Source organism: Jatropha curcas, chromosome 1, assembly GCF_041381405.1.
Source record: "Jatropha curcas cultivar XTBG-Jc1 chromosome 1, XTBG_Jcur_1.0, whole genome shotgun sequence".
NCBI classification, from domain to species: Eukaryota; Viridiplantae; Streptophyta; class Magnoliopsida; order Malpighiales; family Euphorbiaceae; genus Jatropha; species Jatropha curcas.
Genome location: NC_143151.1, coordinates 3,926,366 through 4,056,598, shown reverse-complemented (window position 1 = coordinate 4,056,598; position 130,233 = coordinate 3,926,366). Strand labels below are relative to the sequence as shown.

Below are 130,233 nucleotides of genomic sequence, written 5' to 3'. Positions count from 1 at the left end.
GTTCTAACTGCTTCTAAGAAAGATTATTTATCATACAAACAATATATTTGTTGAGCGAGTCTAAAGGCAAACCTTGGCATTGCTGGCCATGAGCTCATGTAATTTGCTCAGCAAGAATTGAAACATAGGATCGTTCGTTGAAGAATGTGTTTATATTCACTAAAGTGGGGAAAGGCCTCTAGATTTCCGGTCAATATGCCTCATCACATGCAGTCAATACCACTGTTATTTAATTAGGTCCTACTTCAATGTACATCTTTTAATTCGATTTTTTGGTCTTTTCAATTACTTGTGCTTTTATTAATATTTATAATAATTAGTTTAAACCTAAATTTTATGGATATATTTAACAATGATATTTATAATTTTTTAATTAATTTCACAGCTCATTAAAATAATTAAGTTACAAATTCACGAATATATGGTTGAAAATGCAAAGCTGTAGAAAATGTTTATTATTAATTAATCAATTTTAGTTCAGATAATCATGAAAGAAAATATTTTTTTGATTTTCTCTACCGACTCTAGTTATGAGTTGAAATTAAAATTAAGTTTTCAAAAATTACAAGTGGATTGTGATTGATTCATCAAGCAAAAAAATTTGTTTGACAATTGTAAATTACACAATGCCAAGTGGGTATTAGCTTTAGTTTAATTTGCTTCATTTTGTTCTTATTTCCAAATTCAATTTGAATTCTCACCAATTTGTCAATGGATGGAGGCGTAAGGAAGAGAACCAGTTGATTCTACTTTCTTGCTTACAACTATTCCTATGTACCTAAATCATATTCTAAGGTACTATTTCTAAATAAGAAAAAAAACGTATATTGTCTTTCTATAATTTTTTTTATTATTTCAAGTATCAATACTACTTTCCTCCTCCCTAGTTACCATTACAGAGGTGTGTAAATCATCCGACCGAACTAAAATGGACCCATTGCAGTTTAGTTAGTCTGCTCAAGAGTTAGTTCGATGGGACTCGAAATTACTATTCGATTTGGCTCCATTATATAGAAATTAGACAGGTAGACTTGAATCAAACTAAGAGTATAAAAAATGAACAAATCCAATGATTCAGTTTGAGTCGATTCGATTCAGATGCCATCTCATGTCAAATTCAGTTGCAGTCTTGAAAAGTTTGGTTTTGTGTTTGTGACCCTGAATTGAATTAACCTATTACTCAACCTAATTATAAGTGTTTTTTCTACGGATTTATAGATAAATTTAAGTGTGTCTTATCATTTGAGTCACTTATAATTTGTTATAAATTATGTTTTTGATGTGTAAAATACAATGACAAAAACGAAAATAAAAAGTTTTTTTTTTTTTTTTTTTAAAAAAAAACAAGTTCCCCTTAAAATCTTTTGTCTAAATAACAATGTGGCAAGAAGCTACAGCTTTCACTTTTTTTTACAGGGGATATTGTATGCATCTAAATTCGGAACTTCGGTGACCTTGCATACTTCTCCATACTATCAATAACATTTTTTTTTTTTATGATTTTTGTTATTATATGGAAAATATTGATTAATGTGTGGTTAGTACAACTTTTGAAATAATAATTGTCATATTTTTCAACTATTCAATAGATGTTTGATAGATCTAATTTTATAAATTGAAGCATTGAATAGAGTGATTTTAAAAGTTGAAATATGTAATATGCAATTTTATAAGTAAAAGTGTTGAAATAATCAAATTAAAAGTTGAAGGTGTCATAAGATTTTTCCCAATAGTATAAAAATAAATTTATGGATTAAATTACTTGGTAATGACGTTTTTTTTTTTTAATGCATTAAAACTCATTGATTAGCTTTTAGATTTTAGACTAGCAACTAAAAAAACATAGTCAACACCATTTGATCAAAGAATTAATAGCAGAGAAAAGCTGTTTGTGATCTATTTTGCTGAATGGAAGAAGCAAATTCGCTTAAATTTAGCCTTAATCCAAGGCCTAGTTGGCTAGCTAGTTGCAGCTTAACACACTCCCTCTCTCCCTATATATTTGTGCCTAACTTCTCCGTCTCTTCTCAATACTTGCATTGCTCAAAACTCAACTGTAGAGAAGCAATAAAAAGAACAACTTGACCTGCATACACTAAACACTGCAATGGAAGAAAGAAAGTTATATATTCTACTGGCTTTCTTTTTTGTAGTTATCTCCAAGGAAGCCTATGTCGTTAGAGGTCAAACCTACAAGATAGACCCCTTAGATCCTGCTAGAACACATTACAAAATGTTGCCAAAGTCACCTTCAGGGCATGAGCAAGCTTTCTGCCTAGCTAGAGGTGCCTGCCTTGGCAAGACTTTGGTGTGTCCAGATCAATGCAAATTAAGGAAGCCTGTGAAAGCCAAGAAGCAGAAAGGATGTTTCATAGATTGCAGTAGCAAATGTGAAGTCACCTGCAAATGTAAGCCCACTTATCTATATATATATATATATATATATATATATGTATGTATCTTGTATTTAGCTTCTGCTTCACATGTTTGGCGTTGTGGTTGAAACTGGCTTTTCGAAAAAGCATCACTTTGGATTCGGAAAACCAGTTTGGCAACGATTTTTAAATTTGTTTTTAGCTTTTATGGTTAGAACATTTGATATTTGTCTTAAAAACAAATTCCAATAACTTTTAATCAAACATTAATATTTATGTTTACTGGCAGGGAGAAGACCGAATTGCAATGGATACGGCTCTTTGTGTTATGACCCCAGGTTTGTTGGTGGTGATGGTGTTATGTTTTACTTCCATGGTGAAAAGGGAGGAAGCTTTGCTATTGTCTCTGATGATAGTCTACAGATCAATGCACAGTTCATCGGAACTCGACCACAAGGGAGGACTAGAGACTTCACATGGGTGCAAGCCCTCTCTATCATGTTTGATACTCACACATTAGTCATTGCAGCAAAAAGAGTCTCTCAATGGAATGATAAAGTTGATGCTCTTACTGTAAGGTGGGATGGTGAGACAGTTGACATCCCTACCGATGGAGAGGCAGAATGGAGGGTGAATGGTGAAGAAAGAGAGGTTTTAGTTGAAAGAACAGATGATGTTAATACTATAAGGGTCACAGTTGCTAAGCTGGTGGAGCTAAATATAAAGGTAAGGCCTATTGGGAAAGAAGAGAACAAGATTCACAACTACCAATTACCAGAAAATGATGCTTTTGCTCACTTGGAGACACAGTTCAAGTTTTTCAACCTGACAGATCTTGTTGAAGGAGTTTTGGGCAAGACTTACAGGCCAGATTATGTTAGCCCTGTCAAGATAGGAGTTCCTATGCCAATGATGGGTGGAGAGGACAAGTACAAGACTCCGTCTCTCTTTTCACCTCTTTGCATGGTTTGCAGATTTCAAAGGCAGTACAGCTTTGAAGCTATCTGAATACTGATAAAAAAGTAAAAGTAAAGATTGATAAACTTGGTTTCTAAATTTATATATGTGATTTTATGTCCTATAAGCTTTGTTTTCGTATTAGATGCATAAATAAAGGAAAGAAAATTTGTTGTCATGAATTTTTTGCCAATGGTTTTCTTGGTAGTGTTATTATTCTGGATGTAGATTCAGAGATAGATTTTACTCCCAAGAGTTAACAGTATATATATATATATATATATATATATATATAGTTTGCTTCTTGCTCGTATATTTTGCTTTGACAATCAGTCAGTGCTTATTTAAGTTGACACTTACTTGGGGACAATGCTTTGTTTAAGTCCCAAGCGAAGTGAATGTTTTAAGCAATATGTCAATATTTCATGTACAAAGAACTTCTACTGCTAAACTCTTTCTCACTCCTCTGCAAGGATCACCAAATGTACTGGTCGAAACTCCAACATTACAAGTCTTCGATCCAACACAAGCCTGTAAAATTAACCTTCATTTGTTTAAACCAGAACAAGTTCTATACTAACAAAAGAAACTTCTGTACAATAGAGTCATTACCTTATGTACAATGGAGAGAGCATTGCTGCTACTGCATTGACCATGTTTAAAACTTCCACAGGTTCCGTGTGGAGTTCCAAAGCTTGCAAATTTGATTGAAGAAATGACCTGATTAGGATTTTGACACTCCAGTAATAGTTTAGGTCCTGATTTTTTTGTTGCTTCTGAATCTGTATTCCACATATCTACAGGTTGTGGATGTGATTCTGACACGTGCGAGCATAAACTTTCAGCCTGTCTTGTAGCAAATGCTATTTGTGTTGGATCCCCACCTACTTCCTCAAACAATACTAGAATGTTGCCATTTGGTTTTACCCATGAACGAGGTACATGATACCTGCAACATTTTTTATCATATCAGAACTCAAAACTGACAATTCTGATAAGATTTTTTGTTATTAGACTTCTCCACACTTACAACGTTTGAGAAGGTTTTGCACAGTTTTTGAGGCATTTGTTTGAATTGTAAGATCCTCTGTAGCTGCAAGAGTCAGTGCAACCACTGTTTGGAGACACATATGTTGGCCAATAACGTCCAATGCTTTGTCCATTCACCCATGCCTCACCTTTACCCATTCCTGTGAAGTCAATTGCAATGGGGTCATCACCAGCTGCCGCAGCAAAACTGGTCTGTATCAAAAGTAATTACTTGTTAGTTTCAATGAGATTGTTACAGCTTCATCAAAATGATCATATCAACCAAATGTATCTTTTTCCTTAAAAAAAAGAAAGAAAAGAAAAAGACCAGATGCATACTTGTATATTTTTTAAAGCTATAGCATCAAAGGATCTGAAGAATACAGTTGCAATCTCTTGAAGGAAAAAAAAAAAAAAAAAAAAACAACAAACAAACAAAAAATAAAATCTGTACATATATGTGTGTGTGTGTGTGTGTGTGTTATGAGAATTATCTCATTCTTGCATGAATCAGCAAATTTCATTATCATAATATGAATAACAGAAGGCATAAGCACGAAATCATGGCTCCTGTGTTGAGTTGAATTTCGATAAATGAAAAACAAACTAATAAATATTTGAGGTTACCTTGTACCATATCAAAGGCTGATTAGTAGGCAAATTAGGCTGTGAAATCCATTGTGAAGAACTTCCACTTGGAAGGCCTAATTCTTCACCTTGAAGCCCAATCTGCACAAAAAGCATATAAAGAAAAGAATTTGAAAGATGTGGTATTTCTGATCGTTTTTCAAGGCTGGTATTTGGTACATAATTTACATTGGAAAAGTTTCTCTTCTGCCCGGCATTTTCAATTGCGAAAACTATGCAAAGTGTACCATTTTCTGGCACTATCCATTGTAGCCTGGTCCACCAGGGAAATATGAGAAACAAATACTTGCCTGATATGTCCACTGCTCTGAGGAGAGATCAACAGTATTGCCATTTTGCCCCTTCAGCTTTACTGGACCAGTTATTCCAGCACCAGTCAATTCATAAAAAGCTCCATAATTCTGACATAAAAGTTAAAAGATTTTCCATCACATAATATTCATATCTAATAATGTTTGAATGTTCAATTGCGTTCATTAAACAGAATGTCTTATTCATTCAAAAAGTTTTAAAACTACTACAGCAGAACATAAATCAGATAATAACTACCCTTCTCTAATAATTGCTTGCGTAATGATTGAATAATGACAAAGAAGGTCAAACCTGAAGTCCAACAGTCAAACTTAGAAGATCAATAGTGTTCTTCCCAGGTACAACAGTGATGGGAATGTCTACTGCAACCTTAGGATTGCTATACTTGCCTGTTGCACTACCTGCGAGCTTCCCATTAACAAAAGCATGAAGGGCATGGCCAAGAGATTCCACATGAAGAACAGTTTGAGATCCATCATCAAGGAAGGGCTCATTGCCTTTGATATTGGTGCTGCCAAAAATAACCAGAAAGATTGTCAGATACCAAGGTACTTATTTAGATATTAGCCTAGTAGATATAATCATATGAAAGAGTAGAGCAGCAAAACTATGCCTCGGTGAAACAATAGTGAAAAATAATAGACTTGCATACCTTAACGAGTACCATAAGTAGTCACTTTTATCAGCAGTAGTATTTATCTGCTCCAATAATACAGACTTGACAAATGCATCTTTCTTTGATATACCTACTGGTTCATTTATCCAACTCCAGTCAGAGCCAAGTGCCTTTGAGGACTGAACATCGCCCACAAGGGATTGGCGGGTGAAGCTTGAAATCACAGTCATAGAGTTAATCTGTCATGATGAGAAACCAAAAAAAAAGATTTATCATGATAATAGCAAGGAAAAGTACTAATAGTTCCATCTCACTGGCACATAAAGGAATAGCTAAAATACTTCTAGTCTACGCATATCTGCATAATAGAACTGCAGAACTAATGCATAAATTACAAGCTAACGAGACAAACCTTGGCAGTATTGAAAACTACATTCTTGCAGTCTGGTAAGATGCTCACAGACCATGCAGGCAAATTATATGAATTGCCATTGAAAGTTACAGTTTTGTCAGTGGTGGCAACATTTGCAAGAAAAGCGGCACATAATCCTGATCCTGTTTTATAGACTGTAGCCTGAAAGAAAATTTATCATAAATTACAGAACCTTTTTATATGTTCTTAAATTCATCAAAATGAAATGTACCTCCAAGTTTGAACCTAGAGAAGTAGTTGATGGATCAGTTGCTATCAGTGCTTCTTCACAAAGCTTGATGGCCTTATGCAGATCTTTCAGGTGGCCCCATTTAGGTTGTCTAAGAAGTCCTGCAATATATTTGAAATTATAGTCTAATATTATAAAATTGAGACATTGTAGCTTATAGCAAGCATGTCCACTCAAGATATATAGACATACCATATTCGTCAAGAGGTGCATCATAATCATAACTTGTAGCAATAAAAGGTCCACCAGAACTCCGATCAAAATTAGTCCCACCATGATACTATAACAGGGAAGCAAATTTAAATTTAAATATGTTGACTCAAATACTTCAGTTTGAGATTGTGCTTTCTACCACAGAAAAATTTGCATACCATATAATAGTTTTGGAAAGTTCCACCTAGCTGGAAAAATCGTGCGACGGCAAATGCAAGGTCTTCAACAGGTCTGTAGGGAACAGCACCACCAAAGGATACAAACCTAGCATTTTAAGAGCATTTAGAGAAAAGTATATAGCTGAAACAAGAAAACAAAACTTGTTCAAATGGAAATTTTATCCAGTATGAAATATCATAATTGTTAAATGTTTAAGTTTTTGAGCACTGACCATCCACTCCAATTCTCAGTCCAAATTTTTGGTTTGTTCTTAGAATTTGGGGTGAATTGATCACAATAGAATCCATTGCAGGTGTTTATCTGCAAATTTATCCAACCACACAGATGTCATATAAAGCAGGTGGCTAAGGGAACTGGTATAGAATTAAGGTAGGAAAATAAAATATGATATGAGAATTAAAAAAAAAAAAAAAGAAAACAGACAAACTCACTCACAATGGGATCAGGAGCATCTCCTTGATTGCACATGACCCAAGGCACACCAGTGCCCAAAGAAACAGCCATGTTTGCTGCCCAATTGATATAGGTTTTTGCAGCAGGGCCAAATGCTGAATCAATGTTCCCATACTCATTTTCAATCTGAAATTTAAGGAATTAAAAAGTACAAAATTATTTAAAAGGAAATAAGAATAAACAAAAAAATATAATTAAAAAAAAAAAAAAAGAAAGAGCTTTTTGCTTCTAGAACACAGTACTCCTCAATTACCAAAAAGTCAAACACCAATGATTTAGGGATTAATTGTCTAATTTTGGAAAGAGAGACCAACAAATGAAAAGAATATGCAGACTTTGGACACCATCAAAACTACCTCTTACTAAAATAATAGTAAAAATTAACCTGTGATAAAATGATAGGTCCTCCTTGAGAAGCATAGAGCTTCTCCTGCTTCATCAGGTCTACAATCTTAGCTGTAAATCGCTGCATTTCAGTCTAAAACAGAGACCAAAACAGAAAAAAAATATATATATAATGAGTAATAACTAAATGAACAACTGAAAAATACCCATTAACCAATACAAAAATATTAACAAACTATGTGATTGTAATAACCTTGAACGGCTCATTATCAGTCCGAAACTTGATTCCAGGTATAAAATGCAACCAAAGAGGAAAGCCACTGCTCAACCCCAAAAATGAAAAAGAAATCATACTTAAATATCAATTTCAATGAGATATCAAAACAAAATGAGGAAAATAAGTAATTTTCAGTTAATTATTAGAATCAAAGGGCATGAAGAAAAATTTTATACCCATAATTCCATTCTGCGCAGACATATGGACCAATGCGAAGATGAACATAAAGTCCAGCTGCTGCAACTGTCTTGACAAATTTCACCAGATCATATCTTCCTTCGAAATTATACTGCACATATATTATAATTAAAAGAATTGTTTAATCAATGATTCTTTGATTAACAAAGTAATCAAGAAACAGAGTATCCTCTGTTTCATACCAAAAGCAAAAGATAATAAAAAAGAAAGACACAAGAAGTAAAGAATCTTTTCCTATCAATTTAATTACTAATAATCTCTTGCATTTTCCCCGCAAACAAACAAAGCCATAATATTAATAAAAAAGCAAAAACAGAGCACCACAAAACCTGATTTCTAACTGGTTCGTGTACATTCCAGAAAACGTAAGTCTCTATAACATCAAGACCTCCATCTTTAGATTTCTGTATAAGGCCTGGCCACATCTAAATCAACATCAACAAGTATCAGTATCTTATAAAAGGTGAAATCTAACTAAGAAACATTTTTCTTTTTAAAAAAGAAAAAAGATAAAGAAGAAATGAAATTACCTCAGCAGTGCTGCGAGGATAATGAATGGAACCAGAGATCAAAACGCGGCGCTTGCCATCGATAAGCAAAGACCTATGATCGTACGTCACATTGGCTCCAAACGACGTTGTCGTTGCAAGAATACCATAGAAAAATACTATCAAAACCAGAATATGTGCCCTTCTCATAATATTCCTTATTCTTTCTTGATTCTTTAGTTTCTTGTTTTAGTTTTCTTGAAAGAATGGGTTCAATGGGTTTTAGAAGCAGTTTATATTTTCTATTTGTTTGCTTCCTTAAAACAAATTGCTTTTGCTTTGTTAGATGCGTTTGTTAAACCGTGAACGGAATCAAAGAGGAGGATTAAAAAGTCAAGCTATCTTGAGCCGGGCAGTACACGCCATTAATGGTCTGGTTAAGCTTTTTGGATGTTGTTTTGTACTGTTGCTCAGTTCATTAGCTCACGCTTATTACAGTAAAGATAATGTCAAGCTTATATATTAGCTGGGACTCAGAGTTGGTGTTTTTATCTGCGAGTTATCGATAAAGGAGAAGGAACAGGTGTTGCTAGTACCACAAAAATGTTTGTGCTCCTGCCAATTATTTTGTGCCACGCCTCTGAATAAAACATGTGTACGGAATACGTAATTTTTATTTATAATTTAGTTTTTTTTTTTTTTTTTTTTTTTTTTTATTTTTTATGATAGGGTGAATTCTATTAATCTATCTTAAGTTTGGGAGAGGGGAAAATTGAGAGGAAGAAAATTCCGTCAAAACTTATTTTTATTATTGCAGAGAATGTTTCTTTTTTTTCTTTTTTAAGTTTGAGTTATCCGTTTTGTTTAAATATTATCCGTTATTTATATATGTATATAGTACTATTTTTAAATTTTTTTTCTGTGGAATTGATTTATAAATCTATTTTTTTTTTATTTGGAATGAAAAGCAAATACAGATTTTAATCCTATAAATTAAATTCTATGAAATTGAACATAATTATATCAAATTCTATAAAAATAAATAAAATTTCTAAATAAATTCCACAAAATTAAGTAACCAAATTCTACAAAAATATATATGAAATTTCTAAATTCTACAAATTTAAGCAATTCAACTTTTTATGATAAAATTATACTAAATTCTATAAAAATTATACTAAATTTGTAAATAAATTTCACAAAATTAAGCAACTACACCAAATTCCCAAGAATATGTGAAATTTCCAAATGCATTTCACAAAACTAAGTAATCCAACTTTTATGACAAAAGAATCATTTTCAATTTTTTTTACTTATTTGGCTTATTTATTTTTATCAAACTTGACCAAAATTGTTTAAAAAATTTATTTTTTTAGAAAAATATTTTCTTATTGTTTTTATTTTAATATTTTTTAGCATTTTTTTACCGAGAAAGATTCAAATTAAATGTACATTTATCATTAAATTAAATTCAATAATTTATTAATATTATTTTTATTATATATTTTTATTTTAATAAAAATATAAAAAATTATATAACATAATATAAATATAATTGGTATTTATTATTTATTTTTGTAAAATTACTATTTTAAGAATATTTTAAGAAATAAAAGTAAATATATTTTCAATTATAAAATTTATTCCAAACACGATTACATGGAATTCAATTGAATTATAAGTTTTAAATTAATCATACCAAACATAAAAATTTATTCACAAATAAATTCTACTATAACTCATTTATAAATGAATTTTATATTTTAAATTCATTTATATCAAACACAACGATAAACTCAAAATTACATTTCTACAATTTAAAAAATTTATAAGCATCCACGTGAATTTAAATTTACTTAAAACTTCTTATCCCTCGTATCAGTTGGATTACACCTCTTGATTATATAAAAAATTTTCACGTTCATGAGAACAAAACTTTGTGCTCTACAGTTGGAGAAGTATTATACCTTTTGATTATATATATAAAAAAATAAATAACAATAAGAAAAAAATATAGTTAAATATTATACATACACACTAATTTAACTAATTTTAAATTTAGTATAAAATTAGTTAAATTAATAAAATATTGAATCAATCACATTATCATTCAATTAATTAAACTGAAAACATCTTATTACATGCTGATTAATACTATACTTGGTCCCTCACGATATTATTGCCGGCGCCAAAGATAACAATGGTTCTGAAATATATTAAATAATACCATATGATTACTATTATTATTTATTTCTCTTGAAATTATTAGAATTATTGCATGTGGAGATCGCCAGATTTCATATAAATGGAAGAATATATATAATGTATTTATTTATTAAAGAAATCATTTTATTTATAACTAAATATATGGTTCCTCAACAAATAATCCATTGTATGATCATTATATAAAATAATTATTAATTTTTACATACCAAAACAAAATCATTATTTAAGATTATCCAATATTTTCTCCACATGCAAACGAGAAGTAATATTTGAGTTGGAAAATATATATTGGATAGTCTATGTAATTCGTTTTGTTTGCTCCTTTTCAATCGTCATATAAGAGTATGTAATAGAGGCTCGAGATTTTTGATTTTTTGAGAACTATTGCAAGGTCCTGTATATTATGATTTGTGAAAGAGACAAAAGTTACTCTTGACTGTGAGGTTAATTTTTGCTGATGACGATTTTAATAAATATATATGATAACGAGATATTTGAAAATTTTTAAATTTTATTTTTTTAATATTTTAATTTTATTTTAGTTATAATTTAAACTATTTTATTTTAGAGACAAATAAAAAAAATTTATCAATATTTTTTTCTTTATATTTTTATTATTTGTATGATTTTATTGGATATATTTTTAAAAAAATAAAAATTTCAAATAGAATATACATAATATTTTATTTAAGACAGAGATAAAAAAAGAAAAAAATGTATCATTTTATTAATATTTGTTCTTTATGTTTATATGATTTGATTTGATATATTTTTTAAAAATAAATATTCAAATAGAATACACATAATTAAACTTTTGAAAAGTTTTACATTTTTCTTAAATTTATTTTAAATAAAATTAACATATGCGTATGGGAGATTGACGAATGGTTTAAAATTTTAATTTAAAAAATATAGATAATATTTTATTGATATATTTGTATATGTATAGACATTAAAATTAAAATTAAAACCTCTTTTTCCTTAGGTGAATTTTAAACAGGTTTTTATTCTTCATATTATTTTTTTATTTTTTTTTCATTACTAAATAATTTGTAATTATTAACTTTTTTTTAAAGCAGTTTAAAAATTTAAGTTTTGTTTTTTCAAACTTATTATTAATAAATATATATAAGGAAACATTTGAAAACTTTATATTTTGTTTTTCAATTATTTGATTCCATTTTAATTATAATTTATAATATTTTATTTCAGCAAAAAATAAAAAATAAAATCTTTTTATTAATGTTCTTTTTTTCTTTATATTTATATGATTTGATTGGATATATTTTTTAAAAATAAATCTTCAAATAGAATATACACAATATTTTTTTAGGAGAGATAAAGAAGAAAAAAATATATTATTTTGTTAATATTTATTCTTTATGTCTGTATGATTTGATTGGATATATGTTTTAAAAAATAAATTTTCAAATAGAATACACACAACTAAATCTTTGAAAATTTTAAAATTTTTATTTTTCAAACTTTGTTTTAAATAAAATGAACATGTGCATGAGATTAGCGAAGTGTTCGAAATTTTAATTTTAAAATATATATAATATTTTATTGATATATTTACATGGAAACTTTTTTTATCATATGAATTTTGAAATGAGGTCTATTCTTAATAATATTTTTTTTTTCGTTGTTGAATAATTAATAACTATTATCATGTTAATTTAGTAAGAGATTTATATCTCCCTTACAATAAATAGATGGTCTCCTAATGATTAAGCATTTTTAATTTTTTTGATATTTTTTTCTTATATTCTAAATCTATTTGACTTAAATGAAAATAGTGTTTCAAAAATTGAAAAAAAAACTAGAATTATATATTTATATTTTGGGTCATTTTTTTGAGTTTCAAGAATTTATGTGTATGTGCATATATTCCATTTTTAAATATAAGTAATATTGTCACTATAGTCAAAATGATTACCATTATCAATTCAGTCTGAGACTATTTCATTATATAAAATATAATTAAATATATAAGAAGTAGCCTTACAAATAGTTTATACGAAAAAACATTATATAAATTAACCATTTGTGTTTATTTTAATTTAGATAAAAATTTATGCTTTAATATTATATAGATAAAAAAAGTATAAAAAATGACTATCTAACGAGTATATTCAACTTGCAACGCACGTCATAAAAAGATTAATAATTATTAAAAAAATATGATTGAAACTTTATGAAAATCTAATGACATTAGTAAATAATTTTATTGAAAAAAAAAAGAATTTTGTAATTTCTTTGATATGGATAATAATTATATATGTTGATCCAATTATTATAGGTGAATTGACCCATTGATTATGTATTGCTTTTGCATATAGGAATTGCACTTTGGAATCACATCCTTAACAATGGTATCTAGGAAAAGAAAGAAAAAGGTACATGTTAATAAGTGTGGGAGAGAAGCATAGTTATGGCTCTCAATAATTAGTACAACTCTAAAACTTTTCCATTTAGCTAGTCAATGACTATGATTGAATTCTATGGTTTAATATAATATTGCTTTTTTATTATTTGCAGGATTTTTTAACTATTAAATTAAATTGAAAATGTAGACATGATTGGTCCATTAGATCGATAATTCAAATTAATAATGCTTGTAATTGAGATTGAAAATTTTAATTTTAAGCTAGTTCTTCGCTCGTGGAGTTAGATTTCAATCTTGAAATTTTATTCTCAGATTTAATTCTGAATTATTGGTGTAATACTATATATAGTATTTTATTATTTGAATAATTATATATAAAAAAGTGAAGATTTCATCTCTAACAGAAGAAAATTTTCAACTTTTAGTTTATTTTAGCCGCTCCCTTTTCTTGACTTATATATTTAAATTTTTTTTTTTTCAAATTTAAAACATGACTTCTTCAGTGGAGAGTGAAATTGAAACTGAAGAGAAAAATGTTACAAAATTAGTATCTTAAGAAGCACGTATGGTTGCATTATTGGAGGTAGTAAGATTCAGCTTTGATTTATAGAAATATGGGCAAATGAATAGAAGACAAGACATAGATCGATGTCGGTGGAAATATAAATAATAATAATGGTAAGTGGCGAAGAGCATTTGCTGGCTGATTCAACTGTCACCCACCCACTTTGCCACATAAACTTATGAAGAGGACTGAATGATATGTACCGCATACACATTATTGGTCACTCCTCACTGTCTCCAATTCGTTAACCAAAAAAAAAAAAAGTCTTTATTTTATTTTATTTTTCATTTTAATTTATATAATTCAAAATAGTATTATTCATAAACAGGTGATATTATCAAATCAAATCTTATTACTATTCTTTTTTTTTTTTTTTATGCAAATGAGTTTTTAGATCAGCGGTAAGAGTGGTGGTCTGAGATTAAAAAAACTCACCACATTGTCCTAACATATTTTTTGGAGCATTAGACTGACGACGTGAGGGCCTCACGGCCATTGGACTGATGCTTGAATCTTAATATCACCGATACTGAGACAAACATGTCATAGTACGCGTCCTAATCTCGTGGCGCGATATCATTTTCTCCTTACTATGTTTCTTTTTTCTTTTTTAGAACATTTTCTCCTTTCTATGTATGTATATATGTAATTGATAAATTGAATAAAATTATATCAAGTTTTCACTGTGAAAACCAAATTGATAGCAAATAATTGAATTATTTAAAAAATCAAAATTTAAAAATAAAAGGCCATTAATTTGGTAAACTATTTTTATGGATAAATTATATTACTTGCGCTCCGTTTGTTTCTATAAAATAACTTACAGGAAAATATTTTCATAATTTTTCATTATTTGAAACATTAAAAGAAAATAAGTTATTGGTCCATAGAAAATAAGTTAGCAAGTAAGGAAAATGACTTACCCTTGTTTACATGGGAAAACATTTTTTCTAACTTATTTCATAATCCAAAACTAGTCTTTTTGGTCCACCGAGAAACACTTCACCTGTTGAAAAGGTGCAATTGTGAGCCTGTAGTCTCTTTGAAAGTGTCAAAAATGTGCTAAGTGGCTTTTTTTTTTTTTTTTTTTGGAAGAAATGTTTAAAATAATTTACTAATAGGTCTATACCATTTAAAATGTATTTTACATGATACCTTTTGCAACATGATTATTTTAACAATATATTTTTTAAAATATGTTAAAGTTCATACCATTTAAAATATATTTGTTAGCAATATATTTTAAAGTAATTACAATACTTATATATTATTAAATTATCTTAAAATGATATACATTGTATTGTTAAATAATTTAATTTAAAAAATTAAATCACATTATTAGACTAAATTATCATCATTATAGTATGGGAAATTTATTATTTAGTCCCTCAGGTTTTACAAAATTAACCAACTAATCCAAGGTTTTGCCAAAATATCTAGCTAGTCCCTCAGGTTTAACTCCGTCTAATTAAAAGGTCCTTCCGTCCGAAAAGTTGGTTTTTTTCCGTTAATTATAGACTAAAAGACTAAAACACCCCTCCCTAACTGACGTGGACCATAAGGGAAAATTATTATCTAGTCCCTCAGGTTTTACATAATTATCTAACTAATCCCAAGTTTTGCGCAAATATCTAACTAGTCTCTCAGGTTTAACTCCGTCTAATTGAAAAGTCCTTCCGTCCGAAAAGTTAGTTTTTTTCCGTTAATTGAAGACTAAAAGACTAAAACACCTCTCCCTAGCTGACGTGGACCAGTATGAAGCGATAAGGGAGGGAATTGTATAAACTAAAAGACTAAATAATAATTTTTCCTATAAAGTCGATGGAGACATAATCATTTTTCTCTCTTAAATGTACGGTTTAGTTTTAGATTATGAATATTTGCAAATCGAAAATCATTAAATATAATTATGTCTCTAAAATATTACTATCTTCATTCTATAATATTCGTCACATTTAGAATTTCATGTCTTTTAAAAAAATTATTAAATTTGTATAAATTATAATAAATTATTGAATAAATTTTGACAATATTACTCTTAATTTAATATTAATCTCTAAGAAAATCATTAAATTGAAGTAATAATTATTAATCATATACAAAGGGTAAATATGAAAAAAATATTTATTACTCCTTAAAACCTCAAATATAACAAGTATTTTAGACTAAATTAGACAAATATTTTAGAACAAACTATTTTCTCAAATCTGACAAGTATTATGGAACAAAGACAATATTAAAAAAAGGATAAAAAAATTAATTTGATGTTCTAATTAAATATTATTAAATTTAAGTGAATCATGAAAGTAAATACCTCTTCAAAAAAGTAAATACCTCATTTTTTTTTTACCCCAAATTATCATCATAGTTTCTTTTTTAGAAAAAAATTAATAAACATAATTTTCTATTTTATTCATATTTAATATGCAAATTTTATCAAGAAACATTACTATTATCATTGATAAAATCTAAAAAAAAAAAAAACAAAGTATTTCATATATTCATAAATACTTTTAATGTTTTTATGGTAATTAAGTAAGTAAATTTATTCTTATAAATTATAACAAAATATTAATTAATTTTATTACATAACCTCAAGTAAGAGAGGAGATGTTATATGATTTTGGAAAATTATAAAAATAATTATTAAATTTAATATAAATAAGGATAAAATTGAAAAAAAAATTAATTACTCATTAATATTCTAAAAAAAAAGATATTTGCGGAGAAAACACCGGCTCTAAAATAATAGTTATTTATAGATAAAAAAAGTAATTATTATTGCCACCTATATTATTATAATTTCATAACTTTGAATATGAATATTAATATTTAATGCAAGGTTATCTGTGCAAAAGATAAACTAGGTATATCATTATGGTATGGAAGGAACAAAAGGGAAACAAACTAGGTATATTATTATCGCTTCATACTGGTCCACGTCAGCTAGAGAGGGGTGTTTTAGTCTTCTAGTCTTCAATTAACGGAAAAAAACTAACTTTTCGGACGGAAGGACCTTTCAATTAGACGGAGTTAAACCGGAGGGACTAGTTAGATATTTGTGCAAAACTTGGGATTAGTTAGATAATTATGTAAAACCTAAGGGACTAGATAATAATTTTCCCTTATGTTCCACGTCAGCTAGGGAGGGGTGTTTTAGTCTTTTAGTCTATAATTAACGGAAAAAAATCAACTTTTTGGACGGAATGACCTTTTAATTAGACGGAGTTAAATATGAGGGACTAGCTAGATATTTTGGCAAAATCTTAGATTAGTTGGTTAATTTTGTAAAACCTGAGGGACTAAATAATAAATTACTCTTATAGTATTTATACTATGAGAAACATTTTAAATAGAAATTCTAATTATTAAATTTATCTTTAATATAGATTGCTTATGAATAATATAATAGGTGTAAATGCATTATTTATATGATGAAAAATTAAATTTTTGAATATTATATCAAATATTAAAAAATATTTTCTAAAGATATTTTATGTAAAGCAAAATGTTGAAAAATAATATATTTTCTTATTATATTATTTTTTCAACAAATTATTTTAAAAAAATAAACCGAGCCGTTATCACATTTGACTTAACACCCTTGTCATTCTTTTGAAAAATTATGAAAAGTGAAGACCGTCGGCAGCATTTCATGAACCACCAAATTAAATGTCTGATTTGTATGAATCTTTGGTGATACTTTTCCTCCTTTTGTGTATAGTAAGAAGAGTCCTTTTAATATTCAGGATATTCTTTTTTTTTATTATTATTTAATCAGTAAAATCAGTAAAATATTAATGTTAAATAAAAAAATCAAATAATTGAAATTTTTGGGTTTTAAGGACTAAATAATAGATTTTATAATTATATTCTATCTGTATAAAAAATATATTCACTTAATTTTTTAAAGTATAATTAGTCTTTTTATTGTTTACTATATCTCTATTTAATATTTTTTATGTCAACAATTTTCTCATTTGATTATTAATCAAAAATGACATTTAACATTAATATAGGAGTGTAATTTAAAAAATATATAAGTAAAAAATTTATTGTTCAAATGATATTAGTTATTTTTTTCTCAGTGAAAATAGAAACAGATATATTTTTATAAATTGGGGGAGTATGTATTGATAAAATTTTGGGAGTAATAGTAATTTATTTATAAATTTTTTTTGAATATAATATTACTTGTTGATGATTGGTAGGTTCATCATCTAAGTGGTGAGCTTCCCATCCATATTCCAAATGCTACCACCTTATTTTAAGTTTTAATTATTATAGTATTTCTTGAAAATAGCACATTAAATTATTTTTTTAATAAAAAAATCATTTTGAAAACAAAAAGCTTTCTCTTAACGTTTGTAAAGATATTTATCAATTGATGAATTTTATATTTAAGTAATGGTTAAGAAAAATTTTATTTAAACATTGCTTAACTTATCTATTGTCTTTTTTAGTTGTTTTCACATGATAATTAAAATTAAGTTTAACAAAAATAAAAATTAAACAGTTTAATTGTCGATGTATAAAAATTTAATATAAAAAACTCAATAAATTAGATGCTTAAATTACATATTTTGTTTTTATTTATTAAATTATTAGTTTGATTAGATTATTACCTGAAGTGACTCCCGATAATAATATGAACACAAGACAATTGGACACAAATGTTGACCCAACCCTAGGGCCTAAGGTTGGTTTTCGGACAAGGCATGGATGGATGGACGGTTGCCACAACACAAGAGACAAAGTGGTCCTACAGAATTTTCCACTTTCAAGCTAGAAAGCAAATCCAACAAACTTTACGCAACATTTGATTTTTATTTGAGTTTGAAATTATTGTCAAGGCCAGCTGCTCTTGTCCTAGACAATACTTAATCCTCCTCTTTTAGATAATAATAATAATAATAATAATAATAATAATAATAATAATTTCTCTGATTTTTTATTTATCAATACATAATCATAATTTTGTTTAATTTATGGCATTAATTACTCGATTCTTTAAAAAATAACTATTATACGTGTGGTCTTATGTAAACTTACTCTATAGCAAGATGTGAGCTCTTTTTTTTATTTATTAGATTTTTTCAATAAATATTTTTTTTTCTTATGTATTTTTTAGAAAATAAATTTTGATTCAAAATTATAATCATAACTGCAATATATCATCAAATGTAAAAGACATCAAACATGCTTTAACAACAGTATCTATATCTTCATTCTCAAATATGGATAAAACGGAATGGTTGAATTGACAATTTAATGGCAAACACGTTTTAATCAATGATGATTATTATAAATCATAATTTTTTTTGTCTTTTTTTTATTATAATGCAATATGTATTAGTATCATAATATCATGTCATTGATGCAAAATCAGTTGTAACAAATAACAGTTTTCTTAACCAAAATCCTTTCCATGGAAGGTAATTTTACATGTCAAGCTTGACACACAAATGCCACTTCTTTCAATGATACACTTAACTAGGAGTTATATAGGACCCATCACCCATTATGCAAGCAATTAGAGGATTAAGTATTTTGAACTATAATAATAATAGTGGATTAAGTGTGTAAAGATGATATTACTTGGATTAGAATTGTAATAGAGATAGAATTAATATCTTTTATGAAATTAATAATTAAACAATTTCTACTAACTATTAGTTGGTCCAGTGGAATGAGGCGTTGAATTCCTTAAATAACATCTAGGATTTAAATCCTGACATTATGAATGGAGAAAACTGAATTGAGAAGATCACTATTATAATGGGTCTCTACAGAATTCATTAGTCGGCTTTATTGGATACCGGATGGTTTAAAAAAAAATTCCTGCAAAATAAAGAAGACTCAAATTAATAAATTACAAAGAAATGTGAACACAATCTATGCCAGGAGTATAATTCCTTTGGGAGGGAAAACGACAGATGATGGTAAATTAGTAATGAAGTGAGTGCCGAGTGGGTAGATTGGCATTGTCCGGCGGTAGAGATGGTGGCAGCTGGCGTACCAGTGGGCGCAGAGAAGACTGCTTTTATGGTAATGGGGTTGATGAAAGATTGGCATTTTGGTGATTGAGATGTGGTTTTGATTGATGGAATATCAGCCAAGAAATTTCATTTTTTTTAAGGGTTTGTTAAGAGTTTTTGTTTGATTTAGTAAATTACGGTTTTATTTCAAAAATAACCTTTAAATATGAAGATTTTTAATGACAAAAAAAGTCTGAATTTTGACCATTTTATCAATTTTAGTCAATTCTTTTAATTTTATCAATCAATACCGCGTACTTAATTTTCTATATCAATTATAGCCTCCATTTGTCTTCCTCAATTTTATGCTAATGTGGCAGTTATTTTTACAAGTAAGTCCTACAACATCCAATATCAGTACCAAATCATATATTCACAGATACTCAAAAAAAAAAAAAAAAAAACTAGAACTTTAACATTTTTATCAAATCTATTCAGTTTTTTTAATTTTATCAATCAATACTGCATACTAATTAATCTTTATCGAATGATTTTATTCTATTAATATTTATTCAATTAAATAATTTATTAATTAACTATATATATATGGTGTATAATGAGATTAATAAATTAGAATTCAATTTTACTGAAGAGTTTTTTAAAAATGTTATTTTTAAATATATAATCAATATACTTGCTCTCTTAACAATCGAAAAGCGAAGGGCAACTTAAAGAATATCATATGATCCAGTAGATATCTTCTTATAGTGATTTTCTAAAACTTCTTTGATTTCATCCTGGAAATGAACTGATCAATATAGAAAAATAAGTTCTAAGAAGTAAAATTATATATTGATTACTATAACATTTTTGAAAAACTCTTCAGTAAAATTGAATTATAATTTATCAATCCCATTATACACTTAATATACATAGTTAATTAATAAATTATTTAATTCAATAAATATCAATATAATAAAATCATTTGATAGAGATTAATTAGTAAGATTGATAAAATTAAAAGAACTGACTAAATTTGATAAAAACGTTAAAGTTCAGATTTTTTTTTAGTATACGTGGATATATGACATGATACTGACATTGGATGTTGTAGGGATCACTTGTGAGAGATAACTGCCATATTAATATGAAATTGACGGAAGACAAATGATGGTTAGAATTGATACAGAAAATTAAGTACACGATATTAATTGATAAAATAAAAAAAAAACTGATTAGAATTGATAAAATGGTCAAAATTCAAATTTTTTTTTATCATTATGCCTTTTCGAAATAACATGATGGAAATCCATATAATTTCACATTCTATGGATTTTAGATTTTAATTTTAATGTCTTTCGTATATTTATGAAAAAGAAAATTTTATTTGAGATATTAAGTCCAAAAAGTTGTTGTGTTTTTTATATAACTCCAAATTGATTTTGGGAAAATTAGACACTCAAACTTAGTGTGAAATTGATCGAGTTTAAATCTTTCACGTTAGAACTCTTAACCTTTGTTTAAACAGAAATATTTTTTTTAAGATAGAAAAATAACCATGAAAAATATATAGAAAAGGGTGTTTTTCTTTGTTTGTAAAATGGAAGAAAATATTGAAACAATTAACATTTCATTTATTTTCTACCTTAACCTACATTTTTTTTTTTTTAAGGTTGACCCACATGTTTTAAATTTTTTCAATTTGGAGAAAACATGACGGAGGGAAATAGAAGTTTTACTTATCTTTGATAAATTGCATGAGCACCCTAAAATAATTAGAATCATATTTTATTATTTAAAATAATTAAAACATAATTGTTAATTTTCAATAATAATATTTTTTTACTCTAAACTTTCACCTTTTTAAATAAAGAAAAATAAAATTTTTTTATTATATCCAAACACAAAAATAAAAAATAACAATGGAGAGAAAATTGAAAATTTCTCATTATTTTTATCCATTATCTTCCTTCATTATTTTTTCTTCCTTTTCTTTTCTAATGAAGTGTTAATTACATGGAATGATAAAAGCACTTGAATTTAATTCGTTTCAATTTTATTAATTTAATTTAAAATAAATAAATTTATTATTGAAATTAAAATTTGGATTAATTAATAGATTATATTTAAATATAAAAAATAGTTTTAAAACTATATTCAAATCTAGTGATACTTTACTCAACAATTGTACCATATATAACGAAAAGATCTCATAGCTATGGCCCAGATATAGATTTTAAGCCCATTTGATTAAGGAGTACTGATAGAGCCCAATAAATTTGGTACAATTTGCAAGATTTGATAAATCCAGTTCTCTACCCAATCCCAACTGAAGGCCCAGATACAACAATGGCCCACATGTAAAATCTCACACTTCAACTGAACAGAGGAAACCTTGCAACTCTTGAACAATGGCATCCACCAAAAAATCGAAGAACGAAGAGGACAAGAAGAAAAAGAGGATCAAAGTAGTAGCGAGCACAAAATCACCAAAACAAGAGAAAAATAAGGACAAAAAGAAGAAGAAGAAGCAAAATAACACTGCCAATGGCACAACAAGAAGAAGCGAATCTCTCGATGTGATGGTAATATCGTCGTCAAGTTGCGGCTCGCAAGAATCAGAAGAAGAAACTGTTAAGAGAAGCGAAACAAAGAAACGAAGCATTACAAGTACCAATAGGACCAAGAAAAGCAACAGCAAGAGGAAAGAACAGGCAGAAGAGGATAATGAGGAAGGAGAAGCTGAGATTACGTTTAGGTTTCCAATGGCTAGAATTAAGAGGATAATTACGCGTGAAGAATCTGGATTGCAACTTAATCAAGATGTGGTTTTCCTTGTCAATAAAGCCACGGTACATTTTCAATTTCGTTAATTGGGAGTCAATGATGTTGCTGTTTTAGGGTTAGGGTTGTTATTTTCTTGGTTTTTGAATTTGTTCTTTTGATAAAAAGTGGTTAGTGGCAAACATTTTTGAGGTGCAATTAGACTTCCTTTAATTATGAGCCCATGAGGAGATTAGAAACAATATTAGTTATTTTATTGAGTTGTGATATTGACATTGATATGATGACTTTCTTTCCTAATGTTTCATAAATATATTATAGTTAAGTTGTCGGTTGGTTGCAGGAGAAGTTCATTCAACAATTTTGTGAGGAAGGATATGATTGTTCAGTTCGGGATAGAAAGAAATCTCTAGGCTACAAGCACCTATGTAATCTCTCTTTCCTTTATTTTTTTTTAATAAACTGTTAAGCATAAATTGTAAGTTGTTTTTCGTAATTACTTTGCATTGTTATACAGATTATATCTGTGAACCCTAACCAACTTTTACTGGGATGTTTACTATAATTTTTCTGAACTAGTGCATAGTAATGAATTCATTTGGTCTTTTCATCTGTTATTAGAAATATATTCATGACTATCGTGTTTGGCATTTTTTCTGAACTAGTATATAGCAATGAATTCATTGGGTCTTTTCATCTGTTATAAGAAATATATTCATGACTATCGTCCGTTTGAGCGATACTCGTTATTTAGTTCCCTTTCTGAGTTTCCCAAGGTTACGAAAGGGCCTGGAGCCCGAAAAGGAATTCATGCTGATAAGTTTTCTAACGAGGTTCTGAAAAACTTCTCATATTTGGAATCATTATTCTATTATTGTGGTTTTGTTTGCTGAGAGAAATTTAGTTCTACGAGGACTACTGTGACATGAAGCCTTACATATCTTTTCTAGGAGGTTTTGCTCGTCTGCATGTATTAGAATAATTCAACTAAACAATATATCATGTTATATTTTTGATCTTCTACAAAATTTGAACTTGAGCAATTCTGTCCACTTTTAAATGCCAACACCTAGTCACATACTTTATTTAAGTCAAATTTCATAAAATTATCATATTGGACTTCCAAAATGTTATTACCATATTTACTGGATATGGAATGGTACTAATATGATTTCCTTTCGGTTTTTGGTTTCAGCATCAGTTGTTCGTGAACAGAGAAGATTTGACTTTCTTTCAGGTACTTAGTATGAATTTTCTCCATCTCTGTTTCATCTTTCATCATTTGATGCAATGTTGTTAGAATCGTACAATTCACGATACAAATCGTATCTAAGGGAAATCGATACGAATATTAGCGATGAATCAGAGAGCACCCTGAATCGGAATGAATCGCAACAAATTAACGATTCACGTAAAGTATAAAAAAACGAAAACAATAAAAACTAAAATATGGGCCCAACTCATGCAAACCTATTCCTAATAGGAGTAGGAGATTAAACTTCACATATCTTAGGAAAATTAAATGAGGTGAAGTCAGAAAGACAAAAACAATAGTATGTGGTTGGCTTACGATTGATATTTTGAACTTAGGAACAACACAAATTATTAGGTTTATTTATTATATGATTGATATTGGAATTTTCAATTGAATATTTAATATCTTTCGCTAAAATTATTCAGAATTAGAATTTTAATTGATTCTACAAAGGTTATAACGAATCTTATGATACGATTCGATTCGATTCTCGATTCAAAAAATGAGGCTTCCGATTCTCGATTTGACAACACTGATTTGATGCTTAAATGTAAATTCTTTCCAGAATGGGATAAGATATGCCTTGTGTAGTAGATTCTGTTGTTTGGGTGATGCTATTCACTACCCTGGATTTTTTTATTTCTCGTGTTTGTAGATTTCGTTCCTGACAAACTAAATGCTCAGGATGCCTTGGCACAAATGAAGTTGTTGGAGACTAGGCAAGGATAGGACCTTGGTAGCACACTAGCAGAGAATATAATCTGTACACTTACTCAACTTGTTTGGTAAATCATGCTTATTTCATCAGCCTGGTTTTTGTTTTAGTTGGCTGTATGTTGTAGACTTGAAAGGCAATATATCCTTACAACTTAGGTCGGATATTCATGTTCATTTGTTCATTTTAGGCTGTTCATTTTTCAATTGACATATATATTTCGTCAACGAAAACAATTTCTTGCTGTAAACCAGATTCGAAAATCATGCTAGGGTTATCTTTCTTCCAACCAGTAGTGTTTTTTATCTCGAGAAATTGTTCCCTGTGATTTGAATTGGATTCATTTGTAACATCTTTTTGTTCAGACGAGGAACAGTACATCAGTTGATCCTGTAAACTCAATTTTGACTGGAAATGGATTTCTTTTCATGTTGGGTTCATGGATTGATGAAAAAATTGTATAATTCCTTTTGTTTTTTTTATTGCTCATATTGCCCCCTTTCTTCGCCTTCGTTTTCCAAGCATATGCAAATTCAGAGACTTCAGTAAAGACTTCAGTAGAGATCTCAAGGCTTTACTGTAGGGTTGTTATCTCGGAATGATGAGGAAGAAGAAAAGGCGTCTGTACCAACTGCTTGAAGGCATTAAAATGCGGTTGCTGTCATTTCTTGCCACCTAAATGGTTGTAAAGTACACCAAATTCCTTGAAAAATTATGGTTCCCATTGAAGCTTGGATTAAGTATTTCAGTAACTGGCCAACTAATTTTTGGGTCCCTCTGAGGAAGTGAGGGGCAAACATTGGATTATAACTGCTGCAAATGTCAACGTCGGTTGTTTTATTATTCCTGTTTACATTATTGTTAATATCATTCCCAAGTTTGAATCATTATTAACAGTTAATGTCTTTGATAACCTCTTCTATGATGTATTGTTATTATCATCATCATCATCATCATCATCATCTTCATAGTTCATTAGATTCTGTTCTGCTTCACTCCAAATGATGATTTGTTTCAAACTAGAAATCAAAATGAAATTTCGCTCCTTTTGCTTGAAATTTCCCATCGTTCTCTAAGTCGATCAAAACAGAAAGAAAACCCTTAAGGTTAAAAATCGCTACAGCTCCAATCAAACCATGGAGAGGCAGTGAAACATGGGACAGGGGATAGTGTACGTTGTAAAATTGGGTTGTTGTTGGGCCCATGGGCCCAATTGCCATATCACCAAATAAGGTCTTTTTTAAACTACTGTTTCCGTTCTCAACGTGTATGTACACTTTTCCTTTTCGTTTGTTTCAAATTATCTCCCATTTACCATTTTACAAATTAAATAATAAAAAAGAATAATAAAATATAAACATGCCAAAGAACCAAAAAAATTTCAACAAGGAGGAACAACTTCATTGAAGAAGAGAAAATCTGAAGAGATTAAATTCAAAATCTGAATTTATTGTTTTCGAAAAAATAAATAGAGTAAGAAAAGCACGAGAGAGATGATCTTGAAGACATTCTCTTGACAAATCTTAAGAAGACATTCCGTTAGACTTATTGTATAAGCACCTTTTAACTCAGTCTTTCTCCCTTTTGCAAACCAAATGAAGAAAGAGGCAAAAAAGAATAAAATAAACCCATAACAGCTTGTTTCGTAAGATTGTGGCAAACAACAATATCTCTGTTTTTTCACCCAAAATACATTAACAAAGTAAAAGCAAAGCAATCATGCAAGGCTTTTATTTGCCCACACACACCCACTTGATATCTCTTCTTGTTTTTCTGCCTTTTGAAGCAAACTACTTGCTCCAGCAGTATTATTTCACTCTCTCTCCAATAATTCCACTCCATCTTTTCAAGAAAGATAATTCTATTTACAGCTAATGTTATCTAACTAAAAATTGCAACATTATACCTAACTTCATTCTTCATTCTTTCACCCCTCCATAATAAAAACCCTCTCTCCCCTTTCTTCTGGTATCAAACTATCAAGGACCACTCTTGTTAGTGTCTCCACATTTTCTTTGTGCAGTTTCTTTGTATTATAAGCCAATATTACACTATAAAAATAACAATGTTAGCATCGAAATTTCTCTTTTCTGTCTCATTTCTCCTATTCTTTCTTCTCCATCCCACCAAAACCCTAGCTCAAGGTCCAGCAGCCGCTCCGGCACCACCTGGCCCCACCAACGTTACAAAAGTCCTTGAAAAAGCCGGTCAATTCACTGTCTTTATCCGGCTACTTAAAGCCACACAAGAAGATGTTACGTTAAATGGTCAACTAAATAACACAAACAATGGTATAACCATATTTGCACCAAGTGATAGTGCATTTCAAAGCCTAAAATCAGGTACTCTTAATTCCATTAATGATCAAGAAAAGGCAGAGCTTGTTCAATTCCACATTATCCCAACTTATGTATCAAGTTCCCAGTTCCAGACTCTTAGCAACCCTGTGGCTACACAAGCAGGTTCAGGTGACAGGTTTCAGTTGAATGTTACTACAACAGGAAATGCAGTGAATATTTCTACTGGACTCACAAATACAAGTGTATCAGGCTCAATTTACACTGATGGGCAACTTGCAGTTTATCAAGTTGATAAGGTTTTGCTTCCCATAGACATTTTTACTCCTAAACCTCCAACTCCAGCACCGGCACCGGAAATTTCAAAGAAAAAGAAGGCTAAGGCTATTGCAGACAGTCCAGTTTCTACTAAAGATGTTTCTGGTGCAGAAAGCTTTATTATTAGTAACAATGTTGTGTTGTTTGGGGTTGGTATAGTTACTGCAATTCTTTCTTTGTGACATAAAATGTTCTTGATGAGGCATGTTGGGGTCAGATCAGTTTCTCAATGGTGTATGGTTTTGATAAGTTGGGTTGAATATGGTAATGGTGGTGGTGGTGGTGGTCGAGGTATATGGTGAGTGCTTTTGAATAATTTCTGCTTTCTTTTTTTTTTTTTTTTTTTTTTTTTTTTTTTTTTTTTAAGTCTCTCAATTGTATCATCTTTAAGTTTATGATTATTAAGATTGAATTTTGATGTTTTTATTTTTCTTCCTTGAGATTTGTTCCCAATTTTTCTTTTTTTTTTCCTCAGATTTATTGTACTTTAAGCATTTTGTAACATATATAATTTGAGAATATTGTCAATTTTTTTCTTTTTTTTTCGGAATTAAAAAAGAGGCATACAAGTCATTATTATTAAGTAAACCATAACATTACTAATTAATATTCTCCAATAATTTTAGAATAAAGAAGTCGGTGATTTGGATTAATTGACACTAAGCCTCAATTAAGGACATACAAATGGTGAAAAGCTAATAGGATGATGGTGGTTTTTTCTATCATTGTCGAGGAACGGCATACAAATTAATGATACAACAACCTAATAGCTGTAAACCTGCCTATCAAGATGTGGTTTAGTGATAAATTTATTAATGACCTTACAATAGACGAGGTTCGAACCATCTTTCCTTGAATACTAAAAAAAAAAAAAAAAAAAAAACTGTAAACTGAAAGTAGATAGTTAAACTAATTTCCAATTCTTTTCAAAAAAAAAAAAAAAAAAAAAAAAAATCCAATTGGCAAGTGAAATTTATTTCATTATTGATCAGGTTCTAATTTTAAGATCAAATGCATTATTGATTAATGTCTATGACTCTCTTATACATGTAAAATATGTTTATTGTTTTAATTAATTAATATGAACATATATCTACATACTTTTTTTTTAAAGATAACATATCTACATACTTCATCTGATTATTTTAAAATTTTTAAGCGGTTCAGTCCATAAATGGATTTATTCTCCACAAAAAACAAAAAATAAAAAATAAAAAGCTTAAATTTATTGAAGGACAATCATCAATAATCATATAGCATTGTTGGTTTCTTTTTCTGCACACATTATTTGGAATGATCAACGGGATTTCTTGCCCAAGCAGCAATAGGCAATACCTTATCAAATTGTTGCAGGCTTCTAATATTCTAAACATCTCTGAATTCTGATATTTTTTAAAATTTTATATGGGCATTTGTTTGTACAGAAATAATTGCAACTAAATTATTTGAATTTTTGACAAGAAATTTAGAGAAAATGATAAATTTTTATGTAACTCAGGAAAGCATGTCATACATTCAAATTCTCATTCCTTGATCTATGAAGAAAGAAAAAGAAAAAGAAAAAGAAAAAGAAAAACAATTCAATTTATTTTTGTGCAATAACAGTAAACTGGGACTTAATCGTTTTAATGGTAGCATTCTTTACGTGATTCTATCCCCCAACCCGGAAAAAAAAAAAAAAAGTTTGGGTGCAAGCATTGGACCTATTGCTTTTATCCCCTTAGAAATTTGTCACGGTTTGATCATAAACAACTGAACTAAATGCACAGGACACCCCTGCTGATCTGTTGTGTTTTAATTAATCCTAACATGGTTTAATTGAATTTATTTAGTACATTGCTATTTTTTTTCCTGAGCTAATTAAGATGTAGCAAAGTGAAAAAGAAAATTAATTCTTTAATCATAATCAAGCTAGCTTCAAAGCTTCATACTTTCTTGATATGAAAAATCAAAGAATAATTAAGAAATTAACTTACCTTGCTAGGCTGAACCCCGTAAGCCAAACTGCAAACTTACCAAGGGGAGCTCTTTTTGCAGGTACTATGGAGCTAAATATACTTCACCATATAGACCAATAAAAAATAATAGTTACACAACCAACAAGGTATTGGATGAGTGATTAGTAATTTCAATTCCTGTAAAGACAAATTCCAACTCTAGAAAGTGCAATTTGCTGTAAGTTTTCTATTCTTTTTACATATGCAAGAATGGTGCTAGATAGGTTAATTTATTGTGGTTACTTGGACAAAAGGCAGAGCTAACTTGAGAGTTATTACTTGTTTATCCAACTCATCAAATAATATGTGGGCATGGGATTAAGGTTGTCCACTTCCTTTCTCCAGCTAAAATGTCACAAGATACTCTATCTCAGTGATAAGGCTATCATTTCTATTTGATACAGACAACTCTATAGAGCCTGTATCAATATCATTATGCATATGCATGTTAATGGTATAATGCATAAATTTGCCTCTTATTATGCGATTTGTCTTGTGGCATCCTTAAGTTGCAAGTAATCTATCATGAGCCTACATTTTCACATTTCAATAACAACTATACCCCTCGCCAAAATGAAATAACTTTACAAGAGTTTAATTATGATTCTGCACTTTTACATTTTATTTTGGCGAGAGATATAATTATTACTGAAATATAAAAGTGTCGGATCATTATAGGTTCCTGCAAACTTGAGAGTACCACAAAATAAATTGCGTAAATTTTAAGGGCAAATCTATGCATTTGGCCGCTCATTAATTAATCTTAAGTTTGCGGATTTACCCGCTTCATCGTTCTCCTCAATTTTTTTTTTTTTTGCTTAATTTCCAAGCAAAAGTTGCTACAAATTAATATATACCTTTCACCTTTTCAAGTGAGACAGAACATTAGCAACTACTTAATTAGTGTATGCATATTGTAACTAAAATTTAACATTACACCTAATTTGATTCTATGTATAAATCCCTCCCTATCCCCCATTTATATCCGTCATCAAACACTTGCAAACTTAAACACAAACACTAATATTTAGCTACTTTTCTTGCATTTGTTAACTAAATAACACTTGCAATTAAGATGATGATCAATATATTTTCACTTGTTATTTTCATTATTCTTCTTCACACCAAAACTACCCTATCCCAGTCTCCGGCTGCTGCACCGGCCCAGGGACCGGCGATCGCATCCCCTCCACCACCACAACCACCAGTATCATCACCTGCTCAACCATCTTCAGTACCAGCCCCTACCAATGTCACGAAAATCCTGGAAAAAGCTGGTCACTTCACTATCTTTATTCGCCTTTTAAAGTCAACAGAAGAAGAAAACCACTTGCTTACCGTCCTAAATAACTCAAACAATGGTCTAACCATCTTTGCCCCAACCGATGGTGCATTTTCGACACTTAAGTCAGGAACTCTTAACTCGTTGACTGATCAAGAAAAATCAGAGCTGGTTAAGTTTCATGTAATTCCTTCTTTTTTATCAACTTCACAATTTCAAACTGTTAGTAACCCAGTTGGGACTGAGGCTGGAGCTGGTGGCCGAGTAGCTTTAAATTTCACTACTTATCAAAGTTCAGTTAATATCACTACAGGTCTTACTAACACAAGTATTTCCGGTACTGTATACTCTGATAACCAATTAGCTATTTACAGGGTTGATAAAGTTTTGCTTCCTATGGATATTTTTACATCCAAGTCTCCAGCTCCAGCTCCAGAACCAGTAAAAGGGAAGAACCCCAGTAAGAAGAAAGCTCCTGCTTCTACTGATGTCACAAGTCCTGTTGCTTCGGCTACTGCTACTACTACTACTACTACTGATACTCCTACTGTGAATACTTCAGGTGCAGAAAGTTCTGCCTATTATGATTTGGCGGTTATTGGAGTTGGTTTGGTTGCTGCAGTTTTTTGTTTATGATATGGGTATTAAAGGGTTTTGGATTTTCGGGTTTTGGTGTTTTTTTCTTTTCTTGGGAGTTGGATTGAATGGTGGTGATCGGCATTGTTTGTGAGTGCTTTTCAATAACTGCCACTTTTTCTCATTCAGTCCTATATATATTTTGCATCGGTTTAATCTGATTTATTAGAATTCAGTTTGAGTTCTGGTATCTGTAATAAAAATTAATGTCTTGTATTAATCTATAAATGTTTAATTAATTATTCTTTTTTTTTAATTTATTATATTTTATTTTATGATTATGTATCCAAATTCCATCCTGGTTAATTTGAAAGTACTAAATTGTTATCTTGCAGTTCAACCACTTATAATTAAGAGTTATATATAACAAAATCCATTCTAAAAAAAGAAACGAACTAAATGGTCTCTATTAATAATTTAAAAACAAAAACATTATAGCAACAAATAACAAAATGACAAGAATTTAAATTATTATCTTGTAATAGATAAAGATATATAAAAATTGAGTTATTTGTGAGGTAGTGAATATAAATACTCAAAATATATTTGAATTGTGGTTAAGTCGAGCTTGAATGAGAGTAGCTCAAATAGTAATGACTAATTCCAGTACCATAATATTTTGTTTTTTTCATTTGTTCTAAATCATAATCTTTTTTAAAGAATGTATGTAGCGCGAATTTGAGATATAGATATGATAATATATTTTTATCAAAATAATGATAATTTTAACAAAACATGCTAACTCATATATTTCATAAACACGCATATCTTATTAACAATATGAAATCTTGAAAGACCACCAAATTATAAATTTTCATAATATTTTAGGATACTTTATGCGTAGTGGCAGAGTCAGAATTGAAGGCAAAGCGAAAAATTTTTCAAAAATTGAGAGGGAGCAAAATTAATACGATGCACTATTTGAAGGGATTCAATTGAAAAGTTTCATAACAAGGCATTCAATGTGAAGGGAGAAATGAATGATCAACCAATTCTTGGAATATACAATGTTCATATATTTTTTTTTTTTTGTATGTTTAACTATTATTAATTATTATAAAGTTTTTACAAAAAGTGTTGTCGTTAGCTATAATGTTTTGGCAGCATGATATATAGGAGATTTATCAATGTGCAACACCAATATAGGTGCCAAATAAACTAAATAATAATAATAATAATAATAATAATAATAATAATAATAATAATAATAAACTTGGATTAAATAATTAATCCTATAACATTATCTGTAATTATTTACAAGTTCATCAAGTTGAGCTATATCCATTTGGTTTATATGAGTTGGATTATGACAAGTGACACAGAGTTAATTATGTGCAAATCATGTTTCAGCTAAAATGTCCCAATGCAAAAAGCTGTCCTTTCCTTTTGATTAAGACTAATAAAACATCAGTTGTACATCCCAAGCACAGATTCATCTTCTCAAATAATACATCCACTTCATATCTCCTCTATTTGCCCTTCTTTTTAAAGCTAATATATCTTCTTTAATTAGCTCTATATAGATCATATCTCTCTCTCCATTCATACCTTCCATCAAGTATCTTTGTAACTAAAATTGCACTTAACACCTAATTAATTTAATTAATTAATTAATTAATTAACTTCTATTTTTCATCATTATATAAACCTTTTCTATCCCCTCTTCACACATCAACCCACTTTGACATTTGCAATTATTACTTAATTATATTTATTAACTGTTGTTCTTCTTTTTCTATCTCTACAAAAAATGAACCTCCAATCTTTCTTCTCATTTTCACTTCTCCTAATTCTCTTCCTCCATTCCACCAATACCCTCGCTCAATCACCAGCAACAGCTCCGGTTCAACCACCTCCGCTTGCCCCGGTACAACCACCGCCAGCACCACCAGTACAAGCACCATCAGCACCGGTAACAAAATCACCAGGCCCCACAGATGTAGTAAAAATCCTTGAAAAAGCCGGTCACTTCACCATCTTAGTCCGGCTACTAAAATCGACCCAAGAGGATTCAGAATTACTTTCGGAGCTAAACAATACAAATAATGGAGTAACAATTTTTGCTCCAAACGACAATGCGTTTTCAAATCTCAAAGCAGGCACTTTAAATTCTCTGTCCGACAGTCAAAAAGCTGAGCTACTGAAATTTCATATAATTCCTACATTTATATCATTATCTCAGTTTCAGACAGTAAGTAATCCTGTAAGAACACAAGCAGGGACAGGTGGACGGCTGGATCTTAATGTTACTACAGTTGGTAGTTTTGTTAATATAACTACAGGACTTACTAATGCAAGTGTTTTAGGAACTGTGTATACAGATAATCAGCTAGCAATTTATCAGGTTGATAGGGTTTTACTTCCTTTGGATGTATTTACCCCGAAGCCTCCTGCTCCAGCTCCGGCGCCGGCAACCGAAAAGTCTGGTGGCAAGAAAGATCCTGATTTGGAGAGTCCCACCGGTAATGTTAATCCTAAGGATAAAGATACTATTTCTAGTGCAGAAAATTTTACTGGGCATAACAATTTGGGTTTTCTTGCAGTATTTGTTTTATTAGGAACCGTTCTTGGGTGGTTTTGATTTTCTTTTTGAGTTTTTTTTTGAATAATTTCTGCGGATTTTTGGAGACCGTTGGATGGTGATTGGTGGGTGTGATTTTGAATAATTTGTTCTTTTTCTACCATCTATACAAGTGTATATTCATGGAAGATCATCATGCACAGACCGCATAAAGTGAACGTTTGATCACGAAGGAGAAGATGAAGGAAATATTATCGAGTTTTATCATCATTAATTTGTTTTGATAATTATTTGAATTGTGTTTGGTATAATTGTTATTCTAATTATCTGAATAAAAAATTAGCCTTTCTTTTCTTTTACGGAAAATAGCACAATACACCTTTTGTTTATCAGAGCAAACAAGAATTTTATTTGAGAATTAAATAGAAATAAACATATGTTCAGGAAAAACTCAACTAACCATATTATTACATTTAAGCCATCGAGTTTTCTCCGGTACATCCTATCATCTCCTGAAAAGTTAAATAAAACCTGAATTCATACTCAATAGATGACTGAAAATACAAGAACGAATAGCAGCAGTCCCTTTTCATGAGAAGAGAAAAGAAACTACTGATGAATAAAAAAAAAAGATACAATATTACAACCTTGCCAAAAAAGGATTGTAGTTGTTATCCTTTCTTTGTCAAAGAATTTGCAAATGAGTTTCTTCTCCTCTGTATATGATGAAATTGAATCGGAGATAAAATATTAATTAAGACATCAAATCTGTTAAATTTTTGCCACAATTTATATGGTTTTTTATTTCTATTGATAACCTAAGGGATAGCATTCCTTGAATCAGACTCAATAATCAAAGGACAACATTTATATTGTGATTCATAGAATAATTCTATTGCATATTCAGCCTTGTTTGAGTCCATAACACTCACAAATCTGCCTTGTTTGAGTCCATAACACTCACAAATCTAAATAGCACAATACACCTACTTGAGTCCATGCAACGCAATTCTCAAACTTCGGCTAAAAATCTCAAGACCAACCTTTAGCCCACCCAACTTTCATTAAAAGTGAACGACAGATTTTAAATAATACCTCGTCCATTGTATTCCACGAGATAACAGTGATGATGTTGAAAAGCTTTTTCGTCATCAATATGTATTATGGACAATTAATAATTTTTTTTATCAGCAAATATAAATTTATTATTATTAAAAAATAGCTAAAAAGTAGAAAAAAAGAATAACACATTTAATTGTCAGTTGAAATATTTAATTATGATATCAACAAATATATATATATATATATATATATATATATATATATATATATATATATATATATATATATATATATATATATATATATATAAAAGCTTTAAATATCACGTTAAGATATTGGAGCAAATTAAAACATTGTATTTTTACGTTAAATTTTAAAATTATATATAAAATATATATCTGTTTTTTCTCTTATAGGAAATCAAGAAAATTGAGAATCGCGTTGTACCAAATCAAAAATTAACAATTATATTGTCTTTAAATAACATTATTTTAGTTGCTATAAGTTTGGCTTAGCTTGGAACTAAGCATGATGTCCGGGATTGATAACATTTAGATAAACTTGTTCAGACAAAGATTGGATCAAGTTGATGAGTCGGTGAATTCATAGGTTCAGAGTTATTTTTTTTATTTTTATTATTTTTTTTTAAAGTTAACATAGCAAGCAACCAAAGGTTCCCATAAACTTCTTATTTCTCGCAATACTATTTCGAGGGATTAAATTGTTGTCTTCCAATTATGCCCCTCCGTTTATATTCTTATGCTTTTAGTATGTATGTCTATTACTCTAAATATTAGCTACAATATTTCTCTTCATATTATTTTTTATTCAACGGAACCCGACGAGAGATTTACTACCTATACTTGCACATACAAAAATATATTGGTTAAGGATTGAAGTTTATAGTCTTGAATGACCAGTTCCATTCTTCCATTTTCCTAATAATTAGCAACCATTAGTTAATTATTTGACCCTTTCTCCAATTCTAATTAACGAGACTCTTAAGAAAATAAGCCTAATTATAGCAAAATTCTTAATATAAATAAATCCCTATCTCTTTCATCATCAATCAACAAAAATAAAAATAAAAATTCATTTCAAGAAGAGAGTAAAAAAATAAAAAAGAAGAATGGCTCTACCTAAGGGACTGATTGTCTTTGCCTTTTGCATGCTCATGTTGAGCACAACTATGATAATGACAACAACAGCAGAGGAACCGACAGAAATTGCAGATACAGACAGCAGCACCTTTGGACAGGATGATAGCAGCACCTTCGGCACAAATGTCAAAGGAGCAGGCTCCAAGAGGTTGTTTAAATAATAATAAAAGAATTCATCATTAAGCTATAATTTATGCGGGTAATAAGAATTTCCAATAGATTGAAGTCATGTCTGATTCTCTATGAATGAGAATGCAAATATGCATTGTAATAACTCCTCAAATAGGATTTCTTTAGAATCCTATGAAAAGTTTTGTATTTGAATAAATTTTGAAGTTACTCTTATTTTACTTCAGCGTTATTATAAGTTTCCTATGAAAAATGAATCTCCAATCTTTCTTCTCATTCTCACTTCTCATAACTCTCTGCCTCCACTCCACAAATACCCTAGCTCAATCACCAGCAACCGCTCCAGTTCAACCACCTTATTGTTTGATGACGAAGGAGAAGATGAATGAGATATCATTGAATTTTTTAATTTTATCATCATTGGTTTATTTTGTTTAATTTTGATAATTATTTGAATTGTGTTTTGTATAATTGTTATTCTAATTATCTGAATAAAAAATTAGCCTTTCTCTCTTCTTTTACGGAAAATAGCACAATACACCTACTTGAGTCCATGCAAACGCAAATCTTAAGCTTGGGCTAAAAATCTCAAGACCAACCATTTAGCCCACCCAACTTTCATTAAAAGCGGATGACAGATTTTAGTTCATGCCTCCCATTGCATTCCACGAGATAACAGTGATGATGTTCAAAAGCTTTTACGTGATCAATATGTATTATATGAACAATTAATAATTGGCAGTCAGATTTTAACAAAAAAACAAAATTACCAGTTGAAATATTTAATTGTGGGATGAATACATATATATATATATATATATATATATATATATATATATATATATATATATATATATATATATATGGGTAAATTATTATTTAGTCCTTTAAGTTTTACATAATTAACCAACTAATCCCAAGTTTTGAGCAAATATCTAGCTAGTCCCTCAGGTTTAACTCCGTCTAATTAAAAGGCCCTTCCGTCCGAAAAGTTTGTTTTTTTCCGTTAATTGAAGACTAAAAGACTAAAACACCCCTCCCTAGCTGACGTGGACCATAAGGGAAAATTATTATCTAGTCCCTCAGGTTTTACATAATTATCTAACTAATCCCAAGTTTTGCACAAATATCTAACTAGTCCCTCGGGATTAACTCCGTCTAATTGAAATGTCCTTCCGTCCGAAAAGTTAGTTTTTTTCGGTTAATTGAAGACTAAAAGACTAAAAAATCCCTCCCTAGCTGACGTGGACCAGTATGAAGCGATAAGGGAGGGAATTGTATAAACTAAAAGACTAAATAATAATTTTTCCTAAAAGACAAATATTTTAGAATAAACTATTTTCTCAAATCTGACAAGTATTATGGAACAAAGACAGTATTAAAAAAAGGATAAAAAAATTAATTTGATGTTTTAATTAAATATTATTAAACTTAAGTGAATCATGAAAGTAAATACCTCTTCAAAAAAGTAAATACCTCATTTTTCTTTTTACCCCAAATTATCATCATAGTTTCTTTTTTAGAAAAAAAGTAATAAACATAATTTTCTATTTTATTCATATTTAATATGCAAATTTTATCAAGAAACATTACTATTATCATTGATAAAATCTAAAAAAAAAAAACAAAGTATTCCATCTATTCATAAATACTTTTAATGTTTTTATGGTAATTAAGTAAGTAAATTTATTCTTATAAATTATAACAAAATATTAATTAATTTTATTACGTAACCTTAAGTAAGAGAGGTGATGTTATATGATTTTGAAAAATTATAAAAATAATTATTAAATTTAATATAAATAAGGATAAAATTGAAAAAAAAAATTAATTACTCATTAATATTCTAAAAAAAAAGATATTTGCGGAGAAAACACCGGCTCTAAAATAATAGTTATTTATAGATAAAAAAAGTAATTATTATTGCCACCTATATTATTATAATTTCATAACTTTGAATATAAATATTAATATTTAATGCAAGGTTATCTGTGCAAAAGATAAACTAGGTATATCATTATGGCATGGAAGGAACAAAAGGGAAACAAACTAGGTATAAAATTATCGCTTCATACTGGTCCACGTCAGCTAGGGAGGGGTGTTCTAGTCTTTTAGTCTTCAATTAACGGAAAAAAACTAACTTTTCAGACGGAAGGACCTTTCAATTAGACGGAGTTAAACCTGAGGGACTAGTTAGATATTTGTGCAAAACTTGAGATTAGTTAGATAATTATGTAAAACCTGAGGGACTAGATAATAATTTTTTCTTATGGTCCACGTCAGCTAGGGAGGGGTATTTTAGTCTTTTAGTCTTCAATTAATGGAAAAAAATCAACTTTTCGGACGGAAGGACCTTTTAATTAGACGGAGTTAAATCTGAGGGACTAGCTAGATATTTGCTCAAAACTTGGGATTAGTTAGTTAATTATATAAAACCTGAGGGACTAAATAATAATTTACCCTATATATATATATAGCGTTAAATAACACGTTTAAGATATTGGAGCAAATTAAAGTATTGTATTTACATTAAATTTTAAAATTATATATAAAATATATATCTATTTTTTATCTTATACGGAATCAAGAATCAACGCCTTATACCAAATCAAATATTAACAATAATGTTCTCTTTAAAGAACATTATTTTAGCTTCTATGAGTTTGGCTTAGCTTGGAACTGGATAACATTTAGATAAACTGGTTTTGACAAAGATTGGATCAAATAAGATGTTGATGAGCTGGTGTATTCCGACGTTCAGAATAGTTCTGCAAGGACTTTTAAATAACTATAAATACAAGTGCAGGAAAAAAATTTATAATTTGGTATTTTTAATACCTAAGTTAACAAATTCATATTGTCTTTTTCTTCTTGATGGGATATCAACAGATTCATTAATCATGCCTCAGATTCTTGGGTGTAAAGAAGATGAGTTTGGTTTTTTGTTTTATAAACAAATTATATTTATTTTTAGTTGTTATAAATAAAGAAAAATTTAACATTAAGACACTATTTCCATATCAATGAGTTTTCAATATACCTGATCTATTTTATATATGTTAAGTGAAAAATTTGAACAACCTTCAACAAATAAATATGCAAGAGACTATTTATGGGCCAACAAGTTCTCAAATACTAAATGAAAATACTTGAAAGACCTCAACAAACAAAAAAAAAAAAGAGAGATTAAGAGATTAAGATTTGGTAAATTATCCTAAACAAAATAAAATACAGTTTGGATTTTCTAATTATGCACGTAACAACTCCCATAGACAATTGTTAGCTTCACGTATGTTAGTTTAGCCTATACAGGATTAATTCTCAAATCATTATTTTGAGTCTTAACCAAAATTATGCGAAACATTTTATTATTGAATTTTATTTTAATAAAATTATTTTTAAATTACTCAAAATAGCCTGGTTTAGTAGTTGGTGTGCAATAATTCCTACAGTCAGTCATAAAATTTGGAGGTCTGTATTTTGGAAATATTTTAAGATAAAAGTGCTTTTCAGCCTAAAAGGTCTTCAGTTGTAAGACGAGTAGCAAGAGGATCCTCTTGCTAACCACGAAAAAAAAAAAAAAAAAAAAAAAAAAAAACTATAAACTATAGAAGTTAGGAGATCATTGTGGCTTGAACATTACTATATATATATATGTCTTTCTATTGATAAACAGCCATTTTCTGTGGATTGGGTTGTCCCTAATCATGAAAAGAAGTGAATCGTTCTTGGTTAAAATGTATAAAAGTTTCTTTCTTTAATACAGACAAAACATTAACTCATTTCACAGATTTGATTTATATTTATAAAAACCACATTTAGCAAGATCTGTTTCATATACTATGCATCAAATATATATCTGTCCACATTAACCAAATTCGAAATATACTCTTCACCTTTATGAAAAAAATTTAAAAGCAAACCATAAACTAATTAATTTAACAACTGAGTTGCTCCACACCTAAATATCATTATCCCTCCTTTATTATAAAACCTCCTCTTATTACCTTCTTCTTACCCAACAAATACTTGTGCAATTTCTACTATTTCTACTGCTACTTCTATTACTAGTTCTACTAATTAAACTACAAAGCAAATATGAAGCAACAATCTGTCTTCTCATTTTCATTTTTCCTCCTCTTCCTCCATTGCACAAAAACCCTATCCCAATCTCTGGCTACGGCTCCAACACCTCTGGTGGCCCCAGTACAAGCTCCGCCTCCACTTCCTCCACCACCTCCACCTGTGGCACAGGTACCAATATTACCAGGCCCTATCGATGTGGCGAAAATCCTCCAAAGGGCAGGGCACTATTCGATCTTTGTTCGCCTGTTGAAAGAGACGGATTCAGAGTATGAGCTAAAGGTAGAGCTTAATCATACGCACAATGGAATAACAATCTTTGCTCCAACTGATAGTGCATTTTCAGGGCTCAAAACCGGAACCCTAAATGATTTAAACGACGGAGGAAAAGTAAAGTTGGTTAAATTTCATATAGCTCCTATATATATCTCAAATATTACTCAGTTTGAAACAGTTAGTAACCCTATAAAGACACAAGCAGGAAAAGGAGGCAGATTTTCACTAAATGTTACTACAACAGGAAATATTGTTAATATAACTACTGGGGTTACGAATACGACTATTTCAGGTATTGTTTATAACGATAACTACCAGCTTGCCATTTATCAGATTGACCAGGTTTTGCAGCCTATGGATCTTTTTGCTCCTAATAAGTTACCTCCTACACCTGCTTCTGCTTCTGCTCCTGCTCCTTTGGTTGTAGCACCGCCGCCGGAGAAGCCTAAGAACATTACTATTCCTGCCGTAGAGGCTCCTGATGTTCCTATTGATGATGTTTCTAGGGCAGTAAGTTTTTGTTTGCATGGTTACAATGTTGTGATTCTTGCAGTCAGCACTACTATAGTGGCCGCAATGTTTTAAGGGATTTATTAGGTACATTATGGGGGTTGGGGTTCCTTTATGATTTCGATAATGGGTATTTGTATTTTGATTCTTTATGAATCGATCCTATGAGTGCTTATGAATAACAATTATCTTCTTTTTTTTTTTTTTCCACCATTTACCGGTATAATTCGGTTTTGTTGCATCCTTTAGTAGTGAATTATCGCCATTGGCGTTCTTTAAGTTAGGAATCTAACTTGTTCTTATTTTATTTTCCACGGAACGCTGAGAAATTCATTATACCATAAAAATTTATAAAATATGTATTTATTAATTTATCGATTAACAACAGTCACAGTAACTAATCGTTGCTAATACACCGTAATTACTGGCCAATAACTTCTAGTTATTGCATTTTACCATCACTAATCATCTCTGACTATGAAAATTTATACTTTTATATATTTCTCTCGTATTAAACAATAATTTTTATTATTAAAAATATTTTTATGGGCTTATAAAATTTTAATTTTAAATATTTTAAACTAATTTTAATATTACAGCCGTATAATGAAAATTGAAAAATAAGTTATTTAGAAACTTTCGACAATATTTTTTTAAAGATAAATTATTTTCTGAAAATAATTACAATTTTCATTTTTATGATATTTTCAAATAAAGAACATATAAATAATTTCGGTGTGAAATGTAATGGTGAGACCCCTATTTATCAAGGCATTACTGAGAGCATTTCTGATGCAACTATAGACTGTGGCTTGTGTGTCTTAATAAATAGAAGTTGTAAATGATGATATGACTGGATGTGTATTTGTAGATGCTAGATTTTAAAAATGACTCTCTAATGCGCAAAGAAAAAATCAGTTTCAACGCAAGGAGAAGTTTGAGTGTAAATAAAGGAGAAGACATAAAGAAAAATAAAAAAATAAGAAAAATATGAATAAATAGAAAAAAGAATAAAAAGCTGAGTCACTCTGTTTAACGGATTATTCCGAAAATAGAGAGTTTGATAGACATTGTCTCTTTTTTTTTCTTTTAAATATCAGACTCAAAGACAAAATAGACAATAACATTGTAAAATGTTTTTATTTTTAACTTTCAATTTTTCAAATATAGCAAATAAATTAAAGCAGTCTATAATTGCATTAGAGATATTCTAAGCTGGGTTCTCTCATGCACATGTGCCGCGCTTCTAATGGAGCCTACATCCCACCTTGCGGAAGTCGTGGTTTTGTTGGCGTATGGAATTACCTTACCTCATCGCAAGCAGCCATAAAATAATATTACCTCTCATTAATTTTTGACATTTTTTTATTTTATTTATATGATGCTTTTAGATAATCAAAATAATAGTTTTTTTTTTTTTTTGATAACCGGGGATTTTTATTAATCAAAGGGAGGCAAAAGTCCAGAAAGTTACAGCCATAGCTTCAGGAGTTTTAAAATAAAAAAGCTAATAAACATACAGTAGCATAGTGACAAAGAAAACATAGTCACCATGACCCATCATAACAACTTGATGCGCCAAAAATGCTGCTCCGTTAACGAATGAACAGGAGAGAAAAGTAGTGTAACTGAGCTATAAAATTTTTGCCAGGAAATCATTGTTTAGCAATACAACTTATTTAGCCATTGAATCTGCAAAAGAATTTGCACTTCTAGGAATGAGCCGAAAGGAGAGGTTTGAAAATTTGAGGATAAGAGTCTGGATTTGATGAAACTCATCCCACATCTGCCATGCGGAGAAGAGCAACCAGTAATCCAAGAGATAGTGTTTGAGGAGTCTGACTCTATAAAAATTCTTTTGTCTGTTAGATTTTCACTAATAGAAATCTTTAGTGCTTGAAGAACAGCAAGAACCTCTGCCAAATTGGAGTCTTGTAAACCAGTGGGGCAAGAAAACAAGAAGAGAACCAGCCCCAGGGAGTTTCGAAGAACCCCACTATACCTGCCAATCCTGGTTTACCACGAGAGGCAATGTCAACATTCCACTTCAAGGAATCATAATCAGGAGGGCACCATTGAACAGTCGGTTTGATAGATTTAGCTTTATTCCAATAGCTGATTGTACTTCTTGAGGCAATGACTTGACTAAGAGTATAAAGAAAATTCGGATAAGCTGCTTTAGTCCAGATGAAAGCCCAATAAAGCACAATATCAAAACGCTTGTTTTCCTTCAACACTGAATTATTGAAAATCAGTTCATTTCGCTCCTTCCAAATGGTCCAAATGATAGAAAAAAAATAATAGTATTAATTATTTTATTTAAATTTTACTCTTATTTAGATATTTCAACTAAATTTTTTCTATCTTAATTGTAGAAATTAATAAGAAGTCAATAATCTTTATTTTTTTCTAGAAGTGAGATGATTCAGTCATTTTTTTAATTTCTGTAAAAAGTTAAAAATATTAAAAATTAATGGAACGGAAGTATTAATAAATAAATATTATCTTCAAACAATACATTAGCCTGTGATACTAAGTAGTGCTTCTTTCGCATACATCAAGTATAATCTAGTAGTAAGTGCACATACGATCTGTCAATTAATCCAGATTTTAATCTCCTTCCCAATACTAAAAAAAAAAAAAATTGTGCTTCTTTCGAGTACAAGAGGACTATTTGAAGACATGATGGAAAATACTAATTTGATTATTTGGATGAAAAATTTCTTTTATTCATTTGTAAAGAAAGAATATTAGCTTAAGAAGGAAAAGTGTTTCCCTTAAATTTGGAAGAAAATTATTGTAAATGACAAGACCTTAATTCATGGGAAGCAAGATGTTATGCGAAAGAAACTTGTTTAAGGCATGATCACTATTTGATTTCAAATCAAAATGAAACCTAAATTGGTCAAAATCAATACCAATCAAGATCAATTTTAATTTGTAATTGAAACAATGCGTTTTACAATTTGTTTCCGATTCTTCACTTTTTTTGAACCGAATTCGAGTATTTTGATTTAAAACTAGCAGTTTCAATTTGAAATCATGAAAATAAGTTTTTCAAAAAAACTTGTAATTTGTTTTTTTGTTTTATTATAATAATTTTCAAAACTTTTTATTAAATTAATTAGTCTTTTTAAATAATACTATTTATCATTATCATCATTATTATAATAAGTTGCAAAATTTTAAAAAAAAAATTTAAAAATTATCTAATTTCGATTTCAAATCCAACGACCAAGACTCTTTTAGAAATCACTTAAAAATGATAATTTCGGCTTTAGTTTTTTTATAACCAAAATCAATAGTTTTAAAATGGAAATTGTGGGTCTAGAATGGTACAATTATTTGTGATAAATAATGCACCTTGCTTCTTTTAGAGGTTATGTTTAATGACATATAGGTATTTATAATTAGCGAAAGTAATTCAGAATAGTATTTAAAACATTTAAAAATATAATTAATATGAAAAGATTTTGCAAAGTTTAATTGCAGAAATCAAAAGGATGGTTAAGAAGATGAATGCATGCATGGGTTTAATAATTTGTTGAGAATGACAAAGGGTCGATTTCGATTATGACTGCTATACTATAAGCAAATATGCACTTTCAATTCTTCAGCTAAAACGTCACAGAAGACTGTACAGTGACAAAGCTATCCTTCCAATTACAGATTTTCTTTATTTTCCGACAAAATCTTTCTATTATTTGTTGGATACCTTAAATTTGACCCTATTTTTCCATCTTTAGAAGCCAATTGCTTGGCATAGCTGCTGCCTGCTAGTATTATATCTCTCTCCATTGATACCCTCTACCTTGTCAGGTTAGATAAGGAGATGACAAAGCTACTCTAACTTAAAACTTCCATATTCCATCCGCCTTGGCATAGTGATAGTGATACTAAACACAACTAATTTAACCTAATTAATCCCAAAAATCCAATATATTACTTCATTATCTCAAATTTACAACTATAAAAACCCATCTATATCACCTCTTCAAATATCAAACAATAGCATTCCAATTTCACTGTTTCCAAGCAATTCAATTCAAGCTATATACTACCTAAATCAAATACCAAGAGATTAAGAAGATGCAACAATCACTCTTCTCATTTTCATTTCTATTTCTCTTTCTCCACTTCACAAAAACCCTAACCCAGTCACCAGCTGCAGCTCCAGTGCAACCACCACCAGCGGCACCACCGCTCCAGGCACCCCCATCACAACCGCCATCTGGGGTTCAAGTACCTGTAACACGTGGACCTCTAGATGTGGTTAAAGTCCTCGGGAAGGCCAGCCACTTCACGGTCTTCATTCGCCTATTAAAAGCAACTCAAGTGGATACAGAGTTATTTTTGCAGCTCAATAACACAAACAATGGCGCAACAATCTTTGCACCAACAGATGGTGCATTTTCAGGGATTCAAGTAGGGACCCTGAACTCCTTAACCGATGGAGACAAAATTGAGTTGGTGAAGTTTCATATAGTACCTACATTTATATCAACTTCACAGTTTCAAACTGTAAGTAACCCTGTACGGACACTAGCGGGAACTGGTAAACGGTTTGCTCTTAACGTGACAACTGCAGGGAATTTTGTTAACATAACAACAGGACTCACAAATACAACAATTTCTGGCACTGTATATTCCGATAATCGGCTTGCAATTTATCAGGTTGATAGAGTATTGCTTCCTCTCGATGTGTTTACTCCTAAGCCTCCTGCTCCTGCTCCAGCGCCAGCATTGGCACCGGAAAACCCCAAAAAGACGGCTCCTTTTGTTGAGAGTCCTAACTTTAACAATCCTAAGGATGTTTCAGGTTCAGTGAGTTTATTATTTTTGGATAATTTGTTGGTTTTTTCCACCGTTCTTATAGTTTCTGCAATGCTTCAGTTTTGATAGGTATATATCGGTGTTGGGAGCCTTGTACTTTTTTTTTTTTTTGTTATATGATTTCGGCCTTATTACTCTTTATTGTCGGTGAGTGATTTTGAATAATTCATATATCTATTTTTCTCAAATATATATGTACAAATAAAAGTGTAATTCATTAAAATTTCTTCTATAATATAAATACAGTGCGAGTTCTTTGTTAGCACAAATTCATTTACATATTTTTCAGAGGTAATAAAGATTATTCTTTTTTTTTTTTTTTTTTTTTTTTTAAACTTTTGTTTCATTACTGGATGTTCTTCCAAATCAGGTTTTTTTTTTTTTTTTTTTTTTTTTTTTTTTTTTTTTTTTTTTTTTTTTTTTTTTTTACTTAGTATTCTCCGGCTAACTCCAGGTGTATTGAAGGCCTTTTGACTCTTGTTATACATTGGAATTGATTAAATTTTTTTGTGATATTAATCAATAAAAATCAATATTTTCCGATATAAAAAATATTTGTTTATAATAATAAAAATTAAAATTCAAACACAAATGAATACGACAGGTACCGTTGGTAAGGACTCCCCATCCTTATTAACTAGAATTCATTTACATTTAAATTTTTATTACATTGGAGAGTACTATTGTCTATTTTTATATATGTTGTCTTTCTGAAGTTGTTTTATTTAAAGCTATCAGTAGTTATTATTCAAAAGAAATAATATTTTTATATATGTTGCCTTTTAAAATAATAAACGGATTTATCACAAATTAAAATTTTTTTAACCTTTTACTTTATAAGACAGGAAGTACAATAATTAACCTAATAATAATTTGTGTGTGTTTTCAAACTTTTTCTTTTTATATTAATTGGGAGAGACATTCAACTATTATTATGTGTGTGATTTTTTGGCTTTGGGTACGAAGACTTTGTATTTAGTTTATTTAAACTATTTATTCTCGTCTGAAGAGAAGAAATAGTTGTCTTTTATGAACTTGTGCTGTTTTGATTTTAGGTTTTTTTTTATCTAATATTTTCAGATTAGGTTGAGTTTGTTTGAGGTAAGCCTATGGGCTCGCGAATAAATACCTGAAAATGTAAAGTTTTTTTTTCTGAATTTATAAAAATTAATAAAATAATTAAATTGCCTATAAAAAAAAATTGGGAGAGAGATTCTTGAGTGATTGTTGGTCCATTTATATGAATAAAGTAATCTCCATTTTCAGGCGTTTAGGGTGTATTTTTACCTCTTTAGCATGATGCATTTAGAATTATTTATTTTAGTTTTAATATTTTCAAAGCATTTCATCTCTTCACTTTTATCTGTTAGTTTTGACATGATAATTAAGAAAATAATAAAATCACTTAAATTATAATAAAATAGTTTTTAATTTGACTAAATTATTCCTTATCTCACCTAATCACTTCAATCTCAGTCATTTTCTCTGTTGATGAATAATAAAAAGATGTTGTAATGAGTGAGATAATTGGGCTAGACAGCCAGAGAACTATCCATCCTTAAAAAGACATCTATGTATAATACCAACACATATTTATTTGTTTGTAATAATTATCAAAAGCAAATTGCAAAATACATGAAAAACACAAAATTTTCGATTTTATATTACACATTTCACAAAATACATTAAAGCCCTCAAAGGCAAAATGAAACAAAAAATAATAAACAACAGAAGAAGGAAAAACCCCTCAAAATTATTCACAAACTTTAAAAAACAAAAAAAAAAAATGAAATAAAAAAAAAAAGAAAGAAAGAAACAATTGTGATTGAGAAGGAACATGGAAGAAATAATGGCAATTATTCAAAGCACACTCACCCTGTCGATCACCACCACCACCTTTCATCCCAACTCAGAAAAATCATACACCATTGAAGAACTCAAAATGCTCATCCGAATTCTTTTATTTTCGTCACAAAAATATTGCACTCGCCATGCCAATTACTCCTAAAATCACCAAACTATCATGCACAATAAATTTCATTGCACCAGAAGTATTATCCTTAGGAACCACAGGACTTTCTGCAGCTGTACTATCTTCTTTCGTAGCCTTTGTTGGTGCCGGAGCCGGAGCAGGAGGCTTAGGTGCAAAAAGGTCGATAGGAAGCAAAACTTTATCAACTTGATAAATCGCAACTTTCCCATCTGTATAAACAATTGCTGACACATATGTTTTTGTAAGTCCTGTACTTACGTTTACTAAATTGTCACTAGTTGTCACATTGAGAGCGAGTCTACTGCTTGCTCCTGCTAGGGATTTTAAAGGGTTACTCACAGTTTGGAACTGTGAAGTTGATAAAAATCTTGGAATAATATGAAACTGCACCAACTCTCTCTTTTCTTGATCAGATAGAGAATTAAGAGTGCCTGATTTTATAATGCTTGAAAAAGCGGCATCATAGGGGGCGAAAATAGTCACGCCATCAGTCGATGCGTTTAGCTGAGAGAACAACTGAATATCTTCTTGGGTTGTTTTTATAAGACGAACAAAGAATGTAAAGTGACCGGCTTTTTGTAAAACTTTGACAACATTGAGAGGGCCTTTTGAGGGTTGTACTGGGACTAAAGCCGGTGCTGGTGCAGTCGCTGCAGGCGGTGTTGGTGGCGGAGGTGAGGGTTTTGCTTTAGCTGGTGGTTTTGTAGCTGGTGGTTTTGTAGCTGGGGCTGGAGCTGCAGCTGGGGATTGAGCTAAGGTTTTGGTGCAATAGAAGCATAGAAGAACAAGTGAAAATGAGAAGAGAGTTTGTTGCTTCATTTTTCCTCGTGTTTAATATAAAGCTACCAAGCTGTACTAAACTGTAAATGCAATTGTTAACAGATGTTTGAAAGTGTTTGATATGGAAAATGGAGATGAAGGAGGGTTTTATAGTGGTAGGGAATCAGGAAGATGGAGAAAGCAGGTGTAATGCAAAATTTTAATTGCAGAAACTTAAAAAAGGTGGGATATCAAAAAGAGAGAGAGAAATAAAAAGTTTGCTTCAAAAGGCAGGAAAATCTGAATCATAGGAGAGATTCATCAAGTGGGTGTATAAATGTTCAGAGGGGAAGCTAATAAAGATGTGAAAGATAATGGAGAAGGGGAGAATTTTATGTGATGGGTTAACTAAAGAAAGTGCAAGATTCACTTCAATGTCAACTCCTAATATCAACATCTAATCCATTAATAATGATTGGATTAATATTTTGTATCTTGAGTTAAAAATCCTCAACCAAATAAAATGACCCGCTTGTTAATAATATATGTAATTTTTGGCTAATGGGGAAAAAATTTAGGAAAAGGTTTTTTTTTTTTTTTTTCTTCTCATAATTCTTGTATTATTATATCAACAATCACATTTGGAACTAAACACATATGCACGGAGGGGCGAAAAATCTTAACTATGACAAGTCCAGAACCAAATTAGACGGTGCCAGATAATAGAGTCCGGTTACCGGTGATTTACATCAAATTAAAGAAAAACAATCACATTTGGCGGCTAAGACTTTGTTGTCTCATGCGATTTCCCGCTACCCATTATACATTTGTAATGATTTTAGGATTTTATTTTATTTGAAGTTTAAAAAAAAGGATTACATGAATGGGATTCATGTGATGTGAGAGAGAGATAAAGCCGTTACAACTCTATTGAGTTTCCTATGGCTCGCATGTTATTCTCCCAACTACATCAATTATCCATTACGTGAAAATGATTAAACAATTTGTCATAGAATGTTAGATAGGATGGCTAATGTATTTGTTTGGATCATATTATTGGACAAAGCTTCTCGGCAGTTTATTATTTAAGATTAATTTATCTTTAATTACTTTTATTTTTATTTATTTTTTTTTTAACAAAGGGGAGCAAAGGCTAAAAAAAAAAACTAATTAAACAATGCAATTATGGCTAAAAGCCATGCTGGTAATATCATAATGTCCAGCTAGAAAGAGTTCTAGAGGGAGAAAAGTTTTTTTTATCAGCGAAATTCTTAATCTTTTTAACTAAAATTACCAGCAAAAAAACTTATCAAACCTCAACAAAATTAAACCCAAATCAATAGGTTTTCCAGAACACCCAATCTTGACAGAAAAATGTCAAGTTAAAAAAAAAAAAACCTGGACTGAAATACATTAATACAAAAAACAATGATTGAAGGTAAATATTCTGGTGATATCATAATGTCCAGCCAGAGAGAGTTCTGGAGGGAGAAAATGCACTCCATAAGTGCCAACCATAAGCGTTAAAACCCAATTAGCCATCCAATTAGTATTAAAAATTAGATATGAGAAATTTTGATCCCCAAATCAGAACTGAGAGCTTTGATTAACCAAACTTGTGAAACCATTTGAAGGTGTAGATTGACTTCCTAACCACTCAACCACTTGCTTGTTGTCACACTCTATCTCCAGCTTAGTTAAACCCTGTACTCATTAACTAAATCAATACTGAGCAGCCATTAATACTTTTATTTAAAATAAATAACTAATATTTTGAACAAACTGTTCATATCCTATTACTCTTGTAATGAATAAAAGTTGTTTATACTAAATAACATTATGAATAAAATATTTTATTTTTTATTGAATGAAATTCTTCTATTTTACATTTTTTAAGATTTGTAATTTTTTACATAAAAATTTTATTTAATATTATCTTTGAAAAAAGTGAAGAATTTTGAACTGTTCAAGATAAAGTTCCCTTTTATTCCTTATTGTATCTCGGATTGGTTCTCTTTTTTCTTTATTGGTGTATTCTAGTATACGAATGATTCATTCATGATGGAGCTAATGTTTCCTTCTATTGGTATATGGGAAAATCCTCCGACTGATTTTTTTAAATTTAATTTTGATTGTTCGGCGAAAGGGAAGCCAGGAGCAGCTGGTGTTGGAGGAGTTCTTAGGACCTCACATGGTGTGGTTATCTGCATTTTTTATAAGTTAGTGGGTATTATAGACTCTAATGAGGCAGAATTTTTTTGTCATTCTTCATGCAATTGAAATTTTTGCTACATCCCTATTAAAACATCACCCACTTGTGATTGAATCTGATTCTAGGAATATAGTTGGATGGATTTTGCAAAAGAAAAAAACCTTAGTGTTGCTGGAAAAATTTTAACAAGTCATACTCTCCCGTTTCCTCTTTAACTCATGTTAGTTTCTGCCATATCAGGAGAAATAAGAATCATTTTGCTGATTCTCTTGCAAAGAAAGGAGTTGAGGCAGAAGATGTTTTCTTAGCTTATGGATTTAATTTTTGATTTGGATTTCTTTTTGTTTATGTACTCTCTTTTCCTATCTTAGGTTTTTTTACTTAACATTTTCATATTAGATTTGGGTGTATAAGGAAGACTAATAACTCGGGTTTAGTTGTCTGAAAATATTAAATTTTTCTTGATTTATATTAATAAAATAAATCAATTTACTGATAAAAAAAAATACAAAATTTAATGTCTACATATGACACTCCCCTGAGTCCTATAAATTTAAACAGACTTAATTTTCTTTTCCATTTATCTCATATTATAGGCGACTTTTCTTTTTAAAAGTACAATTAATTAATTCTCTAATTTACCTTATTTTATATATCTTGTTATTGACAATTTTTTCATTTGATTTTTTTTTAAAATGATATCTATCTAATATTAATATATGGATACATTAGGAAAATATAGGTAAAAAGGGGTGTCAAAACGAGTTAGACAAGTAGGGTTTGATACGGATTCGCCTAACACACGACGTGATTAGAGTCAATATGAACACGACTAGTTCAATAATCGTGTCAAATTTTTCAACAAGAACACGATGTGAAAATTAAGCAGATGACACAAACAAAACACGAAAATTAGGCACGTGATACGAAAACAACCCATGTAACCCGTCTAATATCATAAACAAGTTAAGTGGGTCTGTTCACCTGTATACGACTAGTTGTAACATGCCTAATATCAGATTAAGTGAAGATTCAATAACTAAAATTAAAAAAAAAAAATACACCAATAAGTTTAAGTAGGATTTTAGTTGCAATATTTATATATGACACTAATATTATCTCTTTACCCTTAAATAAACGGGTTACTCGCCTAACCCGCGTGTCAACCCGTGATACAATACGTTTATATTCGTTTCATAAATGGATAATTCGTTTATGACAAACCCGTTTATTTTACGTATTAAACGAATCGTGCTCACGTATCATGACCTATTTTAACACCCCTAGATAAAATTTATTGTTCAAATAATACTTAATCCGTGTAATAAGAGAAACAAGCATTTCACATCTGATGGACTTGATTTCATATTGCAACTAGATAATAGTATAATTGAAAAAAAAAAATTAATGCTCCTTGATATTTCAAAATCAATGATGGATTATTTTGGATAAAATAATTTAAAAAAAAAAAGCAATAGATCAAAGTGAACCGAAAGAATAAATATTGATTTAATTTGCACGTTTATTAAAATTGTATAAGTTTCATTCAAAGTATTTATGCATTAAAAAGGCAAGAACAAAATTTTAAAGAGTAGCTTAATGACAAAGAGCATTTAAGGTGTTGCAGGATCTACAAGGTTGTGAGTTCGGATCCTTCTAGCACAAATCGGCCAACTTCCATGTCTACAGGTGAAAAATGGCTACTGGCTATTATATTATTTTATGATGCATTTTTTTCAATAGCAATAAATAAAAGTAAGATCGTCACAATTGAAATCGCTTTCATATCATTTTTAATTATTCAATTTAGGTCATCTCGTTCACCCAATTAATATACACACATTCATTATATCAAAATCTGCACCTTTTATATCCTCTATCCTACTCATCAATCAGCCTCATACCCATTTTCTCAAAAGAAAAATAAAGTCATTGGTCATCCCCATATATATATAATATAGGAAAAGAATTATCTATATCCGGTATATGGGCGTACCTATATATCAAATCAATTCAAATGAGAGCAATTCTAACCATAGACAGAGAAAAAAATATTGAGATACATCTTTTCCGCACAGCAAAAATATGAAAGAATGCATAATAAGCATGAAAAAAAAAATGGATCTTTTATTTATTTTTTCTTTTTTGTTTAATACAGTGGCAAAAATTCAAACCATACTGCTATGATTAGAATTCAAAAAGATATCAAAACTGAAATTATTTCAAAAAACACTCATCACTTACACTTCAATAATCAACTCTCCAAAAATCAAATTACCAAACAAAAAAAAAAAAAAAAAGGAAAGAAAAGAAAAACGTTCCACCATGATCATCAATGCATCGTCAGATGCAAAACGACATTGCAGTAGCAATACCAACTGCAACAATTTCCAACACTAAATAATCATTTACTATTAAACTTACTGCACCTGAAACATCCTTAGGATTATTAGAAGTGGGACTCTCCACAACTGGAGATGCCTGTTTAGGGTTTTCCGGTGCCAACGCGGGCGCCGGAGCAGGAGCTGGAGGTTTAGGAGTAAACACATCAAGAGGAAGCAGTACTCTATTAACCTGATAAATTGCAAGCCGATTATCAGTATATACAGTACCAGATATTGTTGTATTTGTGAGTCCTGTTGTTATGTTAACAAAATTCCCTGCAGTTGTCACATTTAGTGCAAAACGTTTACCGGTTCCGGCTAGTGTCCGTATAGGGTTACTTACAGTTTGAAACTGTGAAGTTGATATAAATGTAGGTATTATATGAAACTTCACCAACTCAATCTTCTCTCCATCGGTTAAGGAATTTAGGGTTCCTGCTTGAAGCCCAGAAAACGCCCCATCTGTCGGTGCAAAGATTGTTGCGCCATTGTCTGTGTTATTGAGCTGCAAAAATAACTCTGTATCCACTTGAGTTGCTTTTAATAGGCGAACGAATACCGTGAAGTGGCTCGCCTTTCCTAGGATTTTAACGACGTCCAGAGGGCCACGTGATACAGGTACTTGAACCCCAGATGGTGGTTGTGATGGGGGTGCCTGGAGTGATGGTGCCGGTGGTGGTGGTTGTATTGGAGCTGCAGCTGGTGACTGGGTTAGGGTTTTGGTGAAGTGGAGAAAGAGAAAGAGAAGTGAAAATGAGAAGAGAGATTGCTGCTTCATTTTCCCAATCAATGTTATTAAACTTTTAGGAAACTAATGAAGCTCGGTAACTCTCCTTCCCTGAAAGAAAAGTGTTTGATGTGTAAAGAGGGGTTTATAGAGGGTTTTATATAGTGTTGGAGAGACAATTAATGTATTATTAGGTTTTTAATTAATTAGTTATAAAATCTTAATTAATTTCCATTATCTTAATTATCATTATTAGCAGATTTGGAAAAGGAAAGGCAATCTATAACTGCAATATTGGCTGCAACTAATTATTAGCTTCAAAAGCAGGAGAAATACGAAATAGAAAAGAAATATTAATGGTGGGTTTTAATTTATTCATCCAGAAAAAAAAAAATATGTAGTGCAGAAATGGTATTTTGTATTGATCAAATAGAGAAGATAGCTCCATCAGTGATTAGCGTCTTCGTGTGACATTTTAGCTGAATTGTGCATATATTGTCTGTTTCAGTAGTCATAATCAAATTTCAATTAATTTCACAAATATAAATTTAATTATAAGGGGAAAAAGAATGATAAGTACTGTCCTTGTCCATTCACAACAAATCTCAATTATATTGTTATTGCAAATACTATTACCTATGATCATAGTTTTTTTTTTTTTTTTTTTTTAAACTAAAAGTATCCGAATCCTATTACTAAAAACCACTTAATCCAGTTTAAAGCTCAATCACAGTTAAGGCTCTTCGCCCTTTTTCAAGAAATTTTCCCACGTACCCATCCTATGTTTCCAATTAAGTCACAACCCATAGATACCTATCATCATAGTCTATTAGAGCTGTGCAACTAAATTTTTTAAAAAATTTTGGAGGACAAAAATAAAATAAAAATGGTTATAAGTATATATATACGACCTGATGATATATTTAGTTTTGAATCTCTTTCTTTTAATATTCAAATTAAAAATATAAATAAAATTTATAGTTAAAACTATTAGAAGTTGAAAGGTATAGGTAAAAGGGTAGAGGTGAATTGAGAAGAGGTAAGAATCTATGAGGTGAAAACCTATGATCTGGGCTTACTTGGGCAAGGTAAATCCATATCACTCATTTTAACTTCATAGATTCTAATCTCTTACCTAATTCACCTCTACCCTACTTTATGGGTTGAGTTCTTACCTATCAAAAGAAAATTAAAGAAAATTTAGCTAGTTAGTAAAATTAATAATAGGCTTCAATCCTCTTTTGTGTATCATTTGAACTCCTTTTTAATTGGATAGGGAAAGGTTTCTCTTTATGGAGGAAAAACGTTTCCTTCTCGTAGCGGAAAACATCCCCTTCTCTTCTTCAATTGTCCAACATACTTTCTCTTTTATTTTTTTCGTAAATTGTAATATCCAAAAACAAAAAGTTCGTTTTGCTAATCTTGGCCCACAATATGCATTTGAGTGCTCGTTTATGTGCATCTAGACCCAACTCTTCATAAGCATAATAGCAAGTAGCTGAGGTTTTTAATTGGATAGGGAAAGGTTTCTCTTTATGGAGGAAAAACGTTTCCTTCTCGTAGCGGAAAACATCCCCTTCTCTTCTTCAATTGTCCAACATACTTTCTCTTTTATTTTTTTCGTAAATTGTAATATCCAAAAACAAAAAGTTCGTTTTGCTAATCTTGGCCCACAATATGCATTTGAGTGCTCGTTTATGTGCATCTAGACCCAACTCTTCATAAGCATAATAGCAAGTAGCTGAGGTCGGCAGGGCCAAGTTGGGCCCATAAATGTAAGGCTCAGGCCCAAGAAAAATTTGGAAATCCACTCAAGTTCCTGTCTGATCTGGAAAATATATAGTTTTTTTTTTTTCCATATAATCAAACAATAAAATGATTAATAATTTGATAATTTATAATCAAAGAATGATTAATTGTTCAGTTTACTCCACTACTCTTAGGAAGGATAAGTAAAAGAAAATATTTTTTTTAACTTTTCCACGAGTAAAGACACTGATTAATTTTATCTCGAAAATTCATAATTACCCTTCCTTGTAAGTGTTTTAACCGAATACTTTTCCTTTTCCATGAGCCAACCATGCCTTATTTCTTAAGCCATTCTTTCTAGATATGAAAAAAAAAATTAAACTGTAATTAGTATACCTTGTGAGTGTTAATTAAGTAGCAACAAACCTAAAGAAAATTGTGAGATCCTAATTGGCTTGAGGATTAGTTCGCTCCATAAAAAAAAATTATTTATGAGAATATATTGAATTATTATGTCAGCTGAAATTGTGCTTTTTTTTTTTTTTTAAAGCTGAAAAGTCACACATGCAAGGCTCTGAATTAAAGATCCTGAGTATTTGACACAGACAAGCCCATTTCAACAATCATTCACATGTTTTATTGTTTTTGGCCACACACCTTCTTGATATATATCCCCCTCAATCTTTTTCCTGCTTTCCCAAGCAAACTAGTGCTCCTGCAACCACATTATATCTCTCTCTATTGATATACTTCACCTTTTGAAGTAAGACAATGTACTGGCAATCCTTTTTTTTTTTTTTTTCTCTTTAATTTCTTTTCTTTTCTTTTTGGCTAAATACATAAATTCACATTTTAATTTTGCAATTTCAGCCTTGTGACATCTAAACTTTGTGAATGACTTATCGTGCACTTGAACTTACAAATTTTAGTAACATTGTGCACCTTCCATACTAATAGTAATAATTTTTAGGATTTTTAACTTTCATATACAAAATATTAATTTGATTTGTAGTTAATATAACTTTTGAAATAATAATTTTCACATCTTTCGACTAGGTAATAAGTATTTAATTAATTTATCTAAATTTGTAAATTGAAGTGTTCAATAAAATAATTCTACAAGTTGAATTATTTAATAAGTATAATTTTATAAGTTGAAATGTGTAATAAATTAAAATAAAATAAGTTAAAGATATCATAAGATTAAAATGATAAAATTCGAGGGTGAATTGATATATTCACTTTTTTTCTATGCTCTTAGGTTTTATTTTGTAAGGTGTGAAAACATGAGGGTATATTTTTCAGACATTAATTTCTTATTACATAAATTTTATCTTATTATTTTGATTTACTTATAATGTTACCAAATTCACATCCGAAACATGGGATAAGGTACCAAGCACCAACAATCAATTTAGTGTAACTAAATATTGCACTAACACCTAATTTCATATTGTCAACCCACCATCATGTATAAAACCCTCCTTAACCCCAATTCACATTTCATTCATCAAGCACTTGGCGTACGATATTCTTGCATTAAATTTTCAAACTTTTTAACACAAGGAAAAAAAAAATGCAACACTCAATTTTCTCATTTTCAGTCTTGCTCCTTTTCCTCCATTGCATAAACACATTCTCACAATCTCCAACCCCATCACCGGTAGCCACTCCGGCACAGTCACCGGCAGCAACACGCCTCCACCACCCAAACTCCCCACCCCCACCACCATCACCTGGACCCACAGACGTGATCCAAGTCCTCCTAAAAGCTAACCACTTCCTCACCTTTGTCCGTCTTATAAAGGCTACTCATGTTGATTACCAATTAACCTCACAACTTAATAGCTCAACTGATGGAATGACAATTTTTGCTCCTACTGATGCAGCTTTTTCAAATCTTAAATCAAGTGCATTAGGGTCTCTAAACGACAAACAAAAAGCGTCGTTCGTTCAATTTCATATATTACCAAGGTATCTCAATATTTCAGACTTCCAAACTTTGAGTAACCCAGTAGAAACCCTAGCAGGATCTGTTGATAAATATCCGCTGACTATTTCAACTTCTGATAGTTCAGTTAATATAAGTACGGGAATTACAAAAACAAGCATATCTAATATTGTCTATACGGATAAACAAGTTGCCATTTTTGAAGTTGACAAGGTTTTACAACCTAAATATCTTTTTCATCCGGCCGCCGCTGCTCCTGCTGCGCCGTCCCCGACGGAAAAAACAGCAGAGAGTCATGAAGGAACAGAAAACGATAGTTCTGGTGCAATCGGGTCTGTTGTGGATTATAATGGAGTGGTGGTTCTTGAAGCTGGTATTTTTGCTTCTTCACTGTTTTATATTATGCGACACTAATTAAGATTTTGAGTCTTGCTTAATTTAATTTAATTATGATTTTGCTGGATCGATGGTGATGATCAAAGAGGTGAGTACATGCTTTTTAATAATCTTCTTTATGTATAATTTCCGGTTTGTGATTATAAGATTTTTCTTTTTGAGATTTTTACAATTTTATACAATGCATTAGGATCCACAATTTGTTATTTCATTGATTGAAATTGCCTCTCAAAGATGAAATTGAAATGTGAGTTCTTAAATTTAATTTCATTACAAAAATTGTTACCGGCGAAAGTAACTAATTGCATTCTAAATTAGTTTTATCTGTAAAATCAAGGATTTGAAATCTAAAATGACTATGTTACAAGGAATTTACTTAAATATTATTTTCGATCTTAGCGTGAAGATATATATACAATTTAAAAAAAATTATCACTCTTTATCATTGTTAATTATTATTATTTTGTACCTCTTTTTTCAGTAAAAAAAAATCATATTTTCTCTAATTATATTATTTTTCTAATTTTAGATTTTGAGATGGGCGTGAAAGGTCATAGGATACTGTTTTTTTTTTTCTTTTTTAAATCCTCCATAGGATACTGTTTGAGCAGTATCTAATTGAGATTGTTGAAGAATTTGAAATTTCTTGTAGGCATTTTGGCATTTTCTTCTTTGTCCATTTCGTAAATTTTATTGTAGAGGAAAAGAAAATCTGGCCTGACAAATCATCACATGTGAAAGTAAGCTGCCACCTTTATAATCAGTGGATGCTTCCTAATATTAATGAGACAGTCAAGTGTGATCTTAAGCAAAATTTTTAATTTTACCCTCTCTATCGCAGTATTTCTACACTAACCAATGGTAAATAATTCATCATTAGTTCTATCATGCATATTTGTTCTACCTAATTTTTTAAAAAAGGACATTATCAAGATTGCAATCATAATTTGCAACATAGATGTAATTTTTTATTGAAAAATTTTCAGATTGTTATAATTTTGAATTACTGAGACTATTGAAGACAGTGTTATTAAATTCAGCTCGAAAGGATTGAAATTACCAGTTCACTAGTTTAACCGGTGAATCAATAATTTAATTAGTAAGTCATAAAAATATTAATAATATAAATTAATTAAATAATTATATTTTAAAATAACTTATAACACTAATTGTATGGAATCTCTTGTCTACATGGATGGTCTCATGCACCAATCCAATTAAAAAAAGCTTTTTTTTTAAATAAATGTTATGGTTGTCTTTTTTTTAATATATGATTAGAAATATCCTTTTTTTTTTTTAACCAAATCATTGTTTGTAATTGGTTTGTTATATAGTTGAACCCATACATTGAGGGTAGGTAAGTTTTTTTCATAATTATAATAGTCAATAAATCGAACAGCCTGGTCGAATTGGTCTAGATTGACCAATTAGACCCAATCAGTTTATTCTGGCTCGCTTTAATTTCTTAATTAGTTTAAAGGCAAAATCAATCCAGTTTAAAATTCAGGCTCCGTTTATTTTCATAAAATAACTTGCAGGAAAATATTTTTCATAATTTTCCGTTATTTGGGGTGCTCAGGAAAATAAGTCAATTGAAAATATTTTTCAGGTTAAAGGAAAATTAAGTCATTTTTTAAGGAAAATAAATTTTTATTTTCGAGAGAGTAAAACATTTTCTAGACGTTGGCAAATCTTATAAATCCATATTTTTTAATTTATTAATTATTATAGTCACTATAACCAGTCACGATTTATCACTGACCACCACCACCGGCCACCAACATCAATCGCCAGCTGCTTTCATAATTTTTTTTTATTCATAATTTAACAATAAAATTTTTAAATTATAAAATTTCTATTATTATTAATTTTTTATGGTCTTATGAGATAAAGACTTTAATATTTTTAACTAATTTTCAGTATTACAACCAAACAATAGAAAATAAGTAATTTAGAAAATATTTTTCAGCAAATTATTTTAGGGAAATAAACATAGCCTCAGTTTAACCCATTTTTCGAATGAATCTAACGGCCCAATCAAGTCCAGATTTAATAACAACGATTAAAAGTTTTATCAAAATTGAAACTGATTATGACCATAAATTATAATAATTATAAAAACCATAGTAAAATGTTTATTTAAAAAATTAATTTTCCTACTTATCAATCAAAAAATGAATTAACTACAATTACAAAATATAGAAATTGTTGAGTAATTAGCTCCCACACATATTCGTATACATACGTGTGTACAAGTGTAGCAACGTTGAGATTACTTCCACAGGAGCACAAGTGGGACAGACAGTAGGAACGTTGAAGAATTTTTCAGATAACAACTTTTAGCATTTCTGCAAAAGGATAGTAAGAATGAATACGCTATTACAAGTTTTAGCATTTGTAGTAAGCTTTATATGTCAAAAGCTATATTTTTTTAAATCCTTCCCTCTTTGTTCCTGCTACTCTAAGCAAACTAGTCGCTGCTATATCTCTCTCTCTCCATTGATATTCCCCCTCAACTTTTTCACCTATTGAAAATTAAAACCCTAACCACCATTTTCTTACTGTATTATTTATTTATTTTAGTGATAAAATGATACTATGAATCAATTTGAGGTGAATTCCTCCCAATAGCTGTGACTCAGAACTTTCGAATTCCTAATTTTGGAGGTAAAAAAAAAAAAAAAAAAAAAAAAAAAATTTAATCACATACAACCAAGTGAATTCTTACAGTTTGCTAGTTGCAATATTCTACCTAACTCAGCCTCCTTCCCGTTAATAAAAACCGCTCTTTGTGGCTCAAGACATCCACAGTCGACAAAAATGAAGCAAAGTTATATCTTATTTGTATCATTCTTTTTCTTCTTCTTTGTCCATTTCACTAAAACCCTATCTCAGTCTCCTGCTCCGGCTCCGGCACCACCAAAAGGCCCAACTAATGTAATCAAGATTCTAAAAAAAGCCGGCGAGTTTAAGGTACTTATTCGTCTTCTAAAATCCACACAACTCGATAGCAACTTAAACTCTCAATTGGGCAACACTAACAATGGCTTAACAATTTTGGCGCCAAGCGACAGTGCATTTGCAAGTCTCAAGAAACGCACTGTTAGCTCCTTAACACATCAAGAAACGGTAGAGTTGGTGCAGTTTCATATTATTCCAATGTTTATTTCGTCTTCTCAGTTTGATACTGTCACCAACCCTTTAAAGACTCATGCCGGATCAGGAAATCGGTTTCAACTTAACGTTACAACAAATGGCAATTCTGTTAATATAACTACGGGACTTACTAATACAACTATATCTGATACTATTTATACAGATGATCATCTTGCTATTTACAAGGTTGATAAGGTCTTGCTTCCTTTGGATATTTTCACACCTAAACCTCAGACTCCGGCTCCGGCACCGGCGACCAAAAAGATTGATTCATTGAGTGATGATGATGGTGACGATGATGATGGGAAGGTTGGTAAGGATTCTTCTCGTGCAGTATGTTTTGTTTTGGATTATAATTTGGTGTTATTTGGAGTAATTGGTTTATGTTGGGTATGGAGTCATCTACTCAATGGTGTATGATTTTTGTTATCTTGAAATGGACGGTGGTGATGTTATGTGATGTGACGAAATGAAGAGACATGGTGAGTGATTTTGAAATTTGTATCATTGATTAATTAATTAATTGTCAAGCTCTTGTGGTTAAGGTTTAATTTTGAGAGTTCTTGTTCTTTTTTTTTTTTTTTTTTTTTGTTAATTTAACTTTAATTTAATTTAAGTATATGATATGAAAAATATTATTTTCTGTACGATTATAAAAAAAGCATAGTCATTGATATTTTGTCTTGTTTCAAGTGTTGTTGACATTATTTCTCACAAATGCCAGTCAGTTGATGCATGAGATGTGAACAACTTACTGCTTTTGCCAATTCAGTGGGGAGCAGAAGTAGACTTGTGACCTCAATAATGTGAAGATCCACATAATTTAAAAAAAAAGAATTATATATAATAATATTTAATTTGAATCTTTTAGCTAATTAATCTAATCTGAAATTACTATTTATTTAAGTGGTAATAAAAATATTTTTTTTTAAAAAAAAAAATTTATTTGATTTCGAGGAATTCAACACACACACACACGTGTATATATATATATATATATATAATGAGATTTGCAACTAAATTTAAGATGCAAAAGTCAAAAATTAAGACCTCGAATAATTTTTAAAAAGAAAAAATAATTAATTTGTCTCTGAGGTTTGACCAAACTAACTAAGTCACTCAATAGTTCGGTAATATTATTTAATAGATCTCAAGATTTACCTCCGTCAAACCATTTGGTCCTTCTATCCAATTTCTCTAGATTTTTCCATTAAAACCTTTCAAAAAGATTAAAATATCCAAAAACTTAAGATAGATAAATAATTAATTCGTCCTTGAAGTTTGACCAAATTAATTAAGTCATCACTGCAGTTTAATAATATTAATTAATGATTCTCAAGATTTACGAATGTCAAACCATTTGGTCATTTCGTCCATTTTTTCTAAAATTTTCCATTAAGACCTTCAAAAACAGACTAAAATACTTAGACATTTAAGAAGAATAAGACTAAACTAACTTAGGTTAAAATTTCCATTTGTCGTGGAGGGAAAACGTAGTGTAAGGGTATACATTGATTATTTGATATTCACCAAAAAAAAATTTCATCAACATAATGTATCACTTTACTGTCTTGAATCACCAATAAAAATGTGAAAAGAAATATATACATCGAATTAATTTCAATAAAAATAATAAGCATTTAATTTTAGGTATCAATATTCAGGAGAACAAATTATTTTATATATTCCATTACAAACTACAACTAATGAAATGAAAGTAGAACCATAGGAATAGTAAGAATATTTTAGAAAATATAAAAAAATTCACCATTTTTGCAGTTTTTGCAGAATTTCTGTTGTAAATTTGATAAGACTTAACTGTCATTCCATTATAAAGCAAATAACCTAGGTTAGTTTAGTTTTTTTTCTTCTTTAAGTGTAATGATATTTTAGAATTTTTTTTAAGGTTTTAATAGAAATGTCAGGAGAAAATAAATAGAATGATTAAATGGTTTGATGGAAGTAAACTTCAGGGATCATTAATTAATATTGTTAAACTGCATGAATGACTTAATTAGTTTGGTCGAATCTCAGGGACGAATTAATTATTTACCCTTTTTAAGTTTTTGGGTATTTTAGTCTTTTGAAAAGGCTTTAACGGAAAAATTTGGAGAAAATGGACAGAAAAACTAAATAGTTTGACGGAAATAAATCTCGGAGACTATTAATTAATATTGCCATATTGCTGACTGACTTAGTTAATTTGGTTAATTAATTATTTTCCCTTTTTAAAAAATAGTTTGGGGCCAGTCCCCGTCTTCCCTCCGCGGCTGTGCAAACGCTGCCATCCTTGAGTGTTTCTTTATGCAGTGGCGGAGGTAGAGATGGAGGGGAGGCTTCCTACGACAAAATAATTTTTAAAAATTGCTCTATAATTTTTTTTTTGAAAGAAATTGCCTATATATTTCTGTATATTTTTTTATTTTTTTCTTTAACTTTTTTTTTTTTGAAAAGAATTTTTTTTTTTTTTTCTTTAACTTTGAAAATTTTTTTAACCCCTTAATTTCGAAGTTAATGTCTAGGCTCGCGACCGTTTACATATAATATTTCAATTTGATTAATTTTAATTTCTGAAATTAAATTATTTACTTATTAATTGAATATTTAAGATTCGAGATTCTATCTCACAATTTAATGTAGCAGTAATCATTTATATGTGTGGGGAGGAAAATGAGAGAAGAATGATGGGATTTTCTAAAATGTTTTTAAGTGAAACTTATTATATTCTACAATATCCTTAGTTAATGGTCAATTAAAATATTATAATTTAAAATGTAAATAATATTAGTTAATTACAATAGTTGAAAATTGATTTATCTAAATAAATTAAATTGAAATGCTCAGTTATTTTAATTAATTTAATTAATATTATTTATCTAAAATAATCAAAATAATATAATTAACCAATTAATTTAATTAATATGCTATATTTAAATATAATAACTATGATTAATAAATATATTAAAGATGGTTAAAAATTAATACTAATTTTAATGTTAATTAATATTTAGGGATATATATATATATTTGATTCCAGATTTTTTACCTAATATTTTCAAGTGAAGTTAAGTTATTTAGGGCGAGCCTATTGGCTCGGGTCAGATTTAAACACCTGAAAATATTAAGTTTGAATTATAAAAATTAATAAAATAATTATACTGCCTATATGTATATGTACTTGAAGAGTTTTATTAATTTTACAATTTTAATTAAAAATTAAATATTTTAAAAATTAATTTACCTATATATAATAACATATATAAAATAACACACATACTCACATACATAGAAGAAGGGGAAAACAATGGAATTTCCTAAATTATGGTTAGTAAAATTTTTAATATCCTACAACATCTTTAAATATGACTAATTAAAAGATTTTGATTTAAACATAAGAAAATAATATTTGAATAATTAAAATCAATAATTTATGATTTGTACAATAATAAATATTCTATTAATGTTTAAAAACTATTACTACTACTAATATTTTAATATTAATAAATATTTAAAAATAAACCTAATCATGTATATATATCTATAAGTTAATTTGAAAAAAGTTATATTGATATTATGATTCTATTTAAAAATGGAACTAAATTGTATATAAACTACCAACAAAGTGTTGGTTGACTTGGTAAGTGATCTTAACCCTCAAAAGGGGAAAAAAAAATACAAATTTGATACTTGTAAAGCGCACTTTATTGGAAGAGCCAAAAACTTTTACGCTCTACGGCCCGAGAGAAATTACACCTTCCGGTTATAAAAAAAGAAAAAGAAAAAAAATTGCATATAAACTAATGCTTTGACTATGATCACTAATTGGATATTTTATGCATACAAACTAATATGGAATCATGTTTTAATATTATAAGAAAAATTATTGTCAATATTTAATATTAAAAAATAAGTAATACAATGTGAAATGCATGTCATAAAAAAAGATAGCATATATAAATAAAGATGATGTAACAAATATTTTTTTATAATGGTTTGATAATTAGGCCATTGAATAATCTTGGATTTTGAGTGATTAATGCATAAAACCAAACGATTATTTGGTTTTAAGTAGAGGATTAGAAAAGAAAAGAAATAATGAATATATTTTTTTAATCGCTCGTGGGACTTGTTTAGACTCAATTTATGAGTCTATTTATGGACTAAATTAATAAAAAAAAAAAATATTTTAAAAAATTATTCTCACTTTACTCTTTTTTTTCAACGAATGGTCAAAAATACTACAATTTCAATGAAAATTTATTGATTTAGTCCAAACATGAATTTATGAATCGAATTTAAATAAGTCAATTCCTAATATGAAATGATTTGGCGATATTTGAAGCGTTGGCTCTCCGTTTTTGTTCAATATGGGTCTCTAAAAATCTGCTCTCTCCAAGTTGTGTCTACACTGCCAATTATTATCTAGAGCTAATATTGCTGTTAGATGGTATAGGAAATAAGCTAATGGAGGAGCTCATTCCCTTGCTCGGAGTTTCTTTCACCATGCTCATTTTAAAGTTTGGAAGGCTATCCCAGACTATTGTTATCCTTTTACGATTTTTAACGCAATGTTTTTCAAAAACAAAAATACGGAAATGAGTTAGATGATCCATTATTAGCTAAACTACTTTATTTTCTTATATAAAACATTTTCAAGAAAAGAATATATAATTAAATTTCCAAAAAAAAATTGTTCACATACGTAAATCCTCGTAACAAAAGTATGAATTGACCAGAAATATTATTGTTTAAACAGATTGGTCGGTTGCTTTATGAGAAATATGAAGTGGAAAAGAAAATGCAAAAGCTGTCATTCGCTTGGAATAAGACATTTTAAAGTAGGATGATGCTTTCATCGGTTATCTTGTAATTTCATTCAAATTATTTGAAGTTTCTGAAAACAATAAATAGTTATAGAAACTGAAAATTCAATTTGAAGGCAAGAAAATGTCATTTTCTAAAAAACATTTTCTCAAGCTTTTTTTATCAGCAAAATTAATTAATTAATTCTATTATTAAAAATTAACAAAAATTTAACAAAGACAAGCAATTTACCCAAGTCATCAAACTTACCTAATACACTCAAGTCCGAACTTGAAAATATTATATGACAAGACCTAACAAAATCTCGTGATACATGAGTTAAAACTCCACAAGAAAATATGTTAATCTTTTTCGGGGGCAGTCAAAAATAAAAGCAGGACATACTAACACAATTAAAACACCAAAGAGAATCTATAAACAAGCTAGGATTTAATATATCTACTCCTTTTTATGAGACTGAAAATAGTAACCAAGCAGAACATACTAACATGCTACTCATTTGCAAGCAATCTGCAAATGAGTTTTTCTCTTTCTATGAGACTGAAAATAACTTGAACCAAGTAAGAAACGAGAAGATCTAGCATATTGAAGCATTCTCATGACTTCAAAGGACATTTTTTCTTTGTTTAGTATCCAAGATAAAGCAATTTTTCAATATGATTCAACTAGGCATAGCCATCGGTTTATTTTGAACTGAAACCGAACTGAAAATGAACCGTACTGCAGATGAAATGGAATCAGATTGTAACCGTCGGTTTAAAGTTTTGAACCGGAACCAGCGGTTTATGGGCCGGTTAAGGTTCATGTGAATGTTAAAATCTGAACCTGAACCGGTCCAGTCGGTTCCGGCCCGATTTGAACCAAAAAATTTTTTATTTTTATTTTCAAAATGATAATCACTTAGCTTATTTTGTACATCTTTAAAAGTCTCAATAATATTTTACTACATGATAATACTTTACTTAAGATTTTTTTTTAAAAAAATACACTTCACTTTAAAAGTTAAAAATCTAAAAAGAAAAATGGTAAAAAAAGAAAGAAACATTTAGTCTAAAGTTATATTGTTCTTAACTCTTTTTTTTTTCCTTTTAAATTGTTTACTAAATTTAAAATTACATTCTTTTGAAGCATTTTTCAAAATTTTCTTACAATTGATTTAAATTGTTTATTTGATTATTTTATAAAATCAATTGATTTTATTCTAAAATTTATTTAAAATAAGATTTATCAATATTTTTTAAACTCATATTAATATTTCAAAAGAAAGATGTAACATTAGAACCAATTTTTTAAATATATATATATATATATATATATATTGCTGAAAATCGTGATTGGAACCGTTGATTCGTCGGAACTGTACTGGAACCGGCAGTTCAAGAGCCGGTCCAATTTCAACATTTTAAAATTTTTGAACCGGTCATGACTAGATTCAACCACCAAAGGAAAGAGTTTGAAATCTGATAAAGAAAAAAGCTCTATAGCTTTAAGATTGCCAACAACTTTGCCTCATGAGAGTCTATAATTTCAATAGAATTATAAAACACACAGATCACATAATTAACTCTTTAAACACCTCTTATACCAGCGTCTCTCAGCTTTCCCTTGACGGAGCCATGGACAATGAATTTGAGGACATTACCCAAAGGTTTATCCCAATTATCTAAACAAAATAACTTTTCGAAACTGAATCTCTTTTCAATTCACCAACACAAATCAAGAAAGGAAAGGTTATCCAATCGCTTAAACAGCTGGAAATTTGGATTTAAAAAGTTCAAAACTTCTTAATCTTATTGAGTCAATAACTGAGTCAGTTGCTAATTATGTGTTGTTCGGTTGGTCTTCCTTCTTTTCCTAAAAGATGTAGGAGTGAAAGATATTAGGTTCGAGTCTTATCTATCACATAAGTTATTATCAAATGTTATTAAAAAGATAGGGTTGGCCCCTGAGATATTTCATATAATATTATTCTGGCACACGAGACCATTTATTTTAACGAAACCATCCCAAATGAAAATGCTTTCTTATTGCCATCCTAAATCAACGAAAGAAGAAGGAAGAACTCACCACTTCATTCTGGGCAACCAAATAATTCTAATCATGGTTTAGAAAAAAAAAAAAAAAAGAAAACATCATGTAAATTGCCACCAAGTGAAACGCCCAATGATATAAGTTCAGTGTTCTTTCAATACGATCAAATCCCTTGAATGAAGCTAATGATTATTATTTTTTATATAAAAAATTTATAGTAATATGCTAATCAGTATTTCAAATATGTAATATGCTAATTTGATTAAACAGAAATTAAGTGCTGAAAAATTAATATTTGAATTTGAAATATATAATGAAAAATTTAAGTGGTGAAAATTTTAAATTACAAAATTATCTAAGATTATATTATATTGATTTGTTGTATTTGATACAAATTGAATTTCAATTTAATTGAGACTTTCCAGATAAACCTTACAAAAGACTTAAAGTTTTAATTTATTCACCCGTTACTTATCCCACATAAGCAAAAGTCGAATTTTATTAAAAGAATTTAAAATATATATATATAGGCTTAGCATAAAAACAAAATAAAATAAAAAGGGGAATAGGCAGATCAAATTATAATAGGAACCATTATCTCTCATGAAAGGCATCGACTACAAAATGAGGAGTCAAGTTACCAAAATTGCCACTGAAAATATTTGCACATATCACATATTTTAATAGTATATGTTTCTTTATACATGTCCTCTTCTCCATAGCGAATCTTCCTATAATAAATTTTAAATAAAGATGACTGCAACCATATGTAATTTACGATATTGTCCCAAAATTATTATCTTCTACTTTATATTATAATAATGATCAACCATAAGTAATGTAATTTTCTTCCTTTCTAATTAGTACTTATCAATATGAAAACATTGTTTTTTCGTACAACCAAATAAATTTTATTACTAAAATCAATCAATAAATTAATATGTCAATTTTATTTTTTTAAACACATTTGCGTATACATTTTCATATTTGCGTCGAGGGTGCTATTAAAGTAAAACCCTCTTAACAGTTGGATTTAAAGCTTTAAATTCTAGACCTTGCAAACATCAACTATATACTAGTAAGTTTATTCTATTGTGCTCCTGCGATATCTATAAAACATGAAATGTTTTTTTTTTTTTTTTGTTATTATATTTATTTATTTTCGAACTGCTATAATAAGTAGAAGCAATTTAGGGTTTTGAATTAGTAGTACTAAATTTTATATGGCACTCATTGAAGAAGCCAAGTTTTTTTGTGCATGGAAAAGGCATAAGCTTGTACTAATATTCCAAAAGCTATACATTCTATTTTCAGCATTATTCGCCCATCACTAGCTATAATTGATATTACTTATTAATTATAATTCAGACATAATCATTGATTTTAAATTATTGAGACAATATCAATATGAATTGTGCAATTACAATAATATCAATTTGTTGCGTGAACGAAAATGTTCTTTATTTCTAATTTCGTTGGGGGTACGTAAGACATTCCATAAAGACAAAATTAAGTCGTCATAATTACTTGCACAATTTTACTAGACACTACAATCCTTTTATAATTTACTGATAAAAAAAAAAAAACCAATAATAGAGTTCAATTCGATTCCGACAAGCAGTTTGACATAAATATCCATCTTTAAAATTTTAATTGGATTGATGATTGTTTGAGATAATTTAAATTTCAATTACAAAGTTATAAACAATACATATGATATTGAATTTAAATATTTCAATAAATTTAAAATATTAACTTTTCAAACGGAATAAATATTTTTTTTTAATACATGGGAGGTTCTATGAATTGAAATAAAATTATGAGCTACACAAAAAGATAGTTCGTCCTTTTGAATACCATTCACCAAATTGGTGATAATTTATGCAGTAGAGAGGATTCAAATTTGAAACTTTTTACTTCTACATATTTCATAAGATACGAGAAAATAAAATTAAGAGGTCAAATAAAAAATCACATTATTATTATTATTATTATTTATTATTGTTGTGGTTATTATCTTTTTGGATATAAAGGAGGAGAGAACCCATATAACTAGCAATCTCTAACTATCATTGGCAAAGTCACACCTTAAATATCTATATAGCTAAGAAGATCATGAACCACAGATGAAGGGTCATGGAAAATTACGTTATTTGTTAATTAAAAATTAAAAAGATTGGAGCTAGGGCAGCATCCCCTAGTTTCACTCTTATGTGTGTAAAATGATTTCATTGGACAACCTCTATAAAGGCATAATGAACTCGTTATTGGAGTTATAAATTATTAAAAAAAAATTTGAAGAGTTTCACTATTTTAAAATGAGAATAATCATATGAATAACATTATTAATTTTTAGAGATAATTATAAATTTAGTGTCTGATTTTTTTTAATTTTTCTATTTTAGTGTATGATTAGAAAATATTTGCAATTAAATATGTGGATTAATAATTTTGGTATACTTAATTAATTTTAAGTTCATTTAACCGAAATTTCTCACTACAAAATCAAAATCATTTATTTTACTCAAGTATTACCTTGCATTTTATTTATTATTCTCTTTTTTTAATATTAAATTGAAAGAAAAAATAGAAGAAATTTTTTGAGACTTTTTATTAGAGAGGAAAAATATAAGATGACAAAAAAATTAAAAAAAATGAAAAAAGAGAGATGAATTAAATGAATGTTTATTTATTTATTTCTTTTCATATTAACCACAAATATAATCAATCACGGACTTAGAATGAAATCTAATCGAACCTAATCTATCCACTAATTAAGGGGTTAAGAGTTCCGAACGAATATTTATTCAATTCATTAGAATATAAAGTTCGATATGATTTAAAGGAGAAAAGTTTAAAACCATTTATTAGAACATGCACTCTTTGGTAATAGATGTTTATTTTGATACCATTTATTGAATAAAATAGTTTATTTTTAATTTTCTAGAATAATAATTTGGCTAAATACATGTGCTTGCAACTTTTTTTTTAATAGTTTAGATGTCTAATTGCAAATTTTTTTTCCTATGTAAATACTAAAACAAAAAAAAATTAAAATTTTATTTTATTTTGATTCTGGCTCCATTAATATCTAATCCTATTAGAGTAAAATTCATGTTACAGTTACTACTCTTCTTTTCATCGGAAAAAAAAAAAATCAGCTTTGATCAATCATAAAGAAGCAATAATGCTAAAAATGAACCCTCATATATATTCTTTGTAATATATAGACAAAATCCAGAAAGTTGAGTGATCGTTTAATGTGAACAGATGCATGAAACTTTTTATGTAGTCCCTGATTTGAAAATTGTCACAGCCATAACAGTAAGCCTTAGCTTGGCTGTGACCAATTGTTTATCAAAGTCTACCTACCTGTAATTTTAAAAAAAAAAAAGAAAGAAAGAAAGAAAAAAAAAAAAAGAAGAAGAAGAAGAAGAAAGGAGGGAGAAATTTAAAAAAAAAAAAAAAAAAAAAAAAAAAGCCAAGCTGCAAAAATTACATGCATGGAGGGTCCCAACACCCTTCCTCCCCCTCTTTGATTGATTGCCATATCTGTCTCTTTCTCTTAAGTCTGTTCCAACACGAAGTGGTCCCCACGTCCCTGACCACTCACTCACTAGTCACGAGTCTTTAACTCGAACGGGTTCACACAGTTTCTTCCATAGTTGCAGTCTCCAACCTTCCATTTATGTTTTTCTTTCACCTAATATTATTCTACTGCTTAATATTCTCAGTGTATATTACTATAACAATAACAATAACAAAAACTAAATTAACTAGCTAACTATATATCTAGCTAGCTAGCCGGCTATCTTGCATGATAATTCAGGTAAAACACAAACAAAATGTTATCATTACCTTCTTTTTCTGGATCAAATTCATTAAACTCTGTGATGATGCCCAGAATTATATTGGCTCAAATCCATAGTTGAAGTTATTGAGCCAAACTTAGCTAGCTCTTGTTGCAAAAATGGTCTTGTTGTCGTTTCACCTCCTACACCAAGAAAGTCTCTAGTTAAACTTCCCTCTAATACTTCACTCGATGAGCTCCTATGGCTTTTTGTTCCATTTGCTTGTATCATTAACAACGACCCATCTTTTATAAATGGAGAATTCGCCAATACGTTCAAGTTGTCAACTTGATTACTATCTTGTTGTTTGCCACTTACGTACTTGAGAGTTTCGCTATTACTGAAGTTGGACATGTTTGAGAGAGAAAACTCATTGCTTGGACTAGTAAACGTTGGATTGCTTACTGTTGATCCCATTTGAGCTGCTTTTTGCAATAATGCAGTAGCTGACATATGAGCTATTGTCGACACTGATGAGCTTCTCTGTTGAGCACTTGAATAGAAAGTAGCTGTTGATTCAGAAAAGTCTCCTTTGTTTATCCCTTGTTCCTCTTTTAGTCCTCGTGCCAATGTCGATACAGAAAGAGCATTACTGCAACCTGCAAATGATGCTTCTTGATATTTATTGAGCCACTGCGCTTGTGTTTGAACCAATTCTGGCAAGCAAGTTGAATTTGGCGCCAAGAAAGCATTAGAATTACTCGGGACTCCAATTGGGTTGAATTGGGGAATATTAGCGTTTTCTAACCATGTTCCTAGTCTTGGTTTATGCCCGTCAACTCCCATATCAACACCAACTATCTCTGATCGAAATTCTGGTCTATATAACGACGAAAACTGATTGTTACTATTAGTAGCCTCATTGACTATATTGCTTCTGAAGTTTGCATTCATTGCTGCTGAAACTGAAGTGAATCTTGCACTTTCTTCTGCTAAAGCATCACAAAAAGCTCTGTGCGTAATAAAGCTATCCTTCCTGATAGAAAAAAGAAAAGCACATTTCAAAAAAATTTTTTTAATACTTATAAATATAATTAAATTAAATGTGCTAGCTCCTTTTGGTCTGAACTTATGAATTCCAATGTGCATATATATATATATATAAAATCACCAATTAAAGTCTACCTTTGTTAGTACTGAATTCTTGAAAAAAGAAAAAAAAGAAATAATTATATCAAGTTAAAGACTCTTTTACGCACACCGAACAAAGAAAAATCAAGAAAATTTTGAAAACATACCTGGAGAAGAGAGTGCCACAGTCACATCTGTACTCTCTAGTGCCACAGATCTTGCTATGAGCTTTCCAATCTGATTGAACTGCATATTTCTTTGAACATTTCTCGCATTTCCATTTCTTTTCTCCATGTTTTCTGCTAAAGTGTTTCTTTATTCCCGTTAAGTCTCCTAGGGCTCTTGAAGGATCGTGGTGTACACAGCTCTTTTCAGGGCAAATATATACCTTCTTTCTAATAACCTCTTTGTTTGATCTTTGCTTCAGTTTCCATGGAAGATTATGGCCTCTCCTATGAAGCTGAAGATTTTGGTCTCTTTGAAAACCTTTGTTGCAGATTTCACAAATGAATCTGTTTGTTGCCATTAGAGATTTTGGGGATAAGGCAATAACTTCTGCATCTGGATCTGGTCAAAACAAATAAATAAAACCCCATAATTAGAGAAAATAACTTGAAAGAATTAAGATTTCAAGAAATACAAAGAAATTAATAAGCTTGCCTGGTGTTCCTGGTAAATTTCTCTTCCTCTTGACTGGATTCGAAGTAGGGTTAGGGTTAGGGTTTGAAGTAGTTGATTCTTGAAGAAACCCTCCAACGGTAGAGGAAGGAATAGCAAACCCATCATCAGACATCATTTGAATTTAGCAAAGAAATGGAGAGTATAAGTGGGTTTGTGTCCTAAAACTAGCTAAAAGAGAAGAAGAAGAACAAAACTAAAGGAGTACAGAGAAAGAGAGAGAGGTATAGAGCAGTACAGAACAAAATACAAAACCAAGAAAATAAAAAAAAATAAAAAAAAGGTTTATCTGTGTGTGTGTATATATATATATATATATATTGATCAGTACAGATATATATCAGGTAAAAAGATCTCTCTAAAAATTTGTTTTCCCCTGAATTGATCCCCTTTTAAAAGAAAGAATTCCAATTTAGACTTGTCTCCAATTCGATAAATTGCACCCCTTACCTTAGTTTAAACTCTTGTTTTTGCTTTGCTTGAAGCAAAGACAAATGCACAAAACAAAAAGACACTGCTAACTGTAGAAGATAGAATATTTTTCTCTCTCTTTCTTTTCTCTCTCTCTCTCTCCTTATCTTACACGGCTCCTCTTCAAGTCAGTCAGCCATGGACTCCACTGGACCACCACGTACGTATTTATAAAACTAGTTAAACAACATAATAATAATAATAATAAGGGTAATTAACTATTTAGTCCCTGATTTTTGTTGAACTCGAAATCATGTACCTAGTATTTGACAAAATCATTGATTAATACATGAAGTTTAGCCTCATAAAATTATTTAATTTTTTTATGATTGAATACATAAATTCACCCTTGAACTTTGTTACTTTAACCTTGTGACACCCTCAATTTTTATTTTGACCTATCAAATACTTCAACTTATAAAATTACACATATTAAACGCTTCAATTTTCAAATTTATTTTATTGAATACTTTAACTTGCAAAATTAGATCAATTAAATACTCATTAAAAGTTAAAATCTATGAAAATGATTGTTTCAAAAAGTCATGCTAACTACATGTCTAGTCGATATTTTGCATATAAAAGCCAAAAACCTAAAAGTTATTGATATTAGTGTCAAAAATGTGTAATATTACTAAAATTTACAAGTTCAAATGCACAATAGATCATCTGCAAAGTTTAGAGTGACACGAAGTCAAAGTTGCAAAGTTCAGGGGTAGGAGTGAATTTATGTATTCAACTATTTTTTTTATCCAAAATTGTCATTTTTCTACTAAATAAAGGACTAAATAGTAATTCAATAGTAAACATGAAAGATTAAATAATAATGTTATATTAAATTTAATAAACCAAGTAGTCAAATGTTATAGAATATTTAATAGCAAAAATAGCATTTTTTTTTTAAATAAATTGGAAAAACTATTTAGCCCTTTTTAAAAAGAATTAAATATTGTAATTACCCTAATAATAATAATAATAGTAATTTTCTCTTTTAAAATAATAATCTATATTAATAATTTGAAATATCATAAATAGTGTTTTTTTTAATTAAAAAATTATTTTTTCATTAAAGTCCTTCAAATTTATTTCTTTGATTTTCATACCATATTTCAGTTTCTTAAAATGATACCTTTAAAAAATAAATATTTCATTCAAAGTATCTTATTAATCTCTCCTTTAAAATTAAAGTTGAGAGGGAAAGAGTGATAATTATTAATACATGTAATTAAATATTTATATATGATAGGCATGCTATAGTTTAATTTCAAATTAAAATCAACAAATCGAACAAAACTCAAAACTTAAGTTAATATTCGACGATAAAATCAATATCAAAAACAAGTATTTACAATTTGATTCTTGTTCTCTATTTTTTGAAATAGAAACTAGTGATTCTGGTTTAATATCGTAAAAAAAATAAAAAATTATGATATTAAAGACAATCAATGAAGATCTCAATTTATTTTTTGAACATAATATTTTCAAATATATTTTAATAGTATTCTTGTTAAACACATTTATAATTATTACTTGTCTTTATCCACACTACAATACTAAAAACTTCTTTTTAAAAAAAGAAAAAAAAAAAGGCTAGGGGTATTTTGTTGGTGGAATCTGATTGGAAAGTGGTTGAAAAAGTTAGATTCAATGTTTAATTTCAATTCTAGATTAAAGTTACAATATAATATTTTAATCTGTCTTAATAGTTTGAGAGTTTAGAAAATATGTGTATAATAATGTTAAATTAAAAGAAATATATATAATATAGGAAAAGAAAAAGGCAAAGATGGAATGAAAGTGGATTTGAAAAGGGGATAGGGAAAGAGCATGTCATGTGTTGGAGAGAGAGAGAGAAAGAAAAGGGAATTGCCTTTACAGCCAGCAAGAAGAGGAAAGAGGTTAAAATGATTATGCTATAATTGTTGTGGAGATTCTAGTGTTCGCCGTCCGTGAGCGATGAGTGGCTCACAGAGAGGGACCCACACCTAACATATAGACAAGAGAAGACTGCTTCTTTTGTCCACCTCTTTCTCCTTTCTCTTGGAATTCGTTCCCGCCCCTCTCTTCCTGCCTGCTGGCGACTCGCTCATCCACTACTCTCCATTTACACTGCAGAATCTTTTTCTTTTCTTTTTTTCTTCAAAAAAATAAATTTTTTTTTTACTTAATTTCATTTTTCTTATTTATTGTTTCCTTAATTTCAAAATTATAATTTAATTTACCAATTGAGGATTTTACATTTTTACTAAAATACAATTTTCAAATAAATTTTACTTATAAAAACAAGATTTAAATGTAATTAATTTGCACTGATAAGAAAAACAAGATTTAAATGTAATTAATTCGTACTTATAAGAATATTTCACCTAAATACCGCTCTCCATTTGAATAATTCATAATTGTGATTATGGGATAACTTTTGCATATTTACTCCATATACCCTCAGATGTTTTATGTATTCTTGCTAAAAAAATTGGGGCATTTTTCTTTAAAATGATAATACTTTTTAATTTATGGTTCAGCTTCAAAATTACTATTTAAATCATAATATGAATAATGCACATATAAAATATATGCAAGTTTGAAAATTCAAATTTGGACAGTGTGGTGACTGAGCAAAGTAGCTATCAGAATTTGATGAGTCCTTCTCCTCCTTTCAATAATGCAATTAAATTATAATATATATTCCAACACCTTTATATAATTATTTATTATTATTATGACAATAGAAAAGCAAATCTCAAAAGAAACTAAATATAATATTTAAAAGAAGATTCACTGACATCATATAGAATCAGACCAGAAACAATAACGAATATTTAAAAGATAACCAACTCAGTTATTAATCTCACGAAAAAGATAAGAAGTCGTATACTCTCGTTCTCTCTATCAAGAGTAAAAAAATTTATCTACATTTGCATTTCTATTAGGGGAAGAAAATTAAGAAATTGGAAAATGAATTTTTAAGTTACTGTTAAGATAAGTGAATAAATAGGAATTTGATGATATTAAAATGTTAAATCAAATAAAGAAGTGGGGGCATGTTTGTCATGTTTGTCAAAAAAAATGCTAAATCTATCATTATTCATAACCCCAATATTCAACACCTAGACCTTCATGTATAATTACTTGAAAAAGACATATATATCCATCCATCAACATTTCTTAATCAATCTCCCGAACTTTTATAAACTTGTAAATTCCATCGTACACTTGAAGGTAATTAAAACCTTTCTAAACAAAAAAAAAAACAAAAAAAAAAAAAAAGTCTACGTACCAACTAGAAAGAAAAATATTAAATAATTAATCAAATCGAAATAAAGTTTTATTTTATGATACGTTGAATTTTCTTAATCAAATTAAGAAACACAAATTCCAAGAGTTCACATTAGGTAAATAGTAATTCTCTTGGGTTTGTGGAATTCCAAAATAATTCATTTCTCTACAGAAGCGAATATATGCTTTTTATTTATTTATACAATTTTTTTTATTCAAAAATGAAAATTGGTACTATCAATCACATGTCTGTTTGGTACGTAGCATTTAAATAAATATTTCACACGAAAAAAGAATAACTGTCGTTCTTCTTACGTCACAAGTACGCAATATATATATATATATATATATATATAGCCACCAGACAAAAACAAAATACACCCACCCTACATTGTATATACTTCAGTGTAGAAAATCTATTGGGCTTCCATTTATTTCAGAAAATCTATTTTTAAATAATAATATTTTTTTTTTCCATTACTTTATTGATTAATAAAATCATTCAAATATCAATAAGGCGTGATTCCTGGTTTTCTGTGGGACAACTCGAACTATTAATTACTTAGAATTAAACAATCAAGTTTACCCTTTCAAAAAAAAAAAAAAAATCAAGTTTATTTTTATCCTATTCTTATTTAATTAATTAAAGACTTGGTCTTAGTCCAATGTTGAAATTTGGCTCCTATATGCGAATTTTTTTTTTTTTTCTAGTTTGGTATATATATAGAGAGACAGTGGCCCCACTCCCAACTTTTTTTTTTAGAATTTATTTATAAAATAATAAAAAAATTTCAATTTTATCTCTTAAAATAATATACTTTCTTAATTTCAATCTCTTAATTAATTTTTTTTTTCGCTTTCCAAATCTTCAGTCCTCATTCCATTGGTCCATATTCTTTTTAATGTATCGTTCTATGAAATGCATGCAGATCCATAATTAATTAATAACATAAAATAGAATATAATTAGATGCCCCAACTTCTGTCTTGAAGAAAAAAATAATAAATTTTTGTAATATAATTTGAATGATATAATTGCTTTAGGAATGAATTTTAAATTTGAATATCTATATTTTCATAAAAAGCATATCGAAGCACATTTTTTTTGCCAAGACATTGAGAAACTTGCAATTCCTTAAGTCATTGGAATTAGCTTTTTTTTTTTTTTTTTTTTTTTTTTGAAGTCAGAGTATAGAGCAGCTCATCTATTCCCTATGAATTTGGTTATTTACAATTTAGTTTTGTCCTTTTTTGTAAAAAAATGTAGTAAAACCCCAAAAAAAAAAAAAAAATTTTGAAACAAAGGAAACCAGTTGGCTGTCCTACACTTTTTCTTTCTTTTTTTTTTTTTTTTTTCTAATTTTGTTTTCATTCCATCATGTTGGACAAAAAGAGCCCATTTCTTTTCATAGTAGGGACTAACTCCCCCACATGGGCCGGCTACTCTAAAGTAATGGGCCTAGACTTTGCACCCATTTGTTTTCTATTAAATTATTAATTGGTTGTATATGTGATATTGTACATATAAAATTCTCTCCTTTGGCTTGGATTTGGCTAGTTTAACTTTAGGATACATTTTTAGAAAAAAAAAAAAATCTTTAAGCTTTTGTTCTTTTTTATTTTATTTTTTAAACATAAAAATTATTATTAAATATAGTTATTTTTTTATTATATAAATAAACTAACTTGTCTGCTCCATCTTTCTTAGATAATATTTTTATTTATGGTTTAAGCAATTTATAAAAACAGCATTTTCATTAAAAAAATTATATATTTCTTCTAATACATAAAAATAAGAAAAAAAAATATTCCAAACTTATTAGATGTTTAATATATGATTTAAAAATATAATTGTCCATTTGTATTTTTAAATTGCAATTGTTTTTAGAGATAACACTGTATAGTTCTTGGCATTGAAATTTTATATTTTATTTCCAAAAAGATGGTTTAGTTTTCAGCCATGTCACTCTCACATACACAACAACAAAACCCATTTAACGTTGATCCAAATGAGAAAAACAAAACCATACTTAGGATTCTAATTTCTACGTTCCAAAAACATCGATTTAAACTATGTTTTTAACTCTAATATATCTATATGTATGTAGCTAGTTTTAGGGCCTATGACTTAAGACCAAAATACAAATATCTTCTGTCTCCATCCCTAATAGACTTTGAAACTTTGGTATCATCTTTTTTTTCTAATGAAAAATCTTCACTAACGCAGTTACCTTCTCATTCAGTCATTCCTCTAGTAATTTTCTTTTTTGAAGAAATAAATCTGTACTCTTCTTGTAGTGAACTGATACTATAAAATTAAACCAAATGTATATTTTATATGCTTTTATTCTTTTATTATTTGATCATGTTTGTGGTATATATCATTAGATCAAAGATTCTATCCATCAAGTTCAGTATCAGTTCACTGCACTCGTCAAGTTTGCATCAATTGATTGTAACAATAATTTTGAAAATGCATATATATAAACGAGTGAGTATGAGGAATAAAATTCTAAAATGGATACGGGAATGATAGCTCAAAGTTGATGAATACACCCCCGCTTTCATCCGTAGTGGAGTGTTTTGCATGCATGATACAGGGGCCTCTAGCTGTCTTAATTGCCAGTTGCAACGTGTGTGTGTACATATATATTATAGAACAATATCCAAAAAATAAATAATTGTAGAGAAATGGTTACAGAGTAAAGCACAGAAATCGTCATCAAGGGAAGTTGAAAGGCGTCTTATTCCCCATTATTTTAAATTATTTGCATTGCATTATTCTCATTATGGGAAATTGACAAGGAGTAAATTTTTATTATCATATGGTATATATTATGAACACTCATGTGCTAAATATCCCGTAGACCTTGGGCTGCGATACAAACTAAATTCATGCTCTGCAAAAACTGCCAATGACAGGATCTTTTTACGTAATCTTCTACCAAATTTCAGGATTATGATACAAATATTAACCATAGCTAATTTTTCTGCTTATATATAACTGTGGTGTTGACCAACGGTTAATGTCGTAATCAAAATTTACTTAGTGCTGATTCAACAATTTTAGAGCCATCTACATATAATAATCTCCTTCGTCAGAAACTGATAGGGTTACTGACAAATTTGAGAACCAATAGTTGGTAAATGGCAAGGGAAAACATATGAAATATGTATATCATCTACACGTACACTGTTTTGGCATTTGGGAATACCTCTAACTTAAGGACATGAAAGGTAATTAATACTACCTTCAAAGTGTCCATTTTGTGTTATGGAAGGTAGCAAATGAATAGGAATTCGACCGACCAAGTAATGTCCAAAAATGTAGCTTTCTAGTATGTTTCGTTAAACATAATATTAATACGTAAATTTATTTGGCTCGTTCCTGTCTATTATCTTAATTGCTGTCCTTAACTGCATGAAATTGGACCATATAATCCCTCGCAGCTGTTCTCTTATAATTTACAGCCGCTGCATGAAAGTCTATTAGCTTAGACTTTCTTTGCCTGTTGATAATAACGCAACTTATTGATTCGCTGAATCTCCATCCGAAGAGGAGACACAGAACAAATTAAAGCTAGTAATTCTTAATTTATTATCAATGGAAAGAGAGCACAGTTCTAATTTCAAATTTCCTCCAGGTTTTAGGTTTCATCCATCCGACGAAGAGCTAATTATTCATTACTTAATTAACAAAGTATCTTCCCGTCCGCTTCCGGCTTCAATCATTGCCGAAATCGATCTCTATAAGTGCAATCCATGGGAGCTACCTAGTCTGTCTTCTTCTTCTATTTTTCAAGATTCATTTTTTTTTTTTTTTTTTTTTGAGTACCCTTACATATATTCCTTGGCAAAAATAACTCATTGTTCTATCAAATAAAAAAAAAAGAATTTCCATAGTTTAGTTGTAATATCGGAAATTATTTTCTGGAATTTACAGTATATTGAAAAATCTTTTTTTATTTATTTTCAATTTATAAATCTATAAGAATGATTAAACTTGTGATATTTTGTTTTGTTAAAAATGCAGAGAAGGCTTTGTATGGGGAAGATGAATGGTATTTTTTCAGTCCAAGAGAGAGGAAATATCCAAACGGAGCGAGGCCCAATAGAGCAGCTGGATCAGGTTATTGGAAGGCCACTGGCACTGATAGGCCTATAGTCACTTCTTCAGGATCAAAGAACATTGGTGTCAAAAAAGCTCTAGTTTTTTACTCAGGAAGGGCTCCTAAAGGAATCAAGACAGATTGGATCATGAATGAGTATAGACTACTCGACGCAGCAACGACAAACCCCTCCAAATCGAAAGGATCCATGAGGGTAAGTCGGATGTCACTTATTTTCTGATAAAAGTTAATAGTTTTTAAATATCTTTTAAAGTTGTCAAAACCTTTAATAATATTACTTCTGAACTAACATTTTATAAAAGGTTAATCCATATAATGTTTAGTTGCTTTTAGCGTAAAAGCTATTCAAACAGCTAAATGCTACTCAAACAACTGACGGCTACCAAAACAACTAACCTTACTTAGAGAAAAGTCCAGTATAAACAAATAACCAAACAGGACAGATACAGTAAAGAAATCATAGGCAAATAGATAAATCCAATATTTTTCTTGTTTCGATATGATTCTCGAGTATATGAATACGAATGATTTTCTTTTATCTTCATAACCAATCCTTTTAGTTACAATCAATACTTAATTGAGGCCTTGAACGAATTTATTTCTACACAAGAACAGAACATTTTGCAGAAGTCTTTACTAATGATATTCAAGAATGGTTGAGAATTAGTGGGATATGAAAGTTTTACCAGGATGTTGGGTAGTCAACCTAGTTCAAACAAATGAAACCTAAAGAAACAACTATATTAAGGTGGCAAGATAAATCTGCAATCTAGTGGTATAAGAATTATACCTTAAAGTTTCATTCTTCCCCTTTCTGCATCTCTGCTTCATACCTCTGCATATTTTACTCGAACCTATTTGGTAAAAAAGATTATCCTGTTTTTACAGTTAGATGACTGGGTACTATGTCGAGTTCGACACAAAGGCAGCATGTCCAAGATCACATATGAAGTTCAAGACAGTTACAGCAAGGACCTGGTTTGGTACTTTCCAAAGATGGAGGAATCATGTTGCATAAATGCAAATTACAACTCAGACATGATCACCGACTGTTTGAACAAGGACTGTCAACTACTAGCTTCCATACTTGCCGGGCAAACTTTACCTCCTATTGAAACCATTTCAGGTGTTAGCAACCAAGGGAGCAACAAGGATAACGGTTTCACTTCAACTTATGAAGATAATAGTGATAAGTTGAATTCGCCAGTGACAGTTTCTTCGTTCAGTAATCTTAGCCCACTTAAAAGGAAACCTAATGAGGAAGTTAGGTGTGACAATCTCATTTCAGTGGATAAAAACCTAGACAGTGGCGATAAAGTTGACGATCTTCTACATAGAGACATGCTATCCAGCAATAATTTGAACTACTACAGCCATAACCAGTCTCAGTACAGCTTCTACAACCCTAACATGTTTGATCCAATCAGTGGCTTTCTTGAGCTTAATGAGTTCGCCTTCATCGGTAAACACATTCAATAATGAACATTTTGCAGGAGACTTCTTGCAAAAAGTCTGATTGTACGGCAAAACATGTATATATGCTGCAAAGGAGGATAAGTTTCCAGGGGAATGGGCAGTAGATCAACCAAAGAAGCAGCGATGTAATCTTCTCATAATTAAATATCTAGTTCCATAACTTGCAATGATGATAACAATAAACGTTCATGCATTTCTATATGATATGCAGTCAAGAAGATAATAAAAGCCAATGGCAGGCAGAATAGGTGTGATGTATTAAGAAGCAAACTTCATAGTGATGACAACAACAAACGTTTGTGCATTTTTGTATGATACGCTGTCAAGAATACAATAAAGCCAGTGACAGACAAATTAGGTGTAATGTATTATAGAAGCAAACTTGAACTGGATCCATATGCTTAAAGCTTCAACAATTATTTCAAACTATTAATACAGAACACCAAATGCGAAATAATTTCCTGAGGACAGTAATAAATGAAAATATATTTGTGATAACAAGAGAGTACACAAGAGCCCTCGAATGATGAAATTGCTATACCAGACGACGTTATCATCAAGCATGCAGCAGATCAAGGCCTTGAAATCCATTCACTGCAATATACTGAAAGAAACAGTGTCGGAATTTATTAGACAAGTTCCCAGACAGAAAAAAGCAGTCAAAAAACAAAGAATTCAGTATGCAATTAAGCAATAGTCTGGTTTTCAACAGCAGATCCTAACGAAAACTAAAAGCGCACCATCTCTTTAAATTCATCATAACGATAAGATGGATATTTGTTACATGTATGGATAAATCAAACAACCTTCGTCATGTAAGTGCATTATATAACTAAACTTAGAAATCTTAGTCTTTATATTTTAAAAAGAACAAAAGTAGAAAGAAAAAACATGGCTATTGCAGAATGACAGTTTGCACTAGTTACATCTCTTTGATACTTGGTTTTTGTAGCCTTGTTTTACAAATGAATTCCAGGCTGCATTTATGCAGAACATAACATAACCAACATTTATCTTTCCATCAAAAGCTTAACCAAAACACATTAAGAAAACAACAAACAACCCATTCCATAATCAAGTCAGGAAATTGAAATTGCAAGAAAATACTCAAGATAAATGCCTCTAAAAATATTGTCCAATTATGAAAAAATCAAAATAGATAAGGTACTTACTTGTATAAATAGGAACCAATTCCAAGTATTACACAAAGCAGAACAATGTCAATGCAGAAGTTTCTACTGGACCTCAACTGAAAGTAGAGGAAAACAATGAAGGAGAAGAAATTTTTATTTTATTAGAACCATGTCCAGTGTGTTCAAATAAAAGAAAGGTGGTGGCACTTCCAAGTCTGCATAATAGGAAATCTATAATAGGAATATTCATATTCATAGCAATTACCTGGACAATTGTTTGCTTAAGTCTAACATTTGTATTTTTAAGATCTGAAGTTGCTTTATCCACCTACAAGAGTAGCAAAACATAACCATTTAACAGGCCCTTTGTATATTATTTTGGCTTCATTATCTAACTGAAAATACAAGAGTATCATGAAGAATAATGCTCACCTTTGCATCAATTTCATCAATTAAAGGTACTTGCCTATCCAATTCCTGAGCATATTAAAACAAAGGACAAATTGAGTATCTTATTCCTTTCCCTTCTTCAGTAAAACCATCAAAAAAACTGAATTCTACATGTAACAAACCTCATTCATATCATGAGCCAAATCTTTTAGTGTGTCCAATCCTTCTGATATAACATCAAGGCCTTGGTCCTGTGCAAATGAGAAGGCAAAATAACAGATGATAAAGTGTGGAATCCTAATCAATAAATCAGCCTAAAATGTTTCAACTATAGATTAAATATCATAGTAACCAAATTAATCGGGAATCTTACATGCCTGTTTTAACTTCCGCATTTCATACTCCTGTCTAAATTGACTTGATTCTTCAGTTTGTTGGAAAAATCCATCATTAAGGTAATCATCTGCTTGTTGCCAGTAGGGTAACCAACAACTTATGTTAAGCTCACATCCAAAAGAAATACACAATAAGGGGCGCTAGCAATATTATTACCCGACGAATCGAACTTAATATTTTTATTAGGTGCTGATCCTCCCCATCCTCCAGTTTGTTTGCTTGCCGCTGCTGCAATCCCATCTGGTATGGCTTGAATCCTCTCTGGCAGTGCAAGGACCAGGTCAGGCCGGATGGCTTGGTCTTCTTTTGAAAGTCCTTTGACCTGTGATTACACAACATTCTAATTAAACCAAGTTCAATCATGACATTGCAAAGGACACCTAAAGGAAACAGGATTCAGGCAAGATAATAAATGTGAAGAAGAAAACAAAATGTTACGAGGAGAGAGTGTGGAAATTTTGCATAATATACATATATACATAATAAAGAGAGAGAGTGAAAACTTTCATGGACTACATGCACATCAAACAGAAAATTAAAAGTTATGCTCAATGCCCGTAGTCTTGCATCTGAAAGTTCTGATTATGCATTCTGATTATATCTACAATCCATGTCACAAATTTGTTCTCTATAGATAAATAACAAACCATTAAATTAATTTCAAAATCTGAAGTAAACATTTTTTTTTCTCTCTCTCTGTTTCTTAACCATCATCATCTAGCCAGATATGGCCTTAAAACTTATACCCAACCTCTCAGTCCCGTCACCACATCAGCTGAAGCCCAAGATTGAGCTTTCAGCACATTCATCGTTTTAGTTTCTATTACATGGTAGCAATGAACTCATGCTTGAGCATCATAAAAAAGGAATGGATACAAAAAGACAATCAATGCCATGCTGCCTCCATCATAGTGTGAGGAGTCTTAATACTAGTGTCATAATTAACAGCACAAGATAAAGGTTTTAGAATAGCATTGTGGTAAGCATGTTTGCATGTATGCGAGCCCCACAAAATGGCTTATAAAAAGTTAAATGCAGCTCTTTAGCAGGACATTATTTTATTATTAAATATAAGCAGCAGACAACCTCACTTACAAAATGTAAAAGGTGGCAACACAGAGTATTTCCAAGTAACATGTACTAACCTCAGGATTTAAGAATTAAGTCTTGGTAAAACATATGAATCAAAAGAACATAGCTACACCCTTGCAGTAATTTATCAAGCTGGAGAGGGTAAAGCAAGCTCGGTCATTGTAGTAAAGAACCCTCAAAGCTGACAAGTATTCTCTTATGAAATGTTTTTATTATAAAGTTTCAAAAGAGATCTTCAATTTTCCAAGAAGAATTTATGTCTAATTTCTACCGCTCTTTCACTCTCATGTTTTTTATAAACATAATTTTGCTTCTTTGAGTTGAAATTCTTTCTTGAAAGCTTCTGCTCACAATGTCCACTGCTTAGGATTTGCTGCCTGTTATTTCATGTTAATGAAACACAGACTAGGTGGATAACAATATCCAGTTAATTTAGTTTGCAAGGATTTATGAGACCAAAGTTCTTGCGTCCTTTCTGTTTTCATTTATTTCGAATGGTTTCATTTATCTTTTTCAACAACTGTTGGAGGAAAGTCTTGTATTACTAGTCCCTTCAAGAGTCCTTAATGTTAACATATTTCTTCAGATCTGATGTTTAGTCCAACTTACTTCCCCAATCTAAGTCCATAGTCATCGTTATCAATTAGCAATTGTAAAAACACAATAGAGGTTGGAAAGTCCACTTTATTTTATCAAAATCTTGAGTGTGCAAGCTGGCCAAGGTAAAAATATAAGTCTGTTTCCAGAAGTATATCATACATCTAATAATCTAAACACCTTATTGCTGTATTATTATGCAATACAAGTATATGACAACAACCATATGGCGATAAATCTGCTGTCACATTCCCAATACCCTAAATAATACATGAATATCCATATTTATTTAACTTTCTCATCCCAAACCTAAATTTATTTTTGGACACACATTTCAAAACGCTGAGGTATATATTTAGCATATGTAAGTAAATGCAATGTAATGTAATGACGTAGCGCTCGTAGTTAATCATTCCTTATTCTATTGAAATTCTTGATCCAAACTGCATTATGTCAATTGCATACTAAAAAATTACAGACATGGAAAAGAAAAAAAAGGAGAAAAGTGAATTCACCTTCTTGTGAGCCAATTTTTTCAGCTTTGGGAGTTCTTCCATCAATTTAGCCTTAGTCCTACGAACCTCTGCATTCATTGCAGCCGCAGAAGCCCTGTTCTGCTCTATTGCAGCCAGCTCAGATTTCTGCAGAAAATAATAAAATCCAAATATAGAACCTTATTTCTCTTCTTTAATCGGCTTGAAAATGCGAAGAACTAACATTCCTTGTTTTAATTTTCTTTATGTTATTATTATCTTGTTTTTTCCATTTCTCGCCTCCTAAGATCAAAATATCAGCTCCTTTGATGAATAATTTTTTTAAAAGAAATAACTGTCAACTGAAGAGTACGAGCTTCTGATTTTATTTTCCATAATTTCTTCGCAAAGCACAAACAATTAATAAAAATGAGGGAATGGAATCAAACATTGAGAGCAGCTTCAATGTCGGCCTCAACCGAGGCGTAGAGGCTAGCAAAGGCGTCATCGCCATAGGCATTGAGCTCTCGCTGCTTATCGATGTCGTACTTGTCGTATTTCTTGCAAATTTCATCGACTCTGAACAAAATATCTATCACGCTCATCTTGATTCCTCCTCCTTTTGATTGATGATGGAAAGAAATGGAATAGAGAGAAAATGAGAGAAAGAGAGGATCTGGATTCTCTCTCTAGTTTTGGCATGGTTTTTTCTTTCTGGCCTCTGAAGTCTCTGTATCCTTCTTTTGGCCGCTGTTGGCGTGGGCAAACGAGGCGTTGAGCGTAGAAAGCGGTTTTGGGAGAAATTGAAGACGAGAGGAGAGAAGAAATACTCAAACGACACCGCTGTTTTTGGCGGGCACATGATATCAGGGCCCGCAATTTGCCACGTCACTGTTGTGGATTTTATTTTTTACGCGATCATTCTACGACAGCAGCCTTAGCTGTCGTTTATCATTAAAAAGAACACACGACATTGCATCCTAATCATACCACAGCAAACATTGTTCTTTTTAAAGAAAAAGTCAAAAAGTCTGTTTGATTGATCCGAAAGAAAATGAAAAAGAAAAATACACATAGGAGGAAGCCTTTATTTAGACTGTTTATATGGTGTCCATTTCTTAATAGTGACTTTTACGTGATATGGAGTTTCTTTAATATGCTATCAACTATAATATACACGCCCATTTTTTTTTATTATTATCTCATTGCGAATTTTGACCGTTATTTAAATCAAATTTATTTATTAAAAATCATGTTATTTATTTAAATTAAGTCCGTTCATGAAAAATGTTATTTTAATTTCTAATAACTAATTTAAAATATAATGATTAAATTTGATCTTTGATTGCCAAGAAAATATTTTAATCAAAACGGAGTAATTTAATGAAATCTTCCTTTTTCTCAGCTTGATTGGTGCTTTAGCTCAGATAATTGGATCTAAAGCCAAATGATGAGTCAAGAATTATCATGGAAGCAAACAAATAAAACAACAATCCATCAAGGTTTCAACAACACAACTACTATTTGTACATAGCCTGATACAAGGGAAGGGCTTAAGAGAAACAAAGAAGTTTAAGTTACAAATCAAGGATCCGAATCATCGGTTGGATTCGGGTTGGGAATATGGTTTCGGATAGTATAGATTATGCTCCAGGAGTTACACTAGTACGATAAAGCTTGCCAAACACGTGCAGAGCGGTGACGAAGCCGATGAAGCAGAGACTCATAACGAGAACGACGGTAGGGGAGATCTTGAGGCCTGGAGCATCATCGGTGTAAAACCGAAGCATATTACTGCTGCCACTTCCGATAGCTCCGGCGTTGGATGCAGAAGCGGAAACGGAAGATCCAAAACGGCGTCGACGCATACCAGCTGTTGCAGCAGCAGAGCCGCGAGGAGCCGTGCCGCCAGGACGGGAGGTGGTTGAGGTGGTTGTTTGAGACTGAGAAGAACCTCTGCCCATGGTTAAACTTCAACCAACGAAAGAAGGGAAGAAATTGGTGAAATTTTAGAAGCTGGATTAGGTAGAGAGCGGAGAGTATTGGGAGTCGTGACTTGTAAGTGTAAAAGGGGAAGAAGACGGGTAGGTTCGTAAATATAGGGAAATGAAAAGGCATTTTGACCGAGAGACATTATTATATTTATCCTTATTATTATTTGGATAGGATAACCATGGGTGGGTCTGGAAAATTCGCGCTTTAGCTAGTTGTTTTAGTTACACTTTAACTAGTGACCTCGACTTTGATTTCATTTGGATTTCTAGGAGCATTTGAAATTAATATAAGGGCTCCGTTCCATTATGTTTATATAATTTAATAAATATAAATATTAAAAATTTAGTCAATAAAAATTATTTTATTATTTTATTATTTTTATTTTATTAAAATAATAATAAAAGTCATTAATTTAATAAAAAATTATAAAGATTATTATGAAAAAAATAATCATTTACATGTATAAATTTAAAAATTTTATAAATATTTTGAAATATTTGAAAAATGAATAATAAGCAAATAAAATGGAATAAAAGAATATTATTTTCTATACTTTTTTCGAATAAAAAATATAAATTTTTAAGTGTTAATATAAAATTTGAGTACTTTTTTATTTTAATTGTATGTATATTCAAATAAATTGTAAAATAACTAAAATTTGAGAAAACTTGTGATATGTTTATATTGAATATTGTGACTGGGCTTTATTTACCGTTCAAAAAATTTTCACTTAATTTTATCTTATGATGAATTATTATGTAAAAGAAATTAAAATATTTAATAGAAATTAAAATATTTAATTATTATCAAACTTTTTTTAGTACAAATTTTCAAACTATAGTTTATTAAATCAAAAGATATTGCAAAATTAAATGTACATAGGATGATGGGCCTAGTCCAAATGCTGAAAGGCCCATATATTTAAAGTAAATCGAATAACTTAAATTAACCCGAATTTTGTTATTTTAAATTTTTGACACCTTTAATTTTTACTTTAATTCTGTGGTACCTTCAATTTTCACTTTAATCCATCGACCATTTCAATTTATAAAATTACACATATTAAATATTTTAATTTTTAAATTTATTTTATTGAATACTTCGGCTTGTAAAATTAAAACAATTAAACACTTATTAAAAAGTTAAAATTTATGAAAATTATTATTTCAAAGATCATGCTAATGACATATCAAGTTAATATTTTACTAATAAAAGCTAAAATCTCTAAAAAAATTTTAATATTAATATCGTACAAGTTCAGTGAATAATAGATTATTCATAAATTTTAGGATGCTAAAAAATTAAAATTATAAAATTCAAACTGAATTTATATATTCAACCTAAATCGAATCTAGTACGGTACAGGCATAAATGTGGATGTACAAAATAAATGGACTTTGGATAAATTTGTCATCCAACGGGCCGCTTTTGTGTTTTTAAGAGTAATTGCCAGCGTTCTGGAAGCACACAAGGCGAATGGGTGATCCTTTATAAATTAAACAAGCAAATGTTACCCGAGCTTCGCTGCGGTTTTTGCAAGCGTTAAAAAATAGACAAATTGAAATTATCTTCCTCTATTAAAAATAGACTGTCTTTCAAATGTATCTTGTTCTAGCCTTCCCACTATAGATGGATCTCCAAAGACCTTCTCTGAGGGAAAAAACTCTTTCGAACTCATGTATAAACTTCTCCGTTGTTTATGCTTAAGAAATCAAAAATTGCTCAGTCTACCAGTTTAGAAAGGGCCATTTTTACCTAAGAAAGCATAGGACATAGACAATTAACCATGTTTAATCTATGCCCTGATACTTAAAAAAAAAAAAAAAAAAAAAAAAAAATCTATGCCCTGATATATACAATGAAGAGATAAACATTACAAGTAGCTACTGCATAGTAGGCCTAATCAGATGCAAAGGGTCGGGAATTTTCTTAACATTAAAAATTAAAAGGAAAATACAGGTTAGTTCCTAAAGATGCAAAATAACTAAACAGATAGGTTACTTAGTTTTAAAGAGATCCATGAAAAAGGAAACTTCATGTATATCCATAATCCAATGCAAAATTTCAATAATAGCAAGCAGACAATTACCGTACATGTTATATATTGATTCATGCCAAACAAAAAGACAATTACAGATAGGTTAGTTCCTATTATCTTTTTCTTTCCCGGAAAATTTTCTGGATAGGATTCATGCCAAACAAAAAGATAAGAAATTGATTTCCCTCTTTTCAAAATTCATTGCGAAAAGAAGAAGAGGCCGAATAATGTAACCTGAATGAGTATTTTTTAAGTATCTAACAGAACAAACAACACTAATAGCAATTAAGAAGAAAATAAAGGCAAATAAAAAGGAAAATTACATTGAAGTATCATCTGGAAAGGTACATGAAGAAGATGAGAGTGAAGTCAGTCGGTAGAGAAAAAACATCTGACACGGAAAGAGAAGAAGTCTCAAGAGAAAATAAGGGCATATTAGGAATAACATTAAAATGAAATGGTTAAAGGGGGCATAACACTGTTCCATGAACAGCGAATTTAGGTTTCATTTTAGTATATATATAATATTATTAAAAATATTATTTGTTGGTGTTGATGGATATTTTGTAGTGCAATAATTTTCAATTGGGTCGATAATACATGAACACTGAGCTTTTAAGAAAAAGTTATTACTATCGTGGTGGATATTTTAAGTCAAAAATATTTATGTCTTTACAAGTAAGTTTGATTGAACAAATATCAATAAGTTGAGAACCAAGATTTTTGAATTCTAAAACGTTATTGGTCAGGTTTCTAAATACTTACCACACCTTAAAAAAATTAACTTGAATTTTGAATACAATCATAAACAATTTCAAAATGAAAATATTTTAAATAGATTATTCAACAAATAGAATTATTAATAACTCAGATCGTGTAATGAGTTAATTTAGATTTCCCATATATTTATATAAACTCTAAAAATTGCGGGTAATTTAAATGGTTTATTCTATGGAATCACCTCGGACGATGACTCAAAAAGCTTTTTTTTTTTTTTAAATATATATATTTAGGTATTACATAGTTAACTTTCTTTTACAATAATTAAATATTTAAAATTCTGTACGATTTTTTTTTTATAATTTTAAATCAAACTCAAATTTTACTCTACACTTAGAACATAATTTTATCATTTTAAATTTTAGATTGATGAAAGTTATAAACAGTGTATGCATTAAGCAATAATATTTAAATCAGAACTTGATTTCTAATTATTAATTTAACATGCATGAAGTTCAGAGAAAAAAAATGAGTTGGATGGTTATATTAAGCTTGCCAAATGAAATCGAGATTCAAGAACAAACAAAACGCCAAATGAAGTAGTCTGAGTCTCAGACACGCATCATCAATTTGTCATTACTTCCACATTTAGAAATTCCTAAATTTGAAATTCCCAATACAACAATGATTCTGCATCTTTTTTCGAGATAACTAAATAGCCTTTTTTTTTTTTTTTTTTGATAGCATTAATAATAATAATAATATATTAATATATTATGGAATCAGGTTTCATAATTCATCATACGATAACTCCAAGATAAGTAACTATATATGAAGTGAGGCTTATTGAGAAAGGCTTATTATTAAAAAAACAAGTAACTTTAAACTTAATAATAGAATTTATAAATGTAAGTATGTAACCAAAACAGTGATTCAAATGGTAAGGTTTAACAGATTAGATGTCGAACAGTGAAAAAGCACTACAGGAAGTTGCAGTCACAAACCTGGAAAAGAAATGAAAAACAGACTTGAAGCATAAACCATGTACAATTTCAGAAAGACCAAACCATACATTAACAATGATCCGCACTCTCTCTTCTTTAAGGTGAAAAAAAAAAAAAGAACAAAGAGGTGACCGAACTAACAACCATACAAAGCTAGCTCCCAAGTCAGTGACAATTATTCTCTGGGTTAATTAGCAGTAACAGGACGAACAGGAGGGCCGTGAATGGCACAAAGACGACGAGTGGTTCGTTCTTTAGGATCACCTATAAGCTGATCACCATCACAAACGTAATATCGAGCTATACTAACAAACACAAGAATCGCACCCAAACACAAAACGGCGTAGCACTGGCGACCAAGCCTTCCTAACAAACCTTCTCCTATCTCCATCTCTGAATTTCCGATTTTTGTAAATCTTATGTCAAAGAAAGTAAAAGGGTTTGTAATATATATGAAGAAGATAGGCTGTGGGTTTTGGAAAACGAGAAACAAGGGGCAGAGAAATTAAAAAGATGACGGCCGCTTGTAGGAAAGTTGCAAAACAAGGGGAGGTTTTTACTTTATAAGGCAGTCGTTGTCGTTTTGTTGATTCTTGGAGGCAGAAAGTGATGGATCGCTTAGCTAATCGCTCTTTATTTGTTGCAGTGTGAGTGTGACACTTGGATCCATAAAATGGGAATTGTTTGCTTCTCATTTTTATTTTATTTGGTGGATTCTTTTCTTATCTTTAATCTGGGCTCTCAAAATTTTCTGATTCTGGTCTAGTGGGTTAATTCAGGCTTAATAGTGCTTCACAGCCTATTTCTATATTCTTTTTTAAAATAAGACTATTGCTATATTATTTGGTTGGGAAGTTAATTTCATTTAATAATCAAAGTGATTCATTTAATAAGCAAAGAATTACACACATGCATTTGGGTGAGTAGAATTCAAGCACGGTAGCTTCGTTCCCACTAGCTAGTGCAGATGCAAATGCTCTTTGCTCTGCGTCTCCTTGCTCTTCAGGAGTGAAGACCTTCTTTTGGGACTTTATGCTGTTACTTTGGCTGGTTCCGGCATCCAATTAGATGGGATTAAATGTATGAATCAAAGAATCTGAGGATTTGGAGATTGAATTAAAGAAACTGAAAGCAATTGATCCAAGAGCATGCAAAGATTTGAACAGCCAAGGAGTCTCAAAGCTGCAACCATTAGAAGTTTTAGGATGATGTTCAATATCCCATGGCCATTTCAAGCAAAATAAAGGTTGTTTAGGAGCAGGATAAATCTTTCATCTGCAATTTATACTAAAAAAAAGAATAAAGTTGTTACACTTTTTAAAGAATCTTAATAAAGTTGGTACACTTTTTAAAGAATCTTTCTCCCGTTGGTTTAATCCATAATCGATCCGGTCTAACCAAATAATGTCCATAAATTGAACTATGAGCGCTATCAGTATCAATTCAAAGTTTCAAATGGAAACCAGAGGAGCAAAAATGGAGGACGTAGGACACTTGACTCTTGAAGTAGCTAGAGGAACGAATCTGATTTCGAAGCTCATAGCTGTGCACGATAGTGAAAGGCGTAAGGCTCAACAAGGTTCTCGAGAACATCGCAATAAAATAAGCAAGTCTGAGTTTCTGAAGAGAACGGCTCGCTCGGAAATAAGGAGCGCCGACCAGCTGCTTGATGATTGCCAAATAGTCAATGACCAGAACCTAGCGACTTTAGACGAAGCACGGCAGCGAATTGACCGATTATCAGGTAATATTCCTGGATCTAGGGCTTGTTTGGTGAATTCTTTGTCGGAGATGAAAATGTTAGCGGAAATTTCTAAGGAGTGGAATCAGGCAGAAAACCTCAGATACTTATTGGAGGAGTCGCTAGCTTTGTGATTATGTGGATAGCAAGGAGAAATGGATTTGAATATTTTTTCTAGTTTGGATAAAAATATGCGAAGTCTTAAGTATGGATTAGGTTTTGAATTTCTCTTACAACTTACGAGTCTGTCTCTTAGTTTGTTGATACTCATATTTAGAACGCAAAAAAATAGGTTTGAATTTCTTAATTGTTTTCTTCTTACAACCTTCTGTTTGAAATTTTACTTCGGAGTCGGATGTCTTAAGAGTAGCGGAGTCTGATGTCTGAGTACAGGAGCTTGGAGCTTCGTCGGTGATTGAATTGTTGCTTACATTGCAGTTTATGGCCTATGTGTCAAGTGGAGTTGTTGGAAAATGAAATAAAACTTGCGTAAATTTCTTGTCTCTTGTTTCTCTTCTATTTCTGTCTTCCGTATTCAATTTCTGTTTTCCGTAATGTCAAAAGACCATGAATTAGAAAGAAAGAAAGAAAAAACAGAAAAGGAGAAAGAAATAATTTTATTTGTTTATTTATTTTTATTAAGTAAAACAATAAAATAATAAAGGATCTCAACTTGCGCCTTCATCTCACTGTAATTGGAATTGAACTGTTTGCATTCAACTCGCGCCTTCATATATTCTTCTGAGCTTTATATATTATACATGTATTAGTTACCTCTGACCACAATCGTTAAGTATTGGCTGATGATTCTTGGGCAATTTTCTTCTTCTTGATTGAAAAAATCAGATTTTGAAAGTCTTTCAAAACCAAATCCATGATTCTCACGATTTACTCAGTAGGAGCCGAAATAATTCGAGGGGAAACGTTATAGAGGAGAGATTAAGTCGTTTTATAGTTGCCTTGGCCTTTGCTTTAGCCGGAAATGGAGCAAACATCATCAGAGAGCTCATTGCTACAGTAGACGAAGTCTTCTTTCGTCGATTACTCTCTCACCAAGCTCAAATCACGCCATTCAAGACCCAAACGAGTTTCCTTGCAAAGAGATGATGAGTTTGGAGTCCTCGCTCGCCGGATTTGGCTATGAAATGGTCGGAAAACGATAAGAAGAAGAAGAGAAGAGGCTGTCGGTCGGGGGAAGGAGAAGGATACTAGAAATTGATTTTCCGTCTCCTACTCTCAGGATCCGCGCGTAAATTCGTCGGAATTTAATAAAACGGCCATCATTTTAAGCGTGTCGTCCAACCACATATTGTCGGGTTTGAGGACATCTTTAAATGGGCCTTCAAGTAAACGTTAATATTGAATTGGGTTAGGACATAACAGAATATGGGTTTCTCTCTCATTCAGCCCAAAATTCTATCACTCTGTCATTCCCAACTAACGGACGTCCTCCCTCCGAACTAACCCCCAGAAAGGCTTTCTCTTCTTTGCTTATAAGCTACTAGCATGCTATTATATTTCGAATTAATTAATTCTTTTGGATAATACTTTTTTTTTCCCACCTGCTTTATACGTTATTTGTACTCCTTAAATTTTACTTATTGCACGTAAATGTAATTTAATATTTATATATAATTTTCTATTAATTTTTTGTTATAAATTATAACATTATGAATAGTTTAGTAAAAATTCAAGAGCATTAATAAAGTAAAAAAATATTTTATGAAATAATAAAACTTTTCAAGATAGATAGTTAGTATAATAATTAATATATTAATCATTATTTTAGAGTCTCGTTTATAATTTTGCTATTTTATTTTTTATTTTTTTGCTAAATTTTGTGAGCATATAATGAATTTTATGGTTATCTTTTTGAAAAAAAAATTCTTTTAATGTGTTATATGATTTGCTAATATAGCATATTATATCATTAATTTTATATTTTATATATATTTCTAGTCAATTTTCTCTTCTACTTTATATTAAGCAATAAATCTTATAATATATTTCTTAATAAATATCATTAATTATATTTCTTCTTTATTAAATAATTATTATCAAATTAAAGATTTAATAGATGTAATAATAAAATATACTATTATATTCTTTCCTCTCGCAAAATAGAAATATTTTATATTTTCAACATATTTAATAAGGACCTTATGTAGTATAATTTAATCAATCAAAATCAAATTACTTTTATTCTTTCGACTAGTAAAATAAAAATTATTAAAAATTCAATATTCTTAGCATATTCTTACCAACATATTTAATATGGCTTCAAATCAGCATGGAATCACATGACATGCTAAATTTATGAGATTAGCCTCTAAAAAATTGGGGATTTGAGTTATAGGAAATTTGGAATTGCTTAAATTTTTTACTGCATGTAAGTCCTTGACACATGCAAAGGTCACACGCATATATGTGCAAAATCTTGTTGTGTATTTCTTGGGCCTTGGCCCATGAGGTACAATTCAATTTAGCCTCGTCTGTAACCCACTCGTAAAAAATTGCGGACTTGCTATCCATTGCTGCTCCTGTCTGTAGGACTCAAGGAATATGGTAATTGTGATTGTTTTAAGGAAAGTGAAACTTAAAGAGTTAATTATATAATTTCCTTATATAAATTTTTGAAAGGAATATCTATTAGTATCTTTATTATTTATCATAATTTAGGATTCTTTCAATTATGAAGGTACTGTATTAATTAGTTTAATGGCTTAGCCCTGTAAATAGAGTCACTAGTGCGCTGGCTCTGTTGTTGTGTGGATCATCTAGTCCTACAGGCTCGTGTTGTATCTTGTTCATCGTATCGTGATTATTGTTCATGTTTTATTTGTTTAGTTATTTATTTATTTTTTCATTGTTCATTATGCGTCGTGATGATCATGGTTATTTGTTTTGCTGTTGCTGTTTTTTTTTTTTTTTTTTTTTTTTTTTTCTTTTCCCTAGTTCCAACTGATTCCAAACAAGGAGTCGATGGAGATTCAATCTGACTTCGGAGGAGATCGAGTCTAACTTTACAAATATGAAAAACTGCAAGAACAAATGTGAGCCTGTAACCTCGAGGTTGGCTTTTGGGGTCTCCAATTTCCATTTATGTCTATCAAGGTTAAGGAAATCATTCTTTATCAAAAAGGTAGTGTACATTGAAAATGCAGGAAAGAAAAAGGAATGTTTCGTTATGCTATTGTTGCGTTTTTATGTGGGAAAAAAACTTAAATCATATTGCTGAGTAATTGGTTGAAATCTATACAGTTTCAACATTCCATGGGGAATCTGCTAATTGAACTAATATTCTTCTTTCATTGTTCTAAACAATCTAGCAAAATGACCTCAAAATGTGCCGCATGGATGAGTTGCAGATGATATTCTTCTCTGCATCCTATCTTCCTTGACAATGAAAGATGCAGCTAAGGCCGGTCTTGTTTCAAGAAGGTGGAGGAACTTTGACATAAAAAATAAGCGTGGATATGATGGTTTTACGCAATACATGGTGAGTAAACTCCGCAAGAAGATTCCTGAATTTGTAAACTGGGTGGATAGAGTCTTGAGGCGACTTGTGAGATTGATTGGTGGATTTCTTTTGCTTTGGAAAGAAGAGTTAAGATCCTTGAGCTTGACTTTTCTAATGGTGTTCGAGAATATAATGTGTCGTAAGACCTCCACACTTTTCCATCCTCAAAATTTACAGAGGGCAATGTGCAGTCTGTGAAGCATCTGGCTTTAAGTGCATTCATTGTGCGTTATCCAGGTTTTGAAAGTTTTAGATCTCTCATTAGCCTCTCATTGCACAGTGTGGATCTTACTGATGTCGTAGTTTGTAACTTCCTGGTGAATTGTAATCTCCTTGAGAACTTACTCTTTCGCAGTTGCTGGAATTCGGTGAATTCGAAAGTTGTTGAATCTGACCTACGGTTGAAGCAGTTGGAGATGTATAATTGTCGTTTGAAAAGTATAGAAATTTCTGCAAAGCATCTAGTAGCTTTTAAATATTATGGACCTAAGACAAACTTTTCTCTTAATAGCATCCCACGTCTCAATGAGATGTGGTTTGGCATCTGGTGTGAAACAATAACATGTGCTCTCAGTAATTAATCGAGCATCTTTGCCAATCTCGAGATCCTTTTCTTGCACTGCAAAAGTACATGGGTAAGTTAAATCAACATTTAAAATATTTTCATTTCCATCTTGTTTTCCAGTTCTAATTTTGGATGTTATTGCTGTCTATTTGGTTTTACAGGCTAATATGAGTTCTGTGACATTTCCCAAATTACCTAATCTTAAGGTGCTAGTGTTGTCGGCTAATGTGATACACTGTGGTTGCAATGGATTCCCTTTTCCCCTAAAAGCTTGTCCATTCTTGCAGAAATTTGAATTGCATGTGAGTAGCTTCACATTGATTGAACCTATGAAAAATAAAAGCTGTTTGATGTTTGTTCTTCAGTCTGTTTGTTCATTTCATATGTTTTCTTGTCTGTATTTCAGTTAGTTTAGTATCATGGTAATGGTATGGATATATCATCGCGCGATGTAATGATGGCTGCAGAATTTCGGCATGAACACCATAAGGAAATTGAGCTAATTGGTTTTCAGGGAAACAAAGTTGACATGGAAACTTCTCTGTATCTTGTCAAAATTGCTGTTGCATTGGAGATGTTCACAAATGCAGTACAAGTAAAGTCTTTCAAGGAGTACAGTCCAAAGGTAAAGCAGAGACATGTAGGAGCAATGGAACTAGGAAGGAGGCGGATGGCAAGAGAACGCGCCCAGAAGCTTGAGACAGAGCTACCCCGCAACGCCAAACTTGTTATCCTTTGAGATGAGTGTCAAAATTTATCCAGTTATTTATCGTCCCGAGCTTGTTTAGCAGTTAATTAGTCATTATTTATATTATCTTTCATATCCTTTGAAATTTTCGTGATTAAACATTAAAATACATAACTTCAGTTTTAGTTGGAAAGGATGATCTTAATTTTGATTTTAATTTTTAGTTCAATTATAAAAATAAGCCATGAAGTAGCTGCAAACAACCAATGTCAATAGTCAACCAAAACACCATAGAAGTTTTAAGAACATAGATAGCATACGCTGACTGCATGATGGCAAATGTTTTAATAATTTTACTCAATAGCTGCAGCATTTCCAGCCTCCAAGAAAACAACAATCACCTTACATTTTCCATTTGCCGTGAATCTATTACATATTGCTAACTGAATCTTTGGTTTCCTATCACTACCACAACTTGTAAAATGAATCCCATGTTTTGATTCAAAAATAATAACAGTAATAATAATACAGTAAGCACTCAAAGATATCTCTACAGGCATCTTGGAACATCCCTCAGCATAAGAACTGGATGTTATAGCTAACATTATTCCCCAAATGTATCTTTGCATAAAATTGATCATCAATGCTGCAAACTCAACGCTAACAATGTGATATGATCGATGAAAGAAGTGATTTGAAAAATTTCACATTTAAAGTAACAGTCATTATTACTCAAGCATCATGCTCAAGTATGAACATCTAGAGCTGAAGTTTGCAGGCATACACATCTGCAATCTGCAGGTGGCCTAATAATAAAATAAGGTAAACACTGATACCGTGTTATAAAACGGACCAAGCTGAACTCAGTCTTTAAAAGCTAGCTCAAGAGGAGAGATTACTCAACTATCATATTTTGAATAAAGACTATCCAAATCAATACGGAACAAGAGCAGCTCTCATATTGCTTTTTCTATGTCATTTTTGCACCTTTTTCTTTAATAGAACTGCAACCATACTCAAGGGTTTCTTTGGAATTTCAGTTCATTTTTATTCTGCAATTGCAACTTTCTTCAAGCATTACTTATTCCAAAAATGCTTAAGAAACTGCAAATTGCAGTTTTAGTTTATTCTTTGCAAATATAGACAGCCAAATTTACAGTACTTGCTAGTTTCTAGACTATATATCCAAATCCAAGCACTCCTACGTACATAATATATTTACCTTTGAATTAGTTTAGATGAAGGAAATTGAATACATATTTCTTAATCAACTCACAGGTTTCATTCTTTAGCAAAATCATTGACTATCCAATTTTTCCCCAATTAATTGATTGATAACAAAAAAAAAAAAAAAGAAAAAAAAATTCATTTTCCAACTTCTCCTTCCCATCAAAAGAGTCCCAAAATGCAGAGCTTGACCCTAAAATATGTATACATACATTGGGTTGATAACATGGAATTCAAATCTTTATCACCAAACAATAAATGAAATGAAAGTTAAAAAAGAAAATCACTTCTTCCCAAAATTAATATGGAAATTACAGTTTCATTATCAGACTAAGAATGTTTGTTTAGTCAATTAATTACTCAAACGAACTCAACGACTTGGCCAAAAGATTACAATAATTTCCAATATTTGCACTTTCTATTGTTTTTAATTCATTCCATTTTGGTATGGAAATTCTTTACAGTTGACAAAAATTCCTTATATTTCAAATTCAGGACATTATTCCCAAGTTTTCTTTTCCTCTTTTCACAAAAAAATTACGTACAGAAAACACATGGAACATGAAAAAAAAATTTTAATTGAAAATTTTGAGTCATAACATCTCTTTTCTACCACATTTTCCATAACAAAAAAATAAAATAAAATAAAAATTAGGAGAATTGGTGGGCACAACTATTTACAAAACAAGTTGAGATTGGTCCCTGAATGTTCATATCCACAGTAGAATTAATTCGATTTCTCGAAGCAACTTCAGCTCCAGAATTAGATATCCATGTATGCCCTTTTGCTTATATACTTGATCTTTTATCAAATGAGAATTCTTTTGGCGCAACATTAATTGCATGTTGAGTGTGAACCGGTTCTGAAATTGGTGTCGCTTGACTTGTACCTGCCTCGTTGTCGTCCCTATTATATTCCGTATAAGTTAAGTTAAGTTGATGTAGAGGATAATTACGATGATGCGACGATGAACCTTCGTCATGATTAGGATGGTGGGATGATGAACCTTCACCGTAATTAGGGTGAGAAGGAGACGGTGATTCTGTTTCCCAACCAAAATTAGATCGTCTAGGAGAATTTTGAAGACTATCAATTTCGTTCCGGTAATAACGGAGTAGATGCACCGGAGACATATTGTGAGACGGTGTGGCTGGTCTACTAGACAAGGGGGTAATTGATCCTTTCCTATGTTTAATGTGTTTCTTAGCTGTTTGATGCCAATTTCTTAGAGCTGCTGCTACTCTCTCATTAAATATGGTTGGTTTCATTGATGAACCCATCTGCCAATATCACAATTAAGACACTAATTAAGTAATAAATGTTTAATTAGTGTTATAGAAATATTACGTGAAATTGATTTTTTTCTTTCAGGGTACCTGTGTCACAAGGGCATAGAGAGGGAGAGTGACATAGCTGCAAAGGATTTGTATGAGAACCCTGAGAAATTAATGATTAATACTAATTAGTTATGTATATTAAGAAGATTAATTACCATTTATTAGTAAGTTAGAAGAGAAAAAATCAATCTTACCCCATTGAAATTCTGATGATTATGTCCTCCAAATGTTCATGGAAACATGATTTTAGCCCAAATTCTTTCTGAAAAAGTTATTAAACATCGTTTTGTTATATGAATATATTCATGGAAAAGTACTTATGGAATGAATTGTTATGAATTTCGAAATAAATAGTCTCATACCTAAAAGGTGTGTGAGGACACTCGTTAGAAAAATAAATATAAAAAATGTATTATTCTTTTAAAAAGTCCAATAACTTACCCAACTCCAAGCAAAAAAAGCGAGTTGAAAAGCATTCTACAATAAGAAAATAAAAAGGTAATTAGAATATAAATAATTGATTTACTACATTGATCCTCAAATAAACTACTTAATTAATAATATTAATGATGAAGATAATAATTATGTTTTTGAGATAATTATAATTATAGTTAAAGAATTTTATTTATTTGGAACTAATTATATAGTCAAAGAAGGTTAATTAAGTACCTGAAACAGAACAAAATTGATGAGGTAAAGAATAAGGCGTGGACGGTTGAACCAAAAGAGGTCATCACCAGGTTGCACCACAGGCACACCCTTTACTACTTCTCCTCTCTCTTGAATTCCAAGTGCCATTTTGGTTATGATCACCTGTAGCTTCGTCCCCACTAAGAGAATGATCTGCAGGTGGCGTTAGATCTGATCATCGGCCCAAAATAAAATAATTTTGTATTTGAATAATAAATTAAATTTATTATACTTACAATTAGTGGAATAAATGGAAGCCATAGATAAGAATACCAGCCTGTACGTATAAAATTTCAAAAGAACTTAGTCAAATGATTACATAATTGTTAAAATTGAAATTCATTTGAAATTTAACATAATTAAAACTTACGGTATTACACAAATTCGCTTCATTTAAAAACGGGGGAGCAAATAAATTTTACAAATAAAATTCAGCCAGCTCGTGAATTCTTGAATATATATATATATATGTTTTCTATTTTTAAATTTTTTTTTTTAATAAAACACAACTCATCCCATGACTCGACCCGCTCGTACGGAACAAATGAGATAATAAGTATATATATTTAATATCGTAAGGCAAACAACTCCGGCCACCCCTTAATTTTAAATTTTTTTAAAAAGATTTACTTTATAAAATATAAAAATTTTACCTTTTTCCTATAAAACAGTAATTTTTTTTTTGATATCACCTTTTTAAATTTTGAAAAAAATTTTTCTGGTTCCCATTCTTGAGGGTAAGTGCACGTATAAAAAAATCTGCCCTATGATCATCCTTAGATTTCAGGTCTAAAATGGATTAACATTTAAGATTTCGAAACTAAAAGGTAAAATTTTAGAAGTTGAGAACAAAAACCGTTTGTCAAAAAAAAAAAAAAATGCAGCAAAACTTTTATAGTATCATACCATGAGTATTAATTATAATAAATTTTACAAAAAAAAAAAAGTATTTTTGCAAAAAAAATTAAATTAACCTACCATGAGTGTTGAAGAGTATGAATAGCACAGCGAAGAACCAGATTGGTGGGCTGCCAATTGAAATGAAAAACCTCAAATTTATATCATTAAAAATAGCAAAATTTAATGATAATAATAAAAAAAGAATAATGTAATTGAAGACTAACCTTATTCCCACTACAACCTTAAAATCCTCTTCCAATGACCTATTAATATATTTTTGGAAATCAAAATTGACGTGGCTTTGAGGTGCCAAATGTGCCTAGAGAACGAGAGAAAAGGAGGATTTTGAATAGTTAAACCTTATTATGTACATTAAAATCAAAGATGACAATTAAAATGGAAAAAGACATTTATAATTACCATGACAAAACCATGTCTTAAGGTCAAATAATCAACTTTAGGTACCGACCTCACAAACTGCCTAAAGAAACAAACCTGCATGGAAAATTAATGTTAAGTGAATTAATAACCGAAAAATAAACTAAATTATAGAAAATTAATTAAGTTTTTCCTTTCCGTTCCTTTCTTTTTCTTTTGTACCAAAATAGGGTATTTCGCAATAAATTATCACCAAGATACTAAAAGAAATAATAAATAATACCACAATTAGCCTTTAATAATTTTTATGTAATCGTACAAATACTCTATAATTTACTTTTTTTTATTTACTTTATGGTCCGTTTGTTTTGATAAAATAACTTGTAAGAAAATAATTTGCTGAAAAAAATTTTTTATGGAAAACATTTTTCTTGAAAAATATTTTTCAAATGACTTATTTTACGTTGTTTGGTTGTAATATTGAAAATTAGTTAAAAATATTAAAGTTTTTATTTCATAAAACCATAACAATATTAATAGTAATAGAAATTTTATAATTTGAAAATTTTATTGCTAAATATGAGAAGAATGCAAAAAAAAATAATAATAATAAATTATGAAATCCGCCGGCATCCGATGGTGGTAGCCAATGATGATGGTCGGTGGTAAATAGTGACCGTGGTGATAGTGAGTACGATAATTAATAAATTAAAAAAATATGGACTTATAAGGTTTGTCAATGTCCGGAAAATATTTTACTCCCTCAAAAATGAGAGGTTATTTTCATTAAAAAATGACTTAATTTTTCTTTGACTAAGAAAATATTTTTCGTTGACTTATTTTTCTGAACGCTCCAAACAACGAAAAATTGTGAAAAATATTTTCCTGCAAATTATTTTACGGAAACAAACTAAAACTTAATATAATGATAATATCGAGTCATTTTAAATGTATATATAACAGTATTTAAAAATCCTAACTACATAGTTTAATATTTTGTGTTAGAATATATTTTTTAGATTACCTCTGTCTTAACAATTTACTTATAGTATATTTATTTTTAATGATAGACCTGCTATTTCATAAAAATAATAATTATTTTATTTCTGATTTGCTTTTCAAAAAATTGAGCATGCCATAGTTAGTTAGAACCTAGAAGGATAAAGTGGTAATTGTGGATTGAAAAAGTCAAAGAGTGTCTCAGAAAGTTAAGGTGGATACCGGATAAAGCTAGAACAGAGAAATAGAGAATTGTTGTATTGCCTGCCACGCCGCACTTTCAACGGCGATGGTCATTTTCTAAATTAGCCTCTTCTGACCGTTTCCTTCTCTTTTTTCGTTGTTATTATTTTTCATTTTTTTAGAGTACCGGTCAGGACAAAGACCGTTACACGTTATCATCATCATCGTTATTATTATTTTCTATAGCACAAGGTATGCCCACCTGCTAATAAAAATAAAAAATGAATTTCTTCCGAAATGATTTTTTTTAAAAAACAAAACTAAGGCAATACTATTGCACATAGCACGTGGGTATATTTGAAATACATGTTAAAGTTTGTTTTCGCCAATAACTTTTTAAATAACTTTTAGCATTTTGACTAATTAAAATATTAAATTTTTATTTGGTAACATACCGGTTTGTAAAAAATTAACTCATGTAACGTTTAACTTTTAGCGGCTCATAAAAAGTTATTATACTAAAACGGCTAACAGTTATCAAAATAGGTAATTTTGCCGGAAAGACCCAAAGTATTATGATAAGTATAATTTACGTATTAGTTTTTTCAAATGACCAACATATATAATTAGCAATGAGCATAACATCAGGCAATAGAAATGTAATCGAGGAGGGAATTAAGGAAAATAGAGAAGTATTCTTACTATCCAAATAAGAACTGGTGTCTTGGTCCAGAAGCTCAAGTGCCTCCTCCCAAATGAGGTTTCTCTTGCAAATCTGAATCTTTCAGGATCTGTTGTGCAATATAAATATATTTGAGTAGGTTAGTTTTATATACATGCAAAACCAAAGATACATAGATTTGGTCTTCTGGGTTCATTCTATTTGGAGATATGGACCGACTTACCGTGTGAGAATTGATACTCAGCTGTTCTTGTTTCCTTCTCCCACACTTTCCATCTTTTCATCTATATTTCAGCAAATGACTCAAAAATAAATAATATATAAACATACATATTCACATTTGTAGAAAAAAAAAATTGTTGAGACTATTTTATAAGGTAACTTCAAAAGAGTTTCGGAGCTTGGGGGCTGGGTTTCCCTAAATCCTCATCCCTTGGCTCCCATTTATTATATTCTTATATAATGTGTAAAAATGATATAGTAATGTACCATGAATATATATATATATATATATATATATATATATATATATATATATATATATATATAAAATACCTTAGCTCTGCCCAAAGCCATTGTGAGGACACAGTAAAGCACATGAAAAACTGCTAACACGAAGATGAAAATGTGGAGTTGATGAATACCATCAGATGACACAAATGGCACTTTACCCTGCACACAAATAATAAATTTAACAAATATCAACTAAAATGCACATTATTTTTGCAGAAAATTCAATTTATATATATATTCTTGGTCAAGAAAATTCAAATTTGTTTTCAATCACCAAGAAAGTTGTGAGATAAAATAGGTGACAGCGACAGCAGAATTTGACAAGTCGTTTTGTACTTGAGAAGGAAAAATGAACTTTCCCGATGTCACACAATCAATTCAAACACAACTTCTACATTCTCACTTACTAGACTAATTTCCTTTCCACATTATGAAGTGTTCATGAAATTTCGGGAAACAACATAGCTTGTACGTACTTGTCTTCTATCCTTTTTTCTAATTAATATTTTCTCATTTTAGTTAATTCAGTTCCCATTAGAATTCAAACCGATTAGTGATTAAATAATTTATTTAATGCACTCACCTCCCCACATTCATTGGTTGATTCTCCCGCCAAGACACGCCGGAAACTTCCACCGGAATCTGATATCATACTAAGAAGTCTCCTTCGATTTCCTGCTTCATCAACTTTGTTTATTTCTTCTTCTTCCTTCTTGCTGCATGGATGCCATGTAGATCCCATTTTTTCCGATATGCATATATTCGATATCGGACCTTGCCCCACCGTTAGAAGCAATGATATAAACCCTAATAGCATAAGCTCTACACCAGAAGAAGAAGAAACAATTAATATGTGTAATTAATATAATTAAGAGTTTATATATAATGAAACTAGTGAAATTAATGGGTTTTTTTGGTTTAAATTACCTGATTTAATCTTTTCAAGTGCTTCGTAAAGAGCTCTTTTATGTTTCTTCTTTAGCCACTGCAAAAAGAAGTTGCAAGAATCAATTCCATTAAGTTTAAATAATCAGCGATTGATTATAAAAAGTATATAATTCAGTAATTAATTTAATTAATTATTTTACCTTTCCTATAAGATGAATAACATATTCAATGATTATTGAAATCAAAACCAAAACAAAACAAACTGTAGCAACTGCCCATGTTGGTGTTTGCTCCAAAGATCTTCCTCCACCACCTCCGGCCATGGCGGCTGCAAACCTCCGATCAGTATTTCTTAAAGAAAAGAACAAGAAAAAGAAGAACCCAATATATAGAAAGCCAAGAATTAGTGCAAGTTCACTTCAAAGATCAAGAAAGAAGTGAAGAAAATAACACAGAGAGAGGAGAAGAATAGTAAGAGATACAAATGTTTCAGAAATATATAGAAAAAAGAGGAAGCACAAAAATAATTCTTGAGACAATAAGAAAAAAGAAAATATGTTTTAAAAATATAATATATTCATAAAAAAAAAAAATAAAAATAAAAAAAAAAAGAAGAGCAAAAGTGGATGACTTTGACTTTGATAACGCGTAAGGGAAATAGATAGAGGATAGTACTTGGCTTGATCAAGAAATTCAAAGGCTTACGTGTATTTACCAATCAAAACAATTATATAATTTTTCGTCTACATTGCTGATGAAGTGATGATTTTTAAATCACCGTTCGTTACTAGCCCAAGTCAACCCATATTTTCCAATTAGCATTTCGTACCTTTTTTTTTTTTTTTTTACAGGAGAATAATCACGTTTCAGGTTCGCAACCATCCCATTTTCATAACTTAATTATCTTTATAAATTGAAGCATAATTTTATAGTAATAATTTACTGAATTTAAATATATCTTATTACTTAAATAAATTTTAATGGATATTTTTTAACGTTTATTATACTTATTTTAATAAAAATATTTTTATTGAAATAAACAATAATAATTACTATAATAAGATAATTTCCTCAATCACATCGCGCATCTTTATGGGAATTGCAAATTGGCTCAGTGTATGATATTAACAATTACTATTGCTACGTCGTATGAACAAACACTACAAATATAATTCACTCAAATGTATAATAATCTATTGGGTCAAACATTTTGTGCATATATACACAAAGCGAAAAAATATTTTTTAATGAATTTAAATGATATTCAAATTTATACATGGAAAGAATTATATTATTGCTTTTGTGAATTTGGTGTTTTGAAATTATGTTGATCAAAAAGGTGATAATTAGATAAGCATGACCTCCCTCAAGATTTCATTCACTCGTGGGGCTTGGTTTAAGTCGTACCGTACATTGGTAGTGCTTCTGACCAAAATTAGAAACTTAGCCATAGAAAGTTAGGGAAAATTAAGAAGAGATTAATAATTAATCTTTATTTTAATTATTTTGTTTTTCAACCACGATTAATTCAATTTCAAAGGTCAATGACTGTGTTAAAATTTTGACCATTTTAGCGTTCATATATATTTATAAATATATATAGTCACTTTTAATGTCATTTTTTGCATGGCATGCAGCCCAAGCTTACGTAAATAGATAGAATATTTGATTTGGTATCGTATGCATAAAATGATGGAGAGGGAGAGCTATTATATATATAATCATCATTGCTTATCTGTAATGTCTTATTATTCAAACACCCTCTAATTAAATATTTATATTTTCTGCTAAGGTTTTTTCTTAATCCAACGCATTCGTGATCAATTTGGAATTCTTAATCCGGTGTTTGATTACTGGAATTTTGCACAGTAATTTGGAAGAGGATTTCGTTGTTTTTGTTGACGTATTGTTTTGAAGATAATTAACTTCATTAGGAACAAATGCAAATTGACTATCCGAAATAACACGAGGCAAAACTCGTTCAAGCCTATTATTTAGGACCTTTTGAAAGAATTCAGGATAATATTTTAGTGGCTTGCCAAATTTTACATAACATGAAATGTAAGGCTAGGGGCCCGGGGATTAGGTGTGGCGGCCAATTGACATCACATAAGTTTATGATAGGGTTAATTGGAATTTCCTTCATAACATGATGAGTAAGTTCAGATTTAGTTCTAAATGGATTGGATGGATGACGGTTTGTGTTACCAAAGTTAAGAATTCTTACTTGTGTAATGGAGAGATTGTTGGGCCTATTATCCCTGAAATGGGTCTTCGACAAAGGGATCCTATCTCACCGTATTTGTTTATTATATGCTCTGAGAGATTATCCCTTATGTTTAAGGAGGCTAAAAGGAGCGATTGGATCCACAGGAACAGAGCTGGGATGAGATGCCCAAGGGTTTCACATTTGTTATTCAGACAAATCTTTTTTCTTTTTTGAAGATTCAATTTAATTGGAGAAGGAAATAGAGTTAAGAAGATTCTAGAAGACTATGAGAAAATCTCGGGACAAGTTGTTAATTATTTTAAATTTGGGATTATGTTTAGTCCTAATATGTCAAACATATGTAGAATCTCAGTTTCTAATATCCTAGAAGTTCACAATTCCTTGGGGGAGGGGAAATATCTAAGACTTCCTTCGTTGGTTGGAAGGAAGAAAAAGCAAATTTTTAGTTATTTGAGGGACAGACTGTGGACGCGAATTAATAGTTAAAATAATAAATTTTTGTCCATAGCCGAGAGAGAGATCCTTCTTAAATTTGGAGTACAGGCTCGTCCTTCTTATTGTATGAGTGTTTTCCTTAAAAATTATGAATTCCTACTGGTGAGGGTTTATATGAGAGAGTGGTAACGGTAATCATTGGTATTCTTGGGATAGGATGTACCAAAGTAAGAGGGATCGAGAAATGGGGTTTAGAGATTTATATTGTTTTAACGTTGCAATGCTAGGTAAGTAAGGGTGGAGATTATTATCTGAACCCATACTCTTTTATATCGTACGCTTAAAGCCAAATATTTTCTAGAAGGGAATTTTATGTCTGCAAAGGAGCAACCCCGGTTTTACATGGAAGATTATATTGTTTTCTAAGGGTATGTTGAAACAAGAGGTTAGATGGAGAGTAGGAAATTGGGAAGATATTTTGGTTACAAGGGATCCTTGGCTTCCTAAAACTGATACCTTTTATGTGGATGATGGGATTCATTTTATTGCGCCCGAGATGAGAGTGTTTGATCTTATGAAGGAAGATGGGAAGAATTGGGACTTTGAGAAAATTGTGGAGTTGTTTAGTGTAAGAGACATAAGAATAATTCTCAATATCCTATTAGGTATTAATAATGTGAGAGGATAAATTACTTTGGCATTGGGACAAGAAGGGAGAGTATAAGGTCAAATCAGGTTATTACATAGCTTTGAAATGGTTAGGGAAGGGAGGGGGGGGGATGAGAGCTTATAAGTGTGGGTCCCGTATATGTATGACACAACCCAAGAGGGGGGTGAATTGAGTTTTCTAAAAACAGATATAAATTTTAGAATTTCAAAGCAAAATATAGAATTCTAAGTGCAGTGGAAAAATATAGAACTTGTGAGAATAGATTATGGATTAGAATCACCACATAATGTTCTATTCACAAAGGATAGAAAGTCTGTGCAAAGTGCAGCTATTGATTAGAACTGTTTCACAATGACTTATTCAATATTAGAACTTCTTTATGAAGGAAAGCTATTGAAATTAGAACTTCCTCATAAAATTTAGAAAATCATATAAGACTGTGTGAGAGACAGTTATTGAATTTAGAACTGCTTCACAAAGCCTTAATCAAGTATCAGAACTACTTTATGATGGAAAGCTATTGTAATTAGAACTTCCCCATAAAGTTTAGAAAATTAATTAGAAACCCAAGCAATGAAATATACTATGAATAGAAGAACAGTTAGAACTTGGTATATTCACTTATCAGAACTCCAGAGTTCTAATATTCAGAGAAGATAAAACTTATTACAGTTTTAGAGCATCAAATTCATTTTCAACTTTAGTATTTCTAAAATGTAAACAGAAGTGTAATAAAAGCGGTACCAAGCTAACTTCAGAAATTAAAATATTAACATAGTGATTTATAGTGGTTCGGCACTAACTCGCCTACATCCACTCCCCAAGACTCATCTTGAGATCCTCAACTATGTTATCTCTTTTCAAGGGTAAGACACAAACCAACAGTACAAGGCAATAGATCAACACCTAGATCTACCCTTTTATCCCACTAGATTTTCCAAAGGTTCTAGTTAACCTCAACCCTTTCTGTTTTTGGCAAAGTACAGAAACTCAATTCAAGACATTAGAATCCCACACAAGGAGAAGGTCGCTTGATAACCTCTTTCACAATAGCTTCTCACCTAAGCTATTACACAAATGTTTATCAAATAAAAGCCTGTCTACTATAGATTACAAAATCTAAATAGATAGAAAGAAATGCACATATAAGCACAGGAAAAACAGTTTATCAAATTAGAAAATCGTTTAGAACACAAAACTGTTTTTCAAAAGTAGTTGTAAAAATTCTTTTCTCTTTAAAGATAAAACCGTGAAGTATAAAGATGAAAAGAAAAAATGAGGGGTAGAGAGTAAGTTTTGAGAGATAAAGACGTGATCACTGAGAGAATGCTCTTAAAACAAAAACTCTTACTTCACCATAGCTCAAGACGTGAAAGCTCCTATTTATAGAGAGCATCGTGTCTCTTGCTTTTGGAAAGAGAATATTTCATTTTGAAATCAGAATATCTTCTTTCCTTATTTAGAAGATACGAAAAAATTAGTTATCAAAAGTTTATCTTATCCTTTTTGGTAAGAGAATAAAACACGATTTTGCTTTCCTTTAAATAAAAGATTTTCGGCAGCATTTTGTTATGGAAAAAATATTTTTACGAAATGATACTCTTACTAAAAACGAAAAAGATTCTTCCTTCGTTTTTAAGGTAAGAGAATAAATTGAAGTACTTTAGATTTTCAAAAGATATTTTCGAAAAGATAATGTATGATTTATTACCAAAAACATTTAGAGACGTAATCTCTTTAGTTTTAGGAAATTAAATCATTTCGATTTTAAAGAATATTTTTCGAAAACAAATAAAAGAATTTATTTTGAAAAAATCTAATTTCTGAAAAATATTTGTTGAGAGAAAAATTAATTTATGTGCTCATATATGAATTTTCTCTCTATCCTACAGAGTATCCTAAATAAAAACCTAAGCACTAAGGTTTTCGGATATCTTCACACTGATAGAGATATACTATTAACCATGCATAATTAATAGTATAGCTATGAATGATTTTCTATTGACAATTATTTCTTTGTATTTAATTGGAAATTTGCATTAAATAAATGTTATTAGCATATGAATAATAATTGTGATTAGTACATTTTGTATGTATTTAATTGGACCAAGTAGAGAATGGATGTTTAGTACTGACTGTTAAACATATTCTCTAAGACATTAGAAATAATGTTTATTGTTCTTAATCTTGATTTATTTTAATATGAGCAAACATTGATTGTCTTGTGCTTTGATTCATTAAAGGGTGAGTTTCATTATTGGAATAATATTCTCGGTGAATTGGGCAAAGATTTTTTGTGTTTGTGAAATATTAATTAATGATAGAATCCATGTCTCGGTTTAGAGTTTGATGATGCACTTTAAGTAAGCTTATAAGGTTTCATAGTGTAAACCCTGCAGGTGGATATTGAATCCGACATATGAAATAAGTTGAGCGACAATCTTAAAGTTATATTGTGATTTAAATAAATTGTCAGTAAGTTATTTAAATGACAGCATCTGTAATCTTAACATGGGGAACATTATTTTATTATGTTGTGGAATAGTAAAATAAATAAGGAGTTCAGTCATGAGTTTTTAGTGGAATAATTCATGATTAATTATAATAAGAATATGTTGGTCTACATAGGTTCTTATTATAATTAGTAGCCTGATTTATTTTATTCCTGCGGTCCCTGTAGTGCCCTAATTATTTGGAAAGTTAAGGGTGTATTAAATAATAGATAAATTATTTAGTTTTAAAATAATTGATTTTATTTTAATTAAATAATTTTTTATTTAATTTATTTTATATTAAAAAATATCTTCCTATCGAAGAGAGGTTTTTTAATATAAGATTTGAAAACCCTAAGAATATAGAGACACACGTTATTCTATTCTCTGCCACTCAGAGAGTTCCAAAAGAGAGATAGTTAGGGATTACTGCAGAAGATCGTGGGTGACTCCAAGATCTCTGAAAAGAAGACCGGTGAGCGATTCTGCGCTTGAAGAGGTCAGTTTATTGATTTGTTCGATAATGTTTTTAGTTTGCCTCATATGGTTTCGATAAGGGTTGTTTCCGCTTTATACCCGCTCCCATTAATTGGTATCAGAGCCATACGAAACTGTATGATGGTGGCTATTTTGTCATGTTTCAATCGTGTATCTATTATCTGTTTTGATTGTTTGATTGGTACATGGTTAAGAGAGCTTCAAGAGTTTTTGAAGGACAGCAGCACAAAAGTGCAGTACCTGATACAAATTTTTTTTGAAACTGTAGTTTTTAATGGGCAATTAATATAAAAAAAAAAAAAGCATATATATATATATATATATTTTGGGTGTTGTTTCGATGAACAGGAGAGGGGCAAGAAAAGACAAAATTTTATTTTTGTTTTGAAGATCAGTAGAGGGGCAAGAAAAAAAAAAAAAAAAAAAAAGCCGGCCAGCAGCGTTAATACAGGTTGAAGGGAAAAAGGGGCGGCGGCTAGGGCTTCTTCGTGAAGAAGAAGCTGCTGCTTGCCAAATTTCCCTTCTGGTCCCTCAATTTGTTAAATTTTATATTTTGACCCCTGCTCTTTAAGTTTTTATTTTTTGACCCTGGATCTTCTGTTTATTATCTTTTAACCCCTGAACTTTAATTTTTTATATTTTGACCCAGAAAGTATCAGTTATTCCGTTTTAGCCCCCTGGAGTTATTTAAATTATAAAGTGACCCTGATTGTTTCTGGTATTATTAAAATTGCCTAGATGTTTTTCGATTTTTGCAATTTTGGCCCAATAGATTCTGTTTTATGCAAAATAGTCCAAACAAGTTCTGAAATTTGCGAAATGGCCCAGAATGTTTCTGTTTTTGCAAGATAAACCCAGAATGTTTTAATTTATTTGCATAAATAGACCAGAACACTAAATTTTAACATTTTCAACCAAAAAATGTTAATTTTATTTGCAAAATTGTCTTAAAAATATATTATTTTGCAATTTTGATTATAATTAATTTATTTTAATTATATGAATTAATTTGTGAGTGGTTTTTTATTACTTTCTAGTTGTAATTATTTGCATTTCTTCCCCATCGGAAGATGTCATGTTTTAATATAATTACTGAGCTAGTCTAATTTGTCTGTATTGATTTAACTCTCCATCTGAGTAAATTAATTAGTGACATGAATTAGATGTAATATTTTCTCACACATTAATGTTAATTTAAGAGGCATGTTATCTCCCATCGAGTAGTATGTGCCGGTCTTATCTAATTATAATATGCAAAACATGTGATTGGTTGAATTCTCCCATCGAGGTTGCTATTCATGAATGTTGTGAATGTGTATTTTTTTTGAATTGTGATATCAAAGTTGTATATTTGCAATTTGATTTATTCAATGTTTATTATTGATATGCTATTTTGTTTAATGCATGAAATAGAAATGGCATCATTCAGTCCCCTTGCAAACATCTTAACCCAAAACAAACTTGAGGGTCCAAACTATGTTGACTGGAAGAGGAATTTGGACATTTTGCTTACTGCTGAGGAGTATAAGTTTGTGCTTACTGAAGTTTGTCCTGAAAAACCCGGTGAGGGTGCCTCTGAGGAGGTCACCAGAGCTTACCAGAAATGGGTTAAAGCTGATGAGATGGCGCGATGTTACATTTTGGCTTCTGTGTCAAATGTTTTGCAACATCAGCATCAGAAGATGGACACAGCTTTTGACATGCTCGAAAATCTCAAGGAGATGTTTGGAGATCAAACTAGTGCAGCAAGGCAAAATGCACTGAGGGAGATTCTTACTTCCAAAATGGAGGAGGGAACTCCAGTTAGAACTCATGTCTTGAAGATGATGAGTCTTCTGAATGACATGGAGGTTCTTGGTGCTGAGGTTGACAATGCTACACAGATAGAAATGATCTTGAACACTTTGCCAGCCAGTTTTCAGCAATTTCGTTTGAACTATAACATGAATAAGATGGATTTCACTCTGTCTAAGTTGCTGAATGAGCTGGTGGCTGCTGAGACTATCATTAAGCAAGGAGCTGCACCTGTTGTGCTTAATGTTGAGCGAGGTTCTTCTTCTGCCCAGAACAAGGGTAAGAAGAAGAAAAATGCTCACAAGACTAAGCCTAAAACAAGTGGTGCATCTACTAGTGCAAGTGTTGCTGTGAAAAAGCCTAAGGGTAAGTGTTTTCACTGCAAGCAACCTGGGCACTGGAAGTCACAATGTCCAACCTGGTTAGCCAAGAAAAAGCAAGGTATGTCTCTGTTTTATATGCTGATAGTTGAAACTTGTTTAGCGGTGTTGACTACACTCCAATGGTGTGTAGATTCTGGAGCCACTAATCATGTCTGCAATTCATTGCAGGGGTTTTAGGTAACTCGTCAGCTAAATAAAGGAGATGTAAGCATTTTTCTGGGAGATGGCACAGAAGTTGCAGTTCTAGCTATAGGAAATGTTTCTTTGAATTTTGAGAATAATAGAACTTTGTTTTTGAAGGATGTTTTATATGTACCTTCAATTAGAAGGAATTTAATTTCAGTTTCTAGTTTGAGCAAGAATGGATATTCGGTTTGTTTTAATGAATTTTATGATGATTCTGTCGTTATTAAATTTAGAAAACAAATGATATGTTCTGGCTCAATGATTGATGATCTTTTTATTCTCAAAGTTTCACCTGAATTGCAAATTCCTAATTCTGAAGTTAATAACTTTGATGTCATTGTTCCATTGAAAAGAAAACGTCCTATTGAATTTAGTCATACTTATTTGTGGCATTTAAGGCTTGGTCATATTAATTTAGATAGGATTTCTAGGTTGGTCAAGGATGGACCATTGAGTTCATTGAAAGTGGAGGCACTACCAACCTGTGAATCTTGTTTAGAAGGTAAAATGACTAAGAGGCCTTTTCCTATAAAGGGTAATAGAACTAATGATGTACTTGAATTAATTCATTCTGATTTGTGTGGTCCAATGAGTGTCCAAGCTAGGGGTGGTTTTGAGTATTTTGTGACTTTCACAGATGATTACTCAAGATATGGATACATTTACCTGTTGCGCCGTAAGTCTGAATGCTTTGAGAAATTCAAAGAGTTCAAGGCAGAAACGGAGAAACGACATGGAAAATATATCAAGTCGTTACGGTCTGACCGTGGTGGCGAATACCTCTCTAGGGAATTCATTACTTATTTATCAGAACAAGGAATTACTTCACAGTTGTCTGCACCTGGTATGCCACAACAGAATGGTGTAGCAGAAAGAAGAAATAGGACGCTTATGGAAATGGTTAGATCAATGATGAGTTATTCAGATTTGCCCATTTCGTTTTGGGGGTATGCCATAGAAACGGCAGCATATATTCTGAATTTGGTTCCATCTAAGTCAGTACCTAAAACTCCTACAGAACTGTGGACTGGGCGAAAGCCAAGTCTAAGACATGTTCGGATGTGGGGTTGTCCAGCCCATGTGCTAAAAGGGAAAGCAGATAAGTTGGAATCAAAAACAGACTTATGCTTCTTTATTGGATATCCTAGAGGAACGAAAGGTGGTTTATTTTATAGTTCTCAAGATAAAACGGTCATTGTTAGCACCAATGCACATTATCTTGAGGAAGACTATATTAAAAACCATATTCCCAAAAGTCAATTAGCCTTGTATGAATTGAGAGGAGAAAATATACCAACTAGAACCTTTCCATTAGAACAACAACCTAAACCATCAATGGTTGGAGCTGACATTCCATTGCCTAGTCGTAGTGGAAGAAATGTTAGTTGACCAGTAAATCAACATCAGCCTGAATATTCAGTACCTAACATTTCACTACCACCTGAAAGTAGTGGGAGTTATGTAGAAACTGAAGTGGCAGCTGTTGATCCAAATATACAGGAGCACAATGTTGGGGCTTCTAACATTTCATTGCCTCCTGGTGATGACAGACATGTTGAAGTTCCAGAACATGATCAAGATGTAGTCCCACCAGTCATGGACTTGCCGGCTTTACAGCCACAGCAAAATGAAGGTGTGATTGCAGAACCTGTAGTACTTCGTCGTAGTGGGAGAATTAGACGACCACCGGTTCGATATACACTTTTGGGAGAAGCTTTTGATAGAATCCCTGAAGAAGTGAATATTGAACCTGTCTGTTACGATGAAGCACTACAAGATAAAGATGCTGATAAGTGGCTTGTAGCTATGAAATCTGAGATGGAGTCCATGTACTCTAATCAAGTCTGGGAACTTGTAGAACCACCTGAAGGGGTTAAACCCATCGGATGTAAGTGGATCTATAAGAAAAAGAGGGGTATAGACGGTAAAGTGCAAACTTATAAGGCAAGGCTTGTTGCGAAAGGGTTTACTCAGAAAGAAGGGATCGATTATGAGGAAACTTTTTCGCCGGTAGCCATGCTAAAGTCTATTAGAACTCTTCTATCCATTGCAGCTCATTATGATTATGAGATTTGGCAAATGGATGTCAAGACAGCTTTCCTAAATGGAAGTCTTGATGAATGCATCTATATGAAGCAACCAGAAGGTTTCATAAACAATGGACAAGAAAATTTGCTTTGCAAATTGAATAGGTCCATTTATGGGCTTAAACAAGCATCTAGGTCATGGAATACTTGTTTTGACCAGGCGATCAAAAGTTTTGGCTTTGATCAGTGTCATGATGAGTCTTGTGTGTATAAGAAATGGAATGGTAGTAAGGTTGTTTTTCTGGTACTATATGTGGATGATATTCTGCTTATAGGGAATTGTGTAGGTATGTTGAATTCTGTCAAAGATTGGCTATCCCAACGTTTTGATATGAAGGATTTGGGAGAGGCTGCTCATATTCTTGGGATTAAGCTTATGCGAGATCGCAAGAAAAGGATGATTGGCTTATCTCAAGCACTTTATATTGATACCATTCTTGCTCGTTTCAGCATGCAGGATTCCAAGAAGGGTTTTCTTCCCTTTAGACATGGAATCACTCTATCTAAGGACCAATGTCCTAAGACACCTGAGGAGATAGAGAACATGAAGGCAGTTCCATATGCTTCTGCAGTTGGAAGCCTTATGTATGCAATGTTGTGTACCAGACCTGATATCTGTTTTGCTGTTGGCATGGTTAGCAGATTTCAATCTAATCCTGGGCGAGAACACTGGACTACAGTCAAGCATATAATCAAGTACTTGAAAAGGACTAGGGATTATATGTTAGTTTATCAATCTGACGATCTTGTACCCATTGGGTATACAGATTCGGATTTTCAGACTGATAAGGACTCTCGGAAGTCAACCTCTGGTAATGTTTTTGTCTTGGGAGGTGGAGCCATAAGTTGGAGGAGTATTAAGCAAACTTGTGTTGCTGACTCCACCATGGAAGCTGAATATGTGGCAGCTTCTGAAGCTGCAAAGGAAGCTGTATGGCTTAGGAACTTCCTTATGGATCTAGGCGTAGTTTCTTCAGTGCAATTGCCTATTACACTTTATTGTGATAATAGTGGGGCAGTTGCAAACTCGAAGGAGCCACGGAGCCATAAAAGGGCAAAACACATTGAGAGGAAGTATCATTTGATACGAGACATAGTTCAAAGGGGAGATGTGATAGTGACAAAAATTGCATCGGAAAACAACCTGGCAGATCCTTTTACAAAAAGCTTACCAGCAAAGACTTTTGACAGTCATGTAGAAGGAATGGGAGTTAAAGTTATAGATGCATGGTTATAAGTCTAAGTGGGAGATTGATAGAGATATACTATTAACCATGCATAATTAATAGTATAGCTATGAATGATTTTCTATTGACAATTATTTCTTTGTATTTAATTGGAAATTTGCATTAAATAAATGTTATTAGCATATGAATAATAATTGTGATTAGTACATTTTGTATGTATTTAATTGGACCAAGTAGAGAATGGATGTTTAGTACTGACTGTTAAACATATTCTCTAGGACATTAGAAATAATGTTTATTGTTCTTAATCTTGATTTATTTTAATATGAGCAAACATTGATTGTCTTGTGCTTTGATTCATTAAAGGGTGAGTTTCATTATTGGAATAATATTCTCGGTGAATTGGGCAAAGATTTTTTGTGTTTGTGAAATATTAATTAATGATAGAATCCATGTCTCGGTTTAGAGTTTGATGATGCACTTTAAGTAAGCTTATAAGGTTTCATAGTGTAAACCCTGCAGGTGGATATTGAATCCGACACATGAAATAAGTTGAGCGACAATCTTAAAGTTATATTGTGATTTAAATAAATTGTCAGTAAGTTATTTAAATGACAGCATCTGTAATCTTAACATGGGGAACATTATTTTATTATGTTGTGGAATAGTAAAATAAATAAGGAGTTCAGTCATGAGTTTTTAGTGGAATAATTCATGATTAATTATAATAAGAATATGTTGGTCTACATAGGTTCTTATTATAATTAGTAGCCTGATTTATTTTATTCCTGCGGTCCCTGTAGTGCCCTAATTATTTGGAAAGTTAAGGGTGTATTAAATAATAGATAAATTATTTAGTTTTAAAATAATTGATTTTATTTTAATTAAATAATTTTTTATTTAATTTATTTTATATTAAAAAATATCTTCCTATCGAAGAGAGGTTTTTTAATATAAGATTTGAAAACCCTAAGAATATAGAGACACACGTTATTCTATTCTCTGCCACTCAGAGAGTTCCAAAAGAGAGATAGTTAGGGATTACTGCAGAAGATCGTGGGTGACTCCAAGATCTCTGAAAAGAAGACCGGTGAGCGATTCTGCGCTTCAAGAGGTCAGTTTATTGATTTGTTCGATAATGTTTTTAGTTTGCCTCATATGGTTTCGATAAGGGTTGTTTCCGCTTTATACCCGCTCCCATTACACACAATGTAGGACTTGCCTTCTACGATTTCTTTCCATAAGAATTCTGCATAAAATAATATTAGCACAAAAGACATAATTTAAATTTATTTGTTTTGTTTTAATCATCAAAATCCGAGATTAGAAATTGACCCTTGAGCCAACAATAAGGTGACTATTGGAAGAAAATTTGGAGCTTAGATGTACCCCTAAGATGAGAGATTTTATATGGCGAGTGTTTAGAGGGATTATACCAACTCGGGTAAGACTCAATCAAAAAGGACTAAGGATAGCAAAGGAGTATGGGGTGTGCAATTTGGAGGAAGATATTAGTCATGTTTTTTTAGAGTGCAATGTGGTGAGAGAAGTTCGGCGGAGCTTTGGTGTTTCTAGGCCACAAATGAACCTTTGTTTTACTAACTTTTTCCTGCAGATACTGGAGCTCAACGACAAGCATTTGATTCAAAAGGTGACATTCATAGCATGGTCACTTTGGCAAGCAAGGAAGGAACTTCTGTGGTAGAACAAGAGTAACATAGCAGGTCAGATTGCACTTTATGCTACACATCTCCTTCAGGACTGGCGAAACACGACAGAGGGGTAGTAGCGAAATTCTACTTTAATATCATAGACAGTAAATTCAATTCCAAGTTAGGGAGCCGAAACCGAGAATGGGTGGCAGAACTTCATCGATGGCGCAACATTCTCATCGTTAGGACTAGCTGGGCATGCAACATTACTTGAATCGGCTGAAGGACATTTTATTCAAGCCATTTCACGCACTCTTAATAGTTATGAAGACCCGGTGTTAGTAGAGGCGCTAGCTTTATGAGCATGTCTAGTTTGGATTTCTAATAATTATCATTCAGTAGGTTGTATTTTTACAAATTGCCAAATTATTTTACATGCTTTAAACTCCAATTCACGAGACTTTTCAAAGTTTGAAGTGGTTATTTTTTATCGTAGGAAAATTTTAACCTCTATATCTAATATTGGGATTAGATGGATTAGAAAATAAGCCAGTATAGGCGTTTAGCAAGAGCGTCCTATTCTTATGATCATCTTTAGACGTGGATAGAATTCCACAAGTCTTATTACAATTTTATGATTCATAATGCTTTTCCAGTATGCGCATTCAAAAAAAAAATCATCATTATTTATTTTGATCTAGTGATAACGCAACATTATAAATCAAATTCTGTAAATCATGGTTATTACAAATCAATTTTTATTATTTGATTTAATAGTTGAATAATTTTAATATTATTGATTTTTTTTTTTTTTGACTATTGGAGAAGGGCAATTTGAACCCAGATATATTGTTGGATCATATATGCACTTATTACTAGATGATGTCTTGGTGTGCTTAATATTATTGATTCATCGTGACTCATTGGCTTAATTTTTAAATTCTAATTATGTAAATATGGTTCGCTTTTGATATATATATATATATATATATATATATATATATAACAAAGTCAGAATCAAATAATTGGGTTTACAACTTATTGCAATATCAATTAATTACAAAAGAATATCTAATAATTCGAGTTAATTTAGGACATTATGATGTAATTGCAAGTCACAATCATGTATTCTATCCACCGGCATGATTGATTTATGGTTTACTTCTGTCTAAATTGGCATATCATATATGCATATTTTAGAAATGCACGATGATCATGTTAAAGGAAAAAGCACAATGGCTGTCGTTCTGAAATGACTTTTTGGAACGCAGAGATTAGTAATAATAATAATAATAATAATCTATCTAGCTATGTAATTGTAACTTAAACGACACACACCGAAAGATAGACTTTTCAAAAATGAAAATACACTATGTAACTACCAATATGCTATCCCTTGTTAGTTTGTGTTAAAGTCTTTATTAATCAAATGTGAGATAGAGAGTATTACTTGATGAACCCACATTTTGACTGTATTCGGCAACAATTTTTTAAATAGTTTTTAATTTTTTGATCAGTCAAAATATAAATGATTTTTTATAACATTAATAATATATAGTTTGAATTAGTGTTTAGAGTTTAAGACTATGTTTTATAAAAAGTTAACTCATGTAACATTTAGCTTTTATCTTTTCAAGAAAAGCTACTAAAACAGTTAACAGCTAAATGCTACTAAAACAGCTAACAGCTATCAAAACCGTTAATTTTGCCCAATAGACACTTTGTTTTTCCACTTTTAAGAGACATATCAATCATTGTCTTTTGGTCCATTGATTCATTAACCTTCCGATGTTGTCGAGACATAGACTGAATTAAGGTTTTAGTTTCTGAAGAATTGCCCATTCTTTGCTTCTAGTGGACTAAGTATTTGAAAATGGAATAAACATTGAAGGATTCATCACCATTAATTTCTCACATAAAAGTTATCGGACGTGTGTACCAAGTTGCAGAAAAGGTCAAGTTTCTTTGAAGTCCATGGATGATGGATCTATATTAATTGATGAGATAGAAGGCTGAAGCACTTTAAGCTTAAAGAATTCAATAAAGACTCCTTCCATGCATGTATACCTTGATTCACTAACTTTGTTTCAAGATGTATACTTCATGTAAATTTTACTCTTTCTAACCCAAAATATAAGTCCTTTAAGATTTCTACTCGGAGATTGATGAAGCAATTAATTTTTCAAAATTATAATATAATTAAAGGTAATTTGACCATATTACCATTTATCTCAAAATTAATAGTAACTTGTTAATATAGTTATTGTATTTAATGTAAATAAGGCTAACATTGGAAAAATATTATTTATTACTTTTTAAAATACTCAAAACGATTTATATTTTGGAACAAAATAATCAAACAATTTATATTTTGAAATAAAGGGAGTATAATAGTTTAATTCCAATATGAAAGCTAACACGTAGAATTTTTCCCTCATAATAAGTTGATACTAAATTTTATGTCAATTAAATATATACATTCACCATTATATTTACCACGTAAAATTATCGTGGCACCATTATATTCAAATTATGAAATCATACTTATAGACACTTTAATTTATAAAATTATAAATTATATATTACAAGCCTTTGAATATAACTATTTCAAGGGGTAAATGGCTAAAAAAAATGGAAATTGTGACTTCACTTTCAAATGTCTAAAAATATCTCTTCTTCAAAAGATGAAAAGACCCTATGCAAGGACCAGTGTATATGTAGCCATGGACCTTGCAAAAGCTACCAATTTTCTCCTTCCCCAACTTTTATACCCAACAAATACATATTTCCCCCCTTTTAAGAAACCTCATTAATCATTGTGTTTAGGACCATTAATTTAATAATATACTCCCTCCATCTCATTTTGTTTATATCATTTGACAAAACACGCATATTAAAAATTTAGTCAATAAAAATTATTTTACCTTTCTTTACCCTTAATAACTCATTAAAATACTAAAAGTCCTTCATGCAATGAATAATTATAAATGTTATTATGAAAAATAATTGTTTATATGTCTAAATTTAAAAATTTGTAAACAATTTGAGACATCTAAAAAAAGGAATAACAAGGAAAAAAAATGAAACGAAGTGAGTACATCTTAAAAAATCTTAAAGATCTTAAAAAATCTTAAAGATTGAAGGACTCCTAGACTAAATTTGAGAGAGTCAAACTTCTTTGAAGTCCATAAACCTCGTGGAGACTATTTATTAATGAGATGGGAGACTTGGAGCGTAAAGAATTCATATTTGAAAACCACGCGGGGGCCAAGGGGAGCAATGGGCTCCTGATGAATTTTCTTTTTTAATATTTCCATAATTATTCTCTAAAAAACTTAAAAATCTAATTAATTTTTATAATTTTATTCTTTTTTAATTATTGATCTTTGTAGCCTATTAATTTTTGGTTTAATAATTATTTATTTCTCTTAATACATTATAATTTAGGGAGTTTAATAAATTAATTTTGAATGACAATATTCTTTTTTTTTTTTTTGAGAATGACAATATTCAACTTAATTGCATATTATATTCAACCCCATTTTAGTATTTAGTAAATTAATTAATTTTAATGGAAAGTATGAATTTTTTTTTAATTTTATTTAATGACAATGCTTTTGTTATTGTACTTGTAGAATGATGTTTTAATAGAAATCAATCATAAATCAATCATGAAAAATTATCATTATTAGTCAATTAAATTATTCAATCCGTCTATTTAACACCTCCTGAATAACTCATTGAAAATTTTGAGCTTGATATAGAAAATATTCATTCTGAATTAAGAAGTGCAACCTAACATAATGAGCTAACGATGGTTCTATACTGGTTTATATTGAAAGATATGTAATTACAAGTGTGAGAATGAAGATATTATGAATAGATTTAATAAACGGAAAATAGATAATGATTATTGTAATTTAATTATAGTGGTTTATTTTCCTTTTTGCAAGAAACTCTCATCACTTACAATTTTTTATATGTTATTTTTATGAATTATTTATTTTAATTCGACCTCTCAGTGAATTTTCTGACTATGTTCCCGCATGTATACTTTGATTTAAGTTGTGGATTCCATAGAGGCAAAAGATTTAGGTTTTGATTGTAACTGTTCTTCACAAATTAAATATGTTAATCAAAGATAAATTAATTTAAATAAAATTCATTTACCGTGTTTTGAATTTTGATCTTCAAAAATTAGCTTTTTTGAAAATGCAAATTTTTTTTTTGAAGGGAAATTATGTATTACTGGAAATCTGCATACAGAGCATTAATAATCAAACTAGTAGAGACAGAACCTGTTCCTTCCGATCAGATATAGAATAAGCATTTGTTACTAACAAGTGGGCAATACTAGTGGTCTATTATTGATAATGAAAGTATTTCAATAAGATTAACAAAGAATATTGAAAATTAGAATGTGTGAAACTTCCAGGAAGATCTAAATTTCAACTTTGCATGGAAAATCAAGAAACTAGCTAGAGCATTCAATAATGGTTCAAAATCAAAATCTTGCAGATATTAGTCAATGCTGGATTGACTTGCGTTTTGACTGTACTGTCCTCCAAGTGAAGGATTTTAAAACTCATTCCTACAAGGAAATTACGTATTAAAATAATTCCTAGTATTAAAAATAATTATTTTGTAGGTGACTTGTGAAAAGCGTTGAAACAGATATCAATAAAGTGATAATTGTGGTAATAAACAAACTTAATTTTCATAAAGGTGAGAATATAAATCCGATCTTCGAGAAATGCACTTTAACGGGAGTGTTAAAAACCTTTATGCTCTACAGAGCGATGAAGATTACACCTCCTGATTTTATAAGAAAGAAAAGCCAAAAAAAGTTACTAAATTATCATTTATACAAGAAAATGACTAAAAATTCTCACTTGTATCACATCTCAATCGTATCTAATACTGGTAATGCCCTCGAATTTATGTGCATTCATATATACGACAATATAAATAAATATAAATTTTAAAAAAATATATTAATTATTTATAAATATAAATTATACTTATCTTCTTTACACATTTATAAGATTATAAATTATATAAACTTTCTTTTCTTTTCGTGTAAGGAGTGAGACGTCTTGAATTCAAATTTTCTCGACTATAAGTATTTTTATTAGTTTGGTGAGTTCATGGGAGAGCCACCACTCCCTTTTATTTAGTCTGTAGTGTTATTTTTGGCTCAATGGGCTTCCTAATGAAAAAAAAAAAATTTCTTTTCTTTTCTTTTCGAATTTACAATTGAAGGCCCAAAAAGCAAAAGCTATCCGTGATTTCATCTCTAGATGTTTGTTGGCCCAATGATTTGGGCTATGTAAGTCTCAACCATTTTTAAGACGTGGGCCTAAATAAAAACATTTAAAACAAATTAATGTATCGGTATCTTTTTTACTGCGAAAAAAATGACAAAATAATAATAATAAAAAGCAATAATTTTGAAAATAGCAAATAACTGTTGATTTAGATATGATTTGAGTCCATATATTACAGGTTTGTTTGGAAAGGAGATAATAGTGCAAAAAAAAAAAAAAATTAAAATCTCCCCTGTAAAATAGTGCAAAAAAATTTTTCTCTTAATTAAAAAAATTTTTTTTGAACCCTTTTATTTTGAAATCTTGCTCTGCAGCCTACCATTTCTCTAAATATTTTTCATAAGAAATATTTGTCTAGACCGGATCTATAGCTTTATCCATAAACCAAAACAATAAAAATTAAAAATTTTTTTAAAAAATATTCCTATTTTATCTTTTTTTTTTTTCCTAGTTTATAATTAAAAATACTCTCGCAAAATTTTTATTCTCGTTAGTTTGATCCATAAATAGAGTTATAAATCGGTCTAGACAATCGCTTTTCATGATTAGTTTTCTTCTTTAAAAAAAAAATTGTAAATGGAAGTCTTGTCAGCAATTGTAAATGTTATCCGTCACTCTAGTAGGGTTTTTATTTTTTAATTTTATTTTGTGTTTGCTTACCATATAACTAGACATGGCCATATTACGGTTCCGGGAACCGGAACCGTTGGTTCGAACCGGTCCGGAACCGTAACCGGAACCGGGCCGAACCGGAATCGGAATCGAAAAATTCCGGTTCGGTTCCGGTTCCAGAAAATTAGGAACCAGAACCGGTGGTTCCAGAGAACCGGTCGGAATCGGACTGGAACCGCCGGTTCTCCGGCCGGTTAGAACCGCCGGTTCGAACCGGCGGTTCTAGCCGCTCTCCACAACTGCGAAGGCCATGTTTGACCCGCTGAGCTCTGCAACGCGAGCTTGCAACTCTTGTGAGGCCTCAATCATGCAGGCCCTGCTAAAAGAGTGACTTGCTAGCATACAGCTGTCACCAACATCCCATGCACATATATATACACTATAATATTTGTGTGTTTTTGAAGGTAATGTTATATTATTTTATATTTATTAATATATTATTATTATTAAGAAACCGTCAGTTTTGTGTTTTTTTTTTTTTTAATTTAAGTTCAAGCTTTTTTTTTTTTTTTAAATTATGTTAAAACTTTTTTAAACAAAAAATAAATTCAGTTGAAGAATTTTTTTTTTTAAAATAATTATGTTCAAGTCTTTAAAAAAATAAATTTAATTGAAGTATTTTTTAATTTTTAGGTGTATTTTTTTTACAAATAACATTCACAAATTTATTAAATTTTTTAAACCGGTCTTCAAAATTTAAAATTTAAAATTATGCGATTCGCTGGAAAACCGATCGGAACCGTCGGTTCCGTAACCGGATCAGAACCGGAACCGGAACCGAAACCGGACGGTTCCAAACCGGAACCGGAACCGGACCTTTTCGATTCGGTTCCGGTTCCAGTTTTTCTAGAACCGGAACCGCCGGTTCCGGAACCGTGGCCAAGCCTACATATAACAGGTAAATGGACATATTAGTTGAAAAATACATATAAAGGAGATAAGAAATAGGTTTTAGAAGTAACACAAAATCATGTATAAAACTATTCATCGTAAACTTTTCTTCATTAAAAAAATAAAATAAAATCAAATACTTTTTTTGCAAGAACATAAAAAGGGTAGGTTAGGTATAAAATTTAATCCAGTTAAACTGCATAACATTATTCTGCATCACGACATGTTCTTACTTGGGTATCCCCACATAATAAGATGCCATTCTTTTCAATATAATATTATTATTTTCTGCTGTCTTACAGTAATTGTCAGTCATATCAGTAGTAGGTTGTCTAGGCTTTATTTTAATTTTATTTTCTGGCATAATTACAAACTTCCGCGTATGTAATTTTCTGTTTTTTTTCATCTAAAAGAAAATTTCTGATTTTGGAGAGTAAAAAGAAAATCAACCTTAATACATGTAGTATTTTTTTTTCATTTTAAATTTTAAAAAATAAAAAATTATTATTATATCCCCTCATCCTTATTCGACTAAAGAGGGGATAACAAATCAAACTGTAAGGGTCAACAAGTGCAAAAATTACAATAGTAGCAATTACATGGTTAACGGTGATAGGAGGAATGTTAAGAATCCTACGCGGATTAAATATCAACTCCACGAATAAATATCAAGCAAGGTCACAAGAATCAAAAATAGACTAAAAAACGGAATCCTTTCTCGTACGACTACCAAAGAATGTCGTTGCACAGAACTGCGATTTACCAAGCTAGTTAATTGATTAATATTAATCTTTTAATATTGATTAATTCAAATATAAATAAACTCACGGAAATGAACCCTCTACTCTACTTAGCTCGTTAGGCGGATTCTAGATTTGCATTCAATTAGTCCATTAAATTTATCTTTATTTACTTCAATGTCTCAAAATAAATAATATAAAAATTTCAATTTTTAACTGTGCTCTCTTTTTTTTCTAAAGAGTTTTATATATAAGGGAGAAAAATTATAAATAATTTGAAAATTGGTAATATTTATAGAAATGGCAAAGAAACATGTTAGAAGAAGGCAGGTGTAACCGTAGACATGAGACAGAGACAAAAATGATTTTGATTTTTAGAGACATTGAAAGACATAAGACCCACAAATTTTTATAGGGCAGGCCCAAACCACGTCAAACTGCTCCAAGAAGTTGGTTACGAATGTGACAAAACACAGTTAAACTATGTGGACCCTACAACTCTGATTTTTTCTAAAACATGTCGGCCCATTAGTATTTAAGGGTTGTTAGAGCTAAACATTCATTCAGTCACAAGTCTTGGACAAAAATAGTTAATCTGGGCCTACACTTGGGCCTACTCTATTGGCCCTATTATATCTCTTTTAATCAATTTGCTTCACCTTCAAAGATACCACATTTACAACACTTAAAAAAGAAAAATTAAGGAGATAGAAGTGGAGATATTAAGAATTGAAGCTTAATTATTTATTTTTTTCCTTAATAATATTTAATGGTAGGTAAGACTTGAACTCTTATATTGCATCCTAAAGGCAGATGTTTATTATTAGTTAATACATCAATTTATGTATTAACATTTCATACTAAGACCCTTTTTTTATTTATTTTAAATTTGAATATATTTTTAAATTAATTTAGAAATAACCATTAATTTCATTTTGAATTTTTCCGATATTTGTATCTCCATTTAAATCAACTTTTATATTGTGGGCTAAACTTCTCAATCTAATTGCAATTATACCCTAATTTATTTTTAGAATATAATTATGAACCTAAAAATGAATTAAAGCACCCCGAACTTGTCAATAAGTTGCTATTGCACTTTAGAAGCAAATTAAAATTAAAATTTTGATTAAAACAATGTAACTTTAATCTTTCTAATTAACCCAAACTTAGTTAATGCAAATTAAATTATTTTAATTAAAAGGGAGAATTAATCGTTTTGCTTCTTTTCTCTTCCACATTATTATTTTTCTTTCCTTTTAGAAAATTAAATAGTAACTGCTTACATTCACAAAGGAATCACCATACTCTTCCTGAATTAGTACTAAAAATGATGTTTTTGGATCTTAAAATTGGTTCAATTCTAATTTGATTTTCTTAATTATTATATCAATATTGGGAATTTTCTTGTTTATTATTTAAATACTTGTGTTATAGCATTTATATCCCCTTTAATGCTAATGGTCCGTTTAATATATGTTTTTATGGATTCCATCTTTACATTATCTTAATTAAAATTATAACCTTAATTTTCTTTTAGGTTACAATACAACATTTTAATAAGTTCAGAGTGCCTCAATTTGCTTTACACTTCATTGAATATAAATAAACTCAAAATATGGAATTTATTTATAAATAAATTTTTTATGTTTGAAGTAAATTTAAAAATTGAAAATTCATTTGCTTTCATTACTTAAATACTCTTGGCAATAATAATTTTATAAGGCTAAGAGGATGTAAAGTCTTGTTATAAGACTTTAGATTGTTTAAATTTATGGAATTTAGTTGGAAATTTCACATTTTTTTGTAAAATTTGATTTAGTTATATTCATATAAACTAGTCAAATGCCTGCATCTTGCGCAAAAAGTACAATTTTATATTTTTGAAGAATTTTAAAAAATATCACTTTTAACAATCATATATTATTATGAGTGA

The 130,233-nt window shown here is 30.3% G+C and overlaps 17 protein-coding genes and 1 long non-coding RNA gene across 23 annotated transcripts; 11 read left to right on the top strand and 7 right to left on the bottom strand.

The window, feature by feature from the left end:
- The first annotated feature begins 1,918 nt into the window (after positions 1 to 1,918).
- On the top strand, positions 1,919 to 3,510 carry LOC105628109 (uncharacterized). The gene is made up of 2 exons (XM_012209452.4): positions 1,919 to 2,408; positions 2,665 to 3,510. Exons 1-2 carry the CDS (start codon positions 2,108 to 2,110, stop codon positions 3,381 to 3,383), a joined length of 1,020 nt encoding a protein of 339 aa, XP_012064842.1. The 5' UTR covers positions 1,919 to 2,107; the 3' UTR covers positions 3,384 to 3,510.
- A 137-nt stretch (positions 3,511 to 3,647) lies between these two features.
- Positions 3,648 to 9,263, bottom strand: BGAL8 (beta-galactosidase 8). The gene is made up of 18 exons (XM_012209453.2): positions 8,796 to 9,263; positions 8,595 to 8,690; positions 8,244 to 8,356; positions 8,044 to 8,110; positions 7,831 to 7,923; positions 7,428 to 7,571; positions 7,204 to 7,292; positions 6,971 to 7,076; positions 6,792 to 6,879; positions 6,582 to 6,700; positions 6,350 to 6,511; positions 5,974 to 6,176; positions 5,613 to 5,832; positions 5,300 to 5,410; positions 4,989 to 5,090; positions 4,363 to 4,574; positions 3,945 to 4,281; positions 3,648 to 3,863 (listed from the first exon to the last, which is right to left on the bottom strand). The coding sequence occupies exons 1-18, from the start codon at positions 8,961 to 8,963 to the stop codon at positions 3,756 to 3,758; spliced, it is 2,538 nt and encodes an 845-aa protein (XP_012064843.1). The 5' UTR covers positions 8,964 to 9,263; the 3' UTR covers positions 3,648 to 3,755.
- Positions 9,264 to 22,280: 13,017 nt separating this feature from the next.
- Positions 22,281 to 25,578, top strand: NF-YC10 (nuclear factor Y, subunit C10). Of its 3 annotated transcripts, none has more exons than XM_012209454.3 (4): positions 22,281 to 22,763; positions 23,039 to 23,123; positions 23,891 to 23,932; positions 25,188 to 25,578. In XM_012209454.3, the coding sequence occupies exons 1-4, from the start codon at positions 22,323 to 22,325 to the stop codon at positions 25,265 to 25,267; spliced, it is 648 nt and encodes a 215-aa protein (XP_012064844.1). In that variant the 5' UTR covers positions 22,281 to 22,322; the 3' UTR covers positions 25,268 to 25,578. The 3 variants fall into 3 exon arrangements, with proteins under 3 accessions (XP_012064844.1, XP_012064846.1, XP_012064845.1); XM_012209456.3 differs by lacking the exon at positions 25,188 to 25,578 and adding an exon at positions 24,635 to 24,954 and having other exon boundaries at positions 22,283 to 22,763; XM_012209455.3 differs by lacking the exon at positions 25,188 to 25,578 and adding an exon at positions 24,606 to 24,954 and having other exon boundaries at positions 22,287 to 22,763.
- Positions 25,579 to 26,606: 1,028 nt separating this feature from the next.
- LOC105628113 (fasciclin-like arabinogalactan protein 12) lies at positions 26,607 to 27,816 on the top strand. The gene has a single exon (XM_012209458.4). The coding sequence runs from the start codon at positions 26,731 to 26,733 to the stop codon at positions 27,460 to 27,462; it is 732 nt and encodes a 243-aa protein (XP_012064848.1). The 5' UTR covers positions 26,607 to 26,730; the 3' UTR covers positions 27,463 to 27,816.
- A 2,457-nt stretch (positions 27,817 to 30,273) lies between these two features.
- Positions 30,274 to 31,451, top strand: LOC105628323 (fasciclin-like arabinogalactan protein 12). The gene has a single exon (XM_012209720.3). It carries the CDS (start codon positions 30,353 to 30,355, stop codon positions 31,193 to 31,195), a length of 843 nt encoding a protein of 280 aa, XP_012065110.1. The 5' UTR covers positions 30,274 to 30,352; the 3' UTR covers positions 31,196 to 31,451.
- Positions 31,452 to 32,856: 1,405 nt separating this feature from the next.
- On the top strand, positions 32,857 to 34,082 carry LOC105628325 (fasciclin-like arabinogalactan protein 12). The gene has a single exon (XM_012209721.4). It carries the CDS (start codon positions 32,946 to 32,948, stop codon positions 33,774 to 33,776), a length of 831 nt encoding a protein of 276 aa, XP_012065111.1. The 5' UTR covers positions 32,857 to 32,945; the 3' UTR covers positions 33,777 to 34,082.
- A 5,997-nt stretch (positions 34,083 to 40,079) lies between these two features.
- LOC105628326 (fasciclin-like arabinogalactan protein 12) lies at positions 40,080 to 41,146 on the top strand. The gene has a single exon (XM_012209722.4). The coding sequence runs from the start codon at positions 40,166 to 40,168 to the stop codon at positions 41,009 to 41,011; it is 846 nt and encodes a 281-aa protein (XP_012065112.1). The 5' UTR covers positions 40,080 to 40,165; the 3' UTR covers positions 41,012 to 41,146.
- A 3,764-nt stretch (positions 41,147 to 44,910) lies between these two features.
- Positions 44,911 to 46,032, top strand: LOC105628327 (fasciclin-like arabinogalactan protein 12). The gene has a single exon (XM_012209723.4). It carries the CDS (start codon positions 45,026 to 45,028, stop codon positions 45,833 to 45,835), a length of 810 nt encoding a protein of 269 aa, XP_012065113.1. The 5' UTR covers positions 44,911 to 45,025; the 3' UTR covers positions 45,836 to 46,032.
- Positions 46,033 to 47,401: 1,369 nt separating this feature from the next.
- On the bottom strand, positions 47,402 to 48,705 carry LOC105628328 (fasciclin-like arabinogalactan protein 12). Its single transcript, XM_012209725.4, has one exon. The coding sequence runs from the start codon at positions 48,579 to 48,581 to the stop codon at positions 47,739 to 47,741; it is 843 nt and encodes a 280-aa protein (XP_012065115.1). The 5' UTR covers positions 48,582 to 48,705; the 3' UTR covers positions 47,402 to 47,738.
- Positions 48,706 to 52,840: 4,135 nt separating this feature from the next.
- On the bottom strand, positions 52,841 to 53,970 carry LOC105628329 (fasciclin-like arabinogalactan protein 12). The gene has a single exon (XM_012209726.4). It carries the CDS (start codon positions 53,893 to 53,895, stop codon positions 53,077 to 53,079), a length of 819 nt encoding a protein of 272 aa, XP_012065116.1. The 5' UTR covers positions 53,896 to 53,970; the 3' UTR covers positions 52,841 to 53,076.
- A 3,141-nt stretch (positions 53,971 to 57,111) lies between these two features.
- On the top strand, positions 57,112 to 58,112 carry LOC105628114 (fasciclin-like arabinogalactan protein 12). The gene has a single exon (XM_012209459.3). It carries the CDS (start codon positions 57,170 to 57,172, stop codon positions 57,956 to 57,958), a length of 789 nt encoding a protein of 262 aa, XP_012064849.1. The 5' UTR covers positions 57,112 to 57,169; the 3' UTR covers positions 57,959 to 58,112.
- A 2,534-nt stretch (positions 58,113 to 60,646) lies between these two features.
- Positions 60,647 to 61,647, top strand: LOC105628330 (fasciclin-like arabinogalactan protein 12). Its single transcript, XM_012209727.4, has one exon. It carries the CDS (start codon positions 60,761 to 60,763, stop codon positions 61,514 to 61,516), a length of 756 nt encoding a protein of 251 aa, XP_012065117.1. The 5' UTR covers positions 60,647 to 60,760; the 3' UTR covers positions 61,517 to 61,647.
- A 9,492-nt stretch (positions 61,648 to 71,139) lies between these two features.
- LOC105628115 (zinc finger protein JACKDAW) lies at positions 71,140 to 74,122 on the bottom strand. Its single transcript, XM_012209460.4, is given in 4 exon segments — positions 71,140 to 71,880; positions 71,883 to 72,778; positions 73,041 to 73,440; positions 73,534 to 74,122. Coding segments are annotated over 4 exon segments (1,455 nt in total). The 5' UTR covers positions 73,670 to 74,122; the 3' UTR covers positions 71,140 to 71,857.
- Positions 74,123 to 80,901: 6,779 nt separating this feature from the next.
- Positions 80,902 to 83,159, top strand: LOC105628331 (NAC transcription factor 29). 2 transcript variants are annotated; one of them, XM_037639223.2, is made up of 3 exons: positions 80,902 to 80,941; positions 81,331 to 81,620; positions 82,316 to 83,159. In XM_037639223.2, exons 1-3 carry the CDS (start codon positions 80,902 to 80,904, stop codon positions 82,904 to 82,906), a joined length of 921 nt encoding a protein of 306 aa, XP_037495151.1. In that variant the 3' UTR covers positions 82,907 to 83,159. The 2 variants fall into 2 exon arrangements, with proteins under 2 accessions (XP_037495151.1, XP_089582794.1); XM_089726668.1 differs by having other exon boundaries at positions 80,902 to 81,073.
- Positions 83,160 to 83,246: 87 nt separating this feature from the next.
- Positions 83,247 to 87,788, bottom strand: LOC105628116 (syntaxin-72). 2 transcript variants are annotated; one of them, XM_012209462.3, is made up of 9 exons: positions 87,434 to 87,788; positions 87,027 to 87,152; positions 84,979 to 85,144; positions 84,804 to 84,889; positions 84,609 to 84,677; positions 84,469 to 84,513; positions 84,302 to 84,364; positions 84,076 to 84,152; positions 83,247 to 83,507 (listed from the first exon to the last, which is right to left on the bottom strand). In XM_012209462.3, exons 1-9 carry the CDS (start codon positions 87,587 to 87,589, stop codon positions 83,495 to 83,497), a joined length of 801 nt encoding a protein of 266 aa, XP_012064852.1. In that variant the 5' UTR covers positions 87,590 to 87,788; the 3' UTR covers positions 83,247 to 83,494. The 2 variants fall into 2 exon arrangements, with proteins under 2 accessions (XP_012064852.1, XP_089582798.1); XM_089726672.1 differs by lacking the exon at positions 83,247 to 83,507 and having other exon boundaries at positions 84,072 to 84,152.
- A 678-nt stretch (positions 87,789 to 88,466) lies between these two features.
- Positions 88,467 to 89,102, bottom strand: LOC105628117 (Preprotein translocase Sec, Sec61-beta subunit protein). Its single transcript, XM_012209464.4, has one exon. It carries the CDS (start codon positions 88,946 to 88,948, stop codon positions 88,628 to 88,630), a length of 321 nt encoding a protein of 106 aa, XP_012064854.1. The 5' UTR covers positions 88,949 to 89,102; the 3' UTR covers positions 88,467 to 88,627.
- Positions 89,103 to 97,136: 8,034 nt separating this feature from the next.
- Positions 97,137 to 99,448, top strand: LOC105628333 (uncharacterized). Of its 2 annotated transcripts, none has more exons than XR_016322299.1 (4): positions 97,137 to 97,624; positions 97,812 to 98,637; positions 98,729 to 98,869; positions 99,082 to 99,448. It is a non-coding gene; the product is annotated as an uncharacterized LOC105628333 (long non-coding RNA). The 2 variants fall into 2 exon arrangements; XR_005178212.2 differs by having other exon boundaries at positions 98,974 to 99,448.
- Positions 99,449 to 101,044: 1,596 nt separating this feature from the next.
- On the bottom strand, positions 101,045 to 107,569 carry LOC105628118 (MLO-like protein 6). Its single transcript, XM_037639222.2, has 15 exons — positions 107,254 to 107,569; positions 107,093 to 107,150; positions 106,749 to 106,987; positions 106,208 to 106,324; positions 105,876 to 105,936; positions 105,673 to 105,761; positions 103,831 to 103,905; positions 103,635 to 103,729; positions 103,489 to 103,538; positions 102,747 to 102,787; positions 102,490 to 102,663; positions 102,262 to 102,297; positions 102,015 to 102,082; positions 101,860 to 101,920; positions 101,045 to 101,763 (listed from the first exon to the last, which is right to left on the bottom strand). The coding sequence occupies exons 1-15, from the start codon at positions 107,374 to 107,376 to the stop codon at positions 101,272 to 101,274; spliced, it is 1,779 nt and encodes a 592-aa protein (XP_037495150.1). The 5' UTR covers positions 107,377 to 107,569; the 3' UTR covers positions 101,045 to 101,271.
- Positions 107,570 to 130,233: the final 22,664 nt, after the last annotated feature.

Coding starts and splice junctions, on each gene's coding strand:
- LOC105628327 (XM_012209723.4), top strand. CDS start 45,026: ATGCAACAATCACTCTTCTCATTTTCATTTCTATTTCTCTTTCTCCAC.
- LOC105628325 (XM_012209721.4), top strand. CDS start 32,946: ATGAACCTCCAATCTTTCTTCTCATTTTCACTTCTCCTAATTCTCTTC.
- LOC105628326 (XM_012209722.4), top strand. CDS start 40,166: ATGAAGCAACAATCTGTCTTCTCATTTTCATTTTTCCTCCTCTTCCTC.
- LOC105628109 (XM_012209452.4), top strand. CDS start 2,108: ATGGAAGAAAGAAAGTTATATATTCTACTGGCTTTCTTTTTTGTAGTT. Junction 2,409..2,664: donor ATGTGAAGTCACCTGCAAAT/GTAAGCCCACTT, acceptor GTTTACTGGCAG/GGAGAAGACCGAATTGCAAT.
- LOC105628113 (XM_012209458.4), top strand. CDS start 26,731: ATGTTAGCATCGAAATTTCTCTTTTCTGTCTCATTTCTCCTATTCTTT.
- LOC105628117 (XM_012209464.4), bottom strand. CDS start 88,948: ATGGGCAGAGGTTCTTCTCAGTCTCAAACAACCACCTCAACCACCTCC.
- LOC105628118 (XM_037639222.2), bottom strand. CDS start 107,376: ATGGCCGGAGGTGGTGGAGGAAGATCTTTGGAGCAAACACCAACATGG. Junction 103,539..103,634: donor AAGGTTGTAGTGGGAATAAG/GTTAGTCTTCAA, acceptor TTCAATTGGCAG/CCCACCAATCTGGTTCTTCG. Junction 102,083..102,261: donor CTTTTTTTGCTTGGAGTTGG/GTAAGTTATTGG, acceptor TAACTTTTTCAG/AAAGAATTTGGGCTAAAATC.
- LOC105628116 (XM_012209462.3), bottom strand. CDS start 87,589: ATGAGCGTGATAGATATTTTGTTCAGAGTCGATGAAATTTGCAAGAAA. Junction 85,145..87,026: donor AAAAATTGGCTCACAAGAAG/GTGAATTCACTT, acceptor GTGTAATCACAG/GTCAAAGGACTTTCAAAAGA. Junction 84,890..84,978: donor TATTAAGTTCGATTCGTCGG/GTAATAATATTG, acceptor GGCAACAAGCAG/ATGATTACCTTAATGATGGA.
- LOC105628328 (XM_012209725.4), bottom strand. CDS start 48,581: ATGAAGCAACAAACTCTCTTCTCATTTTCACTTGTTCTTCTATGCTTC.
- NF-YC10 (XM_012209454.3), top strand. CDS start 22,323: ATGGCATCCACCAAAAAATCGAAGAACGAAGAGGACAAGAAGAAAAAG. Junction 22,764..23,038: donor TCCTTGTCAATAAAGCCACG/GTACATTTTCAA, acceptor GGTTGGTTGCAG/GAGAAGTTCATTCAACAATT. Junction 23,124..23,890: donor TCTAGGCTACAAGCACCTAT/GTAATCTCTCTT, acceptor TTTTGGTTTCAG/CATCAGTTGTTCGTGAACAG.
- LOC105628114 (XM_012209459.3), top strand. CDS start 57,170: ATGCAACACTCAATTTTCTCATTTTCAGTCTTGCTCCTTTTCCTCCAT.
- LOC105628323 (XM_012209720.3), top strand. CDS start 30,353: ATGATGATCAATATATTTTCACTTGTTATTTTCATTATTCTTCTTCAC.
- LOC105628329 (XM_012209726.4), bottom strand. CDS start 53,895: ATGAAGCAGCAATCTCTCTTCTCATTTTCACTTCTCTTTCTCTTTCTC.
- LOC105628331 (XM_089726668.1), top strand. CDS start 80,902: ATGGAAAGAGAGCACAGTTCTAATTTCAAATTTCCTCCAGGTTTTAGG. Junction 81,074..81,330: donor CAATCCATGGGAGCTACCTA/GTCTGTCTTCTT, acceptor TTAAAAATGCAG/AGAAGGCTTTGTATGGGGAA. Junction 81,621..82,315: donor AATCGAAAGGATCCATGAGG/GTAAGTCGGATG, acceptor CTGTTTTTACAG/TTAGATGACTGGGTACTATG.
- BGAL8 (XM_012209453.2), bottom strand. CDS start 8,963: ATGAGAAGGGCACATATTCTGGTTTTGATAGTATTTTTCTATGGTATT. Junction 8,111..8,243: donor TGCGCAGAATGGAATTATGG/GTATAAAATTTT, acceptor GGGGTTGAGCAG/TGGCTTTCCTCTTTGGTTGC. Junction 6,701..6,791: donor TGCACCTCTTGACGAATATG/GTATGTCTATAT, acceptor AATATATTGCAG/GACTTCTTAGACAACCTAAA.
- LOC105628330 (XM_012209727.4), top strand. CDS start 60,761: ATGAAGCAAAGTTATATCTTATTTGTATCATTCTTTTTCTTCTTCTTT.